General features: G+C 45.3%; 1 protein-coding gene across 1 annotated transcript; it reads left to right on the top strand.

The window, feature by feature from the left end:
* The first annotated feature begins 28,054 nt into the window (after window positions 1-28,054).
* Window positions 28,055-137,815, top strand: PLEKHM3 (pleckstrin homology domain containing M3). The gene is made up of 7 exons (XM_065413837.1): window positions 28,055-28,658; window positions 44,855-45,790; window positions 63,297-63,442; window positions 74,352-74,545; window positions 90,393-90,456; window positions 115,892-116,049; window positions 137,638-137,815. Exons 1-7 carry the CDS (start codon window positions 28,055-28,057, stop codon window positions 137,813-137,815), a joined length of 2,280 nt encoding a protein of 759 aa, XP_065269909.1.
* The last annotated feature ends 6,364 nt before the right edge of the window (window positions 137,816-144,179 follow it).

Here is a 144,179-nt window from a genome sequence, read left to right as displayed (position 1 = left end):
ACAAAACCACTTCTTCATAACCATAACCAAAGAGAGAGGCAACACTGACATCACTTGGCAAACAAACTTCTATGAAGGGCATTTGCTGGGAATATGTTTATGATACTCTGTTCCTGAAACCTACATTGTGTATTGCACAGCAAAGTGCTCACGTACTCTCATTGGAAATTGAGGTTGCTGGTTACTGTAAAAGCAGCCTTGTATAATGGCTAGGGGACCTAGCTTGGTAGTCTCCAGAAACTGGGGTCTAGCCCCAGTCCTGCCATGTCACTTTGGGCAAGTTACTGTTGTCTCAGTTTCCCCCTCAGTAAAGTGTGTGTATGTACCCTTGTATGTAAAGTGCTTTGAGATCTAGGCATGAAAAGGGCTATTTTGGTTTGTTTGTGTTATTACTTAATAGCTTATTTGATATATGTATGTAATACTGTATTATTAATATGCACCGTGTGTGTATTTATCTTTTGTAGAGGAGTCCTGGGGGAGCTCTTCTTCTGCATGACGTTTTTAAGTGCCTGACACTTGGATCAATCTGGTTCATTGCAAAGACCAAACATTGGCTCTTCCAAAGTTGGCACCTCATGGCCGTTGTCTCAACAGGGACAGCTGAGCCGTGTTCTGAGAGGGAGTGACTCCATCCAGGGCAGAGAAATCAGCCTAACCTTCCCTTCGCAGAATTTTAACAGAGGGCTCCCAAGAATCCCCTCCAACCCATCACTGGATGGCGGGTCAAACTGGCCCGTGCTTGACCTGAACCTGTGCTACTGGAGAGGGTTTCACTTCCCAGAGCCGGCAGTTGCTCTTCGACCTCTCTAGTGCCCAATTGAAGCGAGCTCCGGTGACTCACCACCAGATTCCAGGCTGAGTAACCGGCAGAAGCACCAGATATTGCTGCGAGGAATTAGTCTGCACTGTCGCTCCTCATTAGTGCCACCGAGCGCTGTGGTGTCCAGCCATGAAAGGTTCACAAGATGACTGGGGGAGAGGGGGGCCATGGACATACGGGAAAGAGGGGAAGAGCACGGAGAACCAAAATGATGCCCCCACGGTGCTGAGGAATGGGGGGCTCAACTCAGCTGGGTTCACACCAAGTTTTGCTGAAGGTCACTTGGCAATATGGTAACTTACGGCTTTGCTGGCCGTCTCCATAAAGTCTCCTCTCATCGCAAGGGAGGAGGGGAGAAAAGGAGTTTTGTTTAGAACCATTAGCGTGCCCCTCCCCCACAACCCCATTAGCAGGCCTTATTAAACCAACACAGACAAAGAGCAAAGATGCCCTTGTTAATGGAGGGCCTCCGATAATTACTCTGCTCTGCTGCTTCTTTCAGGGCCTGAAAGGCCTTTGAATAATGTTTCCCTTGCCGTGGTTGCAGACAATGCCCCAGCAGACTGCTTTAAGCAGTGCCAATCCCATTAGCAGGAGAATAGCAGAGCTTTCTGGGGGTGTGTGTGTGTGCACAGCTATGTGTGTGCGTGTGTTTGCGCTGGTAATGGCGGGCTTACAGTGGGAACTAGGTCTAAGTATGCCCACGGCTGGCTCTCATCTCTTCCCCTCCCCCGACGTGAGAAAGCAAAGCAGGGAAAGGCTGGGATGAAACTCCACTTCAGAAACAATCTCCCTATTTAAGCAGGGTCTAAGCCAAGTGGCTGGAGAAAGGGGCTGCCTGTCGCAGTTCCACAGGGATGGGAAAGTCTGCTTCTCAAAAGGGGGAATTGAATGCAAGAGAAGAAGAAAAATGCTGGGGCGCTGAACGCTAGGGGTGCTGGTGGGGAGGACGTTCCTCCAACTTCTACTTCCTCTTCCTGGCTCTGAGTCGCATCGTGCTGACATCCTGGTGGAAATCAGGAGTAACTCCATTCAAGTGAATAGTGCTACTAAGGTGCGCCTGTCCTGAGTTCAGAATCAGGCCCCATACAGTATGTAATTTAGAATCAAGAAGCAATTGATTTTTAAAGTGCCCATCACCCTCGTAGTGTCTGGTCATTTACAAACCACAAGACAAATGCAAATGCCAGCCCTGTTCTGATGTATTTATCTCTTTGCCATTCCCATTGACTATGAGGCTAATTAACGTGTTAAATAGATGGCCGCATCGCAAACTTGGATGAGTTGAGATAACTCTGCCCAATGCGTTCTCTTTGATCTTTCTTTCCGTGTAATGAGTGAAAGTCGTGTGCAGCGGGGCTATTTCCAGTGTTTAATTTAATCATCTGATGGTATTTATTTTCACAAACATGAACTTACCAGCAATTATCGGGAAGGTTTCATCTTGTGCTTAATGTACCAGTTAATCGTCTTTCCATGAAGTAACAGCTTCCGTGTGAGGAGTCAGTAATTACAATGTGTGAAATAAAGGCTCATTCTTCAGAGGGAAGAGGGAAAGATGGTGGACAGGATCCTCAGCTAGCGTAAGTTGGCACAGCTCTTCAGTGGCAGTGGTCAGCTGGCATAGCTCTGCCAACTTACTCCAGCTGAGGATCCGGCCCAAGGTTTCTGTGGGGGTTCCCCAGTTCAGGAGAGAGAAGGTCAGATTCTGACAAAAGGAACCAAACTCTGAAATAAAGGGAAAGGATTCTGGAGCACTAGTGGGAGATGATCAGATTCTGGAGGTGAGAACTCAATTCTGGAGGTTATCGTACAAACAAATGAGCTGAAGACCCCTATTTTTCAGATCACAGAGTTACCAAACAGAGTAGCCCTCTATCTCTTTTGCTATAGAGCCCTCCGCAATATCTTAAAAAAGCAGAGAGGGCGTTTGAGGTATTAAAGTAAGAGGCAAAATGCTTAAGTCACTTCTGTATATGGATGATAGATATATGGAATGATACATTTACTTGCAGTATATTAGTCAGCCACTAGATGTCTGTCCTGTACACAGTTTCAGACAAGATGTGAATCCTGGTAAACAAGGAGGACAAAGCTGGAACTCAAGCTGTGTGGAAGCCTGTTTCATTGTGTCTATAGCTGTAGCTGTTTCCTTAATAAATACAACCTGTTTAAGAAAATCCGAGTTTTCATGACAGGATGAAAGGACTGAGTGTAAACATCAAATTTGTTAAGTCTGGAATTTAGATGCTTGAATGAATAAAAGAACATACCAACTGCAGATCAACAACAAACTCTCTATTGTTAATGTTCCTAAGAGAGAGACTTGTGAGAGCAGCTGCCATCCCACAATTTTTAAGGTAGTCTGTTAAGGTGGGCTATTCAATCTATCCAAAAGCATGCAGAATATCAGTCCCATATATGACAATTAATTAAGTGTGAAAGCAAGCTGTCTGATCTCAGAAATAGCAAATTGTTTTTCAGCTGTGGCAGATGGATTCCTTATGGATCACAGGTATAAAATCACAGTTAGAAATAGGAAGGCATCGCATCCCGCTGCAGAAAATGGTGGGTTTTTGCTGTTCATCTCAAAAGACCCAAAAGTAAAAGACATGGCCCAAATTATTCCCTTAGCAAAGGGTGCTCTCTGCATGCAAATTACACCCTGCCTATTCAGCAAAGAGCATCAACGATCTCAGTGGCTTTGTACCCCCATACCTTGGAACCTGAATGCAGGGATAGGTATCTATAGCTGCGGGAGAAGTGGTTTGGCAGAGGCTAAGAAGGGTGGGATCATCATCCTTCACCAGCCCTGTGGGGAACCCCAAGGGAGGTTAATGCAGTTAATAATTTTTGAGGTTCATGACACTTTGGTTACAGTCCTTCCAGATTCATGGATACAAAGCTCTACATGAGTTCACTTGTTTTTAAAGGGAAAGCCAATGACAGCTCTGAGCTACTACTGGTCCTTACCCAACATGGCCTCGAAGTTCTCTTATGATTTTCCCTTCTCTACTTCGGAACTGTCTACTCTGCTACATCCACACTGCCTCTGGGAGCATGCTTCCCAGCTTGGGTAGACCGATGTGTGCGTGTTTTGCTAGAGTTCATATGCTAACAGCAGCAGGGGGCAGTTCGGGCGAGCTGCCAGAGTACAAACCTGCCTGGACCCCCTCTGTATGCACTCGGGGGGCTAGTCTGAGCTGCTGCCGTTCTATCCCCAGCTACGCTGCTATTTGTAGTGCGCTCACTTGATCAGAACTAGCGTGTCTGTCTGCCTGGGCTGGGAAGCCCACTCCCAGCTGCGGTGGAGACAGACCCTAACTTTACTAAAAACAAACGACTTTCATTCCCTACTTCTAAACTAAGGTCTTTCTGGGATCACAAGAGGAGGCCTGCTTTCCCCGCTGCCGTTTGAAAGCACTCTAGGATCTATGGATGAGAAGTGCTAGATAGCCATGAATCAGCAAGGTATGTAAGCAGCAGTGCAACTTTAAACACGTGAGCAGCCCCATTAAAGTCAATAGTTGAAACAGGGCTTATAAGAGCGACATATTAGAAAGGCAAAGGCACAAAATGAGCTCAAACTAGCTACAGGAATAAAGGGAAACAAGAAGACTTTTTATCAATACATTAGAAGCAAGAGGAAGACCAAAGACAGGGTAGGCCCACTGCTCAGTGAAGAGGGAGAAACAGTAACAGGAAACTTGGAAATGGCAGAGATGCTTAATGACTTCTTTGTTTCGGTCTTCACCGAGAAGTCTGAAGGAATGCCTACCATAGTGAATGCTAATGGGAAGGGGGTAGGTTTAGCAGATAAAATAAAAAAAGAACAAGTTAAAAATCACTTAGAAAAGTTAGATGCCTGCAAGTCACCAAGGCCTGATGAGATGCACCCTAGAATACTCAAGGAGCTAATAGAGGAAGTATCTGAGCCTCTAGCTATTATCTTTGGAAAATCATGGGAGACGGGAGAGATTCCAGAAGACTGGAAAAGAGCAAATATAGTGCCCATCTATAAAAAGGGAAATAAAAACAACCCAGGAAACTACAGATCAGTTAGTTTAACTTCTGTGCCAGGGAAGATAATGGAGCAAGTAATTAAGGAAATCATCTGCAAACACTTGGAAGGTGGTAAGGTGATAGGGAATAGCCAGCATGGATTTGTAAAGAACAAATCGTGTCAAACCAATCTGATAGCTTTCTTTGATAGGATAACGAGTCTTGTGGATAAGGGAGAAGCTGTGGATGTGGTATACATCCAAGTTTGCCGCATCGCAAACTTGGATGAGTTGAGATAACTCTGCCCAATGCGTTCTCTTTGATCTTTCTTTCCGTGTAATGAGTGAAAGTCGTGTGCAGCGGGGCTATTTCCAGTGTTTAATTTAATCATCTGATGGTATTTATTTTCACAAACATGAACTTACCAGCAATTATCGGGAAGGTTTCATCTTGTGCTTAATGTACCAGTTAATCGTCTTTCCATGAAGTAACAGCTTCCGTGTGAGGAGTCAGTAATTACAATGTGTGAAATAAAGGCTCATTCTTCAGAGGGAAGAGGGAAAGATGGTGGACAGGATCCTCAGCTAGCGTAAGTTGGCACAGCTCTTCAGTTGCAGTGGTCAGCTGGCATAGCTCTGCCAACTTACTCCAGCTGAGGATCCGGCCCAAGGTTTCTGTGGGGGTTCCCCAGTTCAGGAGAGAGAAGGTCAGATTCTGACAAAAGGAACCAAACTCTGAAATAAAGGGAAAGGATTCTGGAGCACTAGTGGGAGATGATCAGATTCTGGAGGCGAGAACTCAATTCTGGAGGTTATCGTACAAACAAATGAGCTGAAGACCCCTATTTTTCAGATCACAGAGTTACCAAACAGAGTAGCCCTCTATCTCTTTTGCTATAGAGCCCTCCGCAATATCTTAAAAAAGCAGAGAGGGCGTTTGAGGTATTAAAGTAAGAGGCAAAATGCTTAAGTCACTTCTGTATATGGATGATAGATATATGGAATGATACATTTACTTGCAGTATATTAGTCAGCCACTAGATGTCTGTCCTGTACACAGTTTCAGACAAGATGTGAATCCTGGTAAACAAGGAGGACAAAGCTGGAACTCAAGCTGTGTGGAAGCCTGTTTCATTGTGTCTATAGCTGTAGCTGTTTCCTTAATAAATACAACCTGTTTAAGAAAATCCGAGTTTTCATGACAGGATGAAAGGACTGAGTGTAAACATCAAATTTGTTAAGTCTGGAATTTAGATGCTTGAATGAATAAAAGAACATACCAACTGCAGATCAACAACAAACTCTCTATTGTTAATGTTCCTAAGAGAGAGACTTGTGAGAGCAGCTGCCATCCCACAATTTTTAAGGTAGTCTGTTAAGGTGGGCTATTCAATCTATCCAAAAGCATGCAGAATATCAGTCCCATATATGACAATTAATTAAGTGTGAAAGCAAGCTGTCTGATCTCAGAAATAGCAAATTGTTTTTCAGCTGTGGCAGATGGATTCCTTATGGATCACAGGTATAAAATCACAGTTAGAAATAGGAAGGCATCGCATCCCGCTGCAGAAAATGGTGGGTTTTTGCTGTTCATCTCAAAAGACCCAAAAGTAAAAGACATGGCCCAAATTATTCCCTTAGCAAAGGGTGCTCTCTGCATGCAAATTACACCCTGCCTATTCAGCAAAGAGCATCAACGATCTCAGTGGCTTTGTACCCCCATACCTTGGAACCTGAATGCAGGGATAGGTATCTATAGCTGCGGGAGAAGTGGTTTGGCAGAGGCTAAGAAGGGTGGGATCATCATCCTTCACCAGCCCTGTGGGGAACCCCAAGGGAGGTTAATGCAGTTAATAATTTTTGAGGTTCATGACACTTTGGTTACAGTCCTTCCAGATTCATGGATACAAAGCTCTACATGAGTTCACTTGTTTTTAAAGGGAAAGCCAATGACAGCTCTGAGCTACTACTGGTCCTTACCCAACATGGCCTCGAAGTTCTCTTATGATTTTCCCTTCTCTACTTCGGAACTGTCTACTCTGCTACATCCACACTGCCTCTGGGAGCATGCTTCCCAGCTTGGGTAGACCGATGTGTGCGTGTTTTGCTAGAGTTCATATGCTAACAGCAGCAGGGGGCAGTTCGGGCGAGCTGCCAGAGTACAAACCTGCCTGGACCCCCTCTGTATGCACTCGGGGGGCTAGTCTGAGCTGCTGCCGTTCTATCCCCAGCTACGCTGCTATTTGTAGTGCGCTCACTTGATCAGAACTAGCGTGTCTGTCTGCCTGGGCTGGGAAGCCCACTCCCAGCTGCGGTGGAGACAGACCCTAACTTTACTAAAAACAAACGACTTCCATTCCCTACTTCTAAACTAAGGTCTTCCTGGGATCACAAGAGGAGGCCTGCTTTCCCCGCTGCCGTTTGAAAGCACTCTAGGATCTATGGATGAGAAGTGCTAGATAGCCATGAATCAGCAAGGTATGTAAGCAGCAGTGCAACTTTAAACACGTGAGCAGCCCCATTAAAGTCAATAGTTGAAACAGGGCTTATAAGAGCGACATATTAGAAAGGCAAAGGCACAAAATGAGCTCAAACTAGCTACAGGAATAAAGGGAAACAAGAAGACTTTTTATCAATACATTAGAAGCAAGAGGAAGACCAAAGACAGGGTAGGCCCACTGCTCAGTGAAGAGGGAGAAACAGTAACAGGAAACTTGGAAATGGCAGAGATGCTTAATGACTTCTTTGTTTCGGTCTTCACCGAGAAGTCTGAAGGAATGCCTACCATAGTGAATGCTAATGGGAAGGGGGTAGGTTTAGCAGATAAAATAAAAAAAGAACAAGTTAAAAATCACTTAGAAAAGTTAGATGCCTGCAAGTCACCAGGGCCTGATGAGATGCACCCTAGAATACTCAAGGAGCTAATAGAGGAAGTATCTGAGCCTCTAGCTATTATCTTTGGAAAATCATGGGAGACGGGAGAGATTCCAGAAGACTGGAAAAGAGCAAATATAGTGCCCATCTATAAAAAGGGAAATAAAAACAACCCAGGAAACTACAGATCAGTTAGTTTAACTTCTGTGCCAGGGAAGATAATGGAGCAAGTAATTAAGGAAATCATCTGCAAACACTTGGAAGGTGGTAAGGTGATAGGGAATAGCCAGCATGGATTTGTAAAGAACAAATCGCGTCAAACCAATCTGATAGCTTTCTTTGATAGGATAACGAGTCTTGTGGATAAGGGAGAAGCTGTGGATGTGGTATACCTAGACTTTAGTAAGGCATTTGACACGGTCTCGCATGATATTCTTATCGATAAACTAGGCAAATACAATTTAGATGGGGTTACTATAAGGTGGGTGCATAACTGGCTGGATAACCATATTCAGAGAGTTGTTATTAATGGTTCCCAATCCTGCTGGAAAGGCATAACAAGTGAGGTTCCGCAGGGGGTCTGTTTTGGGACCGGCTCTGTTCAATATCTTCATTAACGACTTAGATATTGGCATAGAAAGTATGCTTATTAAGTTTGCAGATGATACCAAACTGGGAGGGATTGCAACTGCTTTGGAGGACAGGGTCATAATTCAAAATGATCTGGACAAATTGGAGAAATGGTCTGAGGTAAACAGGATGAAGTTTAACAAAGACAAATGCAAAGTGCTCCACTTAGGAAGGAAAAATCAGTTTCACACATACAGAATGGGAAGAGACTGTCTAGGAAGGAGTACGGCAGAAAGGGATCTAGGGGTTATAGTGGACCACAAGCTAAATATGAGTCAACAGTGTGATGCTGTTGCAAAAAAAGCAAACATGATTCTGGGATGTATTAGCAGTGTTGTGAGCAAGACATGAGAAGTCATTCTTCCGCTCTACTCTGCACTGGTTAGGCCTCAACTGGAGTATTGTGTCCAGTTCTGGGCGCCGCATTTCAAGAAAGATGTGGAGAAATGGAGAGGGTCCAGAGAAGAGCAACAAGAATGATTAAAGGTCTTGAGAACATGACCTATGAAGGAAGGCTGAAAGAATTGGGTTTGTTTAGTTTGGAAAAGAGAAGACTGAGAGGGGACATGATAGCAGTTTTCAGGTATCTAAAAGAGTGTCATAAGGAGGAGGGAGAAAACTTGTTCACCTTAGCCTCTAAGGATAGAACAAGAAGCAATGGGCTTAAACTGCAGCAAGGGAGGTTTAGGTTGGACATTAGGAAAAAGTTCCTAACTGTCAGGGTGGTTAAACACTGGAATAAATTGCCTAGGGAGGTTGTGGAATCTCCATCTCTGGAGATATTTAAGTGTAGGTTAGATAAATGTCTATCAGGGATGGTCTAGACAGTATTTGGTCCTGCCATGAGGGCAGGGGACTGGACTCGATGACCTCTTGAGGTCCCTTCCAGTCCTAGAATCTATGAATCTATGAATATTTATTATTATTTTTACATAACCCTCTGTCCTCCATTTTTGGCATCGAGGGGTGGCCTGCTGGCCCACTGCTATCAGCTCACTTTACATCCAAGCAGACTCCTAGAACCGCTGGGACAATTCACACTTCTTAGCTAGAAGCAACATCAAGTCTCAGTTGCGTAGAGACCTTTCCTTCACGCTGAAGAACGAAATCAAACTGTACAGCCAACCTTCACTAGCATCTGTGAGAAGAATGAACAGTAATAAATAAAGTGATAAATAAAGATACAGTATTAGCATGGTTAAAGACAAGGCAAGACACTTGAACTGATATTTGGCCTATATTCTAGGTGCTGTTCAAGCATCTCTACTTGGATGGGCTCATGTGCTCGGGTGATATGTTCCTCATCACTGAGCAATAAGAGCCATTCCATTTTCATGTAGGCAGGGATTGATTCATTTTCATTCATTCACTCAGAAACTACTATATATTTGTGCCAAAGGCACTTGTGCATCGGCATTCTCATTAAAATCAGATACTCCTTGTGAAAATTACTTTTGTGCACTATGCCAACCATATCTGTAGGAGTATGCTAAAAATAAATTACTTTAGAGTGAGTGTGTGTATGTGTGTGTCAAAAATAACTCACCATAACCCCTTCCTCCTCTGTTGGAGCTAAATAATTGCATCCACTTCATGGTCCCAATTCTGCAAAGTGCTTTATCATGTGATTACAGTTCAGCACACAAGCAATCCCAGACTCAGCAAAGCACCATTGGCTTCCCTAGGATTTAAATTAAGCATGTACTTAAATGCCTTGCTAAACTGGGACTTGTATATGTCACCTAAGGTCGCCAACTTTCTACTCACACAAAACCGAACACCCTTGCCCTGCCCTCTGCCCTGTCCCTCCTCCGAGGCCCAGCCCATGCCCCACCCCTTCTCTGGGGCTCCATCCCCCACTCACTCTATCCCCCCTACCTCTGTCGCTCGCTCTCCCAACTCTCACTCACTCACTCACTCATTTTCACCGGGCTGGCTCAGGGGGCTGGGGTGCACGAGGGGTGAAGGCTCTGGCTGTGGGTGCGGGCTCCGTGGTGGGGTCAGAAATGAGGGGTTCAGGGTGAGGGAGGGGGCTCCAGGCTGAGGCAGTGGGTTGGGATGTGGGAGGGGGTGAGGGCTCCGGCTGGAGGTGCAGGCTCTGGGGTGGGGCTGTGGATGAGGGACTTGGGGTGCAGGAGGGTGCTCTGGGCTGGGGATGAGGGGTTTGGGATGTAGAAGGGTGCTCCGGGCTGGGACTGAGGGGGTTTGGAGGGCGGCGGGGGGATCAGGGCTGGGGCAGGGGGTTGGGGTGTGGGAGGGGGTGAGCGGTGCAGGCTCTGGAAGGCGCTTACCTCAGGCTCCTACGTGGAGGCGCAGCCATGCGGCTCTGCACGCTGCTCCGTCTACAGGCGCAGGTTCCCGGCCAATGAGAGCTGCGGGGGCAGCACTTGGGGTGGGGGCAGCATGTGGAGCCCCCTGGCTACCCCTACGTGTAGTAACAGGAGGGGGGACATGCCGTCTGTTTCCCAGGAGCCGCGCGGCACGGAGGCTAGCAGAGAGCCTGCTAGCCCCGCTGTGTGGCGCCGACAACCAGACAGTCAATGGCCCGGTCAGCAGTGCTGACTGGAGCCGCCAGGATCCCTTTTCGACCAGGTGTTCCGGTTGAAAACTGGACACCTGGTCACCCTAATGCCACCACAAAAGCTAATGAAATTACACTGTCCAAATACTTTCCCACAAAATTTCCAATGACCGATTTAATCTATTTTAAGCTAGCCAGTACAAATTCTATTCCTGTATGACAGCGTGGAGAATATACCATTTCTAGAGTCAGCTGATGAAGGTAAGGGTCTGCTTAGAGTAAATTAGCTCCATTTTATACTTGAATGGTTCTATCCTTGAATATTAATAAAAGTCTAGTAAATCTATTTTTTAAAAAAATGTCTGTTTGCTTGTAAGGAGATCACAACTTCAGAAAAACACCATGCATGTCTACGGTGCTATATAGAGCTGGTCAAAATATTTTGGAATTCAAAACGTCAATTACATTTTATATCCAAATTGCGACATTTTAAATTTGTTTGTGATTCCCCTCCCCCAACACACACACACACACACACACACACACACACACACACACACACACACACACACACACACACACACTTTTTGACCAGCTCTGGTGCTCTATAAATAACTAATAGCTAATAAAAGTAAAATCATCATCCTCGTGATAAAACCCAAAAGGATTTAGCCTCCTGGCAGATCAAGTGCCATCTGGACCGATCTTTAAATGGATCCTTAGGGTGCTCTGGCTGGTTGTTCAGTTTATGTCCATCGCTGGCAATCTTAGTGCACCACACAAATAATAAAACAAGTACTTTGTAACACCTAGAGGAACAGGTTGAATTGAAGATATTATTGCAAATCTAAGATGAAATATTTATATACATTAGCACAACCTTCAGTTGCTAAGAGTCTCCCAGCTCTCAGGATTTTTATCACAAATCTCATGATATTTGATGTTTTTCGTAAAGCCCCCACTCCTGGAGTCAAATGACTGCGTGAGAACCTCAGTGTTCAGTTTTTTAAAAGGAAATTTCTAGCCCTCATGGTCATAGAAAAGAGTTTGAAAATGTGACATCCCCCCCCCCTCCTTCCCACCACCAGGCTCAAAAACAGAAGACAAATAAAAAGACCCTCATATTTATTATTTTTAACTCATAATTTTTATGCCAATCTCATGATTTTTGAAGACTTGGGGTTGGCAAAACTGCTGATTTATTTATTATAGGCAGAGCTGGTAGTGGTGCTTATCATTAAGGTTGTCTGACGATTCCCATTATAAGACCCCATTTTCAGTTGCTTATCACTTTAACTGATTTATATGCTTATAACTTTATTATTATTTATTTGTATTACTGTAGCCCCTAGGAGCCCCAGTCATGGACCAGGAGCCCACACTGCTAGGTGCTGTACAAACACAGAACAAAAAGGCAGTCCCTGTCCCAAAGAGCTTACAATATAAGTATAAGACAGGAAACCACAGATGGATACAGCTGCTGTATATCGATATAATAATACCTAGTTCTTTTCATCAATAGAGTGTAAAATGGAGAGGTCAGTATCATTATCCCCATTGTATAGATGGAGACACTGAGGCACAGAGAGATCAAATAACATGTTCTAGGCCACCAACAGAGTTGAGAATAGAACCCAGAGTCCCACTCCAGTGCGCAATCCACTAGGTCACACGCCCATATTCTCACAAACACATTATAGCAGATGCATAGAGTTAATATACAGGGAAGAGAGGACGCAGACTGAAAACTGGGATGAAAACACAGGCATGCTTGGGGGTTAATTTTTCACCTGCTCATATCCATTTTAGCAGCACGGTGAACAGTCATAGGTATCGCATTATCTGAAGATGAAAGCAGTGCACAAGACTAGACGAAACAGGGAGAAGAGCTATCTGTCACATAGTGATGGCTAATGGCCAGCTATGTGCCACAGAGCAAAGGCGTGGCAGGAAGCGAGAACTTCTGTGAGCTGGAACCTTGCTGTCAGAGGATCTGTTTCCCTGGTGGTGGAAGGGAAGGATTTGAGAAGGGACTGAGGCAGGCAGATTGTAAACACAGAGCAGAGGGAAGGATGGATAACGCAGGACACATATGTTGCCTGTCCTGGCAGAATGAGGAGTAATTGTACAGCAAAGATCATCTACTGGGGATAAATGGCAAAGTGGGTTTTCTGGAGCTCCAGAGGGCCAGGTAAATGTTCCCTTTGTTGTTAATCTGCTGGTTTGTGGTTGGATTTGTGTCTTTTACATATCAGGAAATGTATCAAAGGTTTGATCAATCTGTGCTGTTTCTCACTGTTTTATAAACACACACACAGAGCGAGAGAGACAGCTGTCTATCTTAGGTTTTCCTGTGGTGCCCATCACCTAGCAGCTATATTTGTATTTCTTTATATATTGTATACAGACATGCATGATATGTATACATACCTCTGTGTATATAATATGTGTGTGTTTATTTGTAACACAAAGAGATGTGTATATATGCATACACATATGTAGCAATATATCTAGCCAGAGAAACACACACACACACACACACACAGACTCTTTTATTAAAAGGTACAGTCCTTGAGATCCTTGCAACACCGCAAACTCCTGATGACTTCAGCTGGAATTTTGATTGCTCCAGGTAGGCAGAATCAAATTCCATTGTGCGGTTGTGTACATATCTGCAGCACAACACAAATACATCACTCTGTGCTGGTGGGAAGTGCATTGCAGTGTTTTGTTTTGTTTTATTTATTTATGTATTTTATTTTTGCTTTCTTATGGGACAAACTCCCCAAACATAGTAAATAGAATTATAAACTGTAGGATTAAATAATCCCAATAAATATATGCCTACCTTGTAGGACTGTATAATACCTATAGCGTTAGTTTAGATGCTGTGGTCAGTGACACCAATAGATAGGATAGAGTGAAATAATAGCTTTGCAAAGAGAATGCATAATTTGTCTCTGATTTGTCTCAGAAAACAAATATTTAAGGATCCACTCTTGCAGAGATTTATGCACACATGTCATTTTACTCACATTGAGTAGTCCTACCGAAGTGAATGGGGCTACTCACAATGCATAAAGATAAGCATGTGGAAAATCTTTGAAGGAGCATGGTGTCAGTCATTTCAGGCAACAGTAGGCCCAATATATAGCTTGGGAGGTTTGGGGTTTAGTGACATTTTTCTTGAATCAGAAGTTTACAGGTTTAAAATTCCAGATTTAAAAAATCACAAACTCAACATAATGGGAGAGGGAACTACATAATGTAGCTGAAGGATCTAATCTACACTAGCTAGGTACTTATATGGCCCCCATCACCACTGTATCTGAGCTCCTGGGAGCTGATTGGTTTTGGCAGCTTACAGATAATATATTATGTTGCATTTAAGTTAATCAGCTTTTGTCAGGTTTCTGCTGAGCTTTTGCAAAGATCGTTTGAGATAAAGTTTGTAATTTTTTGTTAGTAAACTGTGAGTTCAATCTGTATTGTGACTGAGTCAGAGGAATAATACGGTGTTATAACAATAATGTGCTGCTGTAACCATCCCCCAGAGTTGGCTGATTTTCATGAGGTTGACATGATCTCAGAGGGTTGGGTTGCTGTGCTGTTTTGTTGAAGTTCAGTCTCCATTGGTTTTTTCTTTTTTCAGGTGATAATAAATGTGTCAAACTGCCAGGACTCACTAGTTTGGAAATCAGAAAAGATTTGTTTTGAAATGATTTTATGCTTGTTGTTAAATGGTGGGTTTTTTTATATAATCATACATGCACTTATATTCCGGTGAACTCCAAGGTCTATAGTGTAATAAGCTTTGAACTGTCCCGGGTTAGCTCCTTGAGTACTGTCCTTGATTATGAGAATTGGCTGGAGTCTAGATAATAAAGTTACAATAATAATCCTTTACATTTATGCTGGATAGCACTTTATCCAGAAAGATCCCCAATGGCTCTGGGCCCTATATGTGAAATGCTGAGTGCCCATAGCTCCCGGGCCTACATACATACGTTTCTCTGCTGAAAAGCAGGCACTCTTGGGTGGGGGACACTTGCCAGCAGGACCCTGGTGCACAAACAACAGCAGAGGCACAACTTGAGTAGAAATTCCAGCAATCTCCATCCTTTTTCAACTCCGATTTCCATTTGGGAACAGAAGTACTATAGGATTTTATAGCACTGGTTCTGACCCCCAACACAGCTCCGTGAAATGGGAGGGAGGGGCTTTAGAATGAGATGCAGCTCTAGCAGAGCCTCAAGGCAGATTATTAAACTTTTTAAAATCTTTTATTTATTTGTTGCTGCAATCTGGGATCCCCCCCCCCCACACACACACACCTGTACTTTCTGGATGGAGACACACTGATCCAGCAGATCCAGTTGTAAAAGGCATCAACCTGAATAACATCTTTCTTAAAATGTCCAGTTTGGTCTTTACACCCCCCTGCCCCGCTGCGCTTGCAGCCTCATGGGTCCTCCCAGTGACATCACCTATAACAGCATCTGACGGCTACAGTGTTATAGGCTCAATCCTCTTTGTGCTGATCTCGGAAGCTGACACAGCCTGTTCTCTTCTTGTGTTTCTGAATTGCCTGCTTGGCTGGGAAAAGATGCAGGGTTTTTAACCAGGTCTGTGTGACAAAATGTGAATTAAGTAAACACACACGAAACAAAGAGAAACAGAACTGGGCACCATGTAGGGTCCCCCAGAATGCCGTCTGCCTCCAACCGGGATGGGTAGAACTCCAGGGAGGCACGTGGGCTGATCGCTGTAGAAACCCAGGCCAACGTCCCCCTTAAAGAATAGATGTAGGCCCCGTTTGAAGCATAGTGTAGGCTTGTCAGATGGTTATGTACAGTAAGTGTTCATTAGAGGCCTGATTCGGCAAGGTACTTACGCACGTGCCTAGTGAGAAGCACGTGAGTCATCCAGCTGAAAGGCAGTGGGACTTTGTGTTTGAAGTTAGGAATGTGCTTCACTACCTTGCTGAATCAGTGCCGAACTGCATAAGGCCTCAGTCCAGCAAAGTGCTTCGTGACTTCACTGAGGCGACGCACAGGCTTAAGTGCCTAGCCACATCGGGGCCTTAGCTTTTTTTCTCTGGCTCGGGGCACGTGCACGTGTAAAGCCTGCTATAGGGCTGCCCTTTTGCAATGCTGCTTTCCCTTCTATTCCATCTCTGCCCAGACTCCCTGCTCCTTTCCACGGTCACCGCCCAGCAATCACCGTGAAGCCAGCAGGAAGTGATGCAGCCACTCATTTCTCAGGGCATTCTTCGGCCTGGAGGGAAGTATGTGTCAGGTTGCTGCAGGGCAAAGGAGTCAGCCAGGCTGTGCGATAAAGATCTCTGGAGCGCTGTACACAAACCTGTCTTGAGTGGAGGGGAATGGGGGGAAGCTTTACATAATCCATGTTTCCTCATTGCCCCATCATGTTCACCTCTTCTTGTGCACTGGGCTGTTTGCATCCGTGTTTCACCCTAAAGGTTGCTTCATTTTCATGAAGGTTTGCAAAGTGCTGGGAAAATTAAAAGCATGGTGTACTGTAGGTGCCAATTATTATTAATTAATATTATGTTCGGTGATGATGGGTGAAGAGTTCTCTAGATATGTAGTGCAGTTTGTCATGTCCACAGAATGCTCTGGGAACCTTGCTTAAAGGGTCAGGGCCAGGTCCTTAGCAAGCATAACTCAACCTACTTCCATCAGACAGCGGAGCTGCATCAACTTACCCCAGGATATATAGTTTTGAACCCTGCCAACTGCACAGGTACATGTCATTATTAACGGGAGCCCACCCCTCCGCTCTCTCAGTTACTTCTAGAGCTCTGTAGCATCTCAGCACTCAATACTGCCCTTTAGATTCGCCTAGTGTTATCCATAGAGCTCATCATGGCTGATTCTGCTCTTCGCCTCTCCCAGCTTCTAGGAGACTGTTTTTGTTGTTGTTTCTTATGCGTGGGTGTCAGAGGTCCCTTGTCACTCTTCTTGGCAGGAAGAATCTAGCAGACAGTTGGGTTTTGCAGCATGAAGCTGGATTAACGTAAAATCAATCTCATCTCTCTGTTAGTTTATCTAGCATTAAAGAGCTCTTGACTGAGAATGCTTTTTCTCTGGCTCTTGTAAGCTTCTCCTAGAATTATTAGGTGCATTGTCTCAGAATATATATGATATGGTAAAGTACCTATTTAGGGCACTGGTGTAACCTGGTCTATGGGGAATTCTTATACTGGGCCCAGTTTTTTTCCTGGACAATTAAATTTCTCAGATTTATATTATGGAATCATAGAAATGTAGGGTTAGAAGAGACCTCAAGAGGTCATCCAGTCCAGTGGTTCTTAACCTGGGTAAACGGTACGCAGAGGTCTTCCAGGGTGTACATCAGCTCATCTAGATATTTGCCTAGTTTTATAACAGGCTACATCAAAAGCACTAGCGAAGTCAGTACAAACTAAGATTTCATACAGACAATGACTTGTTTATACTGCTCTGTGTACTATACACTGAAGTATAAGTACAATAGTTATATTCCAACTGATTTATTTTATAATTATATGGCAAAAATAAGCAAGTAAGCAATTTTTCAGTAATAGTGTGCTGTGACACTTGTATTTTTATGTCTGATTTTTGTAAGCAAGTAGTTTTTAAGTGAGGTGACACTTGGGGGTACGCAAGACAAATTAGACTCCTGAAAGGGGTACAGTAGTCTGGAAAGGATCTAGTCCACTTCTGCACACTGACAGATGTTTAATTGTTTTTAAATACCTCCAAGGACAAGGAGTCTATGCCCTCCCTTGGTAACCAGTTCCAGTGCTTAACTAATACTGAGAAGTTGTTACTTTTACAAGTACTTTAAAAATGGTCATTTAGAGACTCTTCTCCTTGTGCAAAGATTGACCAGGGCTTGTAATATTTACACGCTGACCAATGCCAGAAAAGCACTGTTAGACCAGGGAACTAGCAGCTGTTTTAAGGCCCAAAATCTAATAAGCCACCCGAACTAAAGAAAGATGAATGCCATATACTAGTGTTTTCTCATGCTGTAATCCCATGTTACAACAGATTAAAGTTTGGGGACGCACCTCCCATCTAGACATAAAGAAAAGGGGGGGTGATCTCGATTCTTCCACCCCCCAAAAACGTATTTAAATACTGAATCCAACAATTATTTCATGTAATTTTGAAAGGGACCATGTCAAGGCTGATGCATTAAAATTGCCTTATGACAGCTGTCCCTTATTGTACTCCAATTACTTCAGGATTCTGGCTGTGTGTTTTTTCCCTTCAAGCCACCTGTGGTGAACAGGGAAAAGAGGCAGAAGTTCTACTTACAGATTAAGACTCAGAATGAGCAAACCAGCCTAAGGCCACGTCTACACTACCCGCCGATCGTAATCGATCTATCGGGGATCGATTTATTGCGTCTCGTCTAGACGCGATAAATTGATCCCCGAATCAACGCCCGTACTCCACCTCGGCAGGAGGAGTAAGCGGAGTCGACGGGGGAGCCGCGGCGGTCGACTTGCCGCCATGAGGACGGCCAGGTAAGTCGAACTAAGATACTTCAACTTCAGCTACGCGAATAGCGTAGCTAAAGTTGCGTATCTTAGATTGATTTCCCCTCCCCCCCCCCAGTGTAGACCAGCCCTGAGTGTATGCGATTGCGATTCCCAATACATTGCATTACCTTGTAAGCTCTTTGCGGCAAGGGCTCGCCTTTTATTATATGTATGTACAGCACCTACCGTAGTGAGGCCCTGATCCCTGATTGAGGCCTGCTGGCTAGGGGTACTCAAACTAGGGGTTGCCACGACCCAGCCCTTCTCATATTGCTGGAAGGGAGAGGGGTCTCTCCTAGATGAGAGAGGAATCCTGGGCTCATCCCGATATAAAGGGGGTTGTGTAAGAAAAAGTTGAGAACTGCTGCTGTAGGTACTTCTCCACTACACATGATTAGTATCTGCTTTTGGGGGCGTTATTTGGTCTGCATCATGGATAGATCTGGGAAAACAACGTGCTATGCACTAATACTTTGCACGTCTCTGTCATCTTCCATCCCTTAAGACTAAAACTCTTTGTAAATATTAATCCTCATGAGAGGTAAGTAAGTATTGGTAAACCGAGGCACAGATTTATTGGTCATATCACAACCAATCAGTGATAGCATTGAAATTACAACACAGGAATCCTAACGCCTAGTCCTGTACTCTAGCCCAGTAGTTCTCAACCAGGGGTACCTGTACCCGTGGGGGTACACAGAGGTCTTCCAGGGGGTACATCAACTCATCTAGATATTTGCCTAGTTTTACGTCAGGCTACATAAAAAGCACTAGCCAAGTCAGTACAACCTAAAATTTCATACAGACAATGACTTGTTTTTACTGCTCTGTATACTATACACTGACATGTAAGTACAACATTTATATTCCAATTGATTTATTTTATAATTATATGGTAAAAATGAGAAAGTCACCCATTTTTCAGTAATAGCGGGCTGTGAAACTTTTGTATTTGTATGTCTGATTTTGTAAGCAAGTAGTTTTTAAGTGAGATGAAACTTGGGGGTTCGTAAGACAAATCAGACCCCTGAAAGGGGCACAGTAGCCTGGAAAGGTTGAGAGCCACTGCTCTAACCAATCGAATATACTCCCTCTCTGAAATCATGAAAGGGACTTCTGTAGTGACTTGATCTGTCTTGCTAGCTAACTAGTTTGATAGTGACCTTTCCGTGCTGCTGCACGGATGAGTATGGTTCTCAGGGATTTCAAGTTACCAAAATACAGCTAATTTAGATTGTGGGTAATATTTTGATCATCTGACCCAATGCAGCCATCTAAAAATCTCTTGGTAGCTGCACAAAGTGCAGGGTGTCCTGAAAAAAATCTATGCATTGGTTGCTCAAGGTGTGTCGTTTGTCAAAGGAAAGTTACAGACTGAAGTGGCTTAGAGCACAAATCATGGAAAAGAACATTAGGTATTAATGGCCGACAGGCCCTGAATCTCAGGATTCCTGGAGTGCAGATTCTGAAAGTAGCTCTAGCGAAAGAGGTGTCAATCTGTCTTTTGGATGAGAAGTGAATCCAAGGTCCTGGTCACTTCTTGTCACTATAGGGCATGTCTATACTGCACCCCACCCCACCCCCCAAGCCCGGGCTCTGAATCAAGTTTGAGCCCAAGCCCCCTTTCTGTCCACACACAAATCAGTCTGACTCAGGTCACTAAGCACTGAGGACCCGGGTCCTAGGACCGTGTGAGGGGGCTGGGTCAGAGCCTGAATCCCGTTGCAACTCGCATCCAAGCCCTGTCACTTTGCAGCACGGACGCAGATCAAGCGCAGACCCGATTCAGAAGGCTGGTGTAGTGCCGTACGGGGACGCAGGTCCAGCAACTGTAAATCCGGAAACCCCAAATCCACAAGCCTGGGTTCCACAGACCTGGGCTTAGTGTGCTGTGGAGACACACCCGTACATCCCCTGGCACGTTTTGTAAGAGTCAGGGTATTCCTGGTGTCCTGGCCCAGGCCTGGATGAAGGCAATCCAGACCCTAGGCACACCACAACACAGGGCCCCTGCAGCCATCCCCACGCCCACACTGTGGCCCCAGCCTCCTCCTAGAGCAATGCAGGAGAAGGGCCCCAGAATTTAGCCCAGGAACCAGGCTGTATTTGCTTTGGTGAGCAGAGACCCACTGCTCTCTTCTCCTGCCACACAACACTCTGCTAGGGTAGTGTTGGCAGAGAGCCTTGCACTGAAGCTCCCGTTGAGGTGCATGCGGCAGGTCATCTGTCTCATATGTGTTTCAGGCTGTCTGCAGACTCAGGCAGAGGCTGCTGCATCAGTTAAACCCAGGTGACTTTTTCAAGCTTTTCTTTGCAACCACCAGGGCTAAAAACTTCATCCTTTTTTATTTTTAAATGGAAGCTCAGAGTCTGATGTGATCACGTGACCCAGGGAGCTGGGTCCTAAGGCACAGACTTATAGTGGCTATGCCCTCATCTGGTTTTGACTGGCCCAGTTCCAGTTTCGGGAACTACATTTGGCCTTCCCCATTGTAGCTTCATCAGCTGAAGAAGTTAGTCTGTATTTCCCCTTCTGAAAAAACCTGTTCCTGATGTGGCAAGCAGCCTACTTCTAAAGGGTCTTCTTTCAGTGGTGGGTGAGTGATCCCTATTTGCAGTTAGTAAAGTGCCTTGGACCATTCTGGGTGAAAGGAGCTATGTAAATACAAGGTTTCATAAGACAGCATTGCACGTTTTCAGCTCTCTAGTGCCTAAGGGGTCCGCTTGCAATGCAAGGATTGGTCTGTGGCCATTTGGGGCAGTAACATTCTTGTGCATCATCCTGAAAATTTGCCCCTAAGTGTTCTTTAAGGGGAAAAAGAAATCAGCGTCCCTGAGAGTGAAATGCTGCTACTCGGGATTTTACAGTTGGACTGTCAAGTTTTAAAAAGCATATTTAAAAAAAATCAAATTAGCCAGCAGATATCCAGTTATGTCTTATTCTAGTCATGCCCTCTGCCTACTTACCCATCTCCTTCAACTCCATTCCTAACATTCCAGCTTCCAGCAGCAGCCATAAAGAAAGGAACAGCCTGCCAGAAAAAAAAAATGTCCTTCCTTTTCCTGTAAACATAGAATTTCCCTCCAAAATTACCCTGTGTGGCACAGGATGGGCGATATTCAGTCCTATCCCAGTGGCAGGTTATAATCTGGTCTCTCATGATTAGGACCCTGTCAAATTCACGGCCATGAAGAACGCGTCACGGACCGTGAAATCTGGTCTCCCCCCTGTGAAATCTAGTCTTTTGTGTGCTTTTACCCTATATGATACAGATTTCATGGACGAGACCAGCATTTCTCAAATTGGGGGTCCTGACCCAAAAGGGAGTTGCAGGGCGATCACAAGGTAATTTTAGGGGGGTTGTGGTATTGCCACCCTTACTTCTGCGCTGCCTTCTGAGCTGGAAAGCAGCAGCTGTTGGCTGGGTGCCCAGCTCTGAAGGCAGCACCCCGCCAGCAGCAACGCAGAAGTAAGGGTGGCAATACCATACCATGCCATCCTTACTTCTGCGCTGCTGCCTTCAGAGCTGGGTGGCTGGATAGTGGTGGCTGCTGACTGAGGGCCCAGCTCTGCAGGCAACAGTGCAGAAGTAAGGGTGGCAATACCATACCATGCCATCCTTACTTCTGTACTGCTGCTGGAAGCAGCTCTGCCTTCAGAGCTGGGCAGCTGGAGAGCGGTGGCTGCTGGCCAGGAGCCCAGATCTGAAGGCAGCGCCGCTGCCAGCAGCAGCGCAGAAGTAAGGGTAGCAGCACCACAACCCCCCCTACAATAACCTTGTGACCCCGCACAACTCCTTTCTGAGTGAGAACCCCCTACAAGTACAGTACCATGAAATTTCAGATTTAAATAACTGAAATCATGAAATTTTAAAATCCTATGACTGTGAAATTGACCAAAATGGACGTGAATTTGGTAGGGCTCTACTCATGATTGCAAGGCTAGACAGGGGAGCTCTGCACAGAGGAGACTGCTTTCCGGGGGGATGTGAGGGGGCACTCAGCACTTCCCTGTAGCCAAGTTATCAAAATTCCCTACTAACATTTTAGGTTAAAATTTTCTAAGGTGCCTAAGTGGCTTGGGAACTCAAGTCTCACTAACTTTCAGTGACACTTAGACTCCTAACCCCCTTGGTAAATTTTTCTAACGTGCCTCTTAGCCGCCAAGGTCTTGTAGCATAGCGCTCCACAGGTTAGGTACTTCCCGTCATTTGTCAGTCTTAAATGTGTTGCTTTTGAATGTAACTGAATGTTCCCTTTGTTCTGGTATTATGAAGAGTAAACGGGAACACCTGATTGACTCTTTGTATGGCGTTCATTATTTTATATGCCTTGATCAGACCCTCTTTTATTCATCTCTTCCCTTAGCTAAACAGTGCTACTCTCTTCCCTTTCTCTTCATATGGACTCTGAGGCCTGGTCTACACTGGCGGGGGGGGGGGGGGGGGGAGGGGATCGATCTAAGAATAGCGTAGCTGAAGTTGACGTATCTTAGATCGAATTAAAATTACTTACTTAGCGTCCTTGCGGCGCTGGATCGACGGCCGTGGCTCCCCCGTCGACTTTGCTTCCGCCTCTCGTACTGCTGGAGTTCAGCAGTCAATGGGAGAGCGATCGGGGATCGATTTATCGCGTCTACACTACACGCGATAAATCGATCCCCGATAGATCGATAGCTACCCGCCGATCCGGCGGGTAGTGTAGACGTACCCACATGAGTCACCCGTCTCTGGACCCCTCCTATTCCTGTGTTTGTTTATCTGGGGACTGGAATCGAGTTTCATTTGATCCAAGTCGATGCAAAAGCCCGAGTGGAACTCTTAGAGTTTGTTGTTGACAGATGCAGTCTATGTAAAATATCCTCCTAGAGGCCGTATCAGTGTAGTGGCTAAGCACTACTGCGTATTTCCGTAGCACCTTTCATTCTTTAAGGAAGCACTCCCCAGACTGTATGGAAAGGGGTAACCACTCCCCACTGAAGTGATCTTTTATAACAGTTTGGGCAGGGCATACTGCATCCCAAGGTGGTGATGGTGCAAAGTCACGTCAAGATGCAGCATCACGTCATCCTGTCGCCATGTGAGTCAGTATCACCATGTGCTTCCGGAACGCATGGCTTTACAAGAATGTGGGAGGTTGTGTGACATGAGAGAATCCTCATCCCACAAAATCAGGACACGCTTGCAGCCCCATAAAACAGGGTTTCCAGTGTTTGGTAATAAACCTGCTAAGTGCACAATTTCTTGGGTACGTTGATTGATTTTTCTTGTATTGATGCAGCCTAGAGAACAAAGGGACCGTGTGTTTTGCTGCCCCTTGTCTTCCCCTGAAACGTCGCTGTGACAGGTCACAAGCCCTTCTGCAATGATTGCTGTTCAGATTGTTTAAATCCATCAAGTGGGAGCAGGGCTGGGTTCTCTGCCAACACTGGTGAAATGGCCTCTTTGTGTGGGCCAGCCTGTTACTTGCACTGTTTGGTATTTGACTATATCTCAGTGCTGATTCTGTCCAAGCTAACACCAACTGCAAATTTGTAAATGAATCTCAAGCAGTCCTGGTACGAGCCATCGCTCATAAAGAAATGCCAGCGAAGGGTTTGAGGGTGGGTGGTTACGGCTATATTCTCCCGCCATTTGTTTTCTCCCATGCAAAGGCCTTCTGCTCACATGCTTATCCTGGCTGAGGAAGTCTAAATGCAACTCCCTTTGCAAGCCATGGGAAGTTCCTCCTTGCTCTGCTTTGTGCTCTGTAGGCGTTGAGTATGGTGCCTGCCCAGTTATCCCAAGATGCTCTTGTTTTATTGGTTTGCATGAGGAGATTTGGGGCAGGGAGTGGTCAATAAGCACCTATGCTCTGTGTCGCTGCTGCCCTCCTCTTCAGAGATGGCTGCATATTAGTGGGGAAACGAGGGGTGAAATCCCAGCCCAGCTGAAGTCAGTGGGGTCATAGTTCAGGGCCACTGCATGCAGCCTAGGCTCCCAGCTCCCCACTCTCTTGGTGGAGACCCGCGTCCCCTCTCTTTCCTGACTGGAGTATTTCCAGGCTGCACAGCTCCCTGCCTGCACTGTGAATTCCACAGCAAGCCAGACTGCCTAAGCAGGCCTGCTTCCCTTTCTCCTCAGAGGCTACAAACAGCGTAAGTGCCACAGTTATAAGTCCCCACACAGCCCTTTCTAAGCAAGCACATTTATTCTTAAAGGGAAAGTCACAGAGAAAACATACTAAACCAGTAAAAGAACCTACAAGCATGCTAATAAGCTTATCAGAGATCACCCAGCAGTAGGCCAAGTACTTACAATCCTTCAACAAGGATTGTGCGCCTCCCTGGACAGAAGGCCCTTAATCACTTTAAACTCAAGCTATTTATCCAAAAGTCCCTTCTTTGTCTGTTGGTCTCTGGAGAATCCAGTTTGAACTAGTATATGGGAGCCTGCGCAGGTGGTGGTACCTCTCTGGAGGTGTTAAAACCTGAATGAATTTGCCCCATAACCCCACCACCACCACCACCACCACCACACACACACACACACAGTTCTTAGTTCCCGGAGGGCTGTGGTCACCCTCCCCCATGAAATTACATACAATCCCTGGCCCAGAATGATGCATAAGCTTAACACAGTGAGATCTCCCACAGATATTTTAGGAAATTGCCACATCTGTCACAAATGGCAAAACTCCCGTTGACTTCAGTGGAGCCAGAATTTCCCTCAAGCTGTAGAGCTGGACCACAGAGTTGACGTCCAGATCTGGGTTAGGATCAGGCTAGGGTTTGGTGTTCTGGTTCAAGCTGGAATAAGGTTTAAGGTTCAGTTTTGACAGCACTGACACCTCACAAGCTGGATTTGGGCCCCAAATGCTGGAAATCTCCCAGAGTCAGCTATTGCCATAAGATTGGAGCTACACCTGAACTAGCAATGGCAGATTGGCTCCTTACAATTTTGGGTCTGACCCAGAATGAAAACGGTGAGGGGGATAGCGTGGGCTTGGATCAGTCCTTTGCTTGAAACCCAAAGGCGGTTAGGTACGCACTTCTAAGTTTGCCTCCTCTCCAATTGTAAGTGTGTAAGGGCCTATATTCTCCACTGCCTCGCACATTGTGTAGCCATTGACACCCGTGCAGAGGGACTGTTACACACACCCCATTCTGATTTGACACCATTTTGTTCAGCTTTACCGTTTTGATTCCAGCCCCTCCTCTACTCAATTAGTCAGAAGCAGCCTAGCAAATCAGGGCCCATCACAGAGTGGTAGTTAATATGCAGCAAGGCAATATTATTTGAAGCTGCTGTCTGAAGCATGACGATTTGAAGAAAAAATAGGATAAGGTTTGAAGTTACCTTGGTTATGCATATTGTTGTTTTTAAAGCACATGTCTTGGAAAGCCTTTTACAAAGGCCATCGTTTCTGAACTGCAGCAACTAAGACCCAGATAGCAAAGATGATAGAAGGCTGCGTATTATTAAACAGTAAAATAAATTATTTGCCACAATAGAGCAAAGCGTGGGTGGAAACCGAGTTATTGGGGAATACAAACCCTCCCCAGTACAAGGCTGTTCGGTCCCCGCTGTTCTGAACAAACTGAATGGTCTTCTCTTTATTAAGATGGAGCAGCTCCAGGACCTGCTACATTACAAGCAGAGCTTCAACCAGCTGGGCTAAAGGAGTAACTGCTCTCGCTCAGTGGTTCTCCAACTAGGGCCGCTGCTTGTTCAGGGAAAGCCCCTGGCGGGCCGGGCCGGTTTGTTTACCTGCCGCGTCTGCAGGTTCGGCCGATCGTGGCTTCCACTTCCCTCGGCTCGCGCCGCTTCCCGCAGCCCCCATTGGCCTGGAGCGGCGAATCGCGGCCAGTGGGAGCCGTGATCGGCCGAACCTGCAGACGCGGCAGGTAAACAAACTGGCCCGGCCCGCCAGGGGCTTTCCCTGAACAAGCGGCGGCCCTAGTTTGAGAACCACTGATCTAGCTGACAGCAGTAGTGGACTTTTATCCTCCTATGGGGAGCAGCCTCTGAAATGGCAAAGACAAACTATAGTGCACGGTTTTTCTAAAATAAACATTAACTATTTGGTGTTTAGTTTTATTGGAAAATCTCTTAAGTTCAGTGTCAACACTGGCTTCCTCCAGCACTAGTGAGGTCTGTCTAAATACAGTATCTAGAGGCGTGCACTCAAACTAATAGAAATCCCCCCACGGATGGTGACAGGAATCCATAGAGGCGTGTTTCTGATTGATTTGGATCAATTTCAGCTGCACCTGCCCCCAACAACAGGAGCATAGTGAGTGGAGCCTCACTTCAAGAGAGGTGACACAGCAGCAGAGGTGAGGAGACTGGGATATACTCCCTGGGAAAGGAGCAGCCCCTTACTGTACCAGAATGAGTGCCCAGGGCCCGCTCTCATGAGGAGCCGCCATCGCTCAACTCCCATCTTGGCGCTTCGCAGGTTTGGGCCTCAAAACTCTTCTCTGCCTCGGCACTTCGCAGAGACATCAGTGAGCCAGTTGCCCGGATGGAGGTGATGGTCTGCAGGTTAATGACGCCTCTGGACATGCTGGATTTTGTTTAGCATTGTGTAGCTATGCCCTTACATTTCCACCGCTGTTTTACATGCACTGTGATAGGCTGTGTTGAAGTAGCTGTGTTGGTCCCACGGTATTAGCGAGATAAGGTGGGTGAGGTAATATGTTTTATTGGACCAACTTCTGTTAACAGAGAAAAGATATTCCCTCACCCACCTTGTCTCTCAAATGCCCTGGGATCGTCCAAAAAGTAAAGAAGGAATTCAGAGTCCAGGTCAGTGTTAGCCTCTCAGCCCTGGTTCTTTATTTAGCCAGGTGATCACTGTGCTATTTATAATAAGGGCCAGATAGCAAAGTATTCACAGCAGAACTTAGTTCAGCCTTAATGTTTCCGGAACGACTCACATCCTAAAGTCTCCCAGGCTTTTTTTTAGATTCCCTTAGATCCTCATAGAAGCCTGCACCGAGCGTTCCATAGGCCACCGTATCACAGAAAGCTAATAAAGAACACCTTTCACTGTAGCTCTGAAAAGCTTATCTTGGCTAATAAATGGTATCACCTTGGCTCCCACTTATCTGGTGCCCCGCCCTGCTCTGTACAGGTTCTAATTCAAAAAGTGATAACACGTAATCTCCCACTCAGTGGACAACAGAAGCCCTGTAAGGAAACTTTGTACACAGTAACTTTGATGCCAAAAGGAAAGAGGGGATGACGACGGTGGGAAAAATCAAGTGATTAAACAGCTTCACTTGAATGAAAGAGGGTTTATTAAAATGATGCTGTGCTCTGCTTTACAGGAACTCCAGATTGCCATGAACTGGTTACACTGAATAACTTAACCGCATTCCCAGGATCTGCGTAAATAAGTTAACACTCAGCAAAATAACTGTGGAGGAGCAATTCATCCCTGGCATCCTACCGCCTGGAAGTTAAGTAGCACATCTGAAGTCAAACTCCGATGCCAACGGCTTTTGCCACCAAAGGCTTTGGTGGCTGTTGTATTTCTCCTGCCATATCTAGGTCAGTGTGGTGCCAAAAGCTTTCCTAAAGCATCTTTATCCTCTATGCCTGGACATTTATGCAGCATCTTCCTAAACCGGCACTGAGAACTCAGGCCTTCCACCAACACCAGAAATGGAAGCACTAGAAGTTGACGACATCAGCCCGGCCTTGGAGGTGACTGAAGATTTCTTCAATAGTTTTGATGCTAAGCTGGAAAAGGTTGTGCAACCGTCCGAGGTGTATGGGGTGCAGGAGGTTCCCGAACTGGTAGGACATGAAGTATTCAATCAGATAACGGACAGCGGAGACCTGAGAAACATCACTTCCTTAGCGAAAAACAGCCTCATTTGGGAACGCTGCAGAAACGGCCTCTTGGAAGCCAACGCTCCGAAAGCGTTCCCTGCCAAAGATCAGTTTACGGGGCAAAGGGAGACAGCCCCGGATAATCTCTCCTGGGTGGAGCAAAGGGAAGCCTCGACTTTTAATATTTTTAATCTCTGTCAGCGGAGGAGAGACAGGCCCCGCTCTGTGAACGATATCCTAGTGCAGAACGAGGACGCCTCCACTTTCAAGCCAGGACATAACCGGTCACGCTCGGATGCAAGCCGCATAGACTGGGGACTTGTCTTCACAGGTGCATCTGTGCAGCCGCCATCGAGTCAGGACACCAATTGCTCCAGGCTCTCATGCCTACCACCCGCACTAAAGAAGGGAGAGGACGTTCAAGGGAACACTGGTACGTACAGGTGCTTCATTGCTTTTACTAATGATTTCTTTTTAACATTGATCTTGTCTTGAAAAGGAAACTGCTGGCTGCCAGATCTCCAGCTGCTGTAAACTGGCCTACTTCCATTGACTTCAGTGGATCTACATCATTTTAAAACCAGCTCAGGATCTGGCCCATATTTTTAAAAATATTCCCTCACTGCTGTTACTTGTTCTCGGGTTTAAAAGTACACTTATTTACCTTTTTCATTTCATTCAGATTGGCTAAGAAAGATCTGTGTCTGGTTCTTTCTGGTTAGTTTCATTTGCAGGTTCTCACAGTTTGGATTGCTAGTTTAGTGGGAGACTGGTTAATCTAAAAAAAACAAACAGTTTTCACTGAAGTGTTAGAAATAAATAATGAAAAAATAGGCTTCCTTTTTTTTTTAAAAGACACAACCTGATTTTATTTTTTTAGGCCTAAATTACCCTGCGCTATCTCTTTAAGAAAGGTTGGGTACTCAATTCAGAAACAACAGAAACTCCAGCAGACAATCTGTGCCCTTGTCAATATTAATGCATCTCTGTCGGCTTTGTATGGGATGCAGGAAGTCTTGTTATCGGATGGACACAGACTTTCTCAGTGAGCCACGCAAATGAAGCAATGTTTCAACGAGCTACACATTTCCCTTTTCCTCTCTCGAGCAGGACGCTGGAAGAGATTTGGCTGGAGGCCTCAGAAACCCCGAACCAATGTCTCCTGCTTGATGATTGTTTATTTTGCAGCTGCCAAAAGTGCGTTGAGCACTAATAGCAGACACAGCCCGGGCCACAAAGGTCATACAATCTAAATAAAGACATGGCTTAATAAATGGATACAAGAAAACCAGATGGGGTGGGGGAGGGGAAAGGAAAAGGAGGACAATAATTATAATAGCCAGACTGTGTGGTTGCTTAAGGCAGTGTTTGTCAACGACTGGTCCGCGGACCGATACCAGTCCCTGAGATCTCCCTGACACGGTTTAGGAAGGGAGCAAGCCGGTCCGTGGTATCAAAAAGGTTGAGAAACACTGGCTTAGGGGTTACAGCATGCCTTTAAGTCCAGCTTTTCCAAAGGGGTTGGCTCCTTCTTAGCCATTAAAATGTAGTGTCTAAATGGGAGCGGAGCTTTTTTAGATTTAGATTGCCTGCTGCACATGTTCCGCCCCACCTCCTCCCGGTCCATTCTGAGCAGTGCACCCATGGGAGAGTATGGGCAGCGCTGCCTCTATGTTCCCTTGAGTGCAGGGATGGTAACTCTGTCTGGTCGTTACATGGGCTAACCCAGGAGGGGGAAGGGTCCTGTGCGCCCATGGAAAGGCCAGGCATTGTGGCCCCTATAGAGTAATGCATGTATCTTGACGGGGTTATAAATTGTGGTTGGTGTGTGTGTGTGTGAATTACAGAGTGGGTTTTCGGTATTGTTGGCCAAGCTTGTGAGGACCTTACACTCACCTTGATGGCATTTATCTTCCTGTAGCGTGATAACTTTTGAACACCATGTCCGTTCAATTCCAACATTTCTGGGAACGTTCGAGGCATCAGTGGCCAGCGCCCTGCTGATTTGGGGGGAAAATCAAACCAAAAGGCAGAACGTGGGAGACATCTGATGCCTCTGCCCGTTCTTTAGCACAACCACAGTTGGTTGATGGCACCCGTTAATGCCTTCTGGCATAGCAATGCTTCTATCCCACCTCTGTCCATCCTCCCAACAGAGTTGAATTAACATGTTGACAGCCTGAATGACTTCTCTCCCAGACAGAAAGAGGAGTAATGAGGGGGAGTGGAGGACAAGGGGTCAGAATGCAGGGAATGGGGCATGGAGGAGGGAAGGGAGCAAACACAGTCCTGGCAGTGGGGGGCGGAGATGGGGGCCCTATTATGGGGGAAAGGGCACACAGAGCTCCTAGCATGCTTGGTAAGTGGGAATGGGGGGCAGGCAGACCAGCTGGCATAGAGGAAAGGGGAAAAATGGGAGGAAGAGGGTAATGAGGGTTCAGAGCCCCTGCTGGAGGTACATTGGGGGAGCTTGCTATGGGGGGTGGGAGAATTGGGGCACACAACCCCTGCTATGGGGTGAAATGGGGGGACCCTGAAATTGGGGGAGGCTGCAGAACCCTCTGGTGGGGGGATATTGGGGGATCCTACCATGGGGGATGGGAGGAATGGGGGCCGCCAGAACCCCTGCCAGATGGAGATGGGACGAGTTTCAGGGAGTCCCTGAGATAGAAGGGGGGGGGTGCCCAGACAGCTTGTGGGGGGAATGATGGGATTCAAGGAGCCCCTGGGGTGTGCCATGAGCTGAGCCTGTACAAGCTGCGTGACTCTCCTAGTTTTATTTTATACTATACAAATTTTTCCTGGGGGGGAGGGGTTGAGCTTTTTGTTTGCCCCCTTTTTTCGTTAAAGATTTGTACCATCTTATATTTACATAGCCACTGTCCTCTGGAAGCACCAAAGGATCCCAAACCACCGCCCCACCCCGACTGCGCTGTGGGGCACATCCCCGTCCCCACCCAGAGCTCAATGCCAGACTGGGGCCTAAGGATATAAAGCTCCAGCCGCAGGGAGGTGCAACCACCTCTGGGGTGAAACGTGCCATGTAACACAACAGCGCTCCGCAACTGTTTAGGAAAGGACGCCAAGAAGAGTATTGAAACTGCAGGGGGAATTTAGGCGGGCAGAAGGGAGTGATCCAAAAAGCTCGTTGCTTTTGGGGTTCTTTTTTACAATTGTAAGGAAACCTAACACAATTTGGAACAGGGACCGTAGGGCAGCATTACATCAGAGTGCAGGGCTTTGTATACTGGACCGTTAGTAAAAGCTGCTCTCACTCTAAGCTTTCTCCTCCACTTCCTGCAACAGGCTTGGGTTGGGTCCAAGGACCCTCTCTGCCTGTATAGGCAAGACTTGCTGTTCCTTCCTTCTTTCTAGATGGCTCCCGTTCCAGCTGTTCCCTCCAGGAGTAGGTGTCCCTTCTGCTCAGGGCTAACAGACAATAGAGACCAGCCATCTAGACGTCGTGGGGGAGAGCTGCTACATGCAGACAGACAGGCTTGCAGAGAACTTCCCACAATCCACTGAAAACAGAACAAACTCTGACTGCAGCACGATTGGCTCTGACTGAAAAAAGCCACCACAGGCCTGGTCAACTGGCACATGTGGTGACCGAGGGCTTGGCTATGACAAAAGTTGTCCTGCTTTAATTATACCACTGTACTTATGTGGTACATCCCCGCCTAGCTCAGACACAGTTATACTGGCTTAAACGTGCTTGTAGCAGTCTAGCTTAGTCCCATAAGGGAAATCGATTGAGCTATACCAGTATATAAGGCACCTTTATACCAATATCACTTGTGGTTGTGCCAGTATAATTATCTTTGTAGAAATCACACCCTCACCAAAATATACCCGTGCAAAAACTGTGTGTCGAGCAGGCCTTAGTAGACATAAAGTCAAAGAAATAGAGCGTGGTCACAAAAGCACAATAACTGCTTTGCCTCAGTGGTCACTGTGGTAAGGACGGCACATGGGGAAGAGAGCTGGCCTTTATTGGTTAAGGTTTGTACAGTGCTTTGAAGCGGTAAAGCATTTTAGAGGGTGGCCACTGAACTGTGACAGTGCAGTTCAAAGGTAGCCCAAGGAGGGCGGGGAGAACCCAGAGAGCTCCATATAGCAATCAGAAGGTCTAGCAGATGCCCACCAGCCAAGGCTGATGACAAAGATGAGTTTGTAGCAGGGGCTGCTTTCTCTTTGACCGTTATTCCCCTACATCTACGTAACTGAGGGACCTCCCTCTTCCCATGGCTGCCAAGAGAGGCAGGCAACTCTGCATTTCAGCTCTGCACTTCCCCTTACCGTCCCCTGCTGTGTGTGCTTACCACTCCCTTTTCCTCTCTCGAAACCTGGCGTCCCCTGCCCGGCCTCCCGCCCAGTTCACCTACTTCCCACCTGGGCAGAATAAGAACCCCCCCCCCCCCGCCCCCTGCAGCCTGTGTCTACTTCTCTCTGTCTAAAGCTGAGCAAGGCTCCTGTCAACAGGGCAAAGAGTGCAAATGTACAACAGCAGAGAGAGGTTGACCATATTTCCCTAAGAGAAAACTGGACACCGCCAGCCACTTGCTTAAGGAGCTGTGCCCCAGCCCCGCCCTGTGAGGCTGTTGCCGGTCACTGGAACCCTGTGGGGGGCCCCCTCAAGAGGTTGTTGCCTGTCCCTGGAACCCTACTGCCTCCCCATACTAGAACGCTGCCCTCTCCCCACAGCTTTGCCCACCTCACCCCCGCAGGGGACTGGCATCTCCACGCACACACACACCCACGTTCCCCCACACCACACCTTTTTTTTTTTACTAAAGAGGGAATTTGTCCCATTTGCTCTCGCCAACTGATCAAGTCAGCAAGAGTAAATGGGACAAATGCCTCCTTTTGAAAAGAAAGTCGGATGGCCGGGACAGGGCTTAAAAAAGGGACTGTCCTGGCCAAAACGGGACATACGGTCACCCTAAGCAGAGATCTTCCGTTACCAGGGCAGGAAGGGCTGTCTCCACACTCACCCATCTCAGTAAACTTGACTCCTGAGCGCCATATAAAGAACTGGCAGCTACTGTGAAAAAAGACAAGAAGTGTGCCCACGACAGGTAAATATTTCTCATGGAAGTCCCTAAATAAGTATTAAAAATGACCCCATGATTCCTGTTAAGCATACAAAGCAGCTATTGTAGTAATGGGGGGAGTCATATGAGTCATGAGAGAGAAGGAAAAGTCCGTTCTCTCACCCATAGTGAGATAGCCCTTTCTAGAACCCTTAAAAGAAACTAAAGCTGAAGTGCTGTCGCTAGCCTCAGCTGTTTCTTTTCAGTCCTCCCCGGACCTGCTTCCTGGAAAGGACTCTCCTGTGTAGCTTGCAGGCTCTCTTGGTCCTTCTAAGACTAGCCAGTTTGTTTCATGAGGCATTACCTACCTAGAGTATTTAGGACTATATGTTTATCGGTTCCCGCTGCTTGTTTTTTCACGACATAGACAAGTGGAATTGGATCCTTTCCAAGCATCATTGAAGGAAAGGATTTGAAAAATGCACCTGATGGGAGCAGTATCCCCTTGTGCCTGCCAGCAAAACTGCTAATGCATTAGAAACTAATACTGCTCCCTTCCCCCCCCGCCCCCCCCCCAGTTTGTGTTGGAGTGCAGTGTTGAGTGGTTAGTGGAACTAGTGAAGAGGGAAGTTTAAGTTCAGGACAGTCTTTTGTTTTTCTAGGCAGGCAGGCTCTCCAGCCAAAGGGAAGGTATCCATAGCACTCAGAGAAGGATCACTTAGACTATTAAGTACAATATGTGAGCAGGTATCTTTGTTGTTCACATGGATTTTTTTTTTTCCGAACATACTCACCTCCTGAGCAGTGCACGTGTTCTAATGCGTCTCATCCATTAGTCTTCTCATTTGTATTACTCTAGGGCTTAAAGACCCCAACTAAAAGTGGTGAGATTTCATTGTGCTAGGTGCTGTACTAACACAAAATGAGAAACAATCCCTGCACCAAAGAGGGTGCAGTCTAATGCTGCTATGCTACACACATTTACACCTGTGCTTAACTAGTTCCATTGGTTCTGGGACTACTCCTGGGAGTAAAGTTAAGCACAGGTGTAAATGTCTGCAGGATTGAGGTCTCAATCGACAAGAGAGAAAAACGGTGAGAAAGACACAAGCACCCAGAGATGAAGTGACTCACCCAAGGTCACCCAACAGATCAGTAGCAGAGCCAGGGAAATGCCCAAGGTTCTCCTGACTGCCAGGGCGAAATATTGACCCCAGTAACATCAATGGCAAACCTCTCATTGATTTCAGTGGGGCCAGGATTTCACCCCATGTTTTTTTTAGAAATCCTCATCTGTGCAACTAATAAATAGTGGACCAGTAAAGCTGGAAACCTACAGAATGTATTTTTTTCCCCACCATTTCTGCTGGTTTGAAGCTTGCATTGCAGTCAGCGTAGGCAGGGAAATGCTGTCTTCTCTAACTTCCATGGGAGTTCTGCATGAGTAAGGACTTCAGGCCCCGCCCCTCTAAAGAGGGAATCTTGTCTTCTGGACTTATGACATCTATATGCTGTTGCAAGAGCAGAATGATAGAAAGCTGAGCTCTCCTTTATGGCTATATAGTACACTATGGACTGGGTTGGGTTTGTTTTTCTTTTTTTGAGCCAGACATAAGCCTGTGTTAATGAGCAACAAAGTTTGGGCTTGCGGGTCTCCTTTGTTGGGATCATTTGCAGTCGACTTACTTTTGAGTTGTCTGTAAACACTTGAGCGTTGCTTTCCCTCCCGTTCTTCTGTTCCTGAACAAGAATGGCCCTTTGCCTCAGACTGGCCAGAGAAGCCCTGGCTCTTCCTTTTCCAGACACTCTTACAGAAACTTTTCCAATTCTCAGTGCCTGGCAGCAGGGAGACTCGTCTGAGCAGTATGTTTATTTATGCAGTAGCTGGTGAGGAGAAACGGAACGGTTTTTTCTTGAAGGGAATGTATGGTTTGTGAAAGATGGCAGCGGCCTGGAGTCGTCCTTCATAGACGCAGGTACAGCATAAGCCAATAGCAGTGCGGATGTCCTCACGCTGCCCCAGCAATGGTGTTTAGGAACTTCATTTAGGCTTGAGGGGGTAATTTAGGAGGGCAAAGACCTATTTATTCGTCGCTTTCTCCAGGATCACCACTGGAGGTCAGATGTGGTGGTAGGTTTTCTGTGGAGTGGACGTTTTGTTTGCTAGGAAATGGAATCAGATCAGCAATGCATTTCATAAGGGTCCTCAGCTGGCAAACAACTTTTGGCCATGTTTGAATCAGTGACTAAGCCCCAGTCCTGCAGAAAGAGACCCATGAGTAACCTTATGCCTGTGAGTAGTGCCATTAACATCCAGGTGACTCCCCAAGCTACGGCATAAGTGTTTGCCAGGCCAGGCTCTTAGGAGGGAAAGTCTCTGTGTCGCATTACAGCTCCCCTGAAAGGGGTTGATTAGAGCTGCTTGAACATTTTCTACTGAAACTTTTCCTTGAGCAAACATGGGCTTTTTTCCTAAACAAAAATTTTCTGCAAAAAATGATTTTTTTTTAACTGAAAGCCCCCCAAAAATTCAGCGTTTGGTTTTTCATAAAAAACCTGGAAACATTTTGGGGGGAAAAAATGGACCATTCTTCATTTCTTTTGAAATTTTTCACAGAAAATACCAGGACCATTTTCTTTCTAGCTGCTTTGTTCTCATAATGAATGGTCTGAGCCAGGGGTAGGCAACCTATGGCACGCGTGCCGAAGGCGGCACGCAAGCTGATTTTCAGTGGCGCTCACACTGCCCGGGTCCTGGCCACCGGTCCGGGGGGCTCTGCATTTTAATTTAATTTTAAATGAAGCTTCTTAAACATTTTAAAAACCGTATTTACTTTACATACAACAATAGTTTAGTTATATATTATAGACTTATAGAAAGAGACCTTCCAAAAACGTTAAAATGTATGACTGGCACGCGAAACCTTAAATGAGAGTGAATAAATGAAGACTCGGCACACCACTTCTGACAGGTTGCCAACCCCTGAGCAGTAATAATCAGCAAAGGGCTGTGCCATGAATCTGTTGCTGCTCTTTTCCTCCTTCTCAGAGAGGGTATAATAATACCTATTATAATCATCAGCAGCAGATCTCAAAGCGCTTCAAATTTTTAATGTATTTATCCTCATAACACCCCTGTGAGATAGGGCAGTGCTATTATTGGGGGGGAGGGATAGCTCAGTGGTTTGAGCATTGGCCTGTGAGTTCAATCCTTGAGGGGGCCATTTAGGGAACTGCAGTAAAAATCTGTCTGGGGATTGGTCCTGCTTTGAGCAGGGGGTTGGACTAGATGACCTCCTGAGGTGCCTTCCAACCCTGATATTCTATTATCCCCACTGTACAGAGGGGAAACTGAGGCAGAGAGAGGTTAAGTGAATTGCCCAGGGGTCATAGAGGGAGGCTGTGGCAGACCAGGATTCAAACCTAGGTCGCCAAGGCTAGTGCTCTAACTATTGGAGCATCCTATAGGAACACTGCCAGGCGGGGAAGATTCTGTGGTAGTTGAAAGGCAGGTGGTGAGGTGCAGGTGTGTGGGGACCCTGAGAGGAGCGAGATGTTGAAGATGATTGGTGAAGTGCTTATTGTGACCAATCAGGGAGTAGAGCCCATAGGGCCTAGTGCTTGGAGCACCTGCCAGACAGATTTTAGGTGCCTAATTGTCTTTTGTGTCTTTGAAAATCTGTCCCTGAAGCGCTTGCCTCAGAGCTTGTGACACAGAAGCCATGTATGTAGTGGGTGCACCAGGCACGAGGGGACATCAGGTACAGTATTTTGCACCATGCGTCTAGCACTGTAGGACACAAACTTGGATCTGCTACACCTCAGTGTACATGGGAAGGATGAGACATTACAGCCTTGTCTGACCGAGATCCCAAAATAATCACAATTAAATTTGTAGCCATGAGCTTCTTTGTTGGGATAAAGAATTGGCTTGGAGATTGACAATAGCAAGTGCGTCTGTATGAGACGCCTCCTGGTGGAGGAGCTGGGTGACTAAGGTTGCTTATTGTCTGCACTTTACCCGATGTGCCCATGACTTGGATGGAAGGAATGCGCTGTAGAGATTATTGATAATTGCTGGTGCTACAAAACTGGAGAAGGAAGAGAAATCAGTACAAAGAATGAGTGCGGTGAGGGTCAACTGAACAAACTAATGACTTGGAGTATGGGCTCACATATAGCATATGCAACTGAAGTAGGATAATAGGGCCAGACCCTCAGTAGTGTAAATTGACATAGTTGTCAATGGCCCTAGAGTTTAGTGACAGAAATGGCCTACCAGATTGAGTCCGTTTGCCTGCATAGACTCCATTAATTCTTTGATGCAACACTTCAGGTATCAATCTTCAGTGTAAAATGGTTACATGATTTAAAAACTCTTGTATGTGGTGCCTTTTTGTATTTCTGGGTTTCTGCGGCGGTAAAGCTCTCAAAATAATCCAGTCACGGCCATCCTGGTGGCAGAGCAATATTGCTTTGCATTGCCATGTGGAAGATCTGGGTTCTGTTTCAGGTTCTGATCCTGCGAGCTGGGAAATCTGCAGAGACATCATGTTTGCTCCTGAAAGAGGAAGGCATGGAAAGCCTTGTATGAGTTAGAAACGATCCCTGATAAATCAAGTTAATTTCAGAGTGGCTCTCACCTGGGGCTAACTTATTCCCAGGGTTGAGATGAGGCTGCTATAAAAGCACTGGGGAGGATGGTGGAGGGAGTCTGAATATTGGAAGGCAGAGCTTTTAATATGAATGAATATTAATTAATATGAATGAATATTGGAAGGCAGAGATATTTAATTTTAATTATTTAATTTTTAAATAGCACCTAGAGGTCCCAAGTGAGATCAAGGTCCCATTGTGGCTAGGCGCTGCACACACACATAGTAAGAGATATGCCCTGATGAGGTTACACTCTAAATAGACAACACAGACAGAAGGCATGAGGGGGAAACTGAGGCACAGCATGGTGAAGTGACTTGCCAAAGATCACACAGAAGGTCAGTGTCAGAGCCAGGAAATCGGCTGCCAGTCCAGTGCCCTATCCACTAGACCACACTATTTCTCTAAATACCTCCCTGAGTCCACTTGCATGGGTGATGTGTCTTACCAGATCTTGACTGCTCCCTCAGATTGGACATTGTTGGAGTAGGAGAAGTGAGGCAAGGCAAGTTCAGCGGTGATACTGAGGGTGGGGATACATTGGCGAGGTAGCTGCATTATAGCGATGGGTAGCATGACCTACTCTGCTGTCTTGTGTACATGGGAGGCTCTGGAAGGTGGATGGAGATGGAGAATCCAGTAGGAGAGAGTGAGAGAGGCACAGACACAGAAGAAGCCGCCGGGGCAGAAGGGTTATGGAATAGCACTGACGAGCTTGGATGTGAGGCCTGACTGGGGCCCTTCAGACTGAATTATTGGCTGCAAGTATGGTGGGGAAAATGGTTTATCCCTATGGGGCTTTGTGCTCCGGAGTTATGGAACTTCACTGAGTTACTGAGATGGAGTTTTGATCTCCTGGGGCTTATCATAAAGTTGTGATTTTACATAGCATTTCCAGCTTGGTTTCTAAGACTTTTCCCCTACGGCCGATGCCAAGCTAACTATCGTGATGTGAACCGAACCTGTTTTAAATAGCTTTGCTAGTCGCTTTCATCCCTTTCTTCCTTCCCTTTGAAGCTGAGTCAGGGAGTTTATACAAAAGCTGGCTAATGCTTTTTCATTTGATATTCCCATTTCCTTTAGAAATGCGGGATGTACATTTCATGTATCTAATAGCCACTAATAGGTAACCATTTTTGTACTAAGCAACAGAGGGTCCTGTGGCACCTTTAAGACTAACAGAAGTATTGGGAGCATAAGCTTTCGTGGGTAAGAACCTCACTTCTTCAGATGCAAGTAATGGAAATCTCCAGAGGCAGGTATAAATCAGTATGGCGATAACGAGGTTAGTTCAGTCAGGGAGGGTGAGGTGCTCTGCTAGCAGTTGAGGTGTGAACACCAAGGGAGGAGAAACTGCTTCTGTAGTTGGATAGCCATTCACAGTCTTTGTTTAATCCTGATCTGATGGTGTCAAATTTGCAAATGAACTGGAGCTCAGCAGTTTCTCTTTGGAGTCTGGTCCTGAAGTTTTTTTGCTGTAAGATGGCTACCTTTACATCTGCTATTGTGTGTCCAGGGAGGTTGAAGTGTTCTCCTACAGGTTTTTGTATATTGCCATTCCTGATATCTGACCTGTGTCCATTTATCCTCTTGCGTAGTGACTGTCCAGTTTGGCCAATGTACATAGCAGAGGGGCATTGCTGGCACATGATGGCATATGCCATCATGTGCCAGCAATGCCCCTCTGCTATGTACATTGGCCAAACTGGACAGTCACTACGCAAGAGGATAAATGGACACAGGTCAGATATCAGGAATGGCAATATACAAAAACCTGTAGGAGAACACTTCAACCTCCCTGGACACACAATAGCAGATGGCATATGCCATCATGTGCCAGCAATGCCCCTCTGCTATGTACATTGGCCAAACTGGACAGTCACTACGCAAGAGGATAAATGGACACAGGTCAGATATCAGGAATGGCAATATACAAAAACCTGTAGGAGAACACTTCAACCTCCCTGGACACACAATAGCAGATGTAAAGGTAGCCATCTTACAGCAAAAAAACTTCAGGACCAGACTCCAAAGAGAAACTGCTGAGCTCCAGTTCATTTGCAAATTTGACACCATCAGATCAGGATTAAACAAAGACTGTGAATGGCTATCCAACTACAGAAGCAGTTTCTCCTCCCTTGGTGTTCACACCTCAACTGCTAGCAGAGCACCTCACCCTCCCTGACTGAACTAACCTCGTTATCGCCATACTGATTTATACCTGCCTCTGGAGATTTCCATTACTTGCATCTGAAGAAGTGAGGTTCTTACCCACGAAAGCTTATGCTCCCAATACTTCTGTTAGTCTTAAAGGTGCCACAGGACCCTCTGTTGCTTTTTACAGATTCAGACTAACACGGCTACCCCTCTGATACATTTTTGTACTGTGTGCACCTTCTGCCTCTTCCATACCTGTGAATGGGGGTCCTGATGCTGGTCTCCCATACATCACTCTGTCACTTGAGACTTCATTGGGCCCCAGTCTCTATTACACAGTGACTGCCACCAGTGCAAAATGCTATTGTTCTGACCTGGAAGCTGTCCACTGGCGTAAGTGACTAGATACGGTGTAGGTCAACGGAGAATAAGGCCTATTGCCTTCAGGGGATTTACTCCTGGTTTATACCACTGTAACCGAGAGCAAAGTCAGACCCCGGATTCAGAAAAATTCCCTATCGCTGCATTTAGAAAAACAGGGAGAAAATAATTGTTTTTAAATCTCTTATGATTTGGCTAGGTGGTTCATTTCACTCTGCATCTTTGTATTGAATCCTATTCTAGAATAGCTGCCATGTGGACATTTTATTGGAAACGAGCACATACCTGGTTTGTAGAAGTGGTTTAAGAAACCTGGTCCTTCGATATTAGAATCATAGAATATTAGGGTAGGAAGAGACCTCAGGAGGTCATCTAGTTCAACCCCCTGGTCAAAGCAGGACCAACACCAACTAAATCATCCCATTAAACCAACTCCCCCAGGAATGGACACACCTAGAATTAGAGGTAGCCTGATTCACCAAAGTCGGTTTTGCCTTCCTTGAAGCTAAAGACTGAACAATCGTGAAAGCTCAGTGAAAATGGTTCTTCTTATATTAATATCAGCATTATTCTATGCAAACTGCTGCCCAGACACACAAGACCTTAGTGTAAAGTTACTTGGAAGCATGTGACATAAGGCTAAATAAACCAGTTTGGGTTCTTATACACCTAAATATTGGGAATTAATTGCCAGATATAAAATGCATTGTTTGCAGGACAGAGGCAAATCAAATATGCTAATTACCTGGGAAATTCCTTCCTCCATCTAAAATGACTGTTGGAAGTTAATTGAGAAGAAGAGACCAGGATGTGACTTGGGAAGGAAGTGAGCACAATCCTGCCAGGTGCAGAGTGCTCGGGTCCCTGTCAAGCAAAACACTGCATCTTGTCCTACTGAATTTGATGGGGCTGCTCATATGCTTATAGATTCATCGATTCCAAGGGCAGAAAGAACCACTGTGATCATCTCCTACATAACACAGGCCATAGAACTTCCCCACAATAACTCCTCGAGCAAATCATTCAGGGAAACATCCAGTCTTGATTTAAACATTGTCATCGATGGAGAATCCACCACGATCCTTGGTAAATTGTTCCAATGGTTAATTACCTTCACTGTTAACTTAAAATGAAGCACATGTGTAGAGTGATTTGCTAGATTGGGGCCACAGTGCTCAGCTCCTTGTAGGGACTGAGCCTCGTAAGAGACTGGAGATGAGTAATCCAGTTTAATTATGTGTGTTCATTATGTGTCAGTCCTGTTTCTAAATTAATAATAATCCTTTGTGCTGTGAACACCTGATCTTGCAGCCATGGAAATCATTGTCAAAGCTTCCACTGAGTTCAGTTGTGTAGGATCAGGGTCTTAAAGCATAGCCTTTTGGCCAAGGATTTTCCTTGCAAACATTAATGAATTAAGCTTCATGGCACACCAATCGAGTAGGCTTTATTCGCTTTTTACAGATAAGTAGACTGAAGCACGAAGAGGTTAAATGAGTTGTCCAAGGTCACACAGAGAGTCAGTGGCCGGACAACACTGCCTAATCTAAAATGTATTCAAATAACGGGGATGTGAGAAAACACATTTGCTTGTTTTTTAATAGTAGTGTTCGCTTGGCGTGTGAAGGGACAGGCTGCCTGCCTCCAAACAGAAACACAAATACAAGCTGTTTAGCAATGGGAAAAAATATCCCAGCTTTGCTTAAACCACTTCTGATCTCCCCTCTTCCAATGCTTGTGGAAATCAGAGATGATTTGAGGATGGTGAGCCACCATGTCAGGTGGACACTCGGTGCAAGAAATTTTAATGAGATGTAATACAAACAAACTACCCAGAGAAAGGAGGTAATCTGCAGAGAGAATTCTCGGCTGCTCCCAGCTGCTATCTGTTTGTTTTCCCCTTATTTTTCAAGAAATTACAGTTCAAAAAAGCATAAGCCCAGATGTGGGTTATTTACTGTGATTATCTCCCTTTTTACTGTGCCTCAATTTAATTTCCCTGGTTTTGGGGGGGAGGAGGGAGAAGAGAAATGCTGTTTCTGTTTATGTGGTGGACAGAAAGATGGTAGCATTCAGTGGATGGGTATTATCTGGCTTATTGTGCATCAAGGAGATGAAGGAGCAGAGAAGGATGAAGGGAGGGGCACCTGCTAATACAGCCCATCTATCCAGCATCCATTGCCCTGACCCGAACAGTATGAATTTGAATTTTAATCAAGCTGGCTGATGTTTTTGTCCCAGTTAAAGTGGAAGCGGGTGAAGCCAATTCCCGGAAGCTCAAGGGAAGGGGAGAGGGAATGCCTAGTGAAAGAGAGAGAGAGAGACGGCCTTTCTGTCACTCAGCAAAAGACAAGCACATTTCTGGGTAGCTGAACGAGGCCTGGGGGTAGGGAGTGGTTCTGAGTTTGTCTTATTATGGAAGAAGCTTGAACTGTCGTCTGTACTTTGGAAGCCGAGAGAGCGAGTGAGATTGCTGTTGGGTCTGCAGCAGCACCATCTCTTTTATTGGATTAACCGAGAAGGAAGATGACTGTAGAATGTGTACCCATTATCTGCACTACAAAGGGATTAGTGTGGGTTTCAAATAAATTAATGGCTTTTGAGTTAGCACAGAAATACTAATGAATGTCAGGGCCAGAGATGTAAGGCAAACAAAATTGGTTTCTTATTTTTTTTTCCTCCCTTTGCATTTGGGGTATGAGTTTAATTTTTCTCTGCAATTTTATGATTTAGATCTATGGTTTTCCCTTTTAGCCGAAATACTCTCTAGTAGGTTGTCCATTTGCAGGGAGTAGTTAAATTTGTGTGTTTACATCCATATCAGACTTGATAATGCTTAAGTCAGTGAAATTGTTGAAAACATCTGCACAGAAAGTCTGTGTCTACACTGGGAAAACTTATCATGTTAAATGTTAACTAACATGATGTTAAACACAGTTTTGTCCTTAGTGTTTGTCAGGAGAGCAGTCGATTTAGGACGTGCTAGCTAAGCCCAACCTAAACTTGACCTTTTTCCCGGTGTAAAGGTCGGGAAGCACCCTGAGCTCGATTTTGTTGTTGTTGCTGGTTGAGTTTTGCCCAGGTTTCTGTGACTACACTAGGGAAAAGGTCAGGTGTTAGCTAAATCCTGGTCTATGCTACAAAGTTCGGTCAACCTAACTACGTAGCTTAGCGAAATGAAAAATGTTGTGCCCTGTGTGTGACGTAGTTTAGGCCAACCTAATCCCCAGTGTAGACACCGCTAGGAATTCTTCCCTCAACCTAGCTCTGCCTCTCAGAGGTGTAGTTGCTACGGCGACAGAAGGGATTCTTCTGTTGCTGTAGAAAGCATCTGTACTACCGCAGCCCAGCATTTCTAATCTAGACAGAACCTAAGTCTGACCTTAATTTGACCACTTTTCTTAGTCCAAACCCTTGGGTATGTCTTCCCTGCAGCATTAATTCACACTGTTACTCAGGTGTTCCCCTTAATGTTCCTCGTATCCACACACACGATCCTCTGACCTGAGCTGTCTGGTGCTTTCAACCCAAGTTAGCTGGCCCAAGTGGGGTTATAGGATAGAGTCTGGGTTCTGCTTACAGTCGGACTGGTAACCCACCCCACCCACTTTGCAGTGAGGATACAGGCTAAGCCACTTGAGTGCTCATAACTCTCCAGTGCCTTCCCACAATTCCCCCTGCTGCACCCGAAAGGACAGACAAGTTCTCCCACAGTTCACTGGGGAAGAAGCATAGAGAGAGTAGTGTGCTTCTCAGTACTTAAACTGCGTGGGAGGTTCTAGATGGTAGGATGTATGGCATGTCCATACATAGAGCCACTTTAGAAAGAACCTCTAGAAAATATTATACAGCTGAGCCTGGCCACTTTTTTTTAATATGATTTAGCGTTTTAGGGTTTCCATTTCTGCTGGACCATGGGAGGCAGTGCAGCGTAGTGGATAGAGCACTGGATTGGGGCTTAGGAGACGTGGGCTTTATTCCCAGCTCTCCCACTGACCTGATGGGTGACCTTGGGCAAGTCACCTCACCTTTTCTGTGCCTCCAGTTCTCATCTGTAAAATGGGGGGAATGGTACTCAAGCCCCTTGGTAAAGCGCTTTGAGATCCACAACTGAAAAGAGCTGTGTGAAAGCTGGGTATTACTATGTTTATCATTTCATCTCAATCCTAATCTGCAATTGGCTGCATGGATGTGTCAAGCTCTGCTTCTCCGGCATCATATGTCCCTGTTGCAAATATTTATTTGGGCCAAGACTGTCCAAGTCATACCAGTTCCCCTCAGAAATATAATAATACTTCATTTGGTGTGCCCAGGAATACTGGGCAATTGCTGTGAGCCAGAATGACTATAGATTGAATCGTTGGGAAAGAATTGAGTAATTGTCTTGTTTGGTTTCTTCCAGAACACAAGCTGACATTCCCAAATATTCTGAAGAAGGGATACCTAGAAATTAGAAAGGACCATGACAGCTATTGGCAGCCCTGCTATGCAGAGCTCTCTCCACACAAACTGTACCTGTATTACCTCGACAGTAGCGGCAACCAGAATTTTCCTACCGTGTATCCGCTTTCACATTTCCAAAGTGTCACTGTCACAGACAGCACTGAAACAAAGATGGTGGATGCCATTCTGTCGGACAACTCCCAGCTGCAGCTGAAGGCAGAGTCGCCGTGGGAGACTTTGGACTGGGGGAAGAAACTTTGGGAGGTGGGACATTCCTCTGCGCCAACGTTCAGGAGGCAGCAGGAAAACCTAGAGGACTCACAGAAGCTGGACAACAACAGGGACCTTCCCCAGATTCATGGCTTACAAAAGAAGCCTGCTGAGCTTTTCCAGTGTACAGCTTTGAGCCAAAATACAAAGGAGTACCAAAACATTCTCAGGTCAGGGACTCTTTATAGGTTGACGGTCCAGAATAACTGGAAAGCGTTTACTTTTGTACTAAGCAGATCTTGTCTCATGGCATTTCAGCCCGGGAGTCTTGATGAAGACCCTCTCCTGAGTTATAACATTGATGTGTGCCTGACTGTCCAGACAGATATTCTGGATGACTGTGACTCATGCTTTCAGGTCATTTTCCCTCAAGATGTCCTCCGGCTGCGTGCAGAGACCCGTCAGAGGGCACAGGAGTGGATGGAGGCCCTGAAATCTGCTGCCAACGCAGCCAGAAGTTTAGGTCCAAACCTGCAGGTTACTCTCAGAAACAAAGCCAGAGATCAGCCTCTGGGGAGAGACTTCAGGCAGAGCAAGCGCCAGTCTGTGACCACCAGCTTTCTGAGCATTCTGACCACGTTGTCTTTGGAAAGAGGACTCACGGCCCAGAGCTTCAAGTGTGCAGGTAAGCGACTCCAATGCAGTGGCTTTGCTCTCACATACTCTATATTGGATAAAAGACCGACTGCTTGTAAGTCCTTGTAAGGATTCATGCACATTTGTCTAAGAAATGGGCACTCATTTTCCATCCCTGTAACGCCACAGGCTGTGAAGGCCTCAGATCTGGCAAACTAAGCTGGTTTTGGCCTGGTTAGCCGCCGAGTGGGGCATGTCCAAGTGAAACAGAAGGCGTTGTAAGGAGTGGTGCTGTAGGTGGCGCGCTTCTCTCTGAGTCACAGTGGCTTACAGTGACACAGAAACTGTAAGAACATCTCCCATCATATCAGGTTTTGTAAACCCCTTCAGCATGTGGGTAGATTGTTATCTCTTTGGCTCTTTCTACTGTGCGCGTGTGCACGGCCTAGCCCAATGGGGTCTGGTTCCTGATGGCGCTAATGTAATAGAAATAATGCTGAAGCTAAATTCTGGAGCTAAGGTACTCCTTTAATGACAACAAAGGCATTATTTTAATGGCAATAAGGCCTGAAGGCACAACACTTTGTGATGTGGTGTCATGCAATCTCTGATCCTAAGCAGGTTTGGGTAGGTATTGGATGGGGGATCTCAAAAGCACGCTGTGGGGCTGCAGGAAGCAGTGATGGTAGGTAGTGCTTTTCCCTCTGAGTCAATGTGGAGTCCCCCCCAACATGTGAGGTGAAAGGTGTAAACTTCTAGGTGTAAACGTCCTACAGCATTTTTGTAAGAGTAGGGTGTCAAGCCATTGTCCAGGACCAATTCCACTTTGAGTAATCATATTCTGCCTAGCTAAGATTTACCCTTTAGCCTCAGCTGAATACACAAGTATTATTCACTTCCTGTTCCAGCTTGTGCTGTGTTACTGTGAAGTGGTTGTTGCAGTTCATCGGAGGTTTAGGTGATTCATAGGGAGGAAGTCTTGTCCAATGGTTAGAGCACAAGATTGGGAGTCAGAAATTCTGCATTCTCATTCTGACTCTGCCACTGACTCATAGCGCATCCTGACGTGACTAGCAGAGACCTACATTTTCAAAAGTGATTCTGATTTGGGGTGCATTAGGTTTTGGGTGCCTACTTTAATATAACTTAAAGGAGTCTGATTTGCAGAAAGTGCTGAACATGACCCCTCACCCCCCAGTCAACAGGCCCCTTTAAAATGTCTCAAGTCGGGCATCTAACAATGGAGGCACCCTAAATCACTAGTCACTTCTGAAAATTTAGGCCTGTTAGTCTCTCTGTGCATGTTCCCCCATCTGTAAAATGGGGATAAGAAATCCTACCAGACACAGGTGGATTATGGGGATCAGTTAATTGATGTTTGTAAAACAATATTAAGACCCTAGGGTGCTGGGCACTACAAAAGTGCCAGAGTATTGTAACAATCAGACCAGTATGTATGTGTACAATTGGAACTGCTCCAGGGTGCTTTGTTATGGGCCCTTTCTATTAATGTCTTCTGGTGGCTCAAGTGGTAGGGGCCTGTGTTTTAGGACCAAGGGGATCTGAGTTCTATGCTCCATACAACTATCGAACTTGCAGACTGTGTAATTTTTTCATTGCTGTATCTTCTCTGAGTCTTTCCTTTCCTTAAAAGCTCAAATTCAGCTCCTGGGCTTCAGGAGGAGACTCCCTGTTTGCTTGGATTATCGTGCCCTTCCTTCAGATACTGTCACCTGTCTGTGTGTGTTCTAGACCTGAGATCCAGATGTGTGCTTATCTGCTTTTTTCCTTCCCTGGAAGTGGATTTAATGTCACAGCCTCACGCATCCATGTTTGGTTTGTTTGATTAATCGCAACCTTAATTCATTTGAGAACTGACTAGTTCAGGGCCAGGGTACAATTTAATTGGCGCTTTTGAAAATCCCATTACCTACATCTGGCCCTATGTCTCCCTGTGCCTCCGTTCCCCATCTATAAAATGGTGATAATAGCCCTTCCCTATCTCATGTGTGTTGTGAGGATAAATACATTATGGATAGTGAGGCACTCGGGCCCAGCTCCTCAGAGGTATTTAGGCTCCCATCTTCTGTTGAAATCAGTGGAAGTTAGGAACCTAAATAGCCTTTGAGGTTCTGGGCCTCAGATACTATATTGATGGAGAGCCATACAAGGACCTGAGAGAGATCTGTGTAATCTGTTACCTGTATGCAGTGCTGTTATAGCTGTGTGGGTCCCAGGATATGAGAGAGACAAGGTGGGTGAGGTAATATCTTTTCTTGGACCAACTTCTGTTGGTGGGAGAGGCGAGCTTTCGAGGTATCATGGAGCTGGAGAAGATCTCTGTGTCAGCTGGAAAGCTTGTTTCTCTCAGCAGCAGAAGCTAGTCAGTAAAAGATATGGCCTCACCTATCTTGTCTCTCTAATCTGTTACCCAGCCGTCAGGGTTTATTAAACTCCAGTGGAAGCAAAGTCAGTAGTCTCATTTTAAGATATTTTCAGGGTTTCCTTCTTCATTTTCTTCCTTTCTTCTTAATTCTCTTCACTTAAAACAAAATTCAGTAAAGAAACGTTCTCTCCTTTAGTGCCACCATTTCAGTGCTGCCCTGCTTCCAAGAAAGCTAATGAGTGTGTTGCCAGCGACCTCAGCAGGAGCGGGATCAGGCCATGGGAGAGCAACAAATAACCTGTCGTCTTTAATTTGAGAAGTATTTTGGGTATTCTGGATTTTATCCTGTGGGAACAGCCTTTTGTGTGGGAAAGGATGGATTTCCTCTCTGAAACATGCTACATTGCATCTTGAGTCACTCAGACGTTCCCCACAGAAATAAAGCACTCTGACCTTGTTGGGGCGTGAGTGCTGTTTTTAATTTATGGTCTTATTTTTAAAAAACCGCGTGTAGCTTTCATGATACTCTGAGGCCAGGTCTGCACTACAGTCCTGTCTCGGTGTAACTACATTGCTCAGGGGTGTGAAAAACCCACATCCCTGAATGCCACAGTTATACCAACCTCCCCTCCGTGTAGACAGTGCTATGGTGAAAGGAGAGCTTCTCCAGTCGATCTTGCTACTGCCTCTCATGGAGGTGGATTAACTACACTGACGGGACAAGCTCTCCTGTCGGTGTAGGTAGTGTCTTCACTAAAACACTACAGCTGCACCAGTACAACTGTATGTGAAGACGAGCCTTGACGCTTACTTGTTAGACATTTCCTGTGCTCTCATGGCCAGATTTTTCAGAGGTGATGAGCAAGCATAGCTCCCACGGTAGGATTTATGGGCACTCAGCATCTCTGAGACTGAGAATCAGGCGACTGGGCATAATTTTAACTTGAATTTCAATATACCCATATATCACATCCAATTTTAGAGAAGGGTTTATGTCCCTAGTGCTGTCTTTTTTCATTGTGGGCTGTGCCTGTCCCCCGGGGTCCCAGAGAGTGGATTTGGGGCCTCTAGCTGCTACCACAATACAAATAAATAAATAATAATGAATAATAACTGGGAAAATTCCATCCTGTTTGCTTCAGGGAGGAAAAGTTCGTGCCGAGGAGACTTTGGGGAATAATGAGTCTTGAAGATCTCCATGCATCTTCATTGCTATATAGACGGTTTCTGCTGTTTTACTTCATAGGCTACTGTTTAACCTAACAGGACTGCTGTCGGTAATTAAATCTTGCAGGCATTAAGAGCTTTCCCTCCCTACCCCCCCTCCCACCCCGGCTGCTGGGAGGGGGAAGCTTGGAAAGAAGGGTGGGGGGGAAAGTTTTGCTGTGAATTCTTCAGCCATTTAGTGCAAATTCCTGTAATTACCGTCATTGTGTCGTGTCTGAATGGCACATAATACAGCAGAAGTCTTTCCTAATTGAGACCTTACAGGAGGTACAAATCCCTTCTTTGTTCAGCCTGCCAAATTAGTGCCGGAAAGTGGCAGGGTCCGAGTGGGAATCAAAGGCGAGCAACACAAAGATGGAACTTAAGGCTACAGTAATAACCCTCTCTTGTCCTGCAGGGAAAAAAGTAATGACCAATGAAAAATGAAGTTTTTTTGTTATAAATTCCCTTGACATGACAGCACCTCGGGGCTGCTTTATTTATTTAGTAAAAGTGATTAAACAGTAATACAACAGGGCAGTCCATTGTCTGCCATGCTACCGCCCACCCTACAGACCCCTGCTGCCTTGGCTAATTGATTGACAATGAACCTCTGATAAAGAAGTTTGTTGCGAGGTTTGATGGGGGGGGGGGGTTCCCCCCCCCTTTCTTTGTCTGGAGTTTCTTTTTGTTTGAATTGCACTCCACATTCTACCCCCCCCCCCCTTTAAAAGCTTTTCAGGGACAGCTCCCAGACAAACAGCTGACACTCACAAGCAGGTAGAGAAGAATGAGAATCTCTGTGCCTAGCTTTTGACAGGTTTATCTTGTGGGCTGACTAGCACTTTCCAACCATCGATATAAGCCAGGGCAGCAGTGTCAGACATAGCCATGGGGTGGAGGGGAAAGGGGGAGGGGGATCAGATTGTTGATGCGCTGGGGTGAGAAGCGTAGTTTAAAAAAACAGTTTTCCTTTGACAGGTTTCAGAGTTTTCCTTTGGTGGGAACTGATGCCTTAGCTTGGTCTATGCATGCAAGAGGTTTTCCCCCACCCTGGTTTCTCCCTCTTACTGTGGGGCAGGGCATTCCATTTCTCACACTGGGTTTTCAAGATAGGGAGCTAATATGTAGGCTGTTGATTAAAAGGGTCGGAAGGGAGTGGAGATTTTTAAGACTGCATATATTTTATATGCTTTGTTGTGTGTACAAATTTTTGGCCCCGAAGATGCATATTTTCTGGAGAGAAAGTGGGATGAGCTGCACATTCCTTAGGCCCCAAAAAGTCAGCCTCTCCTCGGTCTCTAATTAACGTGCCCCTAGACTCTCTTCTGACAAGCCAGGAGCCGGATCCTGCACTGCGATTCCCTGGCACAGGTGCCCACACTGGTGGTGAATACGTGGAACTCTGTACAGGTGTAGGGTTCACATGGTTCACATGCTAGATGATCACATGGGATCAGAGGCCTGAGGCCCTGATCCTACAAACAGTTAAGCACATGCATAATTTAACTCAGGTGAATCTGCTCCATGTGCATAAAGTTAAACACCTGCTTAAGTGCTTTGCCAGGTCAGGTTCCAAGCTAGTAAATGTCATGCTTTGTGGTTTGGCTTTTAATGGGCAGATATGGGAAAAGTTTACACGGTCACAAGGTCCTTTTCCATTAATGGGTTGTGTCACAGATAGATCCACTATTTAGTTACTTCGTTTGGATACAGGCAAAATCCCTGAATTGATCAGATTAGGAATATAGGATTTGCCAGCCTGGATCAAAGCATGTGTCCATCAAGTCCAGTGTCCTGCATCTGGCAGTGGCTAGTAGCTAATTCTCCAGAGGAAAGTGTAGCTACCCACTCCCTGTAGTGAAGCACCCAGCTGTTTGTTCAATACTGTGGGGTCAAGGGGAAAGGAAGGAGCTTCTCCCACAGACCTAAGGGGATCAGATTACGCCTGGGGCTCCTAGCCCTTTTTTGTCATGCCCCCAGTTTTGAAATGGACTGGTGAGATGAGCTGCCTTTTCCCTGGTCTCCTTGCACTGTGCTCTGGCATAGTTACTAGTCTCTTTCCTCTCTTCAGCTTTTTCTTTTTTACAATTAATTTGTAATTAGATTAATAAAAGGAAACACACGCAGCTCTAACTGCCAGTCCTAACGAATATGTGCGTTCCATCCTGATGCGAAATGTGCTCAGTTTCTTTATGGTTGTAGCTTTCTATTTCCCATCCTTGCATTTTCCCCCCCCCCTCCCGCCCTTCTCTTTCCTGCTTTGCCAGGCAACTCCCATTCATTGTCCCCACACTTGCCAGAAAATACACGCTGCTGCTGGGGCTCCATAGACTTGGCTGCATGTGCTCTCCCCGCTGAGAGCAGAAAGCAAGGGTTGGGCCAGCGAGCCTGCAGCCCTGTATGCATGAGCTGCTCCTGTAGAGGCCACGCAGGAGCAGCAGGTGGAAGGCTGGTGGCTTTCCAGGAGGCATTTTACCCATGGCTATGTTGTGATCACATTTGCACTGGTCGGGGGGATCTGGCAGAGCAGAAACGAGGTCCTGCAGCTCTTCCTGCCAGCTAGAGCTAGTGTGGAGCTCACCCCTGGTTGGGAAAATGCTGATTTTTGTCTTGCAGAATGAAATATGTTTACCCTTAATTTCCCGGCAAACCAGCAAATATTATTGTTCACAAAACTATTTAGTCACTTAAAAAAAAAATCCAGCTACAGTACTGACTTGGTCTGACTTTCATCAAAACAATCGCCAGTGGACAGCTAGAGGTGCCCATCCTTTGAATTCAGCAGGCGCTTTGTAAGTCGTTGTAACACCCTAGAAATTCAGTAGCACCTATCTACTGAATTAAAAACACTACAGGCCAAATTTCAATAAGCTGTTTGACTGATAATATTATATCAGAATGTCCTTTTCAAGACCTTCAGCCCCGGGTTATTGCGATTTCATTAATTGCAGCCAGCAGCCCCTCAATCTTACCTATCTAAGGCATCTGCCGTTGTGGTATCTAAGTGCTGTACACATCAATTTATGATCTATTTAGCTTAACCTCAGTTGATCTCATTTCTCTGTCTCTCCATGATTCCAGGGATTTTTCCTCCTCCCCTTCTTCTGAGTCTCTATAATGCTCCCTATGAGAGTGTGTGTTGCATTAAAAAATTGCATTTGTAATGGTGCTTTATAAACCACGGTTTCTCATGGGTGTATAGCTGCCCTTTCAGAGCCCCTTGAAATCAATAGAAAACCTTTCATTGAGTTCAGCGGAAGTGGGTTTGGGACCTTTAGGGCTCAGCCCTGCATTCCTTATACTCATGCAAAAACTCCACTGTCCCTGTCTAGACTAGAATTTGGAAGGTGTTAGCTACACCTAGTCTGGACAAAGCCATTGACTTCTGGGGGCTTTTCCAGGCGAAGGACTACCAGATGGGATTCTGAAGTGGCTTGCAGGTGAAAGCTCAATTTGTCACATTCTCGGATGGATACTGGAGTAATTTTGCCTTGGTGTGCGATTAAATCTTTCTGGATTTATCCTGGCCCCCTCGTGGAGCCCCTCTGAGGTGAATATTTAGAAACACGGTGAGGCTACTGGTCATCAGTGCACTAGCAGTTTGAATGCTGCTGTTTGGGAAGATCACACAGGGCGTATCACACGATAGCTCTCCTGCGGTGTTGGTTGGCTAAGCATGCCCCATGTAACGAGGCGACGGCAGAAGCCATTTTCTTCTGGTTTCTAGAGGCAGGGTGTGTTTGTTCAGCTGAGCTTTCTGATCCAATTCTAAGATGTGATTCGGCTTTGAACAGTGATTGTAAAACGGACACCCGATTCAATCTGCTCTCTTTGTGATCTGCTACGTGTGTGCAGAATCATCTCTTTAGTCTTCTGACAAAAATAAGTTTTTACTCCTGTTATCCACAGTCCTGGGAGGATGAGCTGCATTCTGTTCTGAGGTGAGCATCACAAACAGAATTATTATCTAAGTTCCCATTGCAGGGCCACAGTTTGCCCTCAGTGACGCCTTTGCAACCTCAGGAGTGTGACTGAGATTGCATTGCATTTGCAAGCCCTTTGGAGCCATTTCAAACATTGTAACAGAACGGTCACAGCTCACTTCATGTAGTTTTGGGTCCATTTATCCTATGGACCCAGTTTGTGTGTGACTAGAGTACCACTGGAGCGTATCAAGTATCAGAGGGGTAGTCGTGTTAGTCTGGATCTGTAAAAAGCAACAGAGAGTCCTGTGGCACCTTATAGACTAACAGACGTATTGGAGCATAAGCTTTCGTGGGTGAATACCCTCTTCGTCAGACTGGAGTGTATGAGATGCATCTATTGTTGATGTTGTTATGTCTGACCAGGCAAATGCCAAACGCAGTGTCTTGGAGAGACATGGTGGGTGAGGTAATATCTTTTATTAGACCAACTTCTGTTGGCGAAAGAGACAAGCTTTCAAGCCTACACAGAGCTCTTCAGCCAGACCTGAAGAAGAGCTGTGCGTAAGTTCAAAAGCTTGTCTCTTTCAGCAACAGGGGTGGTCTAATAAAAGATATTACCTCACCTGCCGTATGTCTCTACATCCTGGGACCAACACAACTACAGTAGCACTGCAAAAGCAGCATCTGTAAACTTCCTGTTCCCTCACGCATTGTGATAGGAGAGGCATCATCAGGAAAACAGTTAAGGAACCGCAACAGAAAACTGAACAATGTAGAGAGAGCTTCTGAGCCTCAGGGGTTACATTTTCCAAACAAGTAATCTTATGAGATATGACTTTATTCTGTCAGGCTGAGAAATCGGGATAGTCAATCCAGGCAGCTTTCACTCATCAAAACAAATTACCGGCTAAATTAGAGGCTGACTACTACATGGATAGTTAACAGGCCGTAAATCTTCATATGCATCTGTCATAACTATCATCTGTAAAGCATTAAGCATACCTTTGTTGCTAAATGAAATATACGTGCAAATACGATAACTGACGTGGTGACTAACGAGAGGAAATTCACCTGAACAGATCTATCAAAACAAAAAGAATTTGCTTTTAATAACCACACACTAGATAGTGCAGCAGTTACCCAAGATAGAGGTACAAAACCACCCTTTGCATCTAAACTGAAGTACTGTTGAGGCTCTCTAAATAAGCAGCCACTGTATCAAAGAACACAAACTCTGCTAACCATGAGGCCTACAATGAGTTGAAAGTCGATGAGAAAACGGGGGAGGGGGGGCTAAGTGCCCCTTCAATGAACCGCAGAGCAAAAATGAAAATTGAGTGAAGTACAGTTTTTTCAGCTGAATACCCCATGCGGCCCTGATAATGCAAATGCTTGTTGCCCATGCTTAGCTCTATGTACACGAGGAGCTTTGCAAAGTGACTACTCGCATGTGTAAAGTTAAACGTGGGTGTAAACATTTGCAGGATCAGGGATATAATTTTCTGTTATTCTTAAATTATGTTTCTCCCTCTGCCTGCTGGACTGGGAGTATTGGCTAGGCAGCGTGTACGTTCTATTGGGAATGAATCACTCACATTGCTAAGAACATAGAAAGTTAAGGACACCCACTGCTAATGAAGACTGGAAGGTGGTAACTTGAGGTGGCCTTATCAAACTCTGTGCCATTTTCCTTTCCTCTCCTTTACACTGTTTCTAAATGAGTCAACTTCTGACTCCACGTCATGGATGTGACAAGATCACAGAGTCTCGTTCTTCTGACACTGAGCAGGGCACTTGATGAAAAGAAGGAAAACAGTGTTCTGTGTAAAGCTAGACTGCCCCTTTCTGCTTCGCTACAGAGCTCTTCCAGCCCCTGCGTGCTAGAGGCTTAAAAAAATAGTACACTTGTCTGTCTAGATCACTCTAGGCCTGTCATTATCATAGTATCTGAGCACCTTACCACACCCCTGTGAGGTAGGGAAGTCGTACGGTCCCCACTGCAAATGAGGAATTGAGACACACAGAGATTAAGAACGAGGAGTACTTGTGGCACCTTACTTAGAGACTAGCAAATGTATTTAAGCATAAGCTTTCGTGGGTTAAAACCCACTTCATCGGATGAGTTTCAAAGCCACCTAAAGGATTTAGATTCCCAGTTCCCATTACTGGACATCCAAATTCCCTGGGCAGATTGGAAAATCTCCACCTAAGCCCCAGGTCTCACAGGAAGTCTGTGGCAGAGTCAGGAACTGAACCTAGGTCACCTGTATCCCAGCCCCTTAACCACGAGCCCCCCTTTCCTAGCACGCCATTACCCTGGCCCTAGGAAAGATGTGCATTGTGAATTCTTGCATCATCCAGTTTGTTTGGGCTTTTTTCTCCCGCAGAGTTAGAACTTGAAAACAAACCTCTTGACACTGGTGCGGCGAATCTGCCGGCAGAGACATTATTAAGCCCAGAACGGTTCACCGCTCTACACAGCACTCTGTTGCTGCTATTTCTGCAGCCCCTCTATCTCCTCCCTCGCCTTCCTAGTCAGGACTAGCCCAATGTTCTCTGACATTTTTGAGGTGAAAGCTTTTGGGTGGTGCTTGTTTTCCCTCCATTGCAAATACCATACCCACAGCTACATGTTTCCCAGCCATATCTATTTTCCAATACCCAGTAGTCAGGGATGGTTCCGGTACAATAGTACGTTTCCCCCTCCTTTGCCTTCTCCTCTAGGGGTTCATACCTGTGCATCAAATGTAAAAATGAGCTTGCTAGGAAATCGAATGTATGATGCTAAGTCTCTTTTGGGGGGGGGGGGGCAGAGGTGCGAGAGGGCAATCTATGTTTGCTGACCCCTCCCCTCACCAGGAAGACCCTTGTTCACTTAACACTGTCTCCTTAAAGAGGTCAATTGTCCCTCGTTCTCTCACTCAGCCTCGGAGGGTTTACAATTGGGAAAAGGCAGTGCCTTCTTTTCCATCGAACGTGATGGCAGGTTTTGTGTTCTAACCCTTAGATGCAGAGTCTGGATTTCAAAGGCATTAAACCCTGTGCTGCCCCTTCTCCCCTCCTCCTTTAAAAAAAACTCAAATAGCATAATTGGTGTATGCCACAGAAACATATTTGTTGCTCTACATCGCTTTGAACCGTGTCACATCAAAGGAATCCACTGCTTTCATAACTTGATTTGAAAGAGTTGTAGAAATAACCATCATTATGAAACACAGCAAATAGCACGGTTCAAGGAGGGGAAAAGAGAGAGATTTTCATGGAGCAAAGCCTATAAGGTGGAGGAAAATGGAGATACAGTGGCCGTGGCCAGATCCAGAAAGAAAGCAACGTGTGCAAATTTTACTTGGCTGTTCCGAATGCGCAGGTTGTAATGGACACTAATACCTGCAGCGTCGTGTGAAATACACTGTAACCAAGTCAGAAATGTGTTTCCGAGGACCTGGAAAACAAATGCGAAACTAGCAGGACAAGAGTGGCTGGATTGGGCGAAACAAACAGTACAAGAACGGACGGCTGCTTTAGCAGACATGGCTTTCCTTTGGAAGGATCCCCTTCATTATAAAATAGAGGAGGTGGCTGGCCAGGCACTCTCTGTGAGGGCTCCGGGATGCTGGAACTTGCTCCTATCTTTGGTCCGAAGTAGCCTGAATTTGGTGACCTTCCGGGCATGCTGCCCAAGACGTCTGTTTGAGAGAGTGTGTGGAGAGGGCTGAGGGTATCCTACCTAGACGAATGTGAAGTCTGCCACAGTTAGAATCTGTTCTCTAGCTCAATAAATTAGGATTTATTCCCATATCCCTTCCGTAGTCCAATAAGAATGGCCGATGTAAATAGCTATGCATTAAGATGAGAAACCCTGTGACTTACGTTGCCCCGTGAAAGGCAGAATGAACTGTACAGAGAGTCAAAAAGTAAAACCTCGACGACGGGTGGGGGGTGGGTAGGTGTTTTTGCATGTGACTGGCTGGCTGAGCTCCTGCTGAATGGATCACTTTAATGCTGCTGAGATGCATTGTATTGTTAATGGTGTCTTAGGTGCCTACAGCCTTGGAAGGACATTTTTTAGCTGTTGTTTACATAGAAATAAATAAGCAAATAGGTTGCCAGATGAGGAATGTAGATTTCAGCACATACAGGGAGTGTACCTGAGACCCTTATCTTTCATCCATGTACTGAGAATCCTCTCGTACATTACCATATGCAGCCTGTTATGGGAGCAGAGAGAACGGCCACAGCCACCATGTGCTTCAGCAGAGAGGTAGGGAGTGATCTCTGACCCACAAGACTCTTGCTTTAAGTCCGCTCACCCAACGCGTCTCTAGGAACTGGAGGACCAAGAACTCTGAGGTTACCTAAACTCCACGTACCCACCTTTGCAATTAGTTGGGCTGATCTCTGGGATTTGGCATAGAGTCTTCTCTCCTATGGTTTGACATCACCAGCAGGGTCTTCTGCATAATTTAAGTCACATTCAAAACCTCTACGGTGTGGCTTGAAGACCTGACCTTGCAAACATTTCCTCGGGTGAGTAAGCCTTATTCACATAAGCAGTCCCATTGATTTCAAACCATGAGCGAGAACTGCTCCTGTAAGTAAAGATTTGCAGAGTGCTTCAGTGACTTGCAATAGGACTGTCTTAAGGAACCTCTGTTCAGACTGGCGTTCACGTCTAGCTCCAGCACGTTGCAAGACGATAGGCCTTAAAATGGTGACATCCTGCTTTGTAGTGAAATTATTTGAGATCATTTTTGGAATTCTCAGAGGTATGGTTTAATTTATTTCCTCCTTCCACCCAGTTAGTTGGTCTCAAGGTACTAATGCAAACTAACATCCTATGTGGAGAGATACAAAACACAGTTGCAGTAAGACTTGTGAAACTTTCCAGAATAGTGTTTCTGGCAAATACCCGATCATCTGTAATGTTTATAAAGCTTTTAGAGGTGCTCAGTTGGGAGTGGCCTGTATAATTCACTCGTGGCTTCACCACGCATGAATATATCAGCCAGTACGAACTCAAAAGAATAAAATCGCGCATGTTACTGTATTTCATCCAGTTTATAAGAGAAGGCTACATGTAATAAATGCAGAAACTGTAACTAGTTAGTGCACAAACTCTGAATCTTCTGTGCTCACACTGTGATTTGAAATTCTGAGGCAGTTGATGGCAAAAAAAGATTTAGATCCTTCGCTGCTGCTTTTTTGTAAGGCTGGGGCACTGCAGTGTTTACTGTACCGAGGTGTATTGCTAATCAAACATTATCGTACTTTATGAGCTGTTACCGTTCTGCTTGGGAAAGGTGCGTGTTCACTTTAATCAGACTTCTCCATCTTGCCCTTTGAGAGGAGGGGTGTCCTTCTGTGTTTTCTTTTCAGAGAGGCAAGACTTACCTCTGTTATGCTTTTAAAAACATCGGTACCATAGCAACAGGGAGTACATTCTACTGGCATCTTTCAGTGCTAATAGAATGGCATGTCAGACAAACAGAGTGTATTTTTTTTTTTAAATCTCTTCAGCTGTTCTAACACTGCACCTTTATGTATGAACACACATATTTTTTTTAGTGGTATGGTTGATCTATAGAGTTCACCACCTAGGTGTGCTACCTAACTTTGCCACGTCTCGCTGTGTTTTTATGTATAATGTGGAAACTCTTGTAAACTGGTTAATATGGAAGCAAGTAACAGAGGGGTAGCCGTGTTAGTCTGAATCTGTAAAAAGCAACAGAGGGTCCTGTGGCACCTTTAAGACTAACTAATACTTCTGTTAGTCTTAAAGGTGCCACAGGACAATATGGAAGCAGTTTATTAAACAAATAAGTCGGCAGTCCTACCCCAGATAAATGTTTGTTGTGCGTAGATGGGAATATGAACATATTGGACTATTTCTAGGGCTACAAAATTGCATAGTCACATCAGATTTACTTGTCTCTTAGACAAGGTAAATTTGCTACCGAGGGCTGGTTGTAAGGGATGTGGTCAAAGTGTTTGTGCCCCAGATTTGTCCTTAGTTTAAATTTATGTGTCATCCAGTCATGGTAATGTTCTTCATTGTTTCATGTTTCAAATCAATCGTTCTGATATTGGAAAGGAAAGCAGTGTTGTGGGCATACAGAAAGCAGAATCGTCCAGTTTTGAGGGCACAGGAACTGGGAGACCCCAAATGGGATTCCATTTCCAGCGCTGCCGCTAACTAGTTGTGTGATGTTGCTCAAGTTACTTACTATAAGGCCAGACTGTTAAAAGGTTCTGGTTATTCTGGGTGCCACCATTTTTGGAAGACAGCTACATTCTGATTTTCAGAGGTGTTTGCCACCTGCAGCTCCCAGGGATTTCAAATACAAGTGTGGGAACTCAGCACCTTTCAAAATCAGTTCCCAGGTGTTTCAAGTTGGGCACCCAAAATCAGTAGACACTTTTTTTTGAAAAAGTGGGCCTTGTGCCTCAGCTTACCCATCTGTAACATGGACATAATATCTACTTTTGTAACTCTCTTTGAGGTGTCTGGATGGAAAATGTTCTATGAGGGTTGTTGTTAATAATTTATGACTTCTCATTTTATGTGCCATCCTGATCATAGCATGCCCGTGCGTCATGTTTTTAGTTTGGGACCAGCAATAAGTGCTATATCTTTTTTTTTTTAATTGTCTTTTTAAAATTGCGTTTTTTAATTTTCAGCTGAAAGAAGTACTTTTCTTTTATATTCATCTGTCACAAGTAAGTTATGCTTAGGACCTGTTCTTAATAATAGCCTTTTTATAAGGCTTGTTCTACCCTTAAAGTAGAGTGTATAAGCTCTGAAACCAGTGTATAAGCTGGTTATTTTAGTTCATGTTCAAGAATTCTCATAGGACACTCTGGAAAGTGTTCGTTAGCGAAGTTCTGCTGATACGGGATGTATCACGTTTTCAGGTTTTTGTTTTTCTCCCCTTGTATCTCATGAGTAGAGATGCTTGCATGATAAGGAGATATTTCTTGCTTAGGAGTTAATCTGCTCCTGCTGCTAATTGCTGATTTGGGGGTTTTGCAAACCTTTATACACAAATCTCTTTATTGAGTTCAATAGACTACTTGCATGAGTTGCGGTTTTCAACGTAAGTTCCTTAACATCCTCTGTGATCTCACAGACGTCTCCACAGCAACTCATTATGATGTCACAGGGACTTGGTGATGGCAGTATGTGGCAGAAGCACACCAATCCTTTGGCAACAAAGATCCTGTTCCCATGCCCATGTTCTTAGTAATGAAAACACGAGAAGAAAAGAATGTAGAAATATGATTTACAAGTAAAATTTACTTTTAGAATATTTTTTAGTTTTCTATTAGGCATCAGGGCTTTCAACGATTGTCAGTATGTGGAGGCAAAAGTTCTTGAAATATGGCTTCTAAAAAAAAATAGAGTGAATCCAATATCAGAAGAATTTTTTAAAAAGCCGTATGGCACTTCGTTTGATTTATTCAAACATACTGTGAGCAGACTGTTTTCTCTCTCACTGGGAACTTATCACATATGATCACTACCGTCGTATCTGAGCACCTTACAAATGTTAGGGCTGGTCTATGCTAGAAAGTTAGGTTGTCCCAGCTACGTTGCGTAGGGGTGTGAAAAGTTCACATCCCTTAGAGATGTATTGAAGATGGAGCTAACCCCCAGTGTAGACAATGCTAAGTAAACAGAAGAATTCCATCAACCTAGCTACTGCCTCTCAGAGAAGTGGGTTTACTAGAGCAGTGGAAGAACTCCTTCCGTCACTGGAGTAAGTGTCTACGCTACAGCGTCATAGTTGCAGTGCTGCAGCTGTGCCGCTGTAGCATTTCTACTATAGATATACATTTAGTGTAGCTGCAATTATACCGGCGTGAAAGCACTTTTGTCGGTATGGGTTTGTGTCTGTTGGGGAACTGCTGCAAACTACGCCGGCAGCACAATGACATCGGTATAAGAAGCAGCTATAGTAGGAGGATTTGCTGGGACAGCTATACCAGTATAGCTATGTTAGCAAAACTTTTCTAGTGTAGACACGGCCAAAGTAGCATCAAATACTGAGGTGGGGAGGAGAAGTTGTTTAATTTAGGCCTAGACTACACTGGAAAAGATTTGCCTTTGCCAGTCTAGCTGCACTGGCAAATCCTCCTAGTGTAGATGTAGCTTACCAGTGTAATTTATGCTTGTTTCCCAAATGAAATAAGTTATAATGGCAAAAGCACTGCATCTATACTTGGGCTTTTGCTGGCACAGACGTAGTAAAAAATCACGGCCCAAACCAATGTTGTTATACTGACAAAAGAGTCTAGTGTAGACCTGGCCGGGGATTATAGGACAGGGATTGTCTCTCACTGTGTGGGTACACAATGATCTGATCCTGATTGGGCACTTCATAATACAAATAAGTACTACCGTAATACAAGTGATTATTAATACACCTCTACTCCGATATAACGCGACCTGATTTAACACGAATTCGGATATAACATGGTAAAGCAGCACTCCGGGGGGCGGGGCTGCGCACTCCGGCGGATCAAAGCAAGTTCAATATAACGCGGTTTCACCTATAACTCGGTAAGGTTTTTTGGCTCCCGAGGACAGCGTTATATTGGGGTAGAGGTGTAATAAGCACAACAAAGGGAAAAGAAGAAATATACCCATGTATCCTTCCCAATGTATATACGTTTGCAACAACCCATGGCATCTAATCAATAAAACTAGTCCTCCCTGTTGTTAATATGGTACTTATTGTTTGCCATTGTAGTGTGTGGTTTACTTGTACGCGCCAATTCAGTGCCCCTTGTGTGACCATTGTATGCCAGTTCAGTGCCCATTGTTAGAAGATGGCTAGCTTGCACTCATCCAGTCAGCAACAGATAAAGGATTTTGCAGTGGGTGGGAGGGTCTAGTACGCAAATAAATGATGTTATGCAAGTTGGTGGTATGCATCTGTATGAAAGACGAGGTATTAAGGCTTTGCTCAAGCAGTAGTCTCTAGGTCAGGGGTTCTCAAACTGGAGGTCGGGACCCCTCAGGGGGTTGCGAGATTATTACATGGGGGGGTCGCGAGCTGTCAACCTCCACCCCAAACCCCATTTTGCCTCCAGCATTTATAATGGCGTTAAATATATAAAAAAGTGTTTTTAATTTATAAGGGGGGGGTCGCACTCAGAGACTTGCTATGTGAAACGGGTCACCAAGACAAAAGTTTGAGAGCCACTGCTCTAGATCATGGCTGTCTTGCAGAACTGTCCCTTTTTCAAATGAAAAATATTGCTGAAAATTACCATGTTGACTCTCTTTCAAAAGTAAACAACAAAAGTCAAACATCTTATTTGGGGGGACGACAAGACTGAATCCCTTTGAAGGAAAATGTGTTTGTTCATTTGTCAGGACCAAAACCAAATGAGAATGATGTTGATATTGTCCAAACAGAGTAAAGTCTGGGGCAGAGCTGGCAACCCTTGCTCCTCTCTTTCCTTATTTGGCCACCAAGACTGGAGTTTGAGATTTACCCTTAAGCCCTGAAACATCTCACAATCTGACAGCCACCCAAAACAGCACTTCCTAACCAATTTCAGATGTTTACGATAGCGGCAGTTCTTATGGTAGACGCTCAAAATCCTGAACCCAGGATTTGGGCCATAAAAAAAAAAAAAGACAGTGATTTTCCAGGTGTGTTGTTTTTCTGTGTGTGTCTGTCAGGTCAAAACTCTGAGGGGACCTCAGTATTTGAGTGACCAGCTTTGAGACAGGTAGGAATGGACTGCTGAGTACCCACGGTTCCCGTTGACTTTGGTTGGAGTTGTAGGTGCTGCTCAGCACCTCTGAAAATCAGGTTCTCAAGTTGGGTGCCCAAAATTAGTAGACATTTTTGAAATTTGGACCAGAATGCTGAATTCTGGTATTTGCAAGGGATATGAAACAGTTCATCTTCTAAAACCTCTCTCATCTGGGAAGTGGTTAATGAACTCCCTTATCGCACCCTATGAAACATCACTAGCAAAGGATACAAAATCAATATTATTTTCTTCTTTCCTTTTCCCAGGTTGTCAGCGCTCTATAGGCTTGTCCAATGGAAAAGCCAAGGTGTGCAGTTACAGCGGATGGTATTACTGCAGCACCTGCCATGTGGACGACAACTTTCTAATCCCCGCGCGACTGGTTCATAACTGGGACACTTCAAAATACAAGGTAATCTTCACGCGTGTTGGTTTGAGAAGCAATACATTGAATGCCATGTAATAGAAACACAAATGATGCTGAAGGTTAAAATCTAATTTTACAATCGACTAATATTATCCAGTCAATCACATTCCTGACCGGGATGGGAGGGGTCGTGCCTGGTGGTTGGAGCGGGAATCAGAGTCGGAAGTCGGAGTTGAAGGTCAGAGCCGAGTTACCTGGGTTGAGGAAAGGCAGGAGCAGGGCTGGGTCCCAGTCAGGAACAAGGCAGGAGCAGGACTGGAACAAAGAGGAACCAGGCTAGGAACAAGCAGGTGTAGGAGCCATAACAGCTGTGGGCAAATGTTTTAAGCAGCCGCCGAACTGCTGCTAGGCGTAAGAACTGGTCTGCTGACTCTGCCCACCTAGAGGCGCTGACTTCCTGAGTTCTCGGAGGGCGCTCAACCTCCCCACTCCACCCCAGACCCCGCCCCAACTCCACCCCTTCCCCCAAGCTCCCATCCCTGCCCCACCTCTTCCCGCCCGCGCTCCACCTCTTCCTACCCCTGCCCCGCCCCACCTCTTCCTGCCCCCGCACTCCCCTCCAGCCCAGCGCCTCCTGAATATCGCTGAACAGCTGATTGCCGCGGGCAGGAGGCGCTGGGAGGGAGGGGGAGGAGCTGAGTGGCGGGGCTGCCGGTGGGTGCTGAGCACCCACTATTTTATTTCCCGTGGGTGCTCCCGCCCTGGAGCACTCACGGAGTCGGCGCCTATGTCACCCATCAGGCCCTGTAGCCAATCATTTAGCTGACTACAGGCCAGCTGTGCTCGTTAGAATGCCCAGAGACCGGCTCTGTTGCAGGCCCTGATTCCTGATAGTTCATCTGTCCCCTACTCACATGTCTCGCCTACTCAGTCTGTTACCCCTCCACAGCACGTCTTCAAATCTGCAGAAACCACCTCCATGTCTCTTCCCTCACGGTGCCACACTTCTCCTCCTGGCTGCCCCCACTTACGACTGCTGTAGTCCTTCAAGAAGCAGGGGTTCTTCTCTACCTGCTCTCGTGGTCCTAATCTTCAGAGTCCTCATAGAGTCATAGGACTGGAAGAGACCTTGAGAGGACATCTAGTCCTATGCCATGCCTCATGGCAGGACTAAGTATTATCTAGACCATCCCTGACAGGTGTTTGTCTAACCTGCTTTTAAAAATCTCCAATGATGGATATTCCACAACCTCCCTAGGCTCATGGACTGGGCCTTGGCTACCTCAGACATTGCCTCTTTCGCCGCAGCTCCAAGAGCTGTGATTCTCAGGAGCTCTACAGCTGATGGATCCCAAGAGGAGGGCTTGGTGATCAGGGCTTTTTTTTGGTGGCAGGCACTAATCCTATGGAATTCCATCCTATGGGAAATCAGATCTCTCTAGCTTCAGAACATCGTGGACTTCATCTCTGAGCACAAGTCTTATAAAAGCAGAAGGATGGCACATCAACACTTCCCTGGACATAAGCAACAGAAGTAATATGAAGAGAGAGGTTTGCACATTCAGTCATAGTGTGAGGATGAGGTGGAAGATAAGTACAGTTCTTTAGATTGATTTTACCTTTCTTCTTTTTAACACTCAGATGCTAGGAGTGTACGGATAGATAGGCAAATATGGATGAATGGATAGACAGGCAGATGTATACTAGTGGCTATTTTATACATCTTAGCATGTTTCCCAAAGGGCACCAGAGAAATGGTGCATAGAACATGCATTTCTGTTGGATGTTTTCATAGGGTTAACAGTGTTGTTTTGGAATTGCAGGGGGAGTGTGCTGAAACAATAACAGACTTATGAGGAAGGGAGATTGTACTAAAGCTTCAAACATAACAGACACTGTTAGGAGAGGCTGTTTGATGTTTAACGTCTGCGAATATTATTATTATTATGGGTTATTTGAAAAGGAAATAAAAGAACTGGTAAATGCTCTGTTAGGGGAAAAAGCAGGCTCTCTTGAAGAAGAAAATTTGTCAAAAGACAGAGATTATTAAAGGAAACCAGAGCCTGCCATTAGAAAAATGATAATCTGATGCCAAATAATATCAGATTTTTCAGGAGTTAATAAAGTTCTTGCATAGAGAGATTAAGGATCTCTTTTTTTCCCCCAGGAGGCCAGATATTGAATATTAGACATTACATTATTTTCCTTTGGATGCCCTTCCCAAAGGCCACTCATTTGGCTGGACAGGGATGGGATGAGAACCTCTAATGTGGATCAAGTGGATGGTAAAGCAGGCAGTCTAGTGAAAACATGTGTCAATGAGACCATAAAGAAGAGAAACTGGATTTTTAATTTAGAATTCAAAACTTGTACCATTTCAAACAGTCTGGCTACAGGAGAAAAGGAACTGCCAATGTTCAAAGAGTTAGGGCATAAAGGCAGAATAGAGTTTTTAGGCTTCAATTTAAAATCAAATTAATTCTGATTATAACAATGAGAAATTCTCAATTTTCACTTTGCCAAAGCACAATGCAGTTGTGAACATTCCCTTGGCTGGGAGCAGTGTCAAGTTCTCTGTAAGTACGTATATCTCCGGAGTAACTGAGTCTCTCAGGAGTGTTAATTTATCCTCACAGCACCCCAGCAAGATAGGGGAGTATCATCATCCTCAATGTACAGACGGGGAACTGAGGCACTGAGAGATCAAGTGACTTGCCCAAGGTAATGGAGGAAGTCTGTGGCAGAGCTGAGAATTGAATCTAGGTCCCTTGAGTCCCAGGCCAGTCCCTTAACCACAAGACCATCCTTTGTCTCCTAGCCCATTATGTAACTGATCAGGTCTAAGGGAATCTGTTAGTTTTGCCCCTTTATACTGGATTTTGCAATTTTATGCCTTGTTTCTATCTTCATTGTATCCTTTATTGGAACTAAGCAAATCCTCTTCTGTTGTGGAGCACACTGGCCTGAGATGACCCTTAGTCTTTCATATATCTCCATTTTCTCTTTCTCTCATACTTCAGATGTAGATTGTGATGCCGTGTCACTACTGTACAATCCATTTAGATACTTCAGGTGCAAAAAAAAAAAGTGTCTTAGTTTTGCCTGCAGTACTTAATAGCAATAATGAAGCTGCATGACTCTTTATTAGTGTATTGATTCTATGTCCTGGTCTGGCAGAGACAGAAACACCATCCCACTCTCCTGAGGTGTTCTTAGTATTAATGATTTCTGTTTCTCTTGGACTCGCTTTCAAAGCAGGATATCCTCATCCACTACCATTGCAGCTACCTTGGTGTTGCGTGTCCCGCAAGTACCTACACAGATAGATCTCTTGAACAGCACTCCTAAATGGAACCATGCTGCAAAGCCTCACCAAAGAGGCAACCCTGTCCATCAAGGACAACACAGCAATGCACTAAGGAGGAGCTACTCCAGCAGGAGGCCCCCTTTCAACCTGATGCGTAATATACCGATGGGGGCTGATAGGAACAGGGCTTTGTCAAAGTGGACCGTGCTCAGCACAGTCCCGTGAAATAACAGAGAGAACAGTGTGGCTTCCACCTATTGAATGCTTCTGTCTTTCACGCTATTTAGAAAATGTGTCAGTCACTCAACCTGTGAATAGAGTAACCGTGGATGAAGAATATGAAATAATTTCTCCCCAGCCATCTCGTCCCCCTTTGCAAGGTGCAATGGCACCTATTATATCTGCCACTAGCAAAGCTGAGGAAGCGAGCCCCAGTGTATGATCTATAGCTTGGGCCTTGTTTGGTAACGCTGATACAATTAGGTATATGCTTTCAGCTGTTCCCTGGAATTCACTGCACTTGAACAGCATGTATAATATTAACTCTTGGTCTTCACAGTCGGAGAAGATCCCATCTGTCTGCTTCTGACAGGACGAGACTTGGAAAAAATCAGAGGTGAAAGTAAGCCGGTACGGTCTGGTACAGGCAGTGGGGAGCTTCCCCAGGCCAGCAATTTAAAAGGGCCCTGGGCTCCGGGCAGTGGCCGAAGCCCCAGGCCCTTTAAATCACTGCCTGAGCTCCGCTGACGGAGCCTTGGGGTAGCAGCCGGGAGCCCTGGGGCTCCAGTGGCGATTTAAAGGGGCCGGGACTCCCGGCAGCAGCCAGAGCCCCTGGCCCTTTAAATCGCTGTCAGAGCCCCGCTGCCAGAGCCTCGGGGTAGTGGCGGTGATTTAAAGGTTCTGGGGCTCCTGGCCGCTGCTATGGTGGCATTTTAAAGGACCCAGGGCTCCCAGTCGCTGCCGCAGCTACTGCTACCATGGGGCTCCGGCGGTGATTTAAAGGGGCCGGTGCTCCCAGCCACCGCTACTTCAGCCGGATTTAAATGCTCCGCCCCTTCTGGTTGAGGCCCCGCCCCCTGCTCAGGCCCTGGCCCTGCGTACCGGTAAGTCCCTTAAGTTACTTTCACCCCTGGAAAAAAAAGGTCAGGAGAAATCCACAGAGTTGAGCTTTACCGTGTGCTGGATCTTGAGAATTATACTAGATTTGCATACAAAAGCATTTGGCTACTAAGGGAAAGAACCCCTTGATTATTTAACAGAAACCCTTTCAAAGGACTTGCCCATTCGCCATGCTTCTGCAGACTTCCTTACGCAGCAACTGGAGTTTCTTAACCAAAATCGTAGTTCAGACAGTTTCTCCCAGCTCCCACTTTTGCTTATGGTTCTCAGTCCTTTTCATAGTAGAGTTTTTCATGTTCTTCAGGGAGATTATCTTTTAGATATCTCTTTCTCCTATCCTTATGCAACTTCTTCTCTCTGGCAACTTTTACTTGGTTACATGCAAAAGGTAATAAGTATTGGTGTTTGCTTCCAGTAGCACCCAAAAGAGTGCTAGGAGCTGCACAAACACAAGAAGAGAGATGGCCCCTGTTCCAAAGAGTTTACAATGAGTCTGACTTTTTGTGTTTAGATTCTGAAGCACAAGATGGCAGCCCCCAGAAAAAAGTACTGATCCTTGTTTTCCCCCCCATTCCTGTTCTTTTGACATTTCAGGCTGAAGAGCGCTCTTCAATCTTAATACTTGTATTTGAATGAAATTTTCTGGGGTTGCTAATAAAATTATATGCGTGTGTATTTGTGTATTATAGGCAGGGCTGGTAGCGCCACCTATTATTAAGCTTGCCCCTGTTTTCAGTTGCTTATAACTTTGCCAAACATTAACCATTTGGGCTGAAATTTGACTTGCCAGTTTTCCTATCTCAGGCTGAGGTTTTGGCTGAAATTTTCCAAAAAAAATCCAGCCATTTCTGAAAATGATTCTATAGGGAAAAAATACATTGTTTTGCCTGTGTTTTTAAAAAAAAAACCCTAGTGACTTTTTCTTTGAACAGTGCTAGCATGCCTATATTTTGGAGCAGGGATGTAAAATTTGTGGGAGGGGGTGACGTTTGTGTCAGGGACGTGTCTTTTGTCATCCCCATGAAAATCCACCCAATTTTGGCCGAGTTTTCTGTGCACTCCCTGAGGCAGGGGTCCTGGGGAAAAAAACGTGATCTTGTAATTAAAGACTGTGTACCATAAAGTATGCACACACGGGGGCTGAATGAAGGTTGCACAGGCAACCTTGATTCTGGCATTTCCTAACTTTTGAGTGCTTGACTTTGCGACCTTTAATAATCTTTTAATGTGTGTGTGTGCGCGCGCGCGCATGCGTCCATGGGAGCACTGCTGATGAATGTTCCCCATGGAAAAAATATAATATCACCTCCTACTCATTCCTCTATCTGCCCTGAGGCTGCTGGCAGGCAAGTGGGCTTTCCCACCATTTCAATGCTGATTCACAGTGAAAGAATATACTCCAAAAGGAATACTGAGCCCTGGGGATACTGGCATCAGGTTCTGCGTTGGGAGAAAATCTGGAAACCTCCCCGTGTTCTACATTCCACTTGCTGGCTGCTCTCAAAGTTAAGACTACGTACTTGCACATTCCTAGGCCTTGATACAGCAAAGCCCTTCAGCGTGTGCTTGAATGCTGTGCCGATGGGGAACAAAGTATATCTGCGCGTGATCCTCGCACGGGATTTGGAGTGAGAAACTCCTGAGTTCCAAACCGAGCTGTGATATTGAGTGCTTGGGTGGTGCTGAGTGAATCGCTGCTATCTGACTTTCCCACCCCCCTCAGTACAAGAGGAATGATACTTATTATAGGGATGGTAGCTCTCAGGTGTGTTGTAAGGCTAACTGGTTTAATGTGTGTAAAAGCAGTGTGACGATGAAGATCGTTGTATTCTTCTCTCTAGTGTACAGCTGTATTAGTCTCGCTAACAGAACAAAACCAAGAGACGCCACCAAACTTTTCTGGAGCTAAAGTTTGGTGTGCATTTGGGATCTGAAGAATTTTGTTCTTTACCCGACCTCCCCGGGTTGTTACTGATTTTCCGTTCCTCAGTTTGGACAGCGCAGTTCCTTGGTGTGCACTGTTTAAAAAAAAAAATCGAAAAGATGAGAGATGAGTGGGATGTTCAATACAGCTTTTGAGCCATAAAAGTCTGTGGAACCATGATCCTTAATTCACCTTACAGTATCTCCTGTGTTTAAAAATATACAGTGCATTATCTGCATAATCACTAACCTGCAGCCAGTACTTGGCATTATGTATGATATTTTTGTTAACATGGAGATTATTCATTGTGAAGAGGTACAGTTGGGATCATCTCTCATTGTAACATCTTCTTCCCTGACCTGCTCCTAATTCCAGTAGCTCGGTGGTTCTCAGCCTTTCCAGACTACCGTACCCCTTTCAGGAGTCTGATTTGTCTTGTGTATCCCCAAGTTTCACCTCACTTAAAAACTACTTGCTTACAAAATCAGACATACAAATACAAAAGTGTCACAGCCCGCTATTACTGAAAAGTTGTTTGCTTTCTCCTTTTTACTATATAGTTATAAAATAAACCAATTGGAATATAAAAATTGTACTTACATTTCAGTATATAGAGCAGTAAAAACAAGTCGTTGTATGAAAATTTGGTTTGTACTGACTTGGCTAGTGCTTTTTATGTAGCCTGTTGTAAAACTAGGCAAATATCTAGATGAGTTGATGCACCCCCTAGAAGACTTCTGCGTACCCCCAAGGAGTAAATGTACCCTTGGTTGAGAACCACTGCACTAGCTGGTACCATCTATAAGGACATATGTTGCTTTGTCTACCTCATCTTCTACAGTACCTTAAGGGAGAGGCCTTTTAAGTCTGAGAAGACTATAGTGTAGCCTTTGCCCTTTTGTTCACCTCATAAAAGGTAGCTTTGTTAGCCTAATTCATTGGTGCCTTGCTTCAGTGTAAACACTGGTTTTAAGGACCAGAAGGACTAATTGAATTGCGAAACATCATTTTTCTACAGCAGAGTTTCAAGTGGTTTGCAGTTCATTTCACATAATCCCGGCTCCTTTCCCCCCCTTGATAAAATGCAGAAATAAAGCAGTAGGGTGGGGAGGAGTATTTGGTCTTTGAAATGGAAGTATCCTTCCCAGTTAGGACAAAAAGTTCCAAGGGGTAACAGTATCTTATTGTGGGTGCAGATGTACAGAACAATATGATGGAATGGGATAGAGAGAAAGTTCTTGAAAATGAAACCCCATGATTCATGAATAATAATAATACCCATTTCTCATCTATGCTTGTTTTCAAAAATTGCTGGATGTGGTTCTGATTGTTCTTTTAGTGTTATGTGTTTTTTACATTACAGATAAACATGGGAGGAATTACCATTGGAATGGCTAATGATACAATGGGTTCTCTTGTACATGTTAACCTACTTTTGACTCTCTTTTTAGGGCCCCACCCAACTCCCATTAAAGTTTGAGATGACTCCAGCTCAAAAGGAGCTGGATTGGGCCTTCAATATTTCATTAATTTTCTTCGTCAATTGCATCCGACTTATCAGAATCAGCGTGTATCTGCACACAAACACGTGTAAACATTCCTAGACAGGAAAAGGCCACACTGGTCTGCAATTGTTGAGAAGTCGTCTGCTTCAGAGATCAAATGTGCTATTTATTATGTATTTTGATGTGCTGAATTCAAATATGACAATTAAAACAACTGATTGGCTACTGTTTCTAAGATATTTAAGTTTTGACATGTTATGTCTATGTATATTGTGTAGATAGTAGAGTTTTAATCATAAATTGTAAACCTAGGTCTTTTCATGTGTTTATGGTTGCTTTACATGATAATATTTCACCTGTCCTGTTTATGTAACACTTTAAAAATCAGCAAAAGGGTTATATAAATAAAATTTATTATGAAACAAAAGGCAAAAAACTATTATGTACATAGTTTAGTCCTATTCAGTGTCTACTCGGCGCTTCTTGGCTTGTCTCTTGTATTCATTAAATGGAGCATCTCTTGTCACTGTCCAATAGTCTGCAAGCATTGATGGGCTCCATTTGCCCTGATAGCGTTTCTCCATTGTTGCAATGTCCTGGTGAAATCGCTCGGCGTGCTCGTCGCTCACTGCTCCGCAGTTCGGTGGAAAAAAATCTAGATGAGAGTGCAAAAAATGTATCTTTAGTGACATGTTGCAACCAAGGCTTTTGTATGCCTTGAGGAGGTTTTCCACCAACAACCTGTAGTTGTCTGCCTTGTTGTTTCCGAGAAAATTTATTGCCACTAACTGGAAGGCTTTCCATGCCGTCTTTTCCTTGCCACGCAGTGCATGGTCAAATGCATCATCTCGAAGAAGTTCACGAATCTGAGGACCAACAAAGACACCTTCCTTTATCTTAGCTTCACTTAACCTTGGAAATTTTCCACGGAGGTACTTGAAAGCTGCCTGTGTTTTGTCAATGGCCTTGACAAAGTTCTTCATCAGACCCAGCTTGATGTGTAAGGGTGGTAACAAAATCTTCCTTGATTCAACAAGTGGTGGATGCTGAACACTTTTCCTCCCAGGCTCCAATGACTGTTGGAGTGGCCAATCTTTCTTGATGTAGTGGGAATCTCTTGCACGACTATCCCATTCGCAGAGAAAACAGCAGTACTTTGTGTATCCAGTCTGCAGACCAAGCAAGAGAGCAACAACCTTCAAATCACCACAAAGCTGCCACTGATGTTGGTCATAGTTTATGCACCTCAAAAGTTGTTTCATGTTGTCATAGGTTTCCCTCATATGGACTGCATGACCAACTGGAATTGATGGCAAAACATTGCCATTATGCAGTAAAACAGCTTTAAGACTTGTCTTCGATGAATCAGTGAACAGTCTCCACTCATCTGGATCGTGAACAATGTTGAGGGCTGCCATCACACCATCGATGTTGTTGCAGGCTACAAGATCACCTTCCATGAAGAAGAATGGGACAAGATCCTTTTGACGGTCACGGAACATGGAAACCCTAACATCACCTGCCAGGAGATTCCACTGCTGTAGTCTGGAGCCCAACAGCTCTGCCTTACTCTTGGGTAGTTCCAAATCCCTGACAAGGTCATTCAGTTCACCTTGTGTTATGAGGTGTGGTTCAGAGGAGGAGGATGGGAGAAAATGTGGGTCCTGTGACATTGATGGTTCAGGACCAGAAGTTTCATCCTCTTCCTCTTCCTCGTCTGACTCAAGTGAGAATGATTCTGGTGCATCAGGAACTGGCAGTCCTTCTCCGTGGGGTACTGGGCGTATAGCTGATGGAATGTTTGGATAATGCACGGTCCACTTTTTCTTCTTTGACACACCTTTCCCAACTGGAGGCACCATGCAGAAGTAACAATTGCTGGTATGATCTGTTGGCTCTCTCCAAATCATTGGCACTGCAAAAGGCCTAGATTTCCTTTTCCTGTTCAACCACTGGCGAAGATTTGTTGCACAAGTGTTGCAGCATATGTGTGGGGCCCACCTCTTGTCCTGATCTCCAATTTTGCAGCCAAAATAAAGGTGATAGGCTTTCTTAACCATAGTGGTTATACTGCGCTTTTGTGATGCAAAAGTCACTTCACCGCAAACATAGCAGAAGTTATCTGCACTGTTCACACAAGTACGAGGCATCTCTGCTCACTTTGGCTAAACAGAAATGTGTCCCTTTGAAAAATCAAACACCGACAAATAAGAGAGCACGACACTGTATGATTTCTAGAGCTGATATAGGGCAATTTGTTCAGCAGAGTGATGTAAGCTTCGTTATGATTGCATCATCCATGGGAATAACATGATGCAATTCATATCATGTATGATGCAATACCAGCTTCAGATTGCATCATTCATTGTTTTGCCTAAAAAGCAAGTACTGTCCAAACCCAGTCATAGATTTATTCATAGATCCAGTCAAAGATGTATTTTAGTCATTTCTGGTTTAAATTGAGATCCCTTCCCTTTATAACTCACTTATCCTCCACTATTCCCAAGTCAAGGGTCGTATATACTGACCCAATAGCATATCTTGAAAACTAGAGCCAATCAACAATTTTAAGCATCATTTTCGTTCTCAGTGACCCAGAATTAGTAAAGTTTGACTACATTTATTTCAGAAGCATTTTGGCTGTAGAGCAGTCCATTGGAGGGAGTAGTTTGATGATCATTTTAGTTAGACACGTAAAAGATCTATTAGAATAAATCATTAACTTCATCCCACTGCAATGGCAGGATAATGTCCTCAATAGAACACTATCTAATATCAAACAGATACTGTACATGATCTTCACCAACAGGGGAAGTGGTAAGGATCTGTATGGCTATGAATATCACTGTGATTTGGAAAGATAGGATAGAAGTCCTTAAAGTTTATTGTAATGTGCTCGATAAAGTAGGGGTTGGCTCTCAATAGAAGTTGACAGTGGGATCATCTCAACTCTGCCTTCCCCAAGAGTTGGCAATGGAAATTCCAAGAGAGGGTTTCAGATTCAAATAACAATTGAAAACGCACCTAAGAGAGAGGAATAAAACCATTTAAGGAAGGGCAGAAAGAAAACACATCTAAACTGCGTGCTTTGTTTTTCAGGTATCAAAGCAAGCCAAAGAGTTCCTGGAGTATGTGTACGAGGAGCCGTTGATTGACATCCAGCAGGAAAATCCCATGTTGTACAGACATGTTGAGCCGCTGGCGACTGTAGTCCGTCTGAGACAGCAGCTGAGATCTCTCCGAGCCTATTTGTTCAGCTGCAGAGCAGCAGTGGCAGAAGACCTGCGCAGGAGGTAAGAACCACGGACAACATGCAGCACAAGGTTCCTGTTGTCCTGCCTCTTTCTTGTCTGCACATGTTCAGCCCTCACTACCTCCTCTTGGTTCCCATGATCCAATTCAGAAGCCATTACCCATTGTGAAAGCCAGCTGCACTGTAGTTGTCACCAGAGGCTTTTTTATACAACGAGATTGTCTACTGCCATAGGAAGGCCTGTTTCAGTGATTCATGTGGGCTGACTGTGGAGCTTGGGTACCTAAAGTCATTCCTCCCATAGGAGCATGCTGTTTCTCCTCAGTGGTGCGTCTAAGGCTGAAAATACATAATTATCTCAGGCCATCACTGCGATAATGGAAAGTGTGTAATTTGGGTAATGTCGGTTCCTCCTTTCCTGCTGATTTTTCCTCAAAATAAAATGGGCAGATTGCAATCCACAAGTTTATTTACCAAAGGCACAATTCATTTTAAAACATGCCGCATCTAGCTGCTGCTGACCTTCTCCAAACAGCTCTGAAAGACAAACAGCCTCTTCAACTCCAACAGCAGATCAATGTAGATGTAGAAACGCCAACTTTGTTTTTACCCTGGATCTCCTAAAGAAAGGGGCTGGAGGCCTGTTTTGGATCTATCTTTTTTTTCTTTTTTCTTTTCTGTGAGGTGAATGAATCCAGACAAATGCAACTGGCTTGTTGGAACATGCATCTCTTATGCATCTGTATTTCTCAGGTCTGCTAGTAAAACAAATCTGTCACCTTCAGTTAGAAACATTGCCGTTTTGAAATGTTCAACTGCCAAAGGGAGGAAAAGTAAATGGAGGGCCTGTCCCACTCCCTGTATTGTGGATATATGTTTTCGAGGATGTGGAAGGTTGGTATAATTTGCTGTGGGGGTTTGCACTCGCTTCTTTGTCCCAGGAATGGAAGCGAGGTGATGATTGCTATTCATTAGAGAACCTATATGTCACTGCCTTGAATAATTACATCAAGTACAGCAAAGCAAAAGTGGCAAAGTTCTAGAGAGCAACAGGTGAGTTCCTATAGTAAACATATTGTGGGTAAATATTTGTGTGTATGTGTTCTGGAATTGAGCAGCAACACACAGACTCGCTTCTTCAACTTTCGGGGAGCCCATCTGCAGTATTTTTAAAATTAAACCTATTTTCTCTGGCTCTAGTGCACAGTATTATCACTTCGGCTGTCCTGCTTTACAGTTGTAATATTGCTCCTATTTTCTCTCCTTCAATTACAATAAAACTAAAAGGAGAGCAGCGTTACAGAGGCTGGAGAAAAGTGGCTGAAAAGAAATGACGGCTTTTGATTAATGCTGAATGCTCTGATTAAAACAGCGAGGAGGAGGTAGGAAAGACTGAAGAGAGTCAGTGAAGAGAGTGAAAGAAAACAGATCAAAGGAGAAGTGAACAAAGAAAAGCAATGGGGCCAGAGGAAATGGGACGAAGGGGAAAGCAAGGAGGCTGGAGGAGGTACTTTGAGCTGGAGTTGATGGAAAGAGATGAGAGGAAAGGGTCCAAAGGGACTGAAGAGTCATTCAAGGGACTAGGACAAAGAGAGAATTTGAGAAAATAAGAATTGAGGGGAACTACCAAGAGGCCAAAAGGGGAAGACTGAAGAAATAGAGGCAGCTCAGGAGATGGGGTAGGAAAGACAGACAGTATAGAATTCGTCAGGAAATGTAGAAAAGGTGCGAGGCTTTGGAAGAAAAGGGATGACAAAAAAAATACCATAAAACTCTTATACCAGTAAGTAATCAAAACGAGTAAAATGTAAAGTAAGGTGCAGCTCTGTGGGAAGACAGAAAGGAAAGGACGAAGCAGGCTAGTAGGTAGGATATGTCTGCCATCTATTGTATGGAGGTTTCCTGTCAAGCAGCAGCTGAAGGTACATTCCCTACAGCAGAAGGAAAAGCCCTGACTAGCGTACGGTGCTAATAAATGAGAGGGAGGGGGAAAGGGCGGGAGGGGGACACACTCCCTTTCCTGACCCACAGACCTCCAGACTCCCAATGATTAAAAACAGAGAACTTTGATGGGTGTTTTATGACAGTTCTTGGGTGCCCTGTTTTCCGTATGCTCCCGATGACATAAGCCTGAGTTAAGCTTGGTCTTCTAGCGCTGCCTGAAATTCCCATTCCTCTCTCCCCATGACCTATATATAATACACAGCTGAGAGAGGAGCACCGTGGCCGGGGGCTGAGCTTGTGGCTAGAGCTTTATGCACAGTCCTTGTCTCTTGCTCCTTGTTATAGGGAAGAGTGTCTAGTTTGGTAGGAACTTGTGGGATGCTCCAAAAGCCATAGAGCGACCATTTCAAAGGCACAAAGGGCAGGTAAGTGCCCAACTCCCATTGAAAGTCAATGGGAGTTGGCTGCCTGACTCCCACTTGTGGACATCTCCAGCAGAGTGATTTTGGCACCAGTTTGGTCCCTGGTGGCCTTCCCGAAGGGGCTGGACCGATCTGGAGAGGAAAACAAGACTGAAGCAGCATCACCTGGCCGGAATCGTGCTCCAGGACCTTTATTCTGAATAAGTCGCGTCCCAATATGCAGACCCTATAGCTCAGCATAACAGCTGGACAGAGAAAATGAGCTCTATTCACAAAGAAAATATGTGATTTAAATTACCCATCAGCACATCACATGGGCAAGTTACAAGGAAAGGGGAGTTTAAACAACTCTGTGAGCTGGTGCTACTAAATTTAGTGCTGTTTCCTAGTCAGAAATTAAAGGGCTGGGGGAGAGAATCCAGAATCCAGTTATCTGTCCTGTTCCAAAGGCATTCTTTTTCAGCTTGATCTTCACCTTAGTACATGGCTGGCTATTAATCACTGGCAAGTGAACACAGCATCTTGAAGACCTGTCAGAACCATATAAACAAACTGAAACAAACTGTTAATATTGCTGTCTAGAGAGAACTAAAAACAGACTGATTAATCGTATTGGCACCTTGCTGCTTGTGGGACACTGATAGCCTTCCTTATTAGGGAAAGAGCAGATTGCTCTGGGGTGTTATCATCATCCTCATCCTCATCACCCTCATCATTTTTTAAATCTATCCCTTCCTCTTGAACCCAGATCTCAAACCCAAAATGGCAATTAATTTCGAAGTTCTCTATGTCCTTCATGAAGACTAAAATGTTTACAGTGCTTACAAGTCACTGTTTCTGAAGAATTCCAGATGGCTATAAACCAGTTTAGCTCAGGACCTAGTTGACTTAAATGTGGAAATGTTATTTATAATGCCTGGTATACATAGGTACTTTGGGAACTTTGTAAAACTTGGCGTTCCTCAGAAAACTCAGGCCTGAGCCGCACTGTGAACTCGAAGGCGAGTGACTAAAAAAACGAAGACATAGCTAGAGATCTCGGAAGCTAGTGGCTCAAGGTGCAGGGAACTGGCAGCCCTTATTGTCCTTAAGAATCCTAGTTCACTTGATGGACTCCGGCAACAATGGTGGCTGTTTGGGTGGTAGTTCGAAGCAGTCTTTAAAGGCAGAAGGGAAGATAAAACAATAAAGGAAAACAAGTTTGGCTAGACCCATTAGGCCAGATCCTCAACTGGTGTAAATCAGCATTGCTCCATTGAGTCACACCAGCTGAGGATCTGACCCGTTGTCTCTATTTCATAAGGGATATTGCTATCACCACTTAGCTGTGGCTGTCGCCTCCATATGACAAAATCGAATTGGCCTTCCCTGTTTTTAACTGAACAGGTTTACCTATTTGGGGTTGTATTAGATGCATGCGCACGGTCAGTTCCTGGGGGCGGAACAAACGTAAGACTTAAATGAAGTGCTTGTGTAGAACTGATGCAAGCTGCAGTTGTATAGCTCTCCCAACAGTCTTCTGCTTGCCGTGTTACCAGAGAACACAAACATGCAAAGTGGAAACAGTATATCTGGTGCCTAGGGGATCGGAGAGGAGAGAAGCTCTTGTCCATTAAACAGGTGATGCAATGTATGTGAACGTGTAAATTGAAGGAAGCATCCTTCTTGTTTTTGTGTATTTCTCCTTTAAGTGTGGAGGAGTCTCCTTGTCTCTCATAGATATAAGAAGGGCTCGTAATTTTAACCACTATGGTCTCTCTTCCTACTATTCTGGCTTAATGGAAGGCTTCTTGGTGAAGGAATTATCACCGAGTTTGTTTTTCTTTTAACTGTCTCTGGCTCTGCAACAGGTCCGCCTATCCTTTAGCATTTATCTCAGTGATTTCCATCTGTAAACACATGCTCCTTCTGCATGGAGGTGGAAGACTAAGCAGAATTCTGCATCTAATTACTTGTCCCCTCCACAGGATTACGGTTTTCTATTAATTGCAGGACAGAGTTTTATATTCATTTAACCTGGCACTGGTTGCTTTACTTAGAGCACATTACAGAGAGATGGAATTAAAGCTTGCTGTTGCAGTCAGGTTAAGAGCACATTTCCAGTGCCACAAATATGTTCCCCTAGCTAATACTGTTAGCTCTTCGCAGAACAAGAGCCCAAACCCACTGAAGTTGAAAGAAGAATTCTGTCATTTCCTACAGTGAGGCCTTAGAAATAAATATCTCTTTTTGCCTCAGAACTAGATTATTTTCAAAATATTCGCATTAAGCATTTCAAGTTGTTGCTAAGAAACTTGCACCAATGTTTCAGAGAGTAACAGAAGCTTTTCGTTCACATAGCATCTCTGAGTCCAGACATGATGTCTAATGCAATCTGTCACCCTTTGTCAAATAGATTAGTAATATTTGGCGTCTAAAATGATTTAGCCTTGTTTCTTCTGTTTAAGATAGATTGCTTTAGAAATACTGCACTTAGATTCCAAATTGTGTTTTCATTAGCTGGGAGCACTACTTGAAATACTAGCTCTGCCCACATTCACCCTAATTTGATCACTTCAGAGTCTGCTTGCAGCAAACTCCAAGTACTCCAAATTGCACCTGAAAGAACAGAGAGTACCTCATTGCTTTTCATTTCATTTTAAGGTGTCTGGGAGATCTAAGCAGATAAAAGGTGGAGCTATTTAATTCCATGTAGAAACTGTCTGTCCTGAACTATTTCTCCGCATTCTGTTCTAAAAATCAATAATGCTTTGTTCCTTCTTTTGATTTATAGGAGTTCTTAAGTTTCATAGCGTTCTCATGATCTTACTTACCTTGGAGAGAAGAATTTGGGAACTTCTGCACTTAAGTAAAAAAGTTATGTCCTCAAGCAGGATTTCCAGTAAACACCAAGAATATCATTTTCATTTGTCCAGTCTTGCATGTGTGTTGATGGGGAACCTGTCTACTAATTTCAAAACAAGTATGAACTGCATGTCTTCTTTTCCTCCCAAAGCATCTTTGCAGACACGAGGAAGACAGTGTCATTCCTGTCCATGGCTTGTTCCTTGTCTATTCATTCCTGTCCATGGCTTGTTCCTCCATTAAGACCAACCTGGCCATATCCCTGGGTACGATGTCCCGCCATCTAATCAGTGGTCAGCCTCTAGGTCAGACTGGTCTTTGTTGTGCTTGCAATATTCCCTCTGGCCTTCGGTCATCCGTTTGTCCCCCATCTTACTCTTTTCCACTGCAGCCAGTCCTGAGCCTTGATTTCACATCATCTTTTCTTTCTTACTTCATTTGTCTTTAAATCATTCCATTTTATACCTTCCATCTTTCGCGTAACACGTTTTCCTTCTTCTGCTTTCCCAGCAGTTTTGGCCTGTTTACGCTTTTTCCTGTGATGTTCTTGTTTCATGGCTTGTCCAGTTTTTCCTTGTTTGCTTATACCTTCCAGTAACTTCCTCTGCTGTGTTTTGTATTGCTTCCTTGACTATTTCCCATCTGGTCAGTAGTGAGGTTTATTCATCATTTAAGGCTACGATTTAGTCATGGGTATTTTTAGTGTAAGTCACGGACAGGTCACGGGCAATAAAAAAAAATTCACGGCCCATGACCTGTCCATAACTTATACCATAAATACCCCTGACTAAATCTTAGAGGAGGGGCATTGCTGGGGAGGAGCCAGGGGATGCTGTTGGGGGTGCCCGGGGCCAGCGGCACCAGCTGCCAGGGGCTGCCGAGGAGCAGTTGCTCTGGCCACCCCCAGGGTCGCCTCCCTGCCGCAGCTCCGGCCACCCCGGGACCACTGCCGGGGGCTGCCCAGCAGCGGCTGCTCGTGCGGTCCCCGGGGCCAGCCACATCTGCGACTGCTCGGCAGTCCCTGGGACCAGCTGCCTGGGACCGCCCGAGCAGCGGTTGGTGCGGCTGGCCCCAGGGCCACCTAAGCAGCGGCTGTTGCGGCTGGCTGCAGGGCCGCTCTAGCAGTGGCCGGAGTGGCTGTCTCCAGGGATTGCCTGAGCAGGTCCTGGGGTCAGCTACACTGGCCGCTGCAGAAGTCACGGAGGTCGCGGAAAGTCATGGAATCCGTGACTTCTGGGACCTCCGTGACAGACACGGAGCCCTATTCATCCTCACAAAATAATGACCTGAAACGTCCTCCAAGCATCACCTTGTATGCCTCCCTCACAGACCTATTAACTTATCAAGATCAAATTTGACTCCGGTTGCACCCATCTTTTAGTTAATCTTCATCTTTCCCGTTAGTAGTTCATGATCACTGCCACACTCCACACACGGCACTTCTATAGACGCCAGTGTCCAACAGTGACTCTCTGGGTTGGGGGAGGGATAGCTCAGTGGTTTGAGCATTGGCCTGCTAAACCCAGGGTTGTGAGTTCAATCCTTGAGGGGGCTACTTAAGGATCTGGGGCAAAATTAGTACATGGTCCTGCTAGTGAAGGTAGGGGGCTGGACTTGATGACCTTTCAAGGTCCCTTCCAGTTCTAGGAGATAGGATATCTTTAAATGGGGGGAGGGATAGCTCAGTGGTTTGAGCATTGGCCTACTAAACCCAGGGTTGTGAGTTCAATCCTTGAGAGGGCTACTTAGGGATCTGGGGCACACAAAAACAAAACAAAAAAAACTGTCAGGGACAGTGAAGGCAGAGGGCTGGACTTGATAACCTTTCAAGGTCCCTTCCAGTTGTATGAGATAGGTATATCTCCATATATATTCTATGCCTTTCACTGATGATAATGTGGTCAATCTAGTTTTTGATTTGAACATCTGGTGAGTTCCCTGTAACCTTGTGCACGTCTTTGTGAGGAACTGAGTCCTGCCAATAATCAGATTGTGCATCGCACTGCAAGTTCGTAACCTTCTCCTATTATCGTTTGTTGTCCCGAAGCCGGGTGGTCCAGCATTATTCATTTGCTTACCCTGTCTGCTACCAACCTTTCCATTTGTATCTCCCATTATCAGAATCCTATCGCGATCAGGAATCGCATCTACAATGCTATCCATCTGCTGATATAGTCCATCCCTCTCTTCCTCTTCTGCTGCTTCTGTTGGGACGTAATGCAGATCAGAGTTATGTATGGTTTATTGTAGGCAGTAGTAAATGTTGCTATGACAATCTGCTCAGACACTGGTTTCCAGCTGTTCATTGAAGTAACTCTTCTCTTGTCCACTATTACAGCAATCTCATCCCTATGCTTCATTTGCCCACTTGTCTTTCTGGAGTAAAGGAAATTCTAGTTTCCAACGGTCTCTAGCCAGTGTGTCTCCTGTATGGTAGCAAAGGAAACTTGTAATTTCCTGAACTCCTCCACTACTAGTTCAGTCTGGACTAGAGCAAATAGATTTCCAACATTCCAACTTGCAATAGGTGTAATATGGTTAGCCATTATCTGAAATCAATGACAGTTTCCATTTGCTAGGCCTGATGGGCCTGATCAAAATCCATATAAATCAGTTTGGTTTGCCGAACTGTTTCTATAGCAAGTGAGTTTCAGATGTAATGGATTGATAGGCCAATCCACATCTTACACCAACATATTTTGAAATACATCTAACCATCCTTACCTATGAAAGATATCCAGGGATTGGTGGTTTCTAAAAGATAATTAGACAACGTACTTGTAGGTGGTATGCGCGAAGCTACTTACATGCACCAGTATGGACAACCTCTAGAATTCAATAACCATGAATCAGTCCCCTCCAAATCATGAGATTGGCTTAAAAATCATGAGATTTAAATAATAAATGTGGGACTTAATTCGCCTTTTGCTTTCTAAGTCTTCAAGATTCACATTGACCAGCTTTTCTCACAGACTTTCATTTAAGTCGAGCTTCTCCCTTAATAACACGACTGCGGGAGGTGGGGCTTTCAGAAGAACACCACATAGCTAAAGATTCACAATAGAATCACAAGAGTTGTCAACAGGGAAAAACATGACACTTTCCTTAATCTGTACCTTAATTTTATTGACAAATTGCACTCCAGATGAATTGTGACATAAAATCTAGCAAAAAGACCCCGTGCGTCTGCTTGGAAGCCTAATACAGTCCTTTACCCTGCATGCATATTTGGGATGAGTGGAAATTAACTTAAACTCTCCTGTAATTGTTCAGGTTAAATGAGACTACTGAAAAATGTGACACAGTATGATTGAGAATAGAATAAGATCTACCTTGCATCATGTTAAAACTTTTATTTCCCCCTGCCCGGTATTATTCTCACATTTTAAGGATTTTCAAGCATCTATTAGGAAAAATAGGATCTAGGAATCACACTTTTTCCTCTTAATCCTCCTCTCTGCTTCCTCTCCCACTCCTCATCACAAAGATCTGTAAATGGTTTAAGCCCCGTAAGGTCAAAACATTCTAAACCTGGTCAAACAAGACACTGCTGGCTGGCACATAAAATAGTGATGCCAATCTGTTTTTTCTGCCTTCTTAGCAGACTTTTTTGGTACAAAAGGGCTTGATTGTGCCCATCTGCCACCTAACTTGATTTCTTTTGATTGCAGTGTGAAAAGAAGAGTTTGCTCTGCTTATCACATTTGTACTTCAGCTAGAGTGTCAGGTTGGGGGAGATTAATTTGCTGTAGCTTTAGCAGAGCTGTCAGGGTGTTTAACCCAGTCGAGAAAAATTACTGGAGCTGTTGGTAAACAGACTTTAAATGCAGAGCGATTACTTACTGCTAACAAAGCACCCTGGCTACAAACACAGCAACTTTGCCTAAATGCAAAAAGCAAAAACTTATCAGTGATTCTATTTCCAGAAGGACATTACAAGATAACCTTTTGTTTGTGCAGATACTTAACGGATAAGATCACACCAAGGGCAGGGATGAAATGTCTTGCATAACTGTTGCTCTGCAGATTACATAGCGCTGTAAAAAAAAAAACCATCACCAATTGGGAAACTTAGAAGACTGCACAGAATGCTAAAGTCTTCCCTTGGGTTGGAGCTAACGTCTCCTAAGGTTTGCTTTCCTTGCACTGGCTGCTTTTGTTTCGAACACATTATGGTAAAACACTGTGAAGACTTTGAAACCAGCAGGACTGGTGGCAAATCTAAAATGTTAGCATTGAACTTACATTGTACGCCGCAAACTTAACCGGGACTGACGATCCGCTTACAACACAGCCGTCCTCTGGTGCAGTTAAAAACACAGTTCTGTCTTGCAGTGTAGACGAGACTGAGCGGTGTCTCCAAATTATCTAAAAGCATAGGACAAGCTTTTAGTGTGCTGCTGCACTCAGATACCACTTGCCTTTCAGGTGTCCCAGTGTCAGATCCCGAGGCAGCAGGAGATCAGGTCTTTGCTGCGGTGAACCCCAGGACATGCCAGTGTGGAATTTGCCATCTGTCTCCCCATCGCTATTCTGGTCTCTCCACTTTTGAAAGCTGACTGAGAAGGACATGGTCGATTTGAATTTTTTTTTTAATTGATGCATTTTTTAAAATTCCTGTAGAACTCCCTTTAAAGCAGGATGACCTGAATATTTTGATATTCCTTTCACCATAACTTTATAAGCGTTTTTACCACTCCCATTTTTGATGTTTATAAAGAAGCTTTACATCAAGGGAGAAAATAAGAGCCCTCAACTTGCAAAGATCCAAGCCCATGCTTCAGTCTTTCCAGGACTGAGACGTAAGTGACTCCACACAGGAGCAATGAAACAGACTATACCCAAAGCACTGTTACATACCCAAAGCAAACATCTGTCACTAACTTTTTATTAATGCAAAGTTGCAATAAAATGTTTACATGCTCTGTTGTACATTACTTATTACTTGTTCAGGATCAGGTAAATATTCAAAGAACCTAGCTAAAGATTCTGGCTTGCTGGCTGCGGAGCCCTTCTCTTCTGAGTACTCTAAAAAGGGCGACCACATTTCGAAATATCTGTCCTCTTTTTGGCACTTCTCTTTGTGTGTGTGTGTGTGTGTGTGTGTGTGTGTGTGTGTGTGTGTGTGTGTGTGTGTGTGTGTGAAAGCTTTTTCATTACAAGGGCAGTCCATACTTTACTATATCGCAATTCCACAGGAGGAGGAGCCCCATTTTCCCAATAATGTACAATACAAAGTCTAGCTCCTAACACTCAAAAAGGAATTAATTTGTTGTTCAGTTTAAAATGTACATAAGAACGGCCCTACTGGATCAGACGAAAGGTTCATCTAGCCCAGTATCCTGTCTTCCGACAGTGGCCAATACCAGGTGCCCCAGAGGGAATGAACAGAACAGGTAATCATCAAGTGATCCACCCCCTGTCGCCCATTCCCAGCTTCTGGCAAACAGAGACTAGGGACACCATCCCTGGCTAATAGCTAATGCAGATCCTTTTCACTAATGTTTTTCAGGTATAGCCATCTCAGCCGTTATGGGTTGTCTCTATACAAGGTGCTCAGTTTTGAGAGAGAAGTGTGATTTTTCAAGTTGATGGTGGACTTCTTAAGATTGAGTCTTTTGTTTCAAAAATGTTAGTTTATGAACATGATCCGTGTTGACCCTATATTTTATTCTTCTCCATTCACCCTTCCCCCACCCTTCTGTTTGTATTAAAACCTCATCCGTTTGTTTTCAATGCTTGCGTTTTAATAAGGATGGTGTTGGTTTTGCCTTGATTGAATTTTGGAGCCCCCTAGCACCTGAGGAAGGAGGGAGTGACACGTCAGACAAGACCGTTTAATAAACTAAAGCATTTTGGAAAGTTGTTTCACAATCCAAATTTAAACAATATGCTGAATGGACGTAGTGCAGCCCCACTGTTGGAGCTCCCTTGTGCTGTCGTGTGTTTGAAACCACCCCCAGCTCAGCTCCAACACGGCCACAGCACATTTGTTTAAAACTGCCCAGTGCACGGACTGTGCCGCCCACTTTTAAACCCTTTCATAGGCTGCAGCCTCCCAGATGGAGTGCCCTCAACCCTTCTTGGCTTTGGTGGGATTTGAGGGTGTCCCACGCTCCGCACAGGACGTTCTCGGCCCCTCAAAGGCTCAGGTTCTACCATTTTCTAATGCGGTCAGCGGTGCTGCTGCAGATGCAGGCTTTAGCTGCTCAGCTGTTCATCTCCATCCTGATTCAACAAGAATACATTTTTATCATCAATAGAGAGATCGGACAAATATGAAACCAGACCACCTTTGCTTTTCCAGGGCCCAGTTTCTATGGTAATGGAAATAAGTGCTCCTCTCACTTGAGCGCCTCTTCACTTGCTCATGGCATTGTATTGTTTGTTTGTGTGTGTGTGTGTGTGTGTGTGTCTTAGTCTTACCTAAGAGCTGGAAGGCATTGCCAGCTTCTTTCTCTCAAGATGGAATTGGGAGGAAGGGGTGGTATTTCGCTTTCTCTCCAGCACTGGCCACTGGCACATAACAGTAAGCACATTAATTTTGGAGTGTGAGTTGCAAACTAACAGGTTTCAGAGTAGCAGCCGTGTTAGTTGCAAACTAATACATGATCCAAAAAAGGAGATGGGAACAGGAAAGGAATGTCTGTCACCTTGGCCTCGGTTGGCTGAGGTCACCTTAAATAATGACATACATTTCTACCTCGATATAACGCTGTCCGCGGGAGCCAAAAAATCTTACCACGTTATAGGTGAAACCGCATTATATCGAACTTGCTTTGATCCACCGGAGTGCGCAGCCCCGCCCCCCCGGAGCGCTGCTTTACTGCGTTATATCCAAATTTGTGTTATATTGGGTCGCGTTATATTGGGGTAGACGTGCACTAGTAAGTGGAGTCAGTCCTCATTTTGGTTTTTATTACATGTCTGTTATCACATGTGAGAGAGTGTTTATAGGAAATAAAATATTGCCCGTACTTCAGTGATCTTATGAATACTCATTGATATCAGTCATTGACAACTACTGTCTAATAGGAGTTTCAGACTTTACTTTCAATAACCTGAAAAAGACAACCTTTCACTAGCTAATTATTTTCCTTAGCAGAAGCAATGCTGTAAAGACTTCGACACACAATACAGTTCCTGCCAATGTTATTACTGTGTTGACTGACTGCCTGCGTGATCAGAAGAATAGGGTCGGGTGTGTTAATAAAATAAATTCTAGTTAGACTGAAATGTTATTAGCTGGTTCAAAATGCTGACATCTTAGGCCTGACTTCTTAGTGATCAGTTTTAAAATCTACTGTGGACAAGTCCAAAGTGCAGTGTTATCTTTGGATTTAGTTTTTGGAAAACTTTTTTGTGGCTGGCCCTTAACCTGTAGCCGAGGGACATACAGGGATTACTTAGCCCACAACTGAAATGTGTTTATCTCTGGTAAGCTGAACACACCCGTCTGTGCAACAGTTTAGGACAGGAAGTGAAGAATACCCTATCCATATGAAACTGCAGATAGGAATTAGGTAGATAGAATGTAATTCCTTCAGCTGAAATATAGCTAGGACATATCCCTATTTGAGAAGAGTGCTGGGGAATCTTTAATAGCCACAAATGGTCAAAACCTTGGTTTTACAACTTGTCCAAAACATTGAGGCTAAACATTTCAAAACCGCCCAGGGAATTTGGATACCCCAATTTCCATTAATTTTAATCCAAACCTCTCCTAAGCAGCTTGGAAAATCTCAGCCTAAAATAACTATTTATGAGAACCAATAGAGCAAAATTAAATGAGGAGCTTTTATTATTTTTTGGATTCACTGATGTTTTGATTTCCAGTCTTTTGGCTTGATTTTGTCCAGAAATTGCAGTTGGTACAAAATATTGTCAACCAACTGCTGTTTTGTCCAGATCTATATTTGTCCCTGTTTCTAAAATCTCTTCGGTGGCTTCCAGTGTAATTTCGAATGAATTTTATGTTGTTATTAAAGTTCTTATCAGCCCCTGAATACTTCTTACATGTGTTTTCTTTGGGTTTCTAATTGCTGTTTTGGTTCATTTCATTCCTTCGTCACACCCCAATCTGTTGTAGAACCTTGCATTGTACATTTATTAATGGACCCCACCAAGAATTCTTTCTGCTTCATCATCATTAGCGCTCTGCCCTGCAGCTGCAGGTCCATGGATGTATTTTTGGTTTTGTATGTACTTTGCAATTTGTGCTGAAAGCAACACACTTTTGCAAAATAGTTGCGTTCATTGCCAGTTTGACTCAGTATATCCCTTGCGCAGGACACCTTTGCATTCTGTTATGATTGCCTTCATGCTGATTGCAAACCACTCTGATGTGCCGTTTGTTTCCCTTTGCAGTCTATCTTGGTATGTATTTTTAATTAGATGCATTTCAGTTCTCTCCCTGCTTCTTACTATTTCCATGTGAGAAGCACAGCATTCACTAGCCCTGCAAATAGCCGCAGATCTTTGCAAAGTTGAGTCTGTTTCTTACAATAAGTAATTCAGTCGCTAATTAGTCCATTTATTGTCTGCTCAGACTCACAAGACTTAACTTCATGACACAGGTCTGTAACAGAAGGGTCCATGGTCCGACCTGACATCTTGTTCCTTGTAAGCAAAATTTGCCTTTCCTAAATAACGTTCTGGAGTAGTTCACAGTATTCTTAACATTTTTGAATGACTTTGTCTAGCAGCTGGTTTTTCCTTCGTGCTCCCACTAAATCACTGGAGCTCTCTAGTGCTCCTGGACCTCCCATGTGGAACGGAGGGTTTCACCCTCTCTGATTTCCCACAATACCTCCTGCTTTAAAAGTGCGGCAGTCAACTCCACCAGTTCTCTGTGCCCCGTTGCCTTCCAGACTGCAAGATTTAGGTAGCTCAGTTGATCCGTTCTTGCCAAAGGTGGTTTTCTTCTAACGCCATGTAATAAGGTGTGATCCACAGGAGTACAAGAGCTTGGTCTTTATTTCCCAGCCCCAGTCACTCGACAGGGGGCAGGAATATGAAGGGTTATTTCCCTGTCAAATGATTTCAATCTTTATCCACTGACCGCAATGGCCACTGTTTGCAACTCCTTGATCCTACTCAGACAATACCAGTCTTCACTCTTTCCCAAACACCGGAGGGGAAACACTGCATGAAACCCACAAAAGTCTGTTGTAAAGTAGAGATGGACTTGAACCAAAACTCCATATCTGCCCACCCCATCCATTGACGAAGTGTGAATTTGGATCCCAGTTTCACCCGGCGCACTCCAGGACTTCCACTGCTGCATAGCAGTGTCCATACAGGACATTACTGCATATTCACATCCTGGCTTGCCATGCAGTAGCTTGTTGTATAGACAAGCCCCATGCCGGCTGTAATGTAACTAAATTGCAAAATGGGGAAACAAAAAGTAGCCATAAAGACACAGGTGAATGGATTAACTGTTTAATAATACCTGCTGTTACATAGCACTTTTCATCCATAGATCTCAAAGCACATTATAAAGGTCAGTATGGTGATCCATATTTTATCGCTGGGGAAACTGAGGCGTTTGAGAGGTGAAGTGACTTGCCCAAGGTCACCGAGCAGGCTAGTGGCAGAGCCAAGAATAGAACCCAGGTCTCCTGAGCCCCAGTCCAGGTTGATAGACTCTAGGCAACACTGCCTCCCTGACTGCTTACTGACAGATGCCCTGCCCAGATCTGGCCTGGTAATCCAGTGGTAGTGCTGTGCCCTGTATCAGAGAGAGAGACCCACCTTATAGATTGCCCATTCCTTGTCTCTGACTTCTAGGAGAAGGCCAAGTAAGAGACCAGGACCAGAAATCATACCAGGTCCCTAGGAAGGTAGTGCAGAGCCATACCACTAGGTCAGAGCTCAGGTCTGATTCATAAAAATGTAGCTTCACAAATTTACTACTTGTGATTTTCAGTTTTAATTTTTAGCACGGGACATTTGAAGTGTGTATTTGGTCTGATTTGAAAATAAGGCCTTGTCTACATTAGAAAGTTTTACCGCTCTACCCAGTATAATTTCAATAGTACAACTCCTTCTAGGTTGAATGCAATTATATTGGTTATGCTGGTGTTAGCTACTCCCGTAAGGGAAGAATAATTACTATAACCAGCATAAATTACCTTTATACCAGTATAACTGTGTCCACACTGGGGCTTTTACTGGTTAAAAAAAAAATCACACTCCTAACCAACATAGTTATACCAGTACGACTTTTTAGTGCAGACCAGGTCTTTATTACCAAAGCCTCAGAAACATTGAATGATTTCTTTTTTATTAGTCAACTCATTGTTTGAAAGGCTTTTTCTGCCCACAGTATGAGGTTTCTTTCTACTTCTGTAACTATCATTGCACGTGCTTCCCTGACACCTGCAGAAAAACTACAGGGACTCCCACTGTATTAATTCTTTCCCTGGGAGAAGGTGAGGATGGCAAATAAAAGAATACTGTGAAAGCAGCTGATGCTTGGGAGAGTAACATAACTCCAACCCCTAACTACCACTGTATCGAACATCACTACTGTGTAGAGTCCTTGGAGGAGAATGTACAATTCCCCAATGATGGCTGAAGAATTTGGAGATCTTCCTGGTTTGGGAATTTTCCAGAGAAGAGTCTGTCTCTCAGAAGCCTTATGTCCACTCATATCTATTTCCCTCTTTTCAGAATCTTCCCCAGAGAGTACCTCCTTCAGCAGATCCACCTGTATTCCCTTGCAGACCTACAGCAGGTAAGTTTCTTCCGTTGATTGTACATTTCTTCTGTTTGCCAGGTAATTTCCCTTCCTGTGTGGATTACAAGAATGACACGCTTTCCCCAGCTATTAATTGTGGTGGAGTTAGCAACACATCCCAATCTCTCAGAGTTTTGTCGTTTGGCATAAAAATCTTGGCATACAGGGATGTTTTAGCCCCAAAACAAAGGTTTATGCCACATGTGTGCATCCTGGAACCAGGAACAAGTCTCTGCAATCCTTATACGAAGAAAACTCCCTCTTCCTGAGTCAAGACAACAGGGTTTGGACCACACAAAATAAGGGCTGGTCTACACTGGAAACTTATATCGACACAGCTACATCTCTCCGGGGTGTGAAAAATCCACACTCCTGAGAGACATAGCTACGCCGACCTAACCCCCGGAGTGGGCAACGCTAGGAATTCTTCCATCCGTCAATTACCTCCCCTTGGGGAGGTGGATTAACGACAGCGCGACAGGAAACTCCTCCCGTGGCTGTAGTGAGCGTCTACACTGAAGTGCTACAAAAACGCAGCTGCCTGTGCCCCTGTAGCAGTTTAAACATAGACGTGGCCTAAGTTAGTCCCCATGGCGCGTGTGGCTGTGTAACCAAAAGGAAGTGTGTACGCATCATTGACGAGATGGAGGGGAAACCTAGGTGGAGTAGCTATGGGGCAGATGCCATGTTGGCCTGGCCTACACTGGAAAATTGAGGTGTGTTAACAGGTTAGCAAAAGTATTAATGAGTGTGGTGTTAAACTCCCTGGGGAGCTCCAGACAAAGCATGGTTAGCTTGTCCCGGTCATCCCTCAAGGGTCTCTGTCTACACTCATTGCTGAGTAGTGTTAATTGAAGCTGAAGGGGGAGCCTGAGTGCCAACTTGGACTGGGACAAAAGAAATCTGATGAGGTTCAACAAGGACAAGTGCAGAGTCCTGCACTTAGGACAGAAGAATCCCATGCACTGCTACAGGCTGGGGACCGACTGGCTAAGCAGCAGTTCTGCAGAAAAGGACCTGGGGATTACAGTGAATGAGAAGCTGGATATGAATCAGCAGTGTTCCCTTGTTGCCAAGAAAGCTAACCGCATATAATGGCCTACATTAGTAGGAGCATTGCCAGCAGATCGAGGGAAGTGATTATTCCCCTGTATTTGGCACTGGTGAGGCCACATCTGGAGTATTGCATCCAGTTTTGGGGCCCCCACTACAGAAAGGATGTGGACAAATTGGAGAGAGTCCAGCGGAGGGCCGCAAAAATGATCAAGGAGCTGGGGCACATGACTTATGAGGAGAGGCTGAGGGAACTGGGCTTGTTTAGTCTGCAGAAGAGAAGAATGAGGGGGGATTTGATATCAACCTTCAACTACCTGAGGGGCGGTTCCAAAGAGGATGGAGCTCGGCTGTTCTCAGTGGTGGCAGATGACAGAACAAGGAGCAATGGTCTCAAGTTGCAGTGGGGGAGGTCTAGGTTGGATATTAGGAAACACTATTTCACTAGGAGGGTGGTGAAGCACTGGAATGGGTTACCTAGGGAGATGGTGGAATCTCCATCCTTAGAGGTTTTTAAGGCCCGGCTTGACAAAGCCCTGGTTGGGATGATTTAGTTGGTGTTGGTCCTGTCTTGAGCAGGGGGTTGGACTAGATGACCTCCTGAGGTCTCTTCCAACCCTAATCTTCTATGATTCTTCTATGATTCTAACTCACACCTGCTTAAAGTACAGCTCTGCCTGGTCTCCACAGTTTTGGATGTGTTAGGCTTGGTCTACACTTAAAATGTAGGTTGACACAGCTATGCTGCTCACACTCTTGAGCAACGTAGCTCTGCCAACCTAACCCCAGCCATAGACGCAGCTCGGTGGGCAGAAGAATGCTTCCATCCACCTCGCTCCCATTGCTTGGGGAGGTGGAGTTCCTACGGCGAAGGAAAAATCCCTTCCATCGCTGTAGACTGCATCTACACTGTGGGGCTAAGATACAGTAGCTATGCCGCTAGAGCCCCCGTAGTGTAGTTAAGGCCTTGTTAGCACATGCCACCAAACACCTTCTAAGAGAACACCTTTTCCTTAGCTCCACCAACTAATGGATTATTCGCATCCTCAGGCAGGAGGACGCTGCCTTATGGCTTATCCCTTATGAATTTTTTATCCTGTCTAACACACCTTTATACAGGGTCGCTGCATCCACACTAGGCGTTGTGCTGGTATAACCGCAGCAGCACAAAATCACACCCCTAACTGATATAGTTATACCAGTACAAATGCTATCTATAGGGAACAGATTAGGCATTTCTGAAAATTCTACCCAGGAGCTGCTTTCAAAATCTGGATTCAGGGGTGGATTTTGAGCATCACTTAAAGCGCCGGGGTGTTTTGAATTGGGGGTTTTCCTATGAGCCCATTTCTCATTTTCACTTTGCATTTCTTGCGTTTTTGTCTTCAGCGTGGTCACCATAATGTTTCGATTGGGTTTTGGTATTTCACTCCATTGTGTTCACTTTGCCCTAGAAGGAAAGGGGAAATTGCTTTAAAATGTAGGAGTAACCCCTCGGGGAGTTTAACCCCTTAGTGTGACTAGTAATGTTTACATAGATTTGAGGCAGGAATTGTCTCTTTGTTCTGTGTTTGTGTAGCACCTAACACAATGGAGAGCTGGTCAGTGCCTGGGGCTCCTGGGTGTGTACCTTCTGAGATACAACAAATTAATAACAATGATGAAATTAACCAGACACGTGACTTAAAATCAGGCCATCTTGGGTGACTGTAGCCGTCGATAATCAACCAGATGTGTCACAATATTCTACTTCTTTGCTTCAGTCTATGCTGAACAAGCTGACTGGACAGCCTGCTAGGCAGCACCCGTATTTCAGCATGGGACAGATGGAATGACAAGAATTATCTTGGCAATAAGAAGTGAGGGGAGTTGGGAGAATCCAAGTTTTATGTGGCAGCAAATACACAGAGACCCAAAGCTGAGGCAACAACTAGTTTGTGGGCTGGTGCAGTTGTGGGATGGGAATAATTCCACATTTTTAAAAAAGCCAGTCATCTGAGGGATAAAACTGCTTTCGTGGCTTTTCAGGCTTTGCTGCTGTCTCTTCTTTCATAACCAAACCATGAAATAACAAGCTGCTTAAATCAGAAGTGGCAGTCTCCCTGGTGGGCCAGTCTATTAGCCCCCAGTGCCTTGTAAGCTGCTTAATCAGTTCCTAACATTGGCAGTAGAGATTTAGAAGCAATCAGCAGCTTAGCAAAGGCCCTGTGGGAGTGGGGATGGGCAGGAGTCACAATGCATCCATTTATTTAGCAGTTCCTTCCAACATACTTCTTTGTGTTTATTTGTATTTGCAATCCTCCTACCCCCCCGGCTCCCCAAATTTATCATAGTTAGAGGCAGTATAATTCAATTACTGTTTCTGCTGGGGTGGGTTAAATTGGATTTAGCTTTTAATCTAGCTGTATCCTTGTTATCGGCCTGGAGAGTCTTTTCCTCATTTCAGAGTCTCTACATTTGAAATCAGGTTGCCCGTTTCTGTCAGAGTGAAACCATAATGGGGAGGAGAGAGAGAGAATGGAGCTAATAGAGGAGCATTAGTGCCCTTAAAGACACTGTCTAGCCCCCATATCGTACTTCGCCATTGTTGCTCTCACCTGCCTACTGGTTGTTGGCTGCCAGTGTGTGGTTTTTTTTAAATTCCCGAATATTTCCCCTATTTTTGATTCCTCCCCTGCTCATTTCCTTATATCCTGGGGTTGCTTTAACACTCTGCCCTGCTGTCATGTACAATGTATGTGTTGGGGGAATTAACCAAAAGGTTTATTAAAGATTAATAGAAAGATAAGGCCTGGTGAGTGAATTAGAAAAGCAGGGAGTGGTAATCTGCAGAAATGGTGCCCTCTCCCCCAGTGACTCCAAGTCTGATGTATTTATCCTGCAAAGGGCTCTTTAAAATGCCCAGAAAACAAGAAACCTCTCTCCGCTGGGCAGCTGTGTTTTTATAAATGTGCTATCTGGGGGGGAGGGCTGTTGTTTGCACGCTGAATTTGAGGGTGCAAGAAGAGAGCTGAATGAAAATTCATTTTTGCCTGAGATGAAGATGGCGATGCACAATATTATTTAGAGGGAAATCTAATTTAAGACTCACGCCTGGTGCAGTGGGGGGGTCCCAGTGTCTGACTAGTGCTCCTAGGTGCTACCACAGTACAAATAACAAACAGGAATCTAGATAGTAAGATTCCAGGATTGCTGCTCTGTCTGTGTGTCTCCGTGTGAAGCCACGAGAGCAGCTGCAACATGGCTGAGAGCTCTTTTTGTTCAGAATATCTATCACGGGGTTCAATCACCCCTGGGATGTGTGGTCTGTACCGTCCATTTTTAAGTTCTCTGCCATTTTGACTTAACCAATGTACCCCCATGCTGTGTACAGCTGCAGTAAGGCGTGTCTCTCTGCCCCGCCAAGAGTCCTGGAGCATTGTGATATCAAAGGTGACTCAACATATCCCCACCCTTACTGTACAGTTAATTTGTATGGAACGGTTTCATTGGTTGTATGAGGGAGACTGCACAGAGAGTGTGAATTACTTGGCCCAACTGCCACTCTGTGTGTCCATCCGCCACCCACACAAATCAACACAGATCTTCCAGCACAACCGCCTCACACACACAAATCTACACAACCACCACATGATAACCCTGAACACACACAGTTCCTCCCCACATCACACGCGCCTCATTCACCACCTGCAAAGATCAACACCAATGTCCCAGCACAACCCCCTCAACACAGATCAACGCAGCCAGCATGCACAGTAACCCCAAACACCACTCTGACGCCCAGAATGTCTGTTGAGTCAGTGTGAAATGATGGAAGCAGCTGCTTGAGAGCTTTTTTTGTTTAAACTATCACCAGGTTTCATCATCCTCTCTGTTACTGACCAGCTTTTAAGTTCTCAGCCATTTTGGGCTTTTTTGACACATGTGGCTTTACAAATTACACCCGGGGACAGCCTAGGCTTCTGCTACTAGTAATTAGCTAATGGTCTGGGGGCTTTTACTGCTGTGATCCATAAGGATGGGGTGCTGGGCTAGTGGGGGAGGGCTTAGCCCAGGAAGGAAAACAGCCAAGTAATATGTCATTAGTTCTGGGAAGCTGCCAAGCTCCTAATGGGATAGTGCTATGCTAGCACTTTGCTGATTCACAGACCCAGCTAATGCAGATGTGAGCAACCTGGCCGGCCTGCCCTTTAACCAAAGAGAAAACAGGTGATGTTCTTTATTCACAGAAGGATTTTTTTTTTTTTTAAATCAAGTTCTCACAGCAAAACTAGTGCCCCAGTTGACTACACCCAAGCTTACAGCTAGCTTAGCCCAGCTCCAGGAGCTTGGGCAGCATGTATTCTTAGCCTCTCCCCAAGCCTGATCTCTTCTTCATTGTTCGCACAGGCATTCACAGGCAAGATAACTAATTAAGAGCATTCAGATTTAACAAGCAGAAAAACAAAGTGTGACAGCTCACCTATTCTGCCCCATTGGCTATGGTTGTGTTCCGCTCCAGCCATCACTCTTCATAAGCCCCTGAGAGTAATCTGGTGTGAGTCAGGAATGAGGCCTCTATTAAAACATCACTAAATCTCTGTTAGCTACTTTATCCAGGGCTAGTCCAACCAATTAAAGACTTAGACAAGGGGACGTTCCGGTAGTAAGTGGCAAATATTGACCTAAAATGTTATGATGATGATTTTTAGCAGATGTAGTTCTTGTGACGGTTGATGCAGTTCTCACTACTTGGACATTTTGCTGGGTTCTAAATTAATTGCAACCATTCAGGAAAAAGACCAAAGGTGTCATTACAAACAGCTCAGTGAAAACATCTGCTCAATACTCTGGGGTGGCCCAGAAAGCAAACAAGATATCCGGTTAAATTAAAGAAAGCTGTATACAGTAAACAAACCACTAACTGACTAGTGTTCAAAAGAAGTTTCCCCTATGGGTAGAATATCCTTTACGGGGGTTTCTTTCACCTTCCTCTGAAACATCTAGTACCAGCCGCTGTCCGAGACAGGATACTGGACTAGGTGGACAGTTGTTCGGATCTGGTACGGCAATTCCTATGCTTTTGTTGAAATGTTTTATAAATGTAATATTGCCTAATAACTAAAAATGTGGGAAAAAATGCTTCACCGAAGCCTGCATTTCACCTGAACTACGCTCCAGTGTCTTGTGATGACAGAGCTAGAAGCACTTTTGAGGAGCAATACAAATGCTTTCAGCGCCAGGTCACTTTTCTAACCATCTCAAATCTTTTGCTGAAAAGGCCAGCTTTTCTATCCTGTCCATCTCTCTTCCTCATTGCAGTTCGGTTTCCAGGATCACAGAGAGCGGGGAACTGTAGTCATTTTTTCCTCGCGGTTCGTGATCATTCAGAATGTCTGACCATTCTGTCCTAGTACAGTTATTGAGAAATGGCGTGTGGTTGAGCTATAATGCAGCGCTTAGTGACTTTAAAACCCAGGCGTGGCAATCTCCTTTTCCACCCAAGATACAACAAACTCTAAAACACACATTTTCCCCATAAAATTTGCAATCCATATACCACAGACTTTTTCTGGCCTAGTTCTATTGGTCAGGGGGGTGAGGAGGTGTAATCCCGGATGACAGCAGTGCTGGCAAAAGCCCTTGGTAGAGGTGAGCTTTCGCTGATATAGCATATGGCTATGTGTTTATGGCATTGCTTATGGCTTCCTCTGAGGCCCGCACAGTAGGACTAGTGGTAACTTTACAAGTGGCAGGATACAAAAAACAGGGCTTCAAAAACAAACACACACAAAAACAAAGCACGAACTCTCCTAACTTTCATAAAATAGTTTTTCTTTACATGTGTGTGGCTTCCACAGAGTAAGCGGTGCTAGAGGTGCTGTCAAAATCACCTCTGGCGTTGCCATTCATGAGTGATGCAGCTGTCCCATAAAGCCTTTAAACGCACCACATTATCATGTACTGAACCTGTTTATACAGCATGCGTGTGTATATACTGCACACATAAACCGGCACCTACGTAGAGGAGTGCATGACCATAAAAATTAAATGATCTGCCATCAGATCACCCTCCGAAACAGTCACCCTGCCTCTCACTAGTGATTAAGCCTCTCAGATATTTTCCTGTGCCTAGGGCTCCTTTCCTTGCCACAGTCACTCCACTTCAGTGTGGTTGGAAACTTTATACCTCAAAGATTGCCAGCTCTGAGACTTCCTTCAGCTGGGCCAGCACGAAACGCCGAGCAGAAGGCTCTCCCGAGCAGCTGATATTTTAGGCGAGTATTAATTTCCCAAATTGCTGGCAGCTCGTGTTACATTTAGTGGTAATGACAAGATTGGCCAGCTTTCTCCTTTTACCTCAATACTTGGGAACAAGGGAGTTGCTGTAATTCAGAGTGGCAACAGGACTGGTACACTGGGTCAGGCAGCAGAAGGCATCTTATTTTGGATAGTGAAGGAGGCTAAAGTCATTGTGGTAGATGGTGGCCTGGAAAATGAGCGGATCTAAGTTTAATTAGATATGTCAAGATCTTGGCTATATATATATTTTTAAATAACAAAAGGGCTTTTTTGTTCTGCTTGAAACCCAAATTTGCAACAGGGCTTCGAAACGACATTCAGCGCATTAAAAATTAGATCTGCAGTCGGACTCCCAAGCCATCGTGTGGGGAGAATGCAGTGGGACCTGCCTGCTGTAATGAACCTTTCTTTAAAACGAACAAAAAACAGTGTGACTGTATTTGCTTGTGCAAAGTGCTTTTGTTATCTTGTGTTTTTTGTCCTAATTTGCCACACAGAACCAAGGGCCCAGTATGGCAAACTCGGAGTAACAGCTTGAAGGATTGGGCTCTGACTGCGTTCCCATCCCTCAGATAACACATTGCCTGTCCAACCAAGCCATTGACTCAGGACCCTTTCTCAAAACTAAAATGCAAGTATCATTTCAGGGTTGTCCCCTTCAGTGAGATAATGAAACACAATCATGGCAATTATATGTGCAAATTAAGTGCACAGCTGAGCATCGAATTGCATCCTAGCTTTTAAAAAAAAAAATCAGGTGCATCCTATGTATATATTTGTGTGTGTGTGTGTGTGTGCGCGCGCGCGCGTGCGTGTGTGTGTGTGCGCGCACACATTTTCAAGTTAAGGAAATTGTTCTCTGTTCTCTAACATGCAAATTCCCAGTACACTTTATGTCTTGTTTGATTAATGCAGCCTTTGACCTTAGTTTCAATACCTGCTTCTTAAAACCACCTATTACTCATCCCCACTACAAGATTAGGAGAACACCTGGGTGTGACAGAAATTACATGTAGTGTTGCCATCTTGGAGCCCTGCACTAGGGTTGCCAGGTGTCTGGTTTTCGATGGGAACATCCAGTCGAAAAGGGATCCTGGTGGCTCCGGTTGATGCAGGGCTGGCAGGTTCCGTACCTGGCTCTGCACGGCTCCCAGAAGCAGCAACATGTCCCTCTAGCTCTGAGGTGCAGGGGCTGCTAGAGGGGCTCCACGTGCTGCCCCTGCCCCATGTGCCGGCTCTGCAGTTCCAATTGGCTGGGAACCACAGCCAATGGGAGCTGCTGGGGCGGTGCCTGTGGGCAGAGACAGTGCGCACTGCGCAAAGCCACCTTGCCACCCCTACGCCTAGGAACCGAGGGATATGTTGCCGCTTCTGGGAAGCCCCTGAGGTAAGCGCCGCCCAGAGCCTGCACCCTGCACCTCCCCCCACACCCCAACCCCCTGCCCCAGCCTGGAGCCCCCTCCTGCACCCAAACTCCCTCCCAAAGCCTTCACCCTGCACCCCTTCTCACACCCCAGCCCTGAGCCCTCTCTCACACCCAAACTTCCTCCCGGAGCCTGCACCTCCCCCCCCATACCTCAACCCCCTGTCCTAGCTCAGAACCCCCTCCTGCACCCTGAACCCCTCATTCCTGGCCCCACCCCGGAAGCCGCACCCCCAGCCCAGAGCCAGTACCCCCTCCAACACGCTGCCTTAGCCCAGAGCCCCTTACCACACTCCGAACCCCTCGGCTCCAACCCCAGCCCAGAGCCTCCTTTTGCACCCCAAAGTGCTCATCCCCGGCCCCACCCCAGAGCCCGCACCCCAACTCCCTGCTCCAGCCTGGAGCCCCCTCCTGCACCCATTATTTCTCGCCCCACCCCAGAACCTGCACCACCAGCCGGAGCCCTCACCCCCTCCTGCACCCCAACCCCCTGCCCCAGCCCAGTGAAAATGAGTGAGTGAGTGTGGGTGGGGGAGAGCGAGTGACGGGGGGGGGGGGGGGGAGCTCGGCAAAGGGGCAGGGCAGGGGGCGAGGCAAGGGTGTCCGGTTTTGTGCGATTAGAAAGTTGGCAACCCTACTTGAAACCTTGGGGGAAAGAAGAAAGAGGCCGGGGGAATGAAACGCCACGAATGTGAAGGTAGAAGCTTTGGCCCAGGAGTCACATTGTGGAGCTCAGTGTGGATCTGGCACCAGCAGTTTTAAGCCCTGCTGTTTACTCTGAGGCATTTTGGCTCCTTCTCCCTTGTGTCCGCTTGAGCTTTTTCACCGCATTGCTTGGACGTGCTTCATGAGAGGGCCTTCCGTTTTCCCCACTCGTCCCAAAAAATATATGCTTGTGTGTTACAGAGAAGCAGAGGATCTTCATTATCTGTTGACATTCTGGGGGGGTTTCCTGTTCTCTCTCCCCCATCTCAAAAGGTATAGACTGATCTCCTTAGGTGGAATTTCATGTTAACCCCGTGGCCTGTTTGTAAGAGGAGACTGTGTCTCATTTCACTGGAGGGCCATGCCGTGCTGTATGTTCAGAACAGGTTTCCAAGTGCAGCGGGGAGAGTTTTATCGCATATACGGAAGCAAGTGCATCTTGCCTGTCGCAGGGCATCTCAAAGCAAGTTAGCGACGGATGTTTAATTGAACTGACTCTGTTTTCTCTTTTATTCTTGCGGCGTGTATTGCTAAATTTCCTTGGGGGTGTTCTCAGCGATGGGTTTGTTATTAGTTAATGCAGCAAAACAGTGCAAAACAGACTAAACTTGGGGAATTGTGGGGGGAGAGGAGCAATCGCTATTAGGATTCCTGGCATCCGGTCCCCATCCTGCACACAGCACTTGTAGGACATGGATGGTTGTTCCCAGTTACCGTTGATGCTCTGTAGATGCCTACGGCAGTTGCTGTGTTATCAAGCTATATCTCACAATTTTGCTTCCTGTGTAATGGGAACGTTTCATTTCTCCAAGTCTGCTGGAGGCAGCTGCTATCTTGTGTTCAGTTCAAATACAGCCTGTTACAGAGGAGAAACACGGCTCACAAACACATGCAGAAGGAACACCTCCTTGGTTTTACTTATTCGTATTCTAGTAGCGCCTAGTGCCAACCAACTTCATGGCCCCTTGCGTGAGGCACTGTACAATGCACGTATGAAAAGACAAACCATGCCCTAACTAGCTTACAATTTAAATATGCGAGATGGGTGAAGGGTGGGGCGAGTGACACAGCATAAAACAGATGTTTGGGAATTAATGACTAGAAAGAGTACAGGACTTGATGAGGGTGACACAAGGAGTCAGTGGCAGAGCTGGGAATTGAACCTACCTCTCCTGAATCCCAGCCCAATGCCTTAGCCACAAGATCCTCCTTCCTCCCTTTGCCCCTTTCATCTAGACTAAAGCTGAATTGTGTATTGAAATTGTAACAAGAACATTGGAAGAGTCAGGATCTGGCAAACTGAAAAAACCTCCAGGAAATCCCTCGTTGGCAACCTAGAACAATCCTCACCTCCTTTCACCTCACACTCTCACACTTCTTATCTGCTCCCTCACTCGAAATGGTCAGTAACTTCCTGGCATGTATTTTCCCCTCCCTTGTATATTTGGCTATAACTTGTGTTATCGTTAGCTAACTATATTACGACACACTGGTTCCGGAGTCCACAGCTTGAAGACCTTTGAGTGAAATCCTGGCCCCACTTGAAGCCCCATGGGAGGTTTGCCACTAACTTCAATCACAGTTTTACCCTTTGTGTTTCAATACCCCCATTCCCACTCCTAAGAACTGCATAAAGAACCACTGTTTATAGTTAAGGCCGTCAGTCCACCCTTCCCTTGCCCAGGTCTTCTGACGTTTTTCAAAGAATACAGTGCAGATCACCTGCAACAGATGAAGCACAAAGAGAAGAGGCTGAAAATGCTTTCTGAAACACATTGCAACATCAGGGTTTTTCTTTTAAATCTTGTGTCTTGGCTGCCGTGGAGGTGAAGAAAGAATGCTGGGATATGTACTTCTCTGCAGTGTCCTCACCGGCAGAATTTTTGTAGTAATGGACAGATAAGAGCTAATAGGCTAAGGCTCAATTTGGATTAGATGGTGTTGATTCTGGGGGAGTGAGGGAAACCTCCAGAGGAGTAATCAGAAATTGATTTAGAGGATGGTTGGAGTATAGAAGTCCTGTTAGATCATTGGATGCTCCGTGAGTTTCCTCCTTAAAGCTTACTTCTTTCATGAGACAGATCCCAATCCACAGTATTTAAAGGACTTTTCCACCATTACATTGTATAACTAAGGATGATGACTGAGGTTAAAATGTTGGACACCACTTCTGGTTTCCCAGTGCTTCTTGTCCTTTTTGTGTCTGCCTCTTACACTGAATAAGTCCCTCAGAGCAAGACCTGTCTCTGTGCATTGAACAGCACCGAGTGTATTCTTCGCCTTGATAAATAATCATAAACTTTATTTCAAAAGGATGAAGGGCTAGGACAATGCTGCCAAGGTTTGAATCTATAATTCTAGATGTTCTAGGGCAGTGTTTCTCAAACTGGGTTCCGCAGACCCCTGGGGGTCCCTGAGGGTACTTGAGGGGGCCCCGCGGGCCCCGCTGATCAACTCCTCCCCCTCCTTCTATCACCCGGAGGCTACTGAAGCCAATCGGGGAGATTTAAAGCACTAAAACTCCAGCGGCTCAGCGGGGCTAAGGCAGGCTCCGTGTCTGCCGTGGCTCCGCACCGCTCTCAGCGGCTGGCACGTCACTGTGGCCTCTGTGGGGAGAGCAGGGGGTCTCCGAGCACCGATTCCACAGCTTCCATTGGCCAGGAACTGCGACTAACAGGAGCTGCAGGGGCGGTGCCTGCGGGCCGGGGCAGCGCACAGAGACCCCATAGTCCCCCCTGCCTAGGAGCTGCTGCCAGAGAGATGTGCCATTTGCTTTCGGGAGCTGCCTGAGGTAAGCGCCGCCCGGCCGGAGCCCACACCCCTCACCCGCACCCCAACTCCCTGCCCCAGCCCAGAGCCCGCACCAAAACTCCCTCCCAGAGCCCGCAACCCTTCCCACACCCAAACTCCCTCCCAGAGCCCGCAACCCTTCCCACACCCAAACTCCCTCCCAGAGCCCGCACCCCTCACCTCCTCCCACACCCCAACTCCCTCCCAGAGCCCGCACCCCTCACCCCCTCCTGCACCCAAACTCCCTCCCAGAGCCTGCACCCCTCACCCCCTCCCGCACCCAAACTCCCTCCCAGAGCCCGCACCCCGCACCCCCTCCCGCACCCAAACTCCCTCCCAGGGCCTGCACCCCGCACCCCCTCCCGCACCCAAACTCCCTCCCAGGGCCCTCACCTCCTCCCGCACCCAAACTCCCTCCCAGAGCCCGCACCCCGCACCCCCTCCCGCACCCAAACTCCCTCCCAGGGCCCTCACCTCCTCCCGCACCCAAACTCCCTCCCAGAGCCCGCACCCCTCACCCCTCCCGCACCCAAACTCCCTCCCAGGGCCCTCACCTCCTCCCGCACCCAAACTCCCTCCCAGAGCCCGCACCCCTCACCCCCTCCCACACCCAAACTCCCTCCCAGGGCCCTCACCTCCTCCCGCACCCAAACTCCCTCCCAGAGCCCGCACCCCTCACCCCCTCCCGCACCCAAACTCCCTCCCACGGCCCTCACCTCCTCCCGCACCCAAACTCCCTCCCAGAGCCTGAACCCCTCACCCCCTCCCGCACCCAAACTCCCTCCCAGGGCCTGCACCCCGCACCCCCTCCCGCACCCAAACTCCCTCCCAGGGCCCTCACCTCCTCCCGCACCCAAACTCCCTCCCAGAGCCCGCACCCCTCACCCCTCCCGCACCCAAACTCCCTCCCAGGGCCCTCACCTCCTCCCGCACCCAAACTCCCTCCCAGAGCCCGCACCCCTCACCCCCTCCCACACCCAAACTCCCTCCCAGAGCCCGCATCCCTCACCCCCTCCCGCACCCAAACTCCCTCCCAGGGCCCTCACCTCCTCCCGCACCCAAACTCCCTCCCAGAGCCTGAACCCCTCACCCTCTCCCGCACCCAAACTCCCTCCCAGAGCCTGAACCCCAACCTCCTGCCCCAGCCTGGTGAAAGTGAGTGAGAGTCGGGGGGGATCGAGCGACGGAGGGAAGGGGGATAGAGTGAGCAGGGGCAGGAATAGGTGGGGGAGGGGTGGGGCCTTGGGGGAAGGCGTGAATGGGGGCAGGGCCTGGGGCTGAGCGGAGGGACTTGGGGGTCCATGAAAAATTTTAAATCAAAATGGGGGTTCTCGGGTTGCTAAAGTTTGAGAACCACAGTTCTAGGGATTACATACCACTTGCCCGGTCCCCTCTGTGCCTCACTTGTGTCTGCATGTAAATCCGATGGCGGGAGAAGTGGAACAGATTGTCCAATGCTCCAGACGAGGTTTCTTAGGCAAACCAGTGTTTCTAAAGTGAGTGCCTTCTAATAAATGTTATCTTCAGGGAAATACGCCAGCCCCTACATAAGTAGTTAATGTTACTGCCTCAGTGTTGGCTTATAAAACAACTTTATCACGTCTGTGACGATAATGATTAACAAGCTGATTTACAAGGGTGGGGTCACAGAGGCATTTGGCAAATTTACTGTCTTGCAGTGGCAGTTATACGGTATCTGAGTTTTACGGGGTTCTCACCTCTTCAACTGAAATACTTAACCCTGGACTGCTCAGCAGCTTTGCAGTCACATTTCTGAGAGAGTGTCCAACTTGGCCTCACTTGTATGTTTTTAGTGTCTCAGGAAGCTAAACATCTAGTCATACAAGTTCAGAACATTTCGGATATTCCTGGTTTTCTTGCCAATGTTTATTTTCTGATCATTCTTCCACCATGGAATGGTGACAATGGCCCAGATTTTTAAAGGTACTTAGGTGCCGCTGTGCTCACTGTTGCCATGCCTAACTGATTGAGGGACCTAAACAGCAAGTGCCTAAATCCCTTTAAAATGATATTTAGGCTCCTAAATCAGGGAGGTGTAGCAAAGCCACGCACAGGAACACCTAAATACCTTGTAAAAATCTGGGCCAATATGTTTCAAGAGATGACATTACGTGGTGTATCATGGCTATTGTCATTGTGTCACACCTCAGCAGGCACGTATTGCGTACATCTAGCATACAGAGAATTCTGCCCTTAGTTCAGGTTGTAAGAAGGTTTCCACCGAAGTGCTGCTTTTGTCCTCTCATTCTCATTTTCAAATGTCTTAAGTTCTTTTTTTAAAAATCCTTTTTTTTTTTAAGTTTTCTATTTTAATTTTTATCCTATGGTAACTCAGAAATAATGGCCCACCAAGTTCAAACTAGTTTAATTCAAGAGCCCTTGATGCAATCGAATACAGTGTGACTTTTTCAGACGTTCAGGTGCTTATTTTTGGATTTACTCATCTTGGAAATAGGGATATATGAATTCTCTGGTGGTCTCCTGCAAACTTTATACAATTTACCAAAAGTCTTGACAATCTTTATGCAGGTCACCAAAGATATTGATGTCCTCTGTCCTATGCAAACATCTGATGCACTTCACAAAGTTAGCCAAAGGTACACAAGGGATTGCTGTACAGGTGATAAACCCCACAAGTACAAATTATGCCTGGACTTCAGTGTAGGTTACAACTCCTGTTCCTGAAATATTCTTTCTTAGCTGGCAGTGTTAGCAAACTTCCTCCCACCTTCCCCCTCCCGCCCACACACACACCGGGAAAATGTATGAATGCTCTAAGTTTTTTCAGACGTCTGACAGTTTTTAGAAAGGTAACCAAAGTGGCCTTGATGCAAGGATCAGGCATTTCTGTGATTCTGGACTTGAATGTGAGGATGTGTGGATGGAAGGGTATTGAGGCACAGACTGTTAAGCTTTGCAAGTTTTGTCAGCCCTCTTCATGGAGCTTGGTGGTTGCAATTTTCAGGGAGTTTGGCCAACCATTTCTTTTTGTCCACTTCCAGTTTCCAGAGATTCACACTCCCAGTACATCTCTGTGAAATAAAACAGTCTGAGTTGGAGGGTAATTCAGTCTCCATCTTGTCCAATCAATCCTTGGGCTCTCTGATGAGGTTGCCAATGCAAGGATGCCAGCTACGCTGTCCGTTCTGACTGGAATGTCTGTTCATGAGGAACTGAACTGAGGCTAGGTCTACACTACCCGCCTGAATCGGCGGGTAGAAATCGATCTCTTGGGGATCGACTTATCGCGTCTCGTCAGGACGCGACAATCGATCCCCGAATCGACGCGCTTACTCCACCAGCGGAGGTGGGAGTAAGCGCCGTCGACTGGGAGCCGCGGCAGTCGATTTTGCCGCCGTCCTCACAACAGGGTAAGTCGGATCTGATACGTCGAATTCAGCTACGCTATTCGCGTAGCTGAATTTGCGTATCTTAAATCGACCCCCCCCTGTAGTGAGGATGTAGCCTGAGTCTACCAGCAGATCACCAAATAGTCTAATAACCCCCATACTTTCAGTCACTGGCCACTTGGGCTAGGGTTGAACCAGTGATCCAGAGATGAAAAGCTCTGCTACCGTTCAGCTGAGCCATCCAGTCCCCGAGTTAATTTTTAATATTAGAAAAATTATTGCAACATTGTGTTCACGCTTTTGTAGTGGGGTTGGATTGTGCAATCTTCACTCACATGGGTAAGCACTTACTCACACAAGTAGCCCTATTGACTTCAGTGGGACTAGGATGTGAGTAACTCTTCATCAGTGTCGGTAAGGGGCTCTTACGGCATATTTCTCTGTTTAGAATAAGAATTTGAATTACAACAGACTAAAAGCCTATAGCTGAAAGATATTCAGTGAAACTGGGCAGGACAATATTTATTATATATATTAGTCTAAAAGGACAAGATAAGGAAACGAAAACCGGACTAATTCCTGCTATAGAAGAGTTGGGCAGCCATCAAGGGCTGCAGTCTTACTGACAAGCAGTGAAGCTTTGAAGAAGTTCACGTTATCATTCATGTTCACATTAATCTAATGTCCAAAGGGATTTCAGATTGAACAATAGCCCTTGCTCCCTTTCATCTTCTGTATCCTCCCGGTTTTACAAAGCTTGGTCGCTCCTTACAAATTACATCCAGGCTACTACCTAACCGAATGAACAACGCAACAGAGAGAGAGAGAATACAGAGAAGAGAGAAGTGCTTGAGTGATATGTTTTCATAATTTCTTGACTTTGCAGGGGGTGGCTTGTGTGTTTTAAAAGTCGCCTAGAATAATTCCTTTGTCCTTTCTGGGCTGGGAAACATGCCATTTGTTTGGTACAAGAAGCAGCATGAATTTTGTTGATTGGAGCTTGTCTCCACAGAATGCTAGTGCGCAGCCATCAGGGTGTGAATCTACAGGTACTAGCTTGCCGTTCAAGTGACATCCAGTACTTCTGTCGTTGTCGAGGAGGGTGCTGTAATGTACTGTAATAGCACCAATTTTTGAATAGCCATGAGAGGATGGCTCAGTGTTTCCAAAATCATTTTCGGATTGACTAACTGGGCCATTTTGGTGAGGGAAGTGCTGCGTGCCACCACCTGACATTTCATGACTGGGACCCCCCCTCACCATAAATAAATCCTGACACTCACAATGTAAAATGCAGTAAGGAAATCGTTTTAAAACATACCTCCACCACATTTTTTAACACGCTCAGAGTTTGACTTAAAAGACAGACTTTCCCTTCACCTGCAATCTGTGATCCCCACTCCAGGTGAAGTAGAACTCAAACCCCCGCAATGGCTATCTTTTGGTTAAAATTATCTGGGCAATTTTAAAGCTTTTTCCATTATGTGTTGAGACTCTTTTATATTACATACAGCGCCTAGCCCATTGGGGCACCGATCTCAGTTGGATGCTACCGTAAAACAAATAATAATTATTCTGAGGAGTGTGATGATTTCAAATCTCCAAGTTCTCCTGCTTCAGTGAGTGGAATGTGGCTTTAAGTTTTAATAATATAGCTTAGCAAGTTTTTCTGTCTCATCTAAAATCAAGAGGCTCCATTTTTTCCCCCAAACATAGAAACCAAAAATTAGCAGCCATGGCCACATTACTGTAATGGAATAAATGAGCCCATGGTAAGTATTTTATGAGATGTGAAGAGTCCTTTTTATTTCTGTTCTGGTCAGGTTCTTATACCACACCCGTCCCCGTGGTATCTGAGCGCCTTCCAATAAGGCAACATTTGCTATTTTAAAGATCTTGATTGATCAGTTAGATGGATTAATGATGGGTTTGGGAAGAAGTGTCCTCCCTCACGCTGCCTTTTTCTCCTAATTAGTGTGCTTTTCCTTGCAGTGGGTGTAAATGTTGTCGGTTGGCCAAGGGAGAGTGGAAGGGGAGAGCTGAAATAGGTGGATTGAGTGCGCCTTTTTCCAATCCCACAGACCATCATTGGCTGCGGCACTTGAACATGACACTGCAATTTCCCTCTGCAACACATGAGTAATAAACAGCGGCACTCGAGCTGTGGTCTTGAGAAACCAATGTGAGGCTCTTGCTCTCCTTTTTCTTTAATATGGTTGTAATTTTTGATTGCTCTGCAAGAAGGCTTCAAAGCGAATGGATGCCACCTCCTACCCTAGAGTGCCCGAGGAGGAAGAGCCCTTCCTCACCTGTGCACCTACCCAGAGGCCAGGCACAATCTGGAGTGCAGGGGGTTCTGTTCGCATTGCTGACCATCTGGATGGCCCCTGAAGAGTTGCTTCTATGCCCAGGGAGGACCAAGGCCAGGGATCTGCCCTCGGTGCACTTGGATGGCTGCGCTGGGGGGAGCACTGGTTTTACCTGTTGTACAGATGTAGTGAGTGGTGCCCCTCCCCATGCGCCCTTGGGCAGGGTATCTCCTCCTCAGTGAGCTCTGGCTCCGCTTAAGAACCGCAGTCAAACCCTTCTCGAGCACTATGGCAACTGGCCTACAAAGCCAGCGCTGGGCTGCTCCCCACCCAATGAAAACCAAACTTGTGGGCTTGTAAGTAACGAGCGTGGCCCCAACAGACTGTCACCTCACAAAACCAAGACCTGTTAGGTTGATATGCAGGCTGGGCCGCACAGAGGCCTAGTGAGTGAATGGTCGACCCTGGCTCCTGTCCTGGGCACCTCAGTAAAGTGTTCAGACTTCTAGCCCGTGATGAGTGCTGACGGAAGGTCTAAGGGGCACTCCTGTTTTCACCACAATCACACAGGCCAATGCGTTAGGGCCCCTCAGGTTTGAAATCTAGGCATCTAGCTGCTTATTTAGGCAGTTGACTTCAGTGCGAGCTGCAAGCCTTCAGGCTCCTGATTCAGGGGGCTAACTTTCAACACCCAGTTTGAAACTGTTGGCCAGTCTCCTTAGTTCGTCTTGGAACACACAAGCACTTCTCAGTGGTGGCTGGACTGTATTTCAGATGCTCCCCTACCTGCTCAGAAAATGGGCCATGGCCTTTCCACCTGTAGTCACCATGTTTTCTGTTGAGGGGCACTGAGAGGACGCACTGTCCACTAAGATGGATCAATGGCTCCATGTCTAGTTGGCAGCCAGTTTCAAGCGGAGTGCCCCAAGGGTCGGTCCTGGGGCCGGTTTTGTTTAATATCTTTATTAATGATCTGGAGGATGGAGTGGACTGCACTCTCAGCAAGTTTGCCGATGACACTAAACTAGGAGGCGTGGTAGATACACTAGAGGGTAGGGATCGGATACAGAGGGACCTAGACAAATTAGAGGACTGGGCCAAAAGAAACCTGATGAGGTTCAGCAAGGACAAGTGCAGAGTCCTGCACTTAGGACGGAAGAATCCCATGCACAGCTACAGACTAGGGACCAAATGGCTAGGTAGCAGTTCTGCAGAAAAGGACCTAGGGGTCACAGTGGACGAGAAGCTGGATATGAGTCAACAGTGTGCTCTTGTTGCCAAGAAGGCTAACGGCATTTTGGGCTATATAAGTAGAAGCATTGCCAGCAGATCGAGGGACGTGATCATTCCCCTTTATTCGACATTGGTGAGGCCTCATCTGGAGTACTGTGTCCAGTTTTGGGCCCCACACTACAAGAAGGATGTGGAAAAATTGGAAAGAGTCCAGCGGAGGGCAACAAAAATGATTAGGGGTCTGGAGCGCATGACTTATGAGGAGAGGCTGAGGGAACTGGGATTGTTTAGTCTCCAGAAGAGAAGAATGAGGGGGGATTTGATAGCAGCCTACAACTACCTGAAGGGGGGTTCCAAAGAGGATGGAACTCGGCTGTTCTCAATGATGGCAGATGACAGAACAAGGAGCAATGGTCTCAAGTTGCAGTGGGGGAGGTCTAGGTTGGATATTAGGAAACACTATTTCACTAGGAGGGTGGTGAAGCACTGGAATGCGTTACCTAGGGAGGTGGTGGAATCTCCTTCCTTGGAGGTTTTTAAGGCCCGGCTTGACAAAGCCCTGGCTGGGATGATTTAGTTGGGAATTGGTCCTGCTTTGAGCAGGGGGTTGGACTAGATGACCTCTGGAGGTCCCTTCCAACCCTGATATTCTATGATTCTATGAAAGAAAACTTTAGCTACATCATTTCTTAACACTAAAACTGTCTACTGAAATGTTGCTGCTTTGCTGCAGCAGGAGATGAACATGACTCAAACGTATAACCTAGGGACCAGGGTCTTCTGTCTTGGGGGAAATAGGCAGGTTCCCCTGGTGTGAAAGAGACTGGGAAGGACTCTGGCTCCTCTTTCTCTCTGCTTTTAACCCCTCGGGCTTGATCACCCCTCCTTTCTCTAGGGGACTGAGGGGAAACAAAGCCTGCTATATCCCTGTCTGACTAAGTTCATTTAACACACCTCCTCCTTTTCCCAGCTATATGTTTCCATAAGGCTCAGGATCTGATTTCAGCATATATTGGCAGGACTTTCATCCTGGGACTCGGTCTTCCTAGTGCTGAAATGTCTAAAAATCGACAACTCGGGCCTCAATCTCTCTCTAGAGAGTGCTTGGTTACAGGTCCCAGGCTTCCTTTCCCTCAGCCAGAAGATGTCCATTACAGAGGCATTATGGTGAAACTGTTTTCTGGGACCCGTAATTAAAAATCCACAGATCGCGGGGCCAGATGGAGATCAATATTGCATTCTCATGAGATACAAACATTAAAATGAACAAATGGCAAAGAAATGTCCTATCCACTGACCAGCAATGGTCTATGAAGTCTGTTATGAAGTGAAATGACCCTGAATTTGCAGACACTAAAAACAGTGATAACGTCAGTTTGATATTGCATTTTGTCCTCATCCTCAAATGCTGTAAAAGGGGCTATTATTCATATTACAGATTGGGGTGCACATTGCTTTTGAAGACTGGATCTTCACTGCAATAGCATGTGTACACACCAGAATTATCAATCAAGCCAATACACTGCTATGACAAAAAATATTTCATGGAAAATATACATCAACTTTCCTCACCGTTCTGGCCATCTAGGCTTTCTCACAGAGACAGTGCAAGTCTTTGTGGACAGAACTGCTTTGCCATCCAGGTTAATTCCTTGCGCTGTGGTATGATTAGCTACGTATAAATACCTTTTTTTGAAAATAGGTGACCTACATTGTACATCTGAGTTTAATCCCCAGCTCTGCCATAGTCTTCCTGTGTGATGTCAGTCAAGTCACATACTGACTCTTTGCCTCGATACTCCATCTGTTCAATGGAAATACTTCCTTTCTCCCTCCCTTTGCCCGTCTTGTCTATTAAGACGGGAAACTCTTTAGGGAAGTTACTGATTTTTACTGTATGTTTGCACAGCTCCTAGCACACTGGGGCCTTGAATTCAATAGAGGACACTGGGTTATATTGGAATACACATTAATCATAGTAATCTGCAATGCATTAGTAAAACCCAAATTTTGCACTTCTCTGGGTGTCCTGTCTAGTCTAAGTCTATCATGTGTAGATTGTAAGCTCTCTGGAGCAGAAAACTGTATTTTGTGTCTTGTGCAGACCTGAGTCTGTTGTCAGTGCTTACTAAATACAAAAAAATAGAATATAAAACTGAAGTCTTAAATCACAAGGCCAGCTGTATAAGGATTACCAAAAGTGATATGGGTACTGAGTGAAACCTAGATGGACTGTCTGCATAAAGTGAAAGATGAAATGACTGTAGGGTTGGCATTTTGATCTGAACTTTTTTGTCCCACCACAAATGTGAATTAGGAAGGACTAAAAGAATCTAGTTATCCAGATATTGGATGGAATGTTGACCCCAAAACGGCCATACTGGGTCAGATCAGTGGTCCACCTAGCCCAGTACCCTATCTCTGAGTGTGACCAGTACCAGATGCTTCAGAGGGAATGAACAGAACAGGGCAATTGATCATGTGATCCATCCCCTGTTGTCCAGTTCCAGCTTCTGTCAGCTGGAGGTTTAGGGACACCCGGAGCATGGGGTTGTATTCCTGGCCATCTTGGCTAATAGCCATTGATGGACCTATCCTCCAGGAACTTAGCTAATTCTTTTTAGAACCCATTTATTCTTTTGGCCTTCACAACATCCCATAGCAACAAGTTCCACCGGCTGATTGTGCATTGTGTGAAGGAGTACTTCCTTTTGTTTGTTCTAAACCTGCTGTGTATTAATTTCATCGGGTGACCCTTAGTTCTTGTGTTATGAGAAGGAGTAAATAACATTTCCTTATTCACTTTCTCCACACAAGTCATGATTTATAGACCTCTGTCATATCCCCCTTCAGTCGTGTCTTTCCTAAACTGAACAGTCCCACTCTTTTTAATCTCTCCTCTTAAGGAAGCTGTTCCATACCCCTAATCATTTTTGTTGCCCCTCTCTGCACCTTTTCCAATTCTAATGTATTTTTTGGGATGTGTGACCAGACCTGCACACAGTATTCAAAGTGTGCACGTACCAGGGCTTTATGATTTTGTCTGGTTTATTATCTATCCCATTCCTGACCCTGTTACTTCACACTGCGTCGCCCTAGCTACATCCATCTAACTTCTAAGTGCTACACCTCTCGCAGAGCTGGAGTTATTAGGTCGGTGTAGTGGGCAACTTACATCAGCGGGAGTAACATTGTAGTGTAGACACTTACAGAGTTAGGGCAACATAAGCTGCCTTACTTCAACCTAACGCTGTATTGTAGACCAGCGTAACTATCCGAGTGGCGTCTCTCAACCTCTGAAAGTGCATATAGAAGTTAGTGCCATGCTGTATGAAGCAACTGCTGTATCTTGCCTATAGGACCAAGCGCTTGCTACATCCAGTTCTGTGTGCTGGATCAATCCTTAGATTCCTAGCAGTATTGCAAAGGATCCCTCAGATTTCTTTTCCTATTCAAAAGGGTGCTGTTGGGTGAGTGCCCGTGTAGCGGTAAAGTAAGGGTTAATGTTAAAGCCAGGCCTCGCTTTACTGATGTGTAATTTGCAGCATGTGCTGTCAGGGCCTACAATATTATCCGCGCCTTCCTGTTTGAATATGCCTACAAGTTATTGCCTTTGCTGAAGCTGTGTATGTACATTCCATGCGTCGGTGTTGGAAGAGCCTTTCTTTTGGGGGCTTGCTGCCACTCCTGGAGAGTTAACGCTCTTCGAGGTGCAGAAATTGAAGCATTTCCACAGGCTTGGAGAGGGAGCAGGGCATGAATGAATCACGGAGAAGTGTTCTTTAAATGACAAAGACGAAACTCCAGGCCCTGCTTTCTCCTCACACTTTATTTGCATTCAGACACAGACCTGATTTCTTTTTGTTTTAATATTTAAACAAGAGTCCTTCAAATATACATAATAGTTCCCTCCCCCCATTTAGCCAGTCCTCTTAGTCTGTTGGTTCCAATTATGGTTTTCTGGCCAAGGTTTTCTGACTGGTGATTTGGGCACCTCAGCGGCTCAGTGCCCAACTTAAGAGGCCTGACTTTCAGGCCATGCTCAGCACCCACCCTGAAAATCAGGTCCCATCAAGGTGACTCAGGTTGGGACCCAAAGAATACCTGAGGCACCCCAAAATCACTAGCCATCTTTGAAACTCTGGCCAAGACGTTTAAGCAACACTGCTGCTGTTTCTCATGCTTCTTGGATGCTGCTAAACTCCCGTCCTCCACCCTCCGCTTGATTTGGACTTCTGACCCTCAGTTACTCTTGAGTTTGAAAGCAAAAAATCTTACTTTCTTTCTAACACTGCAGCATTAACTTGTTGCTCCTCAGGTTGGGATCTGCCTATAAGGTTAGCAGTGTCAGTGCCTTGAACCAAAACTTCATGTTCCGTTACATGCAGTGACCTTTCTGAATTGTTTATGTTCCAGTATAAGGGACCTTCCTATGCCAGGATGCAATAGGAACGTCATTTTCCCCTCGAACGTGAGCAGATGTCCTATCTGTAACGCTAGCAATAACATCGCGGCTTCCTGTTCTCACAGATGGTCTCAACAGTGTGGAGCTTTGGCAAGGAGGGGACACTTCCACTCAGTGGCATCCATTACTTTTCCTTTCCTGCTCGTGTTCTCCCAGCGATGGCGATGGGAAGGGTGATGGGATAGAATGGGCCTTTAGAAGTAACACTGCTAGACGGAGATGAAGAATGCTACTGGGATTTGTATTCTCCAGTTTTGCTTTGAGCTTCACCTTGGCCGCGTTGGCTTTGTATCAACCTGAAATTTCCAGTGAAATTCAAGTGGTATGAAATCGTGTGATTTAAAACGAATGAGCAAAATGTGTTGAAAATCCATGTGAGCCAAACCTGGCAAGTTAGGCACGCATTTAAATATGATCCTTCATCTATTTGGGAGCTGGGGACATCTTTAGCATACTCCTTTAAAGAACAGTTATGATGTTCCTATTAACTGTAGGTCAGTGTCAAATCCTACGACACGTTTCCAGCAGTAATCTAGCAGGCTGCCGTTCACACCATGGGAAGAGAGGGGAGGGAAAGTATCATATGAGGGCCCTGTGCTTTGCTCATTACTCCTTACACTAGCAGAATTTCTTAAAGTTCATGAAATGTTGTCTGAAGAAGTATTTTGCCTGAAGCACCCTTATTGAGACGTTGTCATTGAATCAGAAATTTAGAGGAGTGTTGTGGCTTGGGGCTTAATCTACATTACACAGTTTTTTCACACCAAGAAGGGAGTGCAGATCACTTCTGATTGCCTTACACTATTGTCTGATAGTGGATTGATGTGGGTCTTTTTGATTGGAGAGCTGGTCACTTAAGGAGAAACTGCCGTTTCCTTTGAGTAATTTATTTTAGAATCCATCTCGTTGTAGAAAAGAATCAATATAATGTTGGAATGGTTATCGATGTACCAAAAAATCACCTCTGTTACAATTAGAAACCTCCATTTGATCAATGGAAAAAAATAGATTTGGGTGCAGAGCTGTGTTTTGTGATGAAGAGAAAATTAGGATTTTAAAACATCATTGGCGTTTGGGCCAAAAAAATGTGAATAAAAAGTAACAGTAAAGGAAAAGAATTGAAGATAGTTTTCTGAGCTGTCACAGATCTTTCTGCAATTGTGTTTATATGAAAGAATGAAACTCTCTTCTTAGGCTTGTCTACACGGTGGGGTAAAGTGCTCTGTGGGGGGGCTGGTTTCTAAAGGCACTACATGTTGCACATTAATTGGTCTGTGTGACCGCTGCTGGTGTGCACTAGAAGTTCCCTAGTGCACTTTAATGTAGTACTGTTTCAAACAGCACTATGTTAAAGGGCACTAGGACATGTTTAGTGTCCACCAGCAGAGTCTGTCCAGACCAGTTAGTGCATTTTAGAAATCACACCCCCTAGAGTGCATTCCCCCACTGTGTAGACAAACCCCTATCTTACCCCATCGTGCCTTGGTATTTGAACATATGCGGTACGTAAAATGATCCACTATTCAGTAATGTTGTTGCCATATATATGTTTAACAGGGGAGCAATCACATGAATTTTCCACTTTTCACCATTGTCAGTTCTGCGCAGATTTGACCATTAATATTACTTTGACCGTACTTAAGATTTTCATGCAGCTATAACTGGGAGTTATATTCAGATTATTTCAACTGGCTGTGAGTAGTCACTTCCCTGTCTTAATGAAAGTGAGACAAACATGTCACTGTTTCAAGGAATCCTGCTCCCAGATGGGTTTGTTAATGTCGTCGTTTTCTTCTTCCAGGTTATTGAAGGAAAATTGGCTCCTTTCTTGGGGAAGATAATCAAGTTTGCCACCTCTCATGTGTACAGCTGCAGCCTTTGTAGCCAAAAGGGCTTCATCTGCGAGATTTGTAACAATGGAGAGATCCTTTACCCCTTTGAGGATATTTCAACAAGCAGGTACCAGTATGCTTCCTTTCCTATGTTTTACCTGCATGTCTTATCCTCTCAAATTCCACGTCAAATGACATTCCATTTCAGCAGGAGTGGGCCTCACTAGTGCACAGTTAAGGACATCTGCCCTGGACTTGTGTTCCAGAGAGGCCATCCCTGAGCCTGCAAGCAGATAGATGGAGAAGGGCCACTTTGTCATGTATCTAGTTCAAAAGAGCCTAAACCCCATTTCACACAGCTCTCAAACACCTGTAGATCCCATTGCTGACGCTCAAAAGGATAGAGGCGCTCCGGGGCTGCTTTCCAGCAGGAATACTTGAAATCTCCCTGTGGCCATGCACAACTGTGTTTGCACAGGGCCCTACAAATACAAAGGTCAGCTGAGGATGACTTTGTAGGTCTTTCCTGCCTTCGATTTCACTGGACCTATGGTAGAACGTACCCATGCGTTATTAGATAATAATCACCTCTTCTGAGTTACGGCCGCTCCCTTACTGTGAGGTAAGGATATAACTGATGCTCTGTTGTCCGTGTGTGTATGCAGCATAGATTTATATTCACATGTACACACACGCGCGCACACACAGACAGAAATCGTCTCACCCACCCACCACTAAAATGTAGCTGCCTCTAGGTGAGAATACAACAGCTGTTTAACAATGCACAGCATGCTATATAACAGTCTGGGAACAGGAAGTGAGGAAGGATAGTGTATCCAGTTAAAATCACATGGAAAATCTAACAAGGCTCATGACAGTAACCCAAACTGGAATTCGACCAGAACACTGGAGCAATGTTCCTACTTTTTCAAGAAGTTTCTTGGGTTTAGAACAATCACAAGAGGTAAAGACCTTGAATTTCTTATCCATCAAGACAATGACACCTCCAGCAGTACAATCTGTCCTTTTCTAATACACCGTCATCTTAATTTATTCTTAGGTTGCGTTAGTAGAGTAGAAAAAAAGTCAGGAGCCTACGCTGGGGGTGATCAGGATCAGCTTGTTAAAAATTCCGCGTTGAGAATCGGATTCTCGTGAGTTGACAAAGATCTCTGTGTCGGGAGTGGCCAAGGCCAGCCTGTTGGGGGTTTCAGGCTGACATGTCTTTCAAAGAGTATTTGCACATTCTTTCTCTGAATTCACATTCCAAGAAATGTGGAGACAAAGCGCTGGACATAAATTAAACAAGGTGTGCAGTTTTGTTTTATAAATGGTGTGCAAGAAAAATGTATCTGGAGGGAGAAGTTGGAAAGGGAAAGACTTAGATGAAACGGCGTAAGAAGACTATTAAGACTGTACTAAGCAATTAACGATATCCACAAAGCCTGATGAGAACAGAAAAATAAGTAGTGAAATAGTCGGGTAGTGAAGCTTAATTGAAGTGTGTGCGCGTACGTGATTTGTCTATTGAATTTTTGATTGGCCACCAAAGCCTTGGGGTTTGTAGTGTTCACAACCTGTGAACTGAAGCCAGAGACTGCGTACCTCACCCTTGTAGAATTTAAAACCTTCCTGAAACATGGAGCATTTCTCGAAAGCCGAGTGAAACCGCTCCTCTCTCTATTTGTACACGCAGAGGTTAGCAGTTATTTGTGTTCAAGTGGCACAATGCAACAAATGCAAAATAATTATTGAAGTCATGCCAGCCACAGGAAGCTTTCTTCAGTAACAGGTTTCATTACGTCACAAACAATGAAGGGTCTCCAGTATTAGCTGTTCATTCCTTTTGCTCCCCTCCCTCCTCTTGGTTTGCTAATCCTTGCTTTTATCCCTGTCCCCAGCCTCTCTGCTTCCCTTCCTCACTAGTTTTTTTCCTCTCCTTGCTGATACCCCATTCTGCCTTGGAGCAGAGCAGCAAAGAGAAATTAACCAGGTCGTTTCAATTTAATTTTCCTGCTCTATTCCACCTGCAAGCAGAGGCAAGTGACACTGACAAGTGAGCTTGTATATTTCACTTGGTGCTCCACCAGCACATGGGGGGCAGAGGGGAGAACAGAAACTTTTATATGTGCTACTGTGTGACACACGACAAGGATTGCTGACCTAGCTACTCATCATGGTGATAGGCATAATATAAGGACATAATACACACAGATCGACAGAAATAGTTACAATACACAGAATAAACTACCTGTGAGAAGAGAGAACCAGAACAAGATTCAGAGAACTTGGATGCTCTTACTCATCTAAACCTGAAGACATGACTTGTGCTGTACTTTTTACTGGATTATAAAACAACAGATCTCCTAAATCAGCTATTGGTGCGAATTTAGGGCAGGTCTACACTACAGGGTTAAGTCGACCTAAGTTACACAACCCCAGCTATGTGAATAGCTGGAGGATGGCGTGGACTGCACTCTCAGCAAGTTTGCAGATTACACTAAACTGGGAGGAGTGGTAGATACGCTGGAGGGTAGGGATAGGATACAGAGGGACCTAGACAAATTAGAGGATTGGGCCAAAAGAAACCTGATGAGGTTCAACAAGGACAAGTGCAGAGTCCTGTACTTAGGACGGAAGAATCCCATTCACTGTTACAGACTAGGGACCGAATGGCTAGGAAGCAGTTCTGCAGAAAAGGACCTAGGGGTTACAGTGGACGAGAAGCTGGATATGAGTCAACAGTGTGCCCTTGTTGCCAAGAAGGCCAACGGCATTTTGGGCTGTATAAGTAGGGGCATTGCCAGCAGATCGAGGGACGTGATCATTCCCCTCTATTCGACATTGGTGAGGCCTCATCTGGAGTACTGTGTCCAGTTTTGGACCCCACACTACAAGAAGGATGTGGAAAAATTGGAAAGAGTGCAGCGGAGAGCAACAAAAATGATTAGGGGGCTGGAGCACATGACTTATGAGGAGAGGCTGAGGGAACTGGGATTGTTTAGTCTGCAGAAGAGAAGAATGAGGGGGGATTTGATAGCTGCTTTCAACTACCTGAAAGGGGGTTCCAAAGAGGATGGATCTAGACTGTTCTCAGTGGTACCTGATGACAGAACAAGAAGTAATGGTCTCAAGTTGCAGTGGGGGAGGTTTAGGTTGGATATTAAGAAAAACTTTTTCACTAGAAGGGTGGTGAAGCACTGGAATGGGTTACCTAGGGAGGTGGTGGAATCTCTTTCCTTAGAGGTTTTTAAGGTCAGGCTTGACAAAGCCCTGGCTGGGATGATTTAGTTGGGAATTGGTCCTACTTTGAGCAGGGGGTTGGACTAGATGACCTCCTGAGGTCCCTTCCAACCCTGCTATTCTGTGATTCTATGATAGCTGGAGTCGAAATAGCTTAGGTCGACTTACTGCGGTGGTTACACTGCGCTCGGTCGAAGGGAAAAACTCTCCAGTTGACTTACCTTATGCTTCTTGTTCCGGTGGAGTACCGGAGTCGACGGGAGAGCGATCGGCGATCCATTTAGCGGGTCTTCACTAGACCCTCTAAATTGACCCCCGGTGGATCGATCGCCGCAGCAACAATCCACCGGTAAGTGGAGACAAGCCCTTAGATTTGTAACTTAGATGTTCTGTTACGAGGGTCACAAGGCTGTAATTAGGTTTCAGTTGCTGTTTTCACTTTCAGTCGCACTTTTCTGGGAGTCACTCATATTCTTGCGCCCAAGTGTTGCAACTCATGGTACCTATGATCATCTGGACTCTGATGCCTGTGCTATAGATGTGAAGGTAAGAAGAGAATGGCAGCTTTAACTCAGAAGCCTAATTTTCTTAGGTGTTGCATGTTGGTTTTTGAGCATGCAACTGGTTTTGCTAACAAATTGGACTGGATTCTTCGTGTTTAGAAAGAGGCACGTGGCAGCTTTTGTGGCCATCATCAGGGGCATGTGGAAGAAAAGGAGGTGTTTGGGGCTGGCTGAAAATGTGGTCACAAGTGTCCCAAAGGACCAAATTCTGCTCTCAGCTGTCCCAGTGCATAGCCATTGAAATCAATGGGATTGCACTGGTGTAACCCAGAACAGAATTTGGACCTTAGTCCTGTTTTAGCTTCTTTTTATAAAATTTAGGGTAGAAAAGAAGTAATAAACTGATCTGCAGTTGATGGCAAAAATAAGTTGTTCTTTGTTCAGTTGCCTCTTCATTAAATAGTTGAAAGGCAAAGTGAGTTCATTTGTGTGTCCTGATTTGGGTGTGGCCTTGTTTTTGCCACAGCCTGGCCTTTCTGCTTCCTACATAAGAGCTCGCACTCTTTGGAGGAACCAGAGTGACAGCCGTCATCTAGCTCAGCAGTTCTCAACTAGGGGTTCGAGGCCCCCTGGGGGCCACGAGCAGGTTTCAGGGGGTTCCCCAAGCAGAGCCGGCGTTAGACTCACAGGAGCCCAGAGCAGAAAGCCGAAGTCCCGCTGCCCCGAGCCCCGCCATCCAGGGCTGAAGCCGAAACCTGAGCAACTTATCTTCGCAGGGCCCCCTGTGGCTTGAGGACGTGGACAATTGCCCTGCCTGCTACCCGCTAATGCCGGCCCTGGGTTTTATACAGGGGGGCTGGAACAATTTGTATAGTGGAGGTGAGAGCCATTGAACCAAATTGTAAACCCGGTATATGATGGAAACCACTTCAAGCCAGGGGGTGCGGCTGCACCCCTAGTTCCCGCACCTCTGCTTTTATATGCAGAAAAACAGCTGTTGTGGCACAGGTGGGCCAGGGAGTTTTTATAGCATGTTGAGGGGGGCCTCAGAAAGAAAAAGGTTGAGAACCCCGATCTAGCGCAGTGATTCCCAACCTTTCCAGACTACTGTACCCCTTTCAGAAGTTTGATTTCTTGCGTACCCCAAGTTTCACCTCACTTAAAAACGACTTGTTTACAAAATCAGACATACAAATACAAAAGTGTCATCCCCACATTATTACCAAAAAATGGGTGACTTTCTCATTTTTACCATATAATTATAAAATAAATCAATTGGAATATAACTATTGTACTTACATTTCAGTGTATAGTACACAGAGCAGTATAAACAGGTCATTGTATGAAATTTTAGTTTGTACTGACTTTAATGGTGCTTTTTATGTAGCCTGTTCTAAAACTAGGCAAATATCTAGATGAGTTGATGTACCCCCGGGAAGATCTCTGCATACCCCCAAGAGTACATGTACCCCTGGTTGAGAACCACTGATCTGGCCTTTCAGACCCCGCTAGACTTCAGCTTTCGAGGGCCATAAATTTATGCACAGTCTCATGTCAGCTGTGGCAGAGGAAAGTCTCATTCCAAAATATTCTCCTTTGTTTTGAGTTGGAATTTGTGAAGGATGGGTCCTTGTTTAGACAGAGGTATCTAAGAAAAAAAGGGGGAAGCACAAGGGACCCTTCTTAAAGGACTGGTGTTTCTCTTTGGTCCGCTTGTTTGCTCACCGTTCATTTTTGTCAGTCCTTGAGCAAACAGAGTGAATACCTGGATTATGCACTCATCTGGGTTTGAATACACATATATTACATACCCTCCTCTCACTAATCAGCATGACACATTCCTTTGTTGGCAAATGGTTCCAAAACAAACACAATCAGTTCACTTAATTAGCAGGTCTGTGGGCCGTGCTTGGCAGTCTTCTGACATCCGGTTCAACAATACAGAACAACAGTTTGCTGTCTTAGCCGTGCTGGAGGGGAGGACTTACGAAGTTATAAGCTTTTTAAGGGTATTTCCTTTCTGTGGCTTCTCTTGGGAGGCGGCCATCCTGTGCAGAGTGTAATGAGGCCATAGTGTAGAAGCAGCAAAATACAATTTGGCCAATCATATTGGAAACCTCTTTCCATTTATGTTTGATTTCCCTGTCCTGGTTCCCCTCCTCTATAGCTATCCTTTCTTTATTTAAGTAAGTGCTCATCAAGGACCTTTCTAAACGTCATAGACTCTGCTTCCTTTGGGAGTTCTTTAAATAATTAGAAATGTATTGAAAGCCCAATCGGTCATTTTAAACTCCTGGGGCGAGATCCTCAGCTGGTATAAATAATCATAGCACCACTGGCTTGACTGAAGCTATGACAATTTACACCAGCTCAGGATCTGCCTTCTCTTTTATTGCTTGGAGTTAAAATGTATTCCAGGCTTAAGTTTAGTGCAAAAAACCCCAACTCATCATCTCCTATTAGGTTGTTAATTTATTGACCAAAATGTCTCAAAGTAGGCTTTAACATCCCTGATTGTAAATGGGTTTTCAGAGTTGGCCTCTGTTTTGTCAGTACCTGGTCACTATACATTGATCTAATCGGCTATTGCTTACTCAGCTCTGGGGTAGAAAGTTTATTTCTCTTAATCCTGAAATAAAATAAAATAAATAAATCAGAAATGAAAACATAACATCCTTGTAGATGTAAAATTGTCTATAATAACTATGCTTATTTTTATTACGACCCAGAACAACCTTTTAAAACGTCAGGGCTGTAAAATCTCATGAATTGCCTGGGAAAATTTCATTGATTCAGAAATTGAATTAAATGGTTAATTTGTGTCCGAGTCTGCCAGCCTTACGTTGAGTTGCCCCTTACTCCATAAGTAGTCTTATTAGGACTTCACCCAAAGTCATTACTCACCGTGAGTAGGATTGTCCTTTGTAAGGGTTTTCTCTCTTTCTACTTAGATAAAATGTTATGTCTGATGTTTAAGGTTAAGTTTAATGCTACCCAATGAATAAGGTCCTGATCTTGCCAACACTTCTTTTATTGCTTGGAGGGTCAAAAGAAACTAGATCTGATTATTTTACTCCTGTGAGTCGTCTCCTTGCATTCAGTAGGTCAAGTCACTCACTTGTTAGATGACTTCGTATTTTGGTGAAATATGTTTTTGTATCTAGATTTTAGAACTGTTGAGAGTGGTTCTGTTATGTCAAGGTTAAACTGTTCTAACTTTGCAAAGTTAATGTTCTCCCAGTGTCAGGTAAAGCATAAAGTTTTAAGGTAAAAACATCAAAACTTAGGTTTAAAATAGCAGTGCTGTATCAACCACTGTAAGCTTAGGCCACATTCCTGCAAAGACTTATGCATGTTCCTAACTGTACACATTGTTTTACAGAAGTCAGTGGGACTATATTCACAGTCCAGAAAGTTAAATACACGTGTAATTCTTGGCAAGATCGTGGCTGTATTGTGTTCTGGCTGCACTGTCACTGGAGAAGAATGCATCTGAGCCTTGGTGGAAATGTCAAAGATCTGTGCTGAGCACAGATACTAAAATACATAGCATAGAGCACTTCCAGAAAATCCTTTGGCACTACGGAAGTGCACCCGTCATTGTATTACTTCCCATCCCATTTTCGTTGGCTTCAGTTATGTTTTATCCTGGATGACCTCTCCACAGTGTCAGCTCCACTGAGCTGTGCTAGCAGTTTAGGGCCAGATTTTCCAAACAGGTCAGCATACCAACTGCTGATCTGTGGAAAATCTGGCCCTAAGTGGCACATCGGGCCCTGCTGAGTGTTGAGCACTTTTTGTTTTTTTAAAGTGACCTTTATTTAGGTACCTAAATGGGAGTTGAGTCCTTTTGACAATCCGACGCCATGTGAATCAGTCCTATCTGCTCAAAATCTTCTGGACCAAGCTTTGGTTTTGGCATCTTTGCAGAGTTGAACAGTAACTCTGTAATTGGAATATGCAACGGGAAAAAAGGTTGGATAGTTACCTGGGCCTACATAATACAGTGATTTTTCTAACAAGCATTGTATTTTGAAGATGCATTCATTTAAAAGGTTGATTTGAGAGTTTAGGTTCTGACTTTTACCTTTATTTTTTACCTTGACCTCCTTTACTACCAAAATTATCTTGGCTAGAAGTGTCCTGCATAAAACAGACACTGGGCCCAGTCCTGCAACCACTCAGGCATGTGGGTGCTTCACCCATCTAACTCAGTGGAACTACTCACATGAGCCGTGGTACTCATGGCCATGTTTGCAGGGTCAGGCCCAGAGTCAGGTATACAGGGACCTGGCTTCACCAAAATTTTGTTCCACACCATCATTTAAGCTCAGCGCCACCTCCTGGCTGCACCTCCCTCCTGCCTGAACGTGATGTCCATCTCCCTTCCTACTCACTTCTGCTTCTTGATCTGCATCCTTGATCACTCTTCTTTCCGAGACCAAATACCACTTACCTTTCTACCTCCCGTCGCAGATCTTCCCACACGCTCCTTCCCCTAGTGCAGAGCCATTCCTCAGGCCATGCACCCAAACCATCTCTCCCCGCTTCCCAAAAAATACCCCTCCCCCCCGACCAAATAATAATAATAACCCCTAGCTCGGACATAGCGCCTTTCAGCCATAGAGCTTTAAGAGCTTCACAAAGGAGGTCTTTACCGTACTCCCCAGTTTGCAGCTGGGGAAACTACCATCCTAGCAGCTCCGCTCTCTTTAAATCTTCCCTATCTCCGTGCTGGCAGTACCGCCAGCCCCAAGGGCTCAAACATCATCAGGTCGCCCTTAACAATTATGAGATTATATTTTATGCATCATAAAGGTTGTGTGCTTTTTCTTTGTCTTCTGGTTTTTGACTGCAGTGGCTCTACGCCTGCTGACACCAGCCGAGGGACTGGCTCAACTTTTTTAATTTTTGTCAATACATTTTCAAGGCCGCTTTCCGGATTTCCTGAGCAGAGCACTAGGGTCCGACCCCCAAATTTGTCCCGTTACTCTCATCCTCAGCTTTAGACCTGCAGAATCCAGCTACGGCTGACACGTACCCCTTAATGCTCCCCGTTGAGTGCAAATCTGGAAATATAAATAGAGGAGTGGGACACAAAACACTCTGGAAACCCAACCGCATTAAATGTAGACATAACTAAGGGGAAGTTAAAGACAGGCTTGCTGCCTTAACCAAGAGCAGCAGAAGAAATAGCCCTCAGAGCTGCAGAATTTCTTTACATTACCGACTTTGCTTGAGCCTGTTGTTATATATTAATAAATACCATTGATTCAGTAGATCAACACAGCTGGCGTTCAGAAACATCAGTGTGTTAAAGCAAAGTGCTTTCCCTGCTGCTGAGCCCACTTCCATAGGAGACTCTGAGGTGAATGTTGTTTTGTAGCTGACTATGCCCAGGCACACAGCAGGCATGATTCTCCGCAGCTTTGTACCCTGCGTGGTAGTTTTCACCTGTGCAGCGTGGCTGTACAGCATTGCCAGCTGGGAACACCAGGGCGTTGCAATCAGGCCCAGTGGCGTAAATCACTTGCTGTGGTGTAAATCAGGAGTAATTCTAGTGAAGTCTTATGGATTGTTCCTGGTTCAAGCAAGATCAGAATCAGCCCCAGTGTTTGTCGTCTTATTTGGCTCCAGTGCGTTTGAGCCTGATGCAGCACCACTTGTACAGGTGAGAAAATCATACTCCCATGGATCCCAGTTCTGCCATTCTAATGTTGAGTAGGACCTTGCCATACCAGTGCTCTTATAGAAATCAAAGGGAGGACTTGTGTGTTATAGCCACTCTTTTTCTTTCGTCTTATAATGAGATTGTACACTCTTTGGGATAGAGACTGTCTGTGTTCTGTGTTTGCACAGCACCTCGCACAATTGGGTTAGATCCCCTAGGTGCTACCACAACAGCTTATACCAATGTAGGAGGTGCAGAATCAGGCTCTGTTTAATTTGGTTTATTCACATGTTCCATGGGTTTTGGAACTGGCCAGCATGCATCTGTGCTTCTAGTTTGCTGTCAGAGTAAACTGTTCAGTGAATACACATTACTGGACACACATTGCTAGACACACATTGCTAGCTCTTTCCTTCAGTTTCTGCAACTATCAAACTGGGATAATAATTGCCTACCTCACATGGGACGGTCTGAGGATTAAGTAGTTGTTTGTACTGTTCTTTAGCCTCAGAGTGCATTCAACCCAGAATATTATCTATAAGCAGGAAGCATTAACATACTAAGAGCAGCCCTCATTGGATGATTGTGTGTATACTAACGCGGGCCATAATTATAATTTGTTGCACTGCAATCTATATTTAGTGTGGGAAATTCCAGAATATGATATCTGGGCATCGGCTTAATAACCTAGAATGGGTGCATAGGTCCAGATGTAATGTTCTGTTCCTTACATGCTGTATTCGACATAGCAGATACATATTTTTTAAAGCAGGCCTGAAGTACTGTATTTGGACATGACGTTTTCAAACAATGCATAAAAAATGTTCTCCTGTCCGTGCCAAGCTGCCTGGTTAAGAGTGTTGCAAAAAGCGAAGGGAAGAGGGCACTATTCTGCCAAGCGCCTCATGCAAGGGAAAACCTTTGCCTATATTAGTGCCAAGTCTCTTCCATTCATTTACTGTATTAGAGCCTGTTTTCCTCTCCAGCGTGCGTCTCGGACTGGTTCCTAGGCAACGGTAACAATGTTGCTGCACATGTGCATCAGGCATGAATTGCCTTTGGGGGCTTTTTGTTTTGAAAGTGAATGCAAACGAGTACGTTTCCTTTTCTTTCCGTTCTGTTAACCTCTCTGAGAGTTTTGCGGGGTGCCCATGAGTTACCCGCAACTGAGCGATTCAGACAGCTTGCCCACACATACACGCACACACCCAGAACAAGATCACAAACGGGTTGTCTTCTCTAGCCAAGGGTCGTTTAAGTTGCAGTGTTTAGCTATGTGGGTTTTTCCATAGCTGGGCTATAGCTGTATAGCTGAGTATGCGAGATGCAAAATACACATAGGGCACTGTTTAGAAAATACAATGAATTGTCCACGTTCTCTTGCTTTCACTCCCTGTCTCTGTGTGAATTTCACCGACAGAGTTCTGGACAAGAGAGGACCCAATCCTGCAATCCCTAACTCACGCATGGAGTCCCATTGATTTCAAGGGATTACTCATCTGCGTAAGGGATTTCAAGATCTGGCACAGAGTAGATTGTTCTTTGTATGACAAAATAAAAACCAGCGGATAGAATTACATCAGAGAAAGGATGGTCTTGTCGCTTGGCACTGGAGTGATGATACTCAGGAGGTCTGAGTTCATTTCCCATCTCTGCCACATCCTATGTCACCTTGAGCAACTCTCTTCATCTCCCTGTGGCATCTGTAAAATGGGGATAATAATACTTCCTTTCACCCACCCTTTGTCTTGCTTGTCTACTTAAATTATAAACTCTTTGGGGCAAGGACTGTCTCTGATTGTATGTTTGCACAGCACCTAGCACAGGGGTTCTCAAACTCTTTTGTACTGGGCCCCCCTTTGAAACTATTTCAGGCTGTGATGATTTCCCCCTCCCCCCCCCAAAAAAAAGTGATAGCAAATTACTCTACATACTCAAAGGAGCACTAAATGAAGTATGTAATCATTATTCCTGCAGTCAAAGGCAGTGAAGCCTTTCAAAAAGTGTAAAGTAGGGTGACCGTATTTCAAGTTTCCAAATAAAGGACACGGCTGGAGGGCAGAGTACAGTAATACCAGACCATGCCACCCTTACTTCTGCGCTGCTGCTGGCGGCGGCGCTGCCTTCAGTGCTGGGTGCCCGGCCAGCAGCTGTCGTTCTCCAGTCGCCCAACTCTGAAGGCAGCGCTTCCATCAGCAGCAGTGCAGAAGTAAGGGTGGCAATACCATACCATCTTGTGACATCCCCCCCACACACACACAATTGTCTTGAGACTCCTTTTGGGTTCAGGACCCTTAGTTTGAGAAATGCTGATCTAGACACTTCTGCAATCCAAAGAATAAATAGTAATAAAAACTAATGCCTGTGCAGGTTCTATGATTATTTTAATCAGAGCTCTACTGAACAAATACATGTGATATCGGTGAAAGAAAGTTGAAAACAATTTCTTATGATTACATTTTCATGTTCTTTATGCTGAATGAGCATGGATCCCATGGAAAAAATAATATGTGATCATGTGGTTAAAGACTGTATCATAATGTGTACGCACAAGGGGGCTGAATTAAGGGTGCACAGGCAACCTTACTTCTGGTATTTCCTAACTTTTGAGTCTTGGCTTTGCAATCTTATTGTTCTTTTTATGTGGCATTGGGGGCAATATGTAATAATAAATAATAATAGTATCAATATAGTGCATAACAATTGTCTGGTTTTGGTTTGGGGATTTTGCTCCTTCTCTGTTATACTTTGTAATGGAACAGAGATTATGTAGAGAACAGGCTAATTCTCTGTGGTACTATACAGCAATGCAAACCAGCAACCCAGAAGAAAATATGCCTAAATCATAAAATACCCTGAAGTTTCAACAGGCACTGAATTGGCCATAAAAGAGCATGAAAGGAGATAAAGTACCAGAAGGAGATAAAGCTATTTTAGATGCCCTCTTAAAAGGTTGAGAGTGAGTATGAAAACAACATGCTACATTCACAAGCTCTTCAAAAGATATTTGAAGAATAGGAAGGTATCATTATTAATGTGGAACACTGCGACATCATTCATAACAAAGGAAACATGAAAGGCCTGAATAACTACAGACTCATCAGCTTATTGTCAGTAGTATACAGAACTCTCACAAAAGATGCAGGGACTTACGGCCTTCAACCATGAAAGAAGTCAGGATTCAGAAATAGTATCTCAAATATGGATCAGCTATGACAATGAGTAAGGTTAAGGAACAGACAACCAAGTGCGGCAAACTGTTGCAGATGGTCTTTTGTGGATTGCAAAACATACTTTGTCTCTATGGAAATAGGAGCACTTTAGGAGCACTGGAAGACAAAAACAGTAGAACAGGCATATGTGAGAATCTTGAAATATGCTTCTGGAAACAGCAGTAATGTTCAGATTTGAAAAGTTGAGAGGCTATGGGCATGTCTACATTTGAGTTGGGAGGTGTGATTCCCAGCTTATGTAGACGTACCTGCACTAGATCTGCTCAAGCTCTGTGCCTAAAAATAGCAGTGTGTCCACAGCGGCATGGGCTAGCCACCCGTGTACGTAGCCAGGGGGTCAAGTGGGGTTGTACTCAGGTGGGGTCACTGGGAGTTAGGTGCTTAACTGCCATTTGTGCCTTTGAAAATCTCCCCCAAAGACACCATAGGCCAAATTTTCAGAAGTGCTCAGTCCCATCTGGGCACCTGAGCAAGTGAAGAGATTTTCAAAAGAGCTTCCTTGACATGTTGGGAGTTGAACATGCATGAAAATCTGACCTCAGTTGTGGGTATGGAGGAAGTCTAGCTTTATGTCACTTCCAGCCTGGCAAAGACTTTTGGAAACCTGGATTGGGAAGAGTAGGAACGCCAAGGAAATTGGAGAGTAATTGAACAGTCTTAGATTGATGGACGGCATTCTCTTTTTGACTAAGAACCTTGCAAGAGGGCTTACCAAGCTATTTTTGATGTTCATTGTGTAGATTCTGCTGATTCAAATTGTAGGCATGGTCAGCAAAATGAGGCGATTTTGACTAATCCATGCTGTACACTCCGATGCCCACCACCAAATGATGGTGATTGCATTTACCGACAGCCATAGCATGGAGTCGAAACTCAGGCACCCATCTGTCACAAGGTGAAGACAGATCAAAACACGACCACTGCTGGTACTAACTTCACTGACAGAATGGCATCAGTGCCAATACATAAAGATCACGTGACAGTGTCCAGGTGAAAATGATACCTGTTAAAAAAACATCTGTGCATATTATGATGTTGAGATAAGGTAAAATGTTACAGCACGTCACAACCAATGAAAATTCAGTAACAAAAAACGATGCTAAAATTACCTTATGACTGTAAACTCCACCAATGTTACAAACATCGCATTAGGAACCAAAGGAGACATGTTACCTTTAATTGAATTATTTTGTGTCTCTGGCCATTGCAGCAAATACTATCAGAACATTTCGCACCAAATAATGTTACGTAATGGTGGGAGAATATGTAGTCCCCCTCCATGGACTTCTGTGTAAGGAAGGATCGAAGTGTTGTGTACCCCTTGTAGTAGTGTAGTGCCATCATTGGTAAGTAATAGCCAAGCATTGAAAGCATTGGCCAGCATCTTTGCAAGTCCCTGATACAGGCCCAGATTCTTGCAATCAGACTTGTGCGGGTGGACCTAACACCTGCATGGAGCTGCCTTGAGGTCGGTGGGCTCTGTCCACCTGTGGGGATCCGATTTCAAGATCTGTGCACTATAATGCTTGGACAGAGTGAGACTGAGCTAACAGCCCTGAATTGACTTCCTTGCATTTTGTCGGGTCACATGATCACCTTAGCAGTTCTTTCAGGACTGAGTTATGGGAATTTTGTTCCAGGGAACGTCTTTTCATCTAAAGATGCAAAGGGCAGCACGTTATTCCTGAAACCCTTTTAATATTTGCCCAGCAAGAACTGAGAAAAATCAGGGCAGGCCTGATGTATTGGTATTTACTACCCCGAGGGAGACCTGAATTTGATTTCTGGTGCTGTTCTCTTGCCCCCCTGGGAAATACTGCAGAAGCAGGCAGTGCATGCTACTCCCGGGGAAGAGGGAGTGTTTTGTGTTCCTCGGCAGTCAGCATCCATCTCAGTGGGTTGCATAAAGAGCAGTATAGTTTGCAAAGTCGCATGCACTCTTCTGTGAGAAGGAGGAGTAGCCGTGATGCGGTTCTCCAAGGCTGTATGAAGGGACTGCTCAAGGCTCCAACATGAAGATCCCTTAGGATGGAGAAGGGCAGGGATAGAGCTATAAACATTGAGCCCAAATCCCCCAGGAATATAAAATAACTGGCTGACCACGAGCAGAAAAATTGACCCCCAGTGAGAAAGGCTTTCTCACACACACTCACTGAGCCGCTGACTCTCATGCATGTACCCAGAATTGCTTGCATAGATGTCTGATTTTGTTCTTCTATTCTGTCTTCTTCAAAGCAAAACATCTCTCTTGTCATTTACTTTTTGTGGATCCCAACAATGCCTGTTGTATTTGTCCAAGACACTACAAAAGGATCTGAGGAGAGGAGCACAAATATATATATATATAATTGAGGGTGGTTTGAAAAAGGGATGTTGTTTCAGATGCGGATGAGAAACGCCCTCTCTTCTAACACAGGTGCTGCCCGTTGCCCTTACAAAATACAGCTGCAACAGATCCAGATTCTGGCCATATCTGTATGCTGGCGAGATGGGGGGGTGGGCTGCGGTGGGGAGGGCGGACGGGGAGAGGGAAGAGGGAAATTTTGTTGCATTAATCCAAATTTTAGGCAGTGCTGTAGCCAGGATGTGAGCTGTACGCATGGGACTGTATTTGAAAGTTTAATTGGTGGGATATTACAGTCGGTAGCTTCTGATATAGACTCATAGACTCATAGACTTTAAGGTCAGAAGGGACCAATATGGTCATCTAGTCTGACCTCCCGCTTGATGCAGGCCACAAAAGCTGACCCACCCACAACAGAATCTTCCAGCCTGCGACTCCTGCCCTATGCTGCGGAGGAAGGCGAAAAACCTCCAGGGCCACTGCCAATCTACCCTGGAGGAAAATTCCTTCCCGACCCCAAATATGGCGATCAGCAGTACCCCGAGCATACAGGCAAGATTCTACAGCCGGACCCTCATTTTACCCGCGATGGCACGTTAATGACTAATTGACTAAAATCACATAATCCCTTCAAACCATTCCCTCCATAAACTTATCAAGCCTAATCTTGAAGCCAGAAAGGTCTTTCGCCCCCACCGTTTCCCTCGGAAGGCTGTTCCAAAATTTCACCCCTCTGACGGTTAGAAACCTTCTTCTAATTTCAAGCCTAAACTTCCCCACGGCCAGTTTATATCCATTCGTTCTCGTGTCCACATTACTACTCAGCTGAAATAATTCCTCTCCCTCCTTGGTATTAATCCCTTTGATATATTTAAAGAGAGCAATCATATCCCCCCTCAGCCTTCTTTTGGTTAGGCTAAACAAACCGAGCTCCTCGAGTCTCTTTTCATAGGAAAGGTTTTCCATTCCTCGGATCATCCTAGTGGCCCTTCTCTGTACCCGTTCCAGTTTCAGTTCATCCTTTTTAAACATAGGAGACCAGAACTGCACACAGTACTCCAAATGAGGTCTCACCAGCGCCTTGTATAACGGAAGCAGCACCTCCCTGTCCCTACTAGAAATACCTCGCCTAACGCATCCCAAAATCGCATTAGCTTTTTTCACAGCCACGTCGCATTGCCGACTCATAGTCATCGTACGATCAACCAGGACTCCGAGGTCCTTCTCCTCCTCCGTCACTTCCAACCTATGCGTCCCTAACTTATAACTAAAATTCTTATTAGTCATCCCTAAATGCATCACCTTACACTTCTCACTATTAAATCTCATCCTATTATTTTTACTCCAATTTACAAGGTCATCCAAGTCTCCCTGCAGAATATCCCTATCCTTCTCCGAATTGGCAATACCTCCCAACTTTGTGTCATCCGCAAACTTTATCAGCCCACTCCTACATTCGGTTCCGAGGTCAGTAACGAATAGATTGAATAAAATCGGACCCAAAACCGAACCTTGAGGAACCCCACTGGTGACCTCCGTCCAACCCGACAGTTCACCTTTCAGTACTACCCGCTGCAGTCTCCCCTTTAACCAGTTTTCTATCCACCTCTGGAATTTAATATCGATCCCCATCTTTTCCAATTTAACCAATAATTCCTCGTGCGGGACAGTATCAAACGCTTTACTAAAATCAAGGTAAATTAGATCCACCGCATTTCCTTTATCTAGAAGGTCTGTTACTTTCTCAAAGAAGGAGATCAAGTTGGTTTGGCACGATCTGCCTTTCGTAAACCCATGTTGTAATTTGTCCCAATTGCCATTCACCTCAAGGTCCTTAACTACTTTTTCCTTCAAAATTTTTTCCAAGACCTTGCATACTACAGAAGTTAAACTAACAGGTCTGTAGTTACCCGGGTCACTTTTTTTCCCCTTCTTAAAAATAGGAACCACATTAGCTATTTTCCAGTCCATCGGTATCACCCCCGAGTTTACAGATTTATTAAAAATTATCGCCAAGGGGCTTGCAATTTCTCGCGCCAGCTCCTTCAATATTCTAGGATGGAGATCATCCGGTCCGCCCGATTTAGTCCCATTTAGCTGGTCAAGTTTGGCTTCCACCTCTGATACTGTAATGTCAATCGCCCCTCCTTTATTATGTGTAAGTTAGGTTTGATTTTTAGAGTTCAGTTCAAGTTCACGGCTCACTCTTGGTTCAGTGTTGAGCTGTTGTCCCCGTCAGTTACTAGACGGCGTTCAAGTTGTGGGGCCCTCGCTTATGCAGGTGGCTGAGCCATTGCACTGGCTGCTGTATTTTCCTGAATTTTAACATTATTTGAAGGCTCCCGCAGCATGGGAATCGTGTATATTTGTAGTATTACAGTTAGAGAGAGACAATAAATATGGCTGCAAAGGTTCCTTCAGCTGGACAGCGCCTCAATCATTGATTGCCTTTAACAGTAAACAATACGACTTAGAAACTAGTACAGAATCGGCTGTGGACTCAATGCACGGTGTGTAAAGCAGGGCTGATGTTTCAGAGCACTGCAAATCTCTCGGGATACAGGCTGCCATGTTTAGTAGTGTGCTCTGGGCCAAATGTAATCGGGAGCACCTGCAAACCCCAAATTACGTTAACCAATTATGGGAAATAACCCCCAAGCACTTATCCATGATTCCTGGTCTTAGGTCTCTGCCTCATGGACTTAGAGAAGGTAGAAAGATGTTCTAATTGTTAAACACGAATGTGTATCTATTGACAGATCCATGTCCGTATGTTGTCCAAATTTCTGTATGCCAGGAGATGGTCTCACAAAAACATTGTCAAGAGGAATCGCTAGGCTGGAAGTTTTAAGCCCAGCAGCCATTCATGTTTTTGATGTATGCTGGTAAATTAGATTTCAGTATGAAAGAAGAAGCAATGTGACTGAAATATTCACACAAGGGATCTGCTTTTCTGTCATGGTTGGAAGATCTTTCCAAGTGAGCTGAAACATGGTCAGTCAGTTGATATTGGTAACTATTGGTAGGTTACTTTCATTTGTATATATGGCTTGGTACTCTGGGATGCTGAAAATCATCTTTTGTATTCTAAGGTACAGTGGGCCTAATTCTGATCTCTCCGCTGTTTTGCCTTAGGGAACTCACTCGCTTTCGGTGGAGTAACTCTTTTACATCACTGCAGAGCGAACTCAGCATCAGCCCCAATCGGTGTCCCAAGAGTTTCTGCGGCAATGCTAAAATAGGCATATGCTTTGGAGGCAAACAGAAGCATCCTCTAGCCCGGCTCCTGCATGAAGCCAGCGTAGCAGTGGGCAGCCATGTTTGCCTGCACTAAATAGAGTTCTTTTGAGTACAATGTTATTGTGGTCAGCCTGCTGTTGGGGCAGAAAGCACATGGGCATTTGTGAGAGAAGCTGAGAAATGGGCTTTCAAGGTTGGCATCGTTGGGAGAGCAAACAGAGCAATTTGTGAAGGCCTTTGGGGTTCTTAGGGATCAAAGAGAAGACCAATCGTCCTGGATCTGGATTGTGTCACTGCTGCTCACACTCCCAAATAAGTGCAGTAAGCTCTTCGGGCCAGGGACCATCTTTCTAGTGTGTGGTTGTGCCGTACCTAGCACAGTGGGGCCCTGTTCTGGGGTTGCCGCAGTCCAAATAATGAATTAGAATAACGGGAAATTTTTTTCCACTCTGTTTTTGGGGGAACTGAGAGCTGTTAGTTAATTTCACAAATGATCCTCATCTGAGCATGTTGCTGAGTTACAAAGCGTTTGACAAATGAATTTGTTTAAATTTTGAAATCTGTAATCCTTTTTTTTTTTTCTCTCTCTCTCTCTCCCTCCGTTAATGACCTTTGGATGGCAAGAGCAGGTGCGGTCGGCTCCTCTGTAATCCGTCAGGCATCCATTTCAACAGCAGTGCCTGATAAATTTTGTCACTTCCCCGAGTGCTGGGGAGAATTATCAAGAGGGGGAAGGGAGTGGCACTGAATGAACACAAAATTACACTCATCATCAATCATTAGCCTCTAGCAACTTCCAGAGAATTGTAAATCACTGACTAACCAGGGAGAATTAGCTTGATAAAATCACCATTAGTGTCAGTTTGGAATGATTTAAAGTTTTAAAGGGCATGGCTGTTTTCTCTCTCTCTCTCTCTCTCTCTCTCTCTCTCTCTCTCTCTCTCTCATTCGTATCTGTGCAGATGTGTAATATACATGTGTGTATGTGTGTGCATGCGTGTGTACATGACCCTATCCAGCAAAAGCACATGCTTAACTTGAAGCATGTGAGAACTCCCATTGAAGTCTATGGGACATCAAGCTTAAGTGCTTTGTTGGATATGGATTGTAATTCTCTCTCTCTCAGAGAGTGAGGGGGTGGAGCTTGGGGCCAGGTAACATCATCCTTAGCGGGAGGGTGGGGCACATCATAGCTCCATTGACATCAGTGAAACTATGACAATTTACACCAGATGAGGATGTGCCCCTATAAGTCTCCCCTGGTCCTGCTCCCAGCCCTGTGGCAGGTGAAAGTTGGACAAAGCTTTATACCCATGGTTTAAAGTACAGTCAGGAGCTGAGAGGCACATGAGGAAATGGCTATTTGTGCCTGGACTTCCCCCAGTGGTGCCAACCCCATTATTCAGAAATCATGAGCTGGCTCTAAAAAACCATCTGATTGGCTTGTTTTTAAATAGATTTATGTTTTTTCTTATTTGCCTCCTGGTTTCTCAGCCATTAGGGTGCCACTCGCTTCCCATTTTCAAGCTTTTCTCCACAATCTTGGGGGCTAGAAACTTACTCCTTTTCAAATGAAACCTGAGACTTCCACACAATCACCTGACTCCAGCAGCTGGGGATTAAAGAGAACACCAAACATCACAAGATTTGTGATGAAATCATGAAAATTGACCACACCTCTAAATTTAAAAAATGAATTGCCTTAAGGACTCATATTGTACTCTTGTCTTCATTATTTGATACACCCACTTCATCTAAGATTATATATCTCTATCCCTTTTCTCATTTGGCTACAAAGCTGCAGCTACCAAGCCCATGACGTGTTCGTCCCTGCAGCTGGCTATTTGCACTGAAAAGATGAGAATTTAAAATTGCTTAGCTCTCCATAATTATTGTAATGTTGCACAGCTCTTATATTAACATGCTCCACAGCAGTACCTAATTCAGAATTAGTGTGTTGATGTCATTGTCTCTGAATGGTTAAATAACAAACCACTCATTTTGCTGGGTCATTGGATTCTTCTAAATTATCATATCACATTTAAAAAAAGAAAAACACTGTTGTAATGGAGGGTGAGACCAGAAGGGACCATTACAATCCTGCAGTCTGAGCTGCTGCATAACGCAGGCCGAAGAATAATACCCAGTAACTTTCTGTGTTCCCTTTGTACTTGGTTGAATATCTTAGTTTTCTTCTGTGGTAGAAGTGGACAGCAGTTTTATTCTTCGCAGAACAGCTGGCCACTGCAGTGGAATTCCAGTGAGAAAATGTCATAATTCCATTGTCCCAAGCTCTGAAATATGCATTAACAGAAGTGGAGACAATCACTTCGAGTGTGCAAACTAAACCAGAAAACTTGCCTTTTATAAACGAGCAATGAGAGAACACAATCTCTCTATAACAGATAAATATACCTATTCCCTAATGAGCTTTGACGTTGACACTTAAAAAGATGGACACTCATCACGGTAATAATTAACATTAACAGAGCAGAAATCCTAGGGCAGGTATACATGGGCACATTGATTTTAATAGAGCTGCGTCCGTTTTTTACAGCAGCTGAGAATCTTGCCCCCGTGTGTACTGGGTAGTATAGCCTTTTGCTTCCTAATATTATTATTATTTATTTATTTGTATTATCATAGCTCTAGTCACGGATCAGGACCCTCTTTTGCTGGACAAACACAGAACAGAGACAGGCCCTGCTCCAAAGAGCTTGCAAGCTAAGCATAAGACAAGAGACAACAGGTGAATACAGACAGACGGGGGAGCACAAGGAAACAATGAGACCGTATTGGTCAGCACGACAGGCTGTGCTCTCAGCACACCACCGCCTAACTATTGTCAAGTTTTGCGTAGGTACCACGGCAAAGGAGAGCCGTGAGCAGGGAATTGAAGGAGAAGCAGATGTTTACGGGAAGCTCCTCCCAAGCGTGCAGGGCAGCATGGGAGAAAGCACGAAGGTGCTTGTTCGACAATGTAACAAGTGGACGATGGAAGCTGGTGTAAAGGGCCGATCGGAAGCAGGAGTTGACCTTTCCCTACTGAATGAGAGAGAGGTCAGGAAGGGCCTTCAAAATGTAGACAAGTAGCTTATGTTTGATATGATGAAAAGGGAGCCAGTGAAAGAATGTAAAGAGAGGGGTGATGTGGTCAAAGCAATGGGCTAGGGAAATGACCATGAATGGCTCTGAGTGGGAAAAGATTGCATTTGTCAAGGCCGGAGAAGAGGAGGTTGCTGTGTTCGAGACATGAGATGATGAGAGCGTGGACAAGAGTTTGAGATATGTGGATGGATAGGAAAGGTCGAGTCTTAGGGATGTGAAGCAGAAAGAACCTGCAAGATTTAGATGTGAGGAAAGGCCTAAGCTACCAGAAATTTCCCAGCAAGCGTTTGCTGGCCAAATCTCCTGTTATAATCAGTTGCATGCTATTGGTCACCATGTCTCTTTCATTAACAGAACTAATTGGTGTTTGCAGGTGCGAAAGCTGTGGCGCTGTCTTCCACTCGGAGTGCAAAGTGAAGTCTGTCCCGTGCCCCAGGTGTGTGCGCAAAGAGCTGCAGAAGAAGCAGAAGTCCTTCTGGAGGAGACTGAATATGGACGAGAGCCTGGAAGAGTCTTGCACCATGTTCGAGCTGTCCTATCAGAATACATGACTTCCCTTAGGCACTGGCTGACAGGAAGAGATCCTCTTCTACAGTCACCAATTCAAGCCGCTTCTCAGCTAGTCAGGCGGCAACCTGATTGCAAAGACTTTGCCTGACCCTCATCCTGATTATCGCTTAGCACTGGCCAAAAGGGCCATGAAACCTGGACGGCTTTAGAATGTAAACAGCCAAATTGCATTTTGCGGTAAAGTTGAACCACTAGATCTCATGCAAAATGTGGCTTGCTTGAAATGTTTCCGGTCAAGCCCATTAAGCGCTCAACCTTTTGTTTTCCACCTCAGGAGAAGATTTTCCTCAAGGCAGAAAAGATTTCCTGCCACGACCACATCGCTGTTATTTTTGTTGTTCTTCGGTCAGAAACAGTGAATCATCTGCTTATTTAAGTCTATTATTTTTATTAGTCTTGGCTGAGGCTCTGGTGAAATGTTTTTCAGGAGCCGAGAAAGTAGCAATGGTGCCATGCCCACCTGCTTCATCTGACGCAGATGCATGAATCATTTTTCTAATGGCTTTGGGCTTTTTTTTTTCCTCCACCCAAAGAAAAAAAGAGCTTTTCATGTCAGATTTTATTCAGGATGTTTTCAAATGTAAGACCCAGGAGAATTCCTTTAGGTGTGTGTCTATATTTATAGCCATCCCAGCTGAATACTATGTGATCAACAGAGGACTAATTGCTATTTTTGGCTGGGGTGGCAATGCCATTCTTGCCCTATTATTGGAGCATCATACCTTCTGCCTGCCGCTGCTGTCTACGCGAGCCTCTGTTGATGGGATGTTAGTTCAAATCCCTGTTACGTTCACATTCATAGCCATTTTAAACCACCAGATCGTTTTGTTTTTTAGATCACCTTATATTAATGAGCAATGCTTTATCCGTAGGAGTGATAAACATGCTTCCCTCACCTGAATCTGCTAGAGCTACAGGAAAAGATCTCTTCTGCCTTTAATATATATATGTGTGTGTGTGTATAGTGTATGTGTGCAAAATTTCCCTAATCGTGAAACATATTTCATCTTTTTCCTGCATCCTTCTTGTGCATTTTGTGTGCTACACTGGCCCCTGGCAGCATTATGCAGGTCCAGAGGGACTTTGGTAGTTCAGTAGGAACTTACCAGGGGGAAAGGGCAGTTCTTGGAAGTGTGTTCTGCCCCACATACCTGGAATATGGGAAAGCAGGAAACACAGTAAGTCATGTCTTCTGTGCAAAGAGAATGTGTGATCAATTTGATTGGGAAAACGTGTATATTTCACCACTGACAATGTCTTTCACCACCAGTGAGTCTTTGAGATCGTCTTCACTTGAATCCATTAAATATCTTAAGTTTTTCTCCGATCCCTACAGAAGTATGTATATTACATACATATGTACTCATGTGTATATTTATAGAAAGCAAGTACATTGTCAGGAGAAAAGTTCACAGACTTGTGTGCATGTGTATTTATTTATCGCTCCTCTCTAGCAGGTTTGCTAAATGGCAGGCCACCAACCTGTGCTTCTTAGATAATCGCCTAGCCAGTGAGGTTCTCCCCCCGCCACCCACCGGCAACTCAGGTTTGGCCCAGATGCCCCTCCAGCAGGGCCAAATATGAGTGAGTGACGTTGCAACCTGGCCCACAGGGTCACAGCACCACTGAAATTATAACGGGGGCAGCCGCCCGGAAATCTGCTGCCCTGGGCAGCTGCCAAGCGTCCCTATAGCTAGAGTGGTCTCTGTTCCTGGCCTAGAAACCTCATATGGTAGCTGTTGTATTTAAGGGAGCAACCAGAGCCCTTATCATCAGAAATTTGCATTAATTGCTGGAATGGTATAAATAAAAGAGAAGAGGGTATAATACTTATAGGAAGTGGTTGGCAGGCTAAAAATTTGTCCTCTCTTCTATTCAAACACCAGTGTTTCTGTTTTCCAACCTTCGGAAGGTGGGGAAATAGCTGAACCTGAGCTGAGTGTGTTGGGGGGTAACTATGCTTCCATAGTTTTTTGGTTGGTTTTCATTTTAATGAAGATAACGCTTTCTGGTTGCCCGATCTCGTAGTGAATTGCTTTTGGCCAAGGGAAGCATAGAGATTCCCTTGTTTAATGTACCTGCTCTCTGAAAATGAGCCATGCATCCTCACCACTGCACGGCCCCTCCTCCCAACTCAATGGACTATAGGTGAAATGCTTTGCTTTCCAATATGATCCCTAGAGCGTGCTCCATGGGAGTCTTGCCTGGCTCCATCATTTCGTGCTCATGCACGAATGCAAACACCTGGGGAGATATGCTGGAATTACAGTCATACAAACAGGAAATGGAGTCGCATTGGCTACACAAACAATCCGGCCCCACTGTGTGTTTTCAGTGTGTGTCAGTTAGACCAGTAATGGGATAAAGCCACCAGCCTGGAAGTGAACCTGATGTGGCTGGTGCAATTTTGAATTAATTTCAAACATAATGGCAGGTCACGCAAAAAATGCCAGTTGCTGTTTCCAGACCATAACACCTTAGAATACATGGTCGTTTACAACGATGTTTCGCGCCCGGGCGTTAGAGCCCATTTGCACACCTTGTATGAGAGCAGAGGAACTTTTCAGACTTCATTTGTTAACTTATTTGACATCCATGTGCAACATCGAAATGCACCAGTGCTTTGCTGGATATTTTGGGCCAAATTCTGGCATAATCCCATTGGAGTTATTCTGGATTTACATGAGTATTATTGAGAGCAGAACTTGGCCTGTTAACTTTTAAGCTTTACAGCAAATGGAATAGCAAGTCTGATGTAAAGAGCAGATCTGGAGCGGCTGCCATCACCCCGACGGCAAACTACACTAGCACATCACATTGAGTAAGAGCTGCTGCCAATACCCAAGGTTTATGTGAAGTGCTGTCGTGCAGCAGTGTTGGAAGAGAGCCAGTTCCTGGAATAGAGCCACGTTCGCGCCATTGGAACGATAGACCTAACTTCTCGTAGTGTGGAAGATGCTTTCGTCTCGGGGGAAGTCTCGCTCCTTTCTCCATAAGGAGTTAAACCCAGTTCTACATCAGCATGCGTGGGAAACTGCATCATAGGTTGTGTCCTTCCAGCAGGCTCACTGATGAAGCATGATGAAGCGCCCAGTCCTGACTACAGGAGGAGTAGAATTGGGTCCGTATTAACTTTCAGCACCGCAAGGCAAAAGCATAACTTTAAAATTCTATTAGTAAAAAAACAAAACTGTTCCACTACTAAGTATACACTGACATCCACTGAAAGGGGGCCGATTTTCTGCAAGAACCCCGTCTACACAGGAAACAATCTGATGATGCATGATTTCCAACAAAATCTCCCAATCCTGCTGCAGGGATGTCTTTGTTTTGGAGAGGGGGGGGGGGGGTTCTCTGTAGTCTCTGCTGTAGCAACATAGCTACTGCTGTTGATCCAGGAGAACCATTCTTTGCCCATTTTGCCTGGCTCCTTAGACTTCTTACACATAGACGGGACTACCACCTGCTCCTTGTTTGGCGTAGAATACCACCAAAAAGGACATGGGATCGTTCCCTGAAAAGAAAATCCCTTTCTCCCAGGAGTATATAACGCCTATATTTGTGCTTGCGAAATTTGTGCAGAAACTTTTCATTGTGAATCAGAAATAAAATGCCCTGACTTGTCTGCAACATGAAGAAAATACTCTTTCTGCTGTGCGGGGGAGGGTTATAGAAGACGTTCTTGATGATGCATCCAGTTATCACTGTTATAAGCTTGTACAGAACTAATAGTCACCATAGATCTAGCGTGCTTTACTGAAACAGCTAGATTATAGCCTGATCCTTATGACTACTTAGAATACTTCGAATCTTAGTTTAGTTAGCCTGAGACTATTTTTAACCTGGTACAGTTTGAAAAAAAATGTATGCAATTCTCTCCCCCTGCCTTATGGAGTAAAGACATAGCTAGAAAATGAAAGCTGCAGCTTTTTTATATTGTCGACCACTTGAACGAAATTTCCCAAATCTTGCTGGTCTCGATTGTGTGCACTTGAATCAGTCGGCGTCCTAATTTCTGCTGCAAAGTGCATTTCTCCAAGCAGCAGTTTTGGTTTTGACTGGTGTCTGTTCACAATTTTGCTCCTGCGACCTTAAGTTTTTAGTGCTGTTGTCACATATGAGAAACAAGGGATTTCCCAATGGATGGGTTTCACCAGTTGTTGCGTGTTTTCTCTTACATGCTTCTACGCCCTTCCTGCTCTTTGTCAGTCTCAACCGATGAGAGTTGATTTCTCCATCATGTGACACAGTGTCCAGGCTGGCACATACTGGCCCAGCCTCGTTTCTCTGATGCGAGGAGCTCGCAGTCGGGTTGGCTTCTGAACGATTTGAGCTAAGGTTCTTTTGGCGAGAACTCCGGCCTTGCTCACCCCTTGAGGAGTGGAGATTGAGAGAGCTGCTTGTGGCAAGTCTTTCTCTTCATATTGAATATCAGTAGCTGTGTACGTTCTAATGTATTGATATCTTGCAAGTTAAAAAAATGGGAAGCCTCATTAAAATTAAATGGGGAACCTGAGAGCCTTCCGTTTGCTTTCTCCCTCTGGAACAGAACCTATCTTTGGGAAGGTCACGTCCAGATTGCAGCTGACTGTTGGTACCTATAGAAGGGATTTAATTGACTAATCATTACAATCTTAGCTCTTGTGCCCTGCTGCAAGCTCTCTCTCTTTGTCTTCCTGAGCTCTCTAGCCAGACTTCCAGCTTCGTAGGCCATTGTATAGCTATTGAACCAGTGGAGTCTGGTGGTTCCGTCTTCATAATTTGCCTTTCGATTCTCCTTCCCCAGTAGGAGTGCCTTACAGTACTGTATATTAGTGTCTTTGTTCCTGTGTCATGGTTCCTGACGCAAGCTGCTGTTTGATTCATTTGTAGCTCTCAACTAAATCTTCTGTTAACCTTCCCTCGCGCTCCACCCCACCCCCGCAGGATCCTCACAGACAGGATATACCAGCTCTGCAGACACCAAGCTCCATGTCAACCTTTCACTTTCGCTTAACTGGGTGCCTTAATTTCCAGAAGTGAAGGATCCCTGTCAGAAACGCACGGTCACAATTGAAAAACACTTTGGATTGGAGCTGTCAGCCCTGGCTCACGTCGGCATCCACTTTACCGAGAACTGTAACAATGAGGTGTTGTAACTGCCTGCACTTCGGATGGGGCTGGTTTGTCAGGGGAGGTAATTACCTGTGCCCAGGAGAGTTCCACTAGCGGGCTTCTCTTCATGAGACAATTAGGTGGTGTTAGAACATGAGCTTGAGGAGTCGTGTTGACCAACACCTCTTTGTAGTGCAGACCGGGACAAGTCATGTTTAACATTGTGCCAGCCGGTCTTTCTGGAACCATGGGCTTGGCCAAGAACAGCTGACACAGTGTCACACATGACAGCCCGTCTATGCTGATGGATTGACGTTATCCGAGAAAGGCGGCTAAACTGCTTAAGTCCCGGCAAATAAGCAGTAAGTCCTACCAATGTATGCGCCAGCCTGGGGAAAAGCCTGGCCACCTGGTGTGTCCTTTTAAGCCCATTATCTAAACCACTAGCAGGAATCCCATTTAAAAATGGCATTCTTGTCCCTGTACCTGAGCAGAGAAGCTGTCACATCCTAAGATCACATATTGACTTAAAGTGCTGGTCTCCTCTCAGTCCCTAAGGAGGGCAGTCACCCACATCACAGAGCCACCAAACATTCTGGCCCAATCAGGAATCTCAAGAGAAACCCAGGACTAGAAAGCCAGAGTCATGGCTGGCCGGAACCAATGTGTATTAGGGCAGTGGTTTGCAAACTGTTTTTTTCTGGCGACCCAGAACCAAGAAAATTGTTGATGCCCGCGACCCAACGGAGCTGGGGATGAGGGGTTTGGGAGGGGCTCAGGGCTGGGGCAGAGGGTTGGGGTGCGGGGGTGAGGGCTGCAGGGTGCAGGGCCGGCTCCAGGCACCAGCCGAGCAAGCTCGTGCTTGGGGTGGCAGATTCTACGGGGCGGCATTCCACCCAATCCCACAGACGCTTTTTTGTTGTTGTTTTTGTTTGGTTTGCCGATCCGGCCGCCCTGTAGGGGGCGGCGGCGCGGAGGAGGGGAGCGCCCTGCTGGGAGCGGGCTGCGCGCTCCGTCTGCCCCAGATGATGCCAGGTCTGTAGCAAGCCCAGTAGGGCAGCCTGCGTCCTTCCCTCCCCGCCGACCGGAGCGGCGCAGAGCCCTCCCGGCAGGCGGCACGGTGGGAGGGGCTGTGTGGCGAGCGCCCCGCTGAAGCCCTGGCCGCCCCCCTTCTCTCTCTCCCCCCCACTCCCTCCCTCTCCCCCCCACTAGCCAGGGCATGTCTGCAGCATAGGGAGTCCCCCTGCACCC

Source organism: Emys orbicularis, chromosome 11 (genome assembly GCF_028017835.1).
Source record: "Emys orbicularis isolate rEmyOrb1 chromosome 11, rEmyOrb1.hap1, whole genome shotgun sequence".
NCBI classification, from domain to species: domain Eukaryota; kingdom Metazoa; phylum Chordata; order Testudines; family Emydidae; genus Emys; species Emys orbicularis.
This window is presented reverse-complemented; position numbering and strand designations above follow the sequence as displayed.

Bases quoted from the DNA above. Each gene is read 5' to 3' on its own strand.
- PLEKHM3 (XM_065413837.1), top strand. From the start codon at position 28,055: ATGGAAGCACTAGAAGTTGACGACATCAGCCCGGCCTTGGAGGTGACT. The intron at 74,546-90,392 runs GTAAGAACCACG...CCCTCTTTTCAG, and splicing joins GCAGAAGACCTGCGCAGGAG to AATCTTCCCCAGAGAGTACC. The intron at 90,457-115,891 runs GTAAGTTTCTTC...TTCTTCTTCCAG, and splicing joins CCCTTGCAGACCTACAGCAG to GTTATTGAAGGAAAATTGGC.